Raw genomic sequence first — 144,179 nt, 5'->3', positions numbered from 1 at the left:
TATCTTGGGAGCCGAGAAGGCTCAGAAAGCTATCACAAGAGTAGTTAAACACTGATAATACCATTTTGATAACTTATTTATGGGCTATGTAGAAGGCACTGTAGAAAACACTTTTTGTATGTGATACCTTACTGATGAGGTTGTAGCATGTAATCACACTGTTTGCCCTTGTTTTAGGGTCTGTCATAACCTGTTGGGTAACTATGGAAGACTATATCAAAATAGAGAAAATTGGAGAAGGTGAGTGTTTTTAGTATAAAGTTTTTGAAAATAATTCAACAATGCTACTGTGTAACACAAAAGCATTTTTTGAGTGTAATCATTGATGTATTTGTACTTACCTGCACTAGTGTGCTGTTTTAGTTGGTGTTAGTGGTCACTTTGACAGAATCTGGAATCACCCTGAGCACTGCTGTAGGGTATTATCTCGACTATATTGAAGTAGGCAGAGGCCTTCTCCCACTGTGGGCACAATTCCCTAGCTGAGATCCTGGACTGTAAGTGGAGAGAGGGAGCCCAGCCATAGTAAGCCTTACTCTCAGCTGCCTTGTGCTTCTGCTGGACTGTGACCCAGATTCTGAGGCCAAATAAACCCTTTCATGGGTTGCTTTTGTCTGGGTGTTTATCACGGGAACAATAAGGCATGGTTCCCTTATAACTCTCTGTTCAAGAGAATTCAATTATTCGTGTTCTTTGCTAATGATCACAGGACCTCACACTTACTACTGAAGCTCATTTCACTTCTGGTCCTAAACACACCAGGTACCTGTGTTTCAGAAACACTACTGATAGCTTATATGTGGGTTTGGGGGAAAAGGTTAGGGAGGTAGAATTATGCTAATTTCACAGTATATTTTTAGTCTTACTCAGTTCTAAATACTATATTCTAGTTTTATGTAAATTGAGTATATTAATTGATAAACTAAGGTGAATAATTTTCTGTGGGGTTACCACAGGCAAGAATGACTTAAACGTAGTGGCTTTCATGTGTTGTTCAATTCCTTTCTGTAGTATTTTGAACAATGCTTAGGCCCATGTGGCATAAATGAGGAATGAAAATAACCCTTTCCTATTTCTTGTTTTTTTTTCTCTCCCTGCAACAGAATTTCCATATTTCTACCTAGGAGTCAAGACGTCATTCTTAGCTCTCCAGGAGCAAACGGTGGAGCTTGTTTCTATGTGGGTTCTGTGGAGCACTGTTTTCATTTTCATTTCTGTTCAGAGACCCCACTTAACACAGGGGATTAAAACCAAGACAGGGAATTTAGTAAGCCAGGAGCCGCCCAGGTAGTGTTCAGGTGGGAGTCTGGAGTTTTCTGTTACAATGTGACCATCTTGACAACTGTCTCCTTACATGGTAACCACATCCCTCACCAGCCTCACCTGCCACTACCCATCTCTCCAATTGCAATTGTGTTTCTTTGATCCTTTCAGGTAGGGCTTTCTAAAACCAGCCAATGCTATCTAGTTTGGTGGCTCTTAGCCTTCCTCATTTGGGACCCTTTAATAAAGTTCCTCATGTTGTAGTGACACCCCCTCCCCCAGCATAAAGTTGTTTTTGTTCCTACTTCATAACTGTATTTTTGCTACTGTTATGAACTGTAATGTAAAAATACCTGTTTTCCTATAGTCTTAGGTGACCCTTATAATATGAAAGGGCTATTCAACCCCCCAAAGGAGTCTGGGCCCACACACATATCAAGAACTGCTGTTCTAGTTGAGGGGATTTGGCCATTTCCTTTGCATCAGCTTTCATATTCCTTTAGTTGCTCGAGGTTTAGGCTCCATGAAGGCTAGGGCCCCAATGTCTCCCAGGAGCTGCTCAGGTCCTGGAGCACCTTCACCTTCTTTCCTGAACTCTATGGCCTAGAGGCTTATCTGCTCCACCGTGCTTGACTGTCTTGGGTTCTGTGTATGTTGTATGTAATCTGTGCTAAGAAACTGACTTGTTGAAATGATTTGACATCTCTTCAACCTTGTCTGATAGACCCCTAAATTATTTAATGATTTAAAATACTTCTTTATCTAAAACACGAATTTCTGAGTCTCTGCTGTTTAATTCATGAATAGTGTTCAGTGATTAACTAGTAAAATGGTTGTACTTTCTTTGTTTAGCCCTATTGCAGACATGCATTGAGAAGAGCCAGGAGCTGAGACTCAAATGTTGTCTTGGTGTCTAAGTCAGTGTTTACTGAATGTTAGCTGCTAATCATCATGACTTAGTTCTGCACTTTATTCAGGGAATGAAGCAACTCACTGGGAGGGAACAAAAAATGCTGTAGGAATTCAGAATTAATAATTTTTTATTGGATTGTTATATACTTGCTAATCAGGACAGTTCAGTGTCCTCTTGCTAATGGCTTAACTACTTCATACAAGTCAGATATCCACTCTCAGAAAGCTGTGAAGGCATAGATTTCCTATGGCTTTGCAGACAAAATACAGTTCTTTTTATCTGGGATGTTTTGGTTATTCAAAGTCACCTAGCATTTGGTCAAAATAGTAAGGATTTTACTTGAAGTAATATTAAAATGACTGAATTGTTTAGGAATACAAACTACTATATATAGTTAAAACAAAAATGCTAGAACAAAGCTTATATGAACGTCAACTTGCTGCTGAGCAAACTGCTTAATATTATTCTAAACAGTTGATCATTGGGACAGATTCTTAGAGCCAGTAAAAACTATGGCTGCTCTAATCCTTTAGGTTTTTTAGACAGTTTCTAACCTTGCCTCAGCTTCCCAAGTAATAGGATTACAGACATGTACACCATGCTGGGATCTCTGTCTTTTGGGACAGGTCTCACTAAGTCTCACTGACTTGGAATTTTCCTGCCTTAGCATTTCAAATAGCTATGATCACAGCTGTGTGTCACCAGACCTGTTGTTCTAGTCACTTCTGAAGTCAATACTGATGGTATGAAAAACTGTTTGACAAAGTTTATATATAGCTAGGGAGTTTAGTACCTCTTTAAACTGGACCCCAAGGTTTTTTTTTTTTTTTTTTTTTTTTTTTTAAACACCTGTAATATCTGGAGAAGTGTGTGCAGCACAGGTGTGAGGTAGGTAATTAGTTCATCTTGCTATGCCTGCCACACCCCACTGTGTCTTTTCTTAATGCCATTGCTGTTCATGTGACACTTATGTTAGTGTTTTTAACATTCCCAATGGGAGGGAGGCTTCCTACTGTAGCAATAGCAGCTTTATTGGTCTTAATAAAAATGTGTGGTGTGGTATTTGTCCCTACTCTGCTGACCAAGGACTGTTGACTACATTGTGAGATGTGTAAGAGTATGGAAAGCATAAGTCACCCTGAGAGTGTCCCAGTGCCTCTTCTTGGACCTGTTTTCCCAGCTTCAGTTTACAGTGTGTTTTTAATTACATGCAAGATATTTGACAGGTGAATTTCAACTTGTTTGCTGGCTCATGAAGGAAGCTTAACTGTGGGAGACTTGGGTGACAACCATGGGTCTTATTCCTAAACCATGTGTAGGTTAGGCTGTAGTTACCTTCAGTTTCTATTTTGGAAGTAGTGAGAGTTCAAGTATATGTGAGGTTACCTCCTGTCTGGCCTCAGCAGGCACATCATGTGACACCTTAAGGGTTCACTTTAAAAAAAAATCTTTGTTCATTTCAGGTACTTATGGTGTGGTGTATAAGGGTAGACACAGGACTACTGGCCAGATAGTGGCCATGAAGAAAATCAGACTTGAAAGTGAGGAAGAAGGAGTGCCCAGTACTGCAATCCGGGAAATCTCTCTATTAAAAGAACTTCGCCATCCAAATATAGTCAGGTGGGCTGTCTGAATTGAAACAGTTCTGTGCTATTTCAGATCAATTGTAATGTGGACATTTTTATGTTTGCTCAGCTTCTGGGTGGAGTGGGATAGAGTTCTGTTTTTTTTTTTTTTTTTTTTTTTTTTGTTGTTGTTGTTGATTGTGATACTAGGAGTAGATAAAGAGTAGCTTGTTCAAAGAGTTTCAGACATGCTACTGAGAATTAGTGTTGACTGGAGGAATAGGCATGGTAGCTGTGGGAGGAAGGAAGCCCTTCCACGAGGAGCTTTGTCAGCCCTTACTTTCAGAGCCCAAGGCCCTTTAGGAAAGTAGCTAGGTTGAGTGCTGGGCGTTGGTGGCACATGCCTTTAGTCCCAGCACTCAGGAGGCAGAGGCAGGAGGATCTATTGAGTTCAAGGCCAGCCTGGTCTACAGAGATTGGAATGGGGAAAATGTTTTAATTTTTTTATTGATTCTTTTGGGCTAGGTCTTTGAGGATGTTGTCTAGTCTAGTGACTCATTAGAATTTCTAGTGGTGCTTGGTACTGAACCCAGGGCTCTCGGTGTGCTAAGAAAATGCTTTACCACTGAACTGTCTTAATTTTTGGGTTTTGAATTTTGAGATGGAATTTGACTCTAGCTCATTCAGACTGGCCTGGAATTTATTGCTGTTCTGTAATAATAGCTTCCCAAGTGCCTAGACTATGGGCTTAAACCACCACACGCAGCCCTTTTTAAATTTTTTTTGAGCCAGGATCTTTCAAAATCATCCAGGTTGGCCTTGCACTTATTCTAGCCAGGTAGCCTTTGAATTTAAAGAGTCTCTGTCCTAACCTCCTGGCTTCTGCATCTGTGTCAGTCGTGACAGGCCTCTACTCCTGGCCTGGGTTCTAACTATTGCTCTCTCTGGGGATGGAAATAGGAAGCAGCTATTAAAGTTGTTCAATTTACTTCAATGAAAGAGGAGCTGAGGAACAAAGACCAGCTGTATAGGAAGACATAAATTACTGTCCTGAAAGGCAGGTCTTCCTCAAGTCTGTAATGTGAAGGTAGTTGATGAGAGACTTCTTGAAGCTCTCAGGAACTGTTCTGTCTTGGGTGAAATCTTGAGGCAGAAGTATTTATTGATGCACTCTCATATACTGTTTTCTCCTCAGTCTTCAGGATGTGCTCATGCAGGATTCCAGATTGTATCTAATTTTTGAATTCCTGTCCATGGATCTCAAGAAGTATTTGGATTCTATCCCTCCTGGTCAATTCATGGATTCTTCACTCGTTAAGGTAAAGGTTTGGAGACTTATTAATACTTATGCACTCTGAGTGTAGGGCTTATCCTTGTTTTGAATGTTGGAAAACCTGTAAGAAAATAGAAGTAGAGAGGGTTTTATTTTCTTTCCACCCAGATAAGGTCATCATTTGCCCATCTTGATACCAGACAGTTCTAGGAAGTGAAAAGTAGTATCTGAGGACATAAGTGGCACACTATGGACTATGTGTTAAATTGCTGGAGACAGAATATGCTATGGCTGATGCATGGTGCAAGGACTTATTCTGTGAAAAATACATTTTGGTTAATGTAAACACTGTATTTCAGTTAAATGACAGTTATTTGATATTTAACATAAATTATACACAGCATATTCACTGATACTGTTCAATGATTTCAAAGGTCTTTTTAGTAACACACAGTTGATAATTCCTTTTATTGCCTCCCTCCTCTCTTTGGTTTGTTAGTGGTACCCACCATTGCCAATATTATGTCTTAGGATTACTATTGTGATGAAACACCATGACCAAAGCAACTTGGAGAGGAAAGGGTTTATTTTGCCCACAGTTCCATATAGCAGTTCATCACTGAAGGAAGTCAGGATAGGAACTTAAAACAAGGTGGGAACCTGGGGTCAGGAGCTGATGGCAGATACCATGGAGGAGTGCCGCTAACTGGCTTGTTCCTCGTAGCTTGCTCAGCCTGCTTTCTTATAGAACAAAGGACCATATATGTTAACCCAGGGATAGCACTACAATGGTCTGCTTTCTGTCTCCAACATCAATCACTAATCAGGAGAATACTCTACAGGCTTGCCTATAGCCTGATCTTATGGAGGAATTTTCTCAATTGAAGCTTTCTCTTCAGTAACTAGCTTGTGTAAAGCTCACATGAAACGACCCAGCACAGTATTCTTAATGGCTTTTGGACTTTGTTTTATGTCTTGTTGAAGACATATATTAAATAGATCATATATACTTAGAATAATGTCAATGTTTTTCTGTTCCCCTTCTCCAACTTGTTCTTGTTTTTTTTTTTTTTTTTTGTTTTTTTTTTTTTTTTTTTGTAGCACAAAGATTACTTTTGTTTTCAGAGCTAGATTGTAAGGCTTGGTGGGGGGATATCTCAGTGGGGAAAATACTTATTCAAAGTCAGTCAGATGTCTCCAAAGAGGAAGTGTGTGTGTGTAAAGTGAGAGAAATGAAAAAGCAACTTTATTCAAGAAAAGGCACTTGATTGATATGAATGTGTTGAGGAAACCTCCTCATAGGAAGTTAACTTGTGATTTAAAGATGGGGAACAAAAATTTTAAGTTCTTATGTGGGTATAGATAACATCCTTCCATACGTATACTCTGTAAACAGATTTCCTGCCCACAAGTTTATGTTAGTCTTAAAGGGCCTGAAGGTCTTTTGACAGTATAATTATTTCCTGCACCATGATTTCTTCAGAAACAGTGGTCATTTCAGAGTTTTGTGGCATGATTAAGTTTCTGGCTTGTTTTTTCTAGAGTTACCTATATCAAATCCTCCAGGGGATTGTGTTTTGTCACTCCCGAAGAGTTCTTCATAGAGACTTGAAACCTCAAAATTTATTGATCGATGACAAAGGAACAATCAAACTGGCTGATTTTGGCCTTGCCAGAGCTTTTGGGATACCGATTAGAGTGTATACGCACGAGGTAAGCTGGATTGCTGCCTGCAGCCTTTATACCAAGAAAGAAATACTCGGTTGAAAAAAGATTCTGCTCTGATAGTATCAGTTCATTGCTTCTTGCCTCTACAGTCACTCTTGATTATATGTAAAATACACACACACTCACTTTGGGAAACTGGAGCTGGAACTTTTGGCATCTTTTGTCAGGGGACATTCCTGAAGAGGCCTTGCAAAAGGGTGGAATTCTCTATATCGATCTTTCTCAGAGCTGTGGTTTCTCCTGATTGGACACTGCTGTGATCATTCAGATAACTAAAAGGCAGGTTTTGCTGTCTGATCTTGCTCTGATACATTTAGGAGCCAATAATTGTAGTTGAGGGAGGGAGTGCTAGGGATTGAGCCCCAGGCTTTGTGTCTATACCCATGGCCCTGTCATCAAGCTTTGTTGGTGTTCTGTTGATGCTTGGCATGTCATTTGGTTGTTTATTTTCCTCTGTAGTGGGCCTTGAACCTAGGCCCTCACACATCAGGCACAGGCACGTGTTCTACCCCTAAATTGTGTTCTTAACTCTTATTTTTTAGAAAAAGTTTTACTAAGTTCCCCTGATTGGTCATGAAGTCACTGGAGCAGAAAAAGGCTTTGGACTTGTGAATCCTGCCTTCCCTGGAGCCAGGATCGTAGTCTGCATCTGACTAGGTTCCTCTGGTGTTTGTGAAAGGGCATTGACTTGTAAAGTGCAAGAACATTGATATTTGGGGAGTTATGAACCTGGAGTCCATAGTATCAGGTGGACTCTTGTCCCTTTCCCTCCTTGTTTCTTTTGATTTCTTAAAGGCAGGGTTTCCTGTAGCCTTGGCTGGCCTCATTCTCTGCATAGTTGTTGATGTCTGCCTCTGCCTATTGGATGCTGAGGTCATGAGTGTGCACTGCAAGGTCTCCACTGCCTGCCTTCTCAGCCCTACCTTGTTTATTCCTTTCCATTTTACACAGTTCCATGAATTTTCTTTGATGGCTGTAACTGCTGTTGACCCCATTACTGTTCTTAGAGGTCATAGTATCACTGTTTTGATGAATATACTACTATGGTTGATTAGTTCTAAATCATTAATTGGTGTTTTTTTTTTTTTTTTTTTTTTTGTCATGTGTGTCTTATGCATGTTAATTTTAGCTGCCATGTTAACATGTAAATAAAACCTGCACTTTGTACAGTGCTACTTTTAAACCATCTTATTTATTAGTACTTTTTCTGCTTTTTTGGGGGGAGCATATCAGGCTGTAACTACTTTGTTGTTGTTTGCTTTCGAGACTATAGGGTCTCATTATACAGCTCTGGCTAGCTTGGAACTCACTTTGTAGACCAGACTGCCTTGAACTCACAAAAAATCTGCCTGCCTCTGCCTTGTGAGTGCTGAAGTGCTGGGATTAGAGGGGTGTGCCACTAAGCACACCTTATACTTTAATGATTTGAAAAGCAAGAAGTTTCTTGTGTATAGTTAATTGACTTAAGCTCCTGGTGAGGCCCGCACAGCTTTCTAAAAGACAAGCCAGTGAAGTGGCTGTATGTGGCACGTTTATGCCGTCCTCTGTCTTGTACTAGGTAGTGACCCTGTGGTACCGATCTCCAGAAGTGTTGCTGGGATCAGCTCGTTACTCCACCCCTGTTGACATCTGGAGTATAGGCACCATATTTGCAGAACTGGCAACCAAGAAGCCGCTTTTCCATGGTGATTCAGAGATTGACCAGCTCTTCAGGATTTTCAGGTAATTGTGTTTTATGCCTAAGCTGTTAAAAACTTGTAAGGTTAAATAATAAAGGCACCATGTATATGATAGCATATTGTTTCTTTCAGAGCTCTGGGGACACCTAACAACGAAGTGTGGCCAGAAGTAGAGTCTCTGCAGGACTACAAGAACACGTTTCCCAAGTGGAAGCCGGGGAGTCTTGCATCCCATGTCAAGAACCTGGATGAAAACGGCCTGGATTTGCTCTCAGTAAGCCAATTGTGCTTTATGGTTTGAGCGTAGTGTTCATAGTGACACAGGAATGACTGAATATATCAGTCCTGGACTCAGAAGGAGGAAGAGAGTCGTGGAGTTAGATATGGCATTAGGTGCTTATAGCGACAGCTGCCTTTGAGATAGAAGGGCTGGTGATCCTGAGTAATCTTCAGTGCTAGACTTTGTCCCTTCTTGTTCTGGTAGGCTGTGGTGGATGCACTGCAGGGGGTCAGGGCTCATACTCATACACCCTATTAGTTGAGAGTGTGTTGCTGGATTGGAATGGCTCCTTTCTTGCTGTTTTGTGTGTTTGTCATACTGCATTTTGTTGACAACTGCTTGATAATTTGAGTTATTCAGGCTTTTTTACAGCGTAAACGCCATCTCTCAGGTCTGGACTAAGAAAGGCTTGGAAAGACTAATGTAATTTCAGTTTTTTGGTTTTTTTTTTTTTTTTTTTTTTTAGTTACATTCCTGCGCCCAGTTAGTTGTTTTTTTTAAGAAAATGATGCAAAGATGTTAAAGGCCTACTTTAGGGAGTTTATGGTAGGTAGAGTAGTATTTAAATTTTAATTTATAGAAGGAATCAAATACATGTTCCACTTGGTGTTTTAGCTCTTACAATCTATAGATGTGTGCCACAGATTTATTCAGGCTCCAGCCTTTACACATTTTGCATATTAGTATTGTTGGTTAACTTAGAAATTTCTATTTCCATATCCTGGGCCCAATCTGCTGGTCATGTCTAAAGTTCCTAGCTCCTGTTTGTTGTTTTATGGTTTTGAGGGGTCATAGATGGGAGGTAGGGGATCCATGGGGCTTGGCCATGGACTCTGCTGGGCTTTATCCTTAGCTCTCAAGTCTTTGAACATAAAGGATTACATTTCACTTAACAAAAGTCAGTTCTTTCTGTACACCAATTTCCCCAGATGAGCTGACTCCCTGGCCCTGTTAGTTGCTGGACATTATGGCAGTGTCATTGTCCTTTGCACTCGTATCAGAAGACTGCTCTGCTACAGTGAGCAATGTCTGTATCCTTAGCAGGCCCCTGAGAAGCAAGATTTCCCACAATTGGAAACCACTAGATTATTGGTTGGACTTGGCTTCAGGTTTCACTTTATTTTCCCCCACATTTACCTATGTGGACAAGTTTCTTAATGTCCTGAAGAGATGTGTCTTAATCTGGGGAGTACAGCATATCTCTTCCTTTTGCTGTGGGTATTAACTGACATGTCCTCAAAGCCTTCATATACAATTCTGAATGAATGCATGAGTTTGATAACTAGTTAGCAAGTGTCTGTAGGTCCTGAGGGTGTAGCATCACCAATGTCATGCCCAGCATGTACAAAATTGGGTATGATATCTAGCTCTGTACAAACCTGAAGTGGCACCTGCCTATAATCCCAGCATTTGGGAGGTAGAGGCAGGAGGATCAGGAGTTTCAAGGTTACCCTTCACTACATTGTAATTCAAGGCCCTGTTGGTCGATGTAGGATGGGTTTTTAGTCTTTTATTGACTTAATATTCTCTGAAGATAACATGTGTATGAACAAATTAAGATATACTTGCTCTTCAGTATATAAATTGGCTTACTGTAAATAATCCAATCCATCTATTGTAGCTGTGTTTATAAAAACACATTGTGGGTGTTTTCCTTTGGTTTGAACAAGCATTGTGTGGACACTCTATCATGAAACAGTTGATCACCACCTTTTCAGGAATGTTGTGAATAACAGATGGACATGTAATTCTCAAGGTAGATATAATTAACTAGGTGATCTGTAAATTTATGTTTTGGTTTTAAAGCCGTCTGAGTGCTTATCTTATATTTTATAACAGAGATCTATGGGTTTCGTTAGCATCTTGGAGGGTAAGAGGGCAGGCTTGGTAGTGAGCTGGTGAAGTTAAGTTCCCTTACTCACTGAAATTGCTAACATGGCTCACTGCTGGAAGAGGCTACGGCTTAGGGGATTTTTAAAGGATTCATTTTCTAAGTTTATTTCTTCTTTTTCTCTCCAGAAAATGCTAGTCTATGATCCTGCCAAACGAATCTCTGGCAAAATGGCCCTGAAGCACCCGTACTTTGATGACTTGGACAATCAGATTAAGAAGATGTAGCTTTCTGTGGAGTCCCTGCTTGCTGTGGCAGGGCCAGATAGTAGCATTTCCTGTTGGCTTTCTTCCTGTCTTGTATATTTTTCTGTGAAGTCCCTGCTTGCTGTGGCAGGGCCAGATAGTGACATTTCCTGTTGGCTCTCTTCCTGTCTTGTATATTTTTCTTATGTTCGTTTGTAAACCATCACCTGGACTTTTCTTAATTTCATACATATAACTTAATTACCATGTAAATATTATTCCATATGAATTTAAATATAATAATTCTGTATAATAATTCTGTGTAGATCTCACTGTGGTGGCTGTTTGTTACTGTAACAAAAGTAGAAGTGTTGATGCAAGGAAGTGGAGACTTGAGTCATCCCAGACTCAAAGCAGCGATTCCGCAGCCAAGACCATGCAGTCTGGGGGCTTGAATTTAGCTTTAGTGGTGTTTTGAGTACCTTCGTCCTCTGGGTACTGAAGTTTTCTTGTCAGTTTCTGGCTGCGTGGAAGCTGTACCGTCTGCCTTTCAAACATGTTTCTCTACTTGTGCTTAAATGTGGATGTGAAGGCCCAAGATCTGAACAATCTATAGGGCTTTAGTAACATAGAACCAACATGGAAGTGTACCAAAGTGGGTCCGGTTTTACAGAGACCAAGGGCTGTTCAGAGTGTAAGGACAGTTTTGGAAATTTATGAAGACTTACTATTGTGTTGTGAATGTTTGTTCAGTTGGACTCCTGTGCCGTGGTCAGAGGTTGGTTAGAGGGGTTGCCTTGGCTTCCAAGTCTAACTGGAAAACTGCTTAAACTCCTTTGACAGTGTTGTTTATTAGCAGTGTCTAAAAATGTCCTTGTCCAAATATTCAGCTGAAACTACTCACTTTGGGAATTAAATTATATTGCTCAGTGTAATTCTTAGATGCAGACTGATCTGTCTGCTAGTAGTCAAAAGAAATGTTTGGAACTACTCCTCTTCAGAATAAAAGGCTGGAATGTTTGGAGAATCTTGAAAAGACTGAGCTCTGACTTGTTTTGTTCCTTTAGCCTGTTCAGTTTATTACAATAGCTCAGTCTCAGTGCCGCCCCCACCCCCGTCAGGGAAGTTCCTATAGCATTATGCTCTATTTCTGTCTTACTTACTTGGAGGGGACAAGTTCACTAGAATAGTTCAGTCCTTCCAGTTTTCAGAAACTCCCTCATGTGTTTAGAGAACCCCAGTGCTGGAGGCCAGCCTAGAGGTTTCTAACTATCTTGCCACCAATTTCTTCTCATAGGACCAACATGGGCAGATCAGTAGTACAGTAAGTGGTTGGTGTATGCTGTTTGCTGCAGAAATCTATGGTGATGATGTTTCCCTGGTGCTGATGTAAACTGGGCACGTGGCTAGAGAGCCTCGGGGTGGGGGTTGGTCATAGGCCCTGGTTCCTGCAATTTAACTGAGTCTCTTAGTATCTTCCTTAGGGGCATGAGATGGGGATTTGGTGCCCCTCCGTCTCCCAGGTTTGTTTATGCTTAATTTGAATTGGGTTTCTGACATTTAATCTCAAGTCCTGACTCAAGTGATCAGTGTGACACGATTTAAATGACTTTAAAACTTACAATTTGAAGCACAATTGAAGTTAGATTATATATACTTATAGAGCATTGCTTCTATTGTAGCTTGAAGTAGTATTTATTGTCCTTAATTTACCTTTCAGAGGACCTACAGATATTAGAGTATACATGTGTAATACCTACTGATGAGTGTGGAAAAATAGGGGGGAAAAAAAAAAACAGTCTTGTGAAACGGTCCTCTTGGGATGACCTCAGCCGTGTTTTCTGTTATGGAAGTACCTGGGTAACAAAAGCAGTTGTACTGATTTGTTAACTATCACTACTTTGTATTTGGAAAAAAAATACAAAGGTGGGGGAGTGAGTGGCATGCTATTTCCAGACAGTTGATAGACCACGAAAACGACTGCTGTGTGGAGATCTTTATAATGGAAGTTTCATGCCCAGCCACACAGCCTTTGCTCTCAGCCCCTCATGAGATGGCACGTATCTTTGTGAGCAAGACAGCCAAACTCTTATTCTACCCAAGAGTTGGCTGCTTCAATCTGAGCATTTTTAGAAGAGCTTTGGACTTTAAAAACTTAATCAAGAACAAGTACTAACAGTAATGACTCAGAACATAAAGTGATCACATTTCCCAGAACACGGAATGAAACTCTTTGTGTCTCCTACCCTATCTCTGCTATGTGTGCTTCACCCACTTTTAATAGTAAATCTCATTTCCTTGTTATCAAAGTCATAAACATTACTTTGTTTTCTTCCATGAGAAGACCACAGACTTAACTTACACATCAGTGGGAAATGGATCTTGGGCTTTCTGACTCCTGATTTAAAATGGTGCAAAATGGGTTTGAAATCTGACAAGATTTAGTTGTAGGGAAGTTGTACGTAGTCAGCAATGGAAACAAAGGGCAGGAGACTACACTAGTCAGAGTGAGTTCTCAACCAACCTAGGTGATGGTTTGGAACCCACCCCCACCCACTTTAAAATAAGGACCCCAGCTTCTGAGGAGAGGATAGACATCAGATCTGAGAGGACAGTGTAAATGGGCTTTTGTTCCCAGACTGAAAAGGCCATAGTAAGTTGAAGACCAAGTATGGTTGTTGTCAGTATTTAATGCCCCCTTAAGGGGGTGACAGATGACTTAACTAGATCTCAGACACAATCAGAAAGGCTTTCAACATCAGCCAGGTTGACCTCAAGGTATTCCTGCCTCAGCCTCCTCAGTACTGTGATTATAGGTGTAAGTCACCTAGTAGTGCTCTGGGTAATTTTCCTAACTTCGTAATAACCGAGGACAAACCAGCTTCCTTATAATTATGTGCCAGACACTAGCTGTACTTAGGTAGTATCATGCTTGGTCCCCCAATGCCAGAACAAAGAACTCTGCCTCGAGAAATTTCTCCTATTTGGAACCCAGTGACCCTAAACAAGGAAGACTTAATCCTTTAGTGTGCCTAATGGCACAAAATAAAAGGGTTCTCACAAACGGAAAACTGGATTTTAAGCAGATGTTTATTTGAACACAAACATCAAGTGCTACTTTTCATGTTGTCCCCAATTACACGATGCAACATTTTTACCAGAAGAAGCTCTTTTTAAAACAAGCCTTCTAGGGAGTGAATAAACAGAACTATATTTGGCTAACAGCTGCTTCTGAAAAATGAGATGTCAGCAAAGCAAGCTGTTGTTTAAAGAAAACTAATTACCCAGCTACCTTGGGCTTGGATGGGGGTAAATAAGGCCCTCCTGTTTCATGGCAATGTTTTGTCTAGGGTTTTAATACTGTTAGATCTTTCACTTCCTCCACTTTCCATTTGGATCAAGTGATTCCTTGTTTGTGTGGCCAATAGCTAGCTAGTCCTTTGTGTTTGCCGAAGCTTTGTAGAACAGTTTCTTTGCTCAGCCACCAACAGCTATTTTGTTTAGTGCAAAACAATGTATTTAAGGACACATTAAACTCTAGATGACTCAGTGACACAAAATATATTTGCATGCACTTAATTATGTATATGTCAGTCAATTCATAGTTCTTCAGCAATGTCTTTTCTATGCATAGGCTTTGAAACCGTTTTTGGGGATTCATTTTGAGGGCAATAAGCATGTAAAGTGTATGTATCCCTGCCCTCTTGCCCTGTGTCGCTTTGCTTGGTGAAAAGATGCCTGTAGTCCTCATCCAGAGTGTGGAGCACTTGGAGCACTGGAATCCTTGCTGCATCCCCTTAAAAGTCCCTGTGGCAATGACTCCACTCGTTTGCAAGTTCCTTGTCATGAGAAATGGAGATGTTTTTATGTTCTGAAGCAGTCTCATTTAAGGATGCATGTGGGGATGACAGTGCTAGTGTCAAAAGCACAATTAGGGACAGTTGAATGTACCCAAAGATACCATTAATGTCACAAAGGCCAGGCAGTTCCCATGGTGTACATCAGAGCAAGTGCACCAGGATTCTTTCTGGTGATAATCTTGAGGAAACGAAGAAAAGCAACATTGAGGCAGTGCCAAGAAGGTCTCCCATGTTGTGCCTGTTTCTGTGGAGGAGTCTACATTTGTTCTTTCCTTTTGCAGTACTATGAAGACAACACAGGGCCTTATGCATTCTAGACAAGTGATCCCCTATGCTGAGCTACATCCCCAGCCTTTTTACTTCTTATTGTGCTGGCCTTGCCTAAGCTCGCTATCAGGCACAGGCAGACCTTGAACATGGTCCTCTTGTGCCAGTCTCAAGATGGATGCCACCAGACCTAGTGAGCTATGTGTTTTCAGGAGTGTCTTCTAGAGATTAGATCTGACTTTCATGTACAGTATCCCTAGTGAGTATCTAGGGATAAACACAGGTTTTAAGGGTTTCATTAGATGTTCATGTAGGAGCCAGGTACAGTGCTGGGCCAGGACAGTTTTGAGCTTAAATGGATGGGTCTTGTTTGTGAACTTTTCATTAGCTCACAGGAAAACAAATAGTGAAAGATGTCTAACAGGATTTTAGACTAGGACTCTGGGCAGAATTTAACATCTGAGGCTTATTTTCTCTCCAAAGAATATTTGAAAATATTGCAAGAAAGGCATATCTGACATGTCTGTTTATAAAAAGTCTCTCCAAGAATCTGGTCCTTTACTCACAAATCCCTGGCTAAACTACATGGCTTATGGAGCTCTCTGTAAAATTAGGACATTCAAAATCACAAGCAGCAAACTGAACCAAGCCTAGGACATGTAGATGTAGAACACTTGGCTGAATGGCTCAGACACCCATGAAGCCGTCCTGCTGAGGGCCTTCAGCCAAAGCGAATGGAAAAGGTTAGGGTGCTCAATGTTAAAATGCCTTGCTGCCAAGCTTTATTATCCCAGTTGGATTTGGGGATGCATTTGGTGGGAGAAGAGAACTGACATCCTTGGGCCTGCACACAATGTGCTTTTGCCTGCACCTTCACCCCCACGAAGTAAATGTTTAAAAAAAAAAAAAAAATGGGATAGATTAGATAGAGTTAAGGGACATAGGGATGTTGTGGAGGGATGCTGTCGTGTTCTGATCTTCGCTATTCCCGAGCATCACTGAAAGTTTCTTTCCATTGTGAGATAGGCTGGTGCCTGCTTGAAGCCAGAGAAAACAAAAGCAGACTGAAGTCAGTCAGAATAACATGTGAGGTGCCTCCTTTGTGTCTAGATCTCCTGGGGACAAGGACTGATTGTATGGAGCCTCCCCATCTTCCATTTAGATAAGCCAGGCCCATGTTACCCATTCTTTAATCTTTGTAAAACTAGGAGCACTACAGTGTTGGAGGTCAGAGGACTAATTTGTGAAAGTTGGTTGTCATGTGGGTCCTGGGATCAAACGCTGGTTGTTAGGCTTGGTGGCTGGCACCTTTACCTGCTAAGCTATTTCACCGCACACTCCTGTTGCCACTGATCTGTTCATCAACCTATCATATAAATAGGACTATACTATGCTTTGAAACTGCTTTGTTCCGCTAATTTGTGAGTTCTCCCATTTTGAGGAGGTGGCTGCAAGTCAGTTTGCTTACCCCCCTGGGTGTTCCTCAGTGTGCCCACACAAGTCACTGCCTTCCTCTAGGGATGCACACTCATTTCTCACATTTTGTCTTCATTTATTCTCCGTGCAAGGCCTTTGTTTGTTTGCAGGTCAATTCTTACTCCAGCCCTTCTCTGTTGTACTTTGCATCTCAGGGGCCTCGTCCCATCAGATGCATTAATTAGGTCCTAGTGTGTCACCTAGCTAGCTTCTGTGTTGGCACTGTGGCACTGTGGTGACACTGGGTGGGCGGTGAGAGGTGGCCCAACTCCCTCTTCAGTCTCAGGTGGTGCCACTTCCTCTCGCACTCATGAGCAAGCCCATTCTTGCTTCCCTTCCAAAGGCTCTGACTAGTTGTGCTGTCTTTAACTGTAGCCTACTGTCTCTAGTCTCCTGATAGCAAGCTGCTTACCATCTGCCTTAGATATTTATTTTTACCTTCACCTAGCCAATGCTTGGACCAATCCTTGAAATGATTTAGATTTTCCTGATCTAATCCTAATCTGTAGGTTATGTACATCTTCAAGTTTAAGATGCTTTCTTTTTTATTTACATATTCTTGAAGTTGCTTTTTGAGTTGAATATGATGGCACATGCCATCATATTTTCAGTGTTCTGGATACTGCGGCAACACCTGAAACTGGCCATGATGGCAATACTATAAACTAACATGTGACTTCAGAGAGAAAATTTCACATTTGTTTTTGTTGAGATTTGCTGTGACAGGCATCAGCATGTAGTTCAGGTTGACCTCAAACTCCTGGCAATCCTGCCAAGAGCTGGAATCTCAGGTGTTAGCCACTGCATTGGACTTTTTAGTATGGTTTTGTTTTTACCCGACTTCCCAGAACATTGCTGATGCGATAGGAGCTGTCAATAACGAGCAAGACTAGACTACTTGTAGTGACAGTTTCCTGCAAAATAAATAGTCAGTGTGTTGTATAAGCAGATACGTGGCTCACAGTAGACCAGCTGAGGAACCATAGGTTAGCTTCCTCAACAGTGGAGGTGACTGAACTCACAAGAAATAGGAAACTACTGAAAATATGCCCAGGAACCCCAGGGAGCAAGTCTTCCCTGCGAGTGCCTCCCAGGTCTTCCTTGCTGTACTGTACCTGAAATCAGCTGAAGCGAGTTCTGTGGGAACATACTTCAGTTCACATTGGACAGGGATAACCAGCCCTGACAGTGTGGCCAACTAGCAGCCAGGAGATGTGCTCAGCTGGATCAAAACTCTGCAGGTTCTCATTGCATGGCATCCACAGGAAGGGGGATAGGTCCAAGCACCGCTACCCAGTGCACTGCAGAAAACCAGCTGGGGTCAGCCTGGCACTTCTCCTGGAGGCACAGGCCTGATGGTCTCTCCACCTGCGCTGTCGGCCTCCACAGACCCATGGCTAGCAATAGCTCCCCAGAACCAGCACTGGAGGGACATTTGGCTTCAGAATGGTTATCACATCCACAGGTCGCTTGAAGCGCCGAGCAGTATGGAAGAATCCTCAGTCCTGATTCTGCTTTTTCATCGCCTGACTGCTTCTTATGCTTAGCCTTCCATTCTCTGTAAGATTTTCTTTCTACAGCATCAAACCGATTTGAGGGTGTGCTATAAATCCCTATTTTATTCAGAGATCACATGTTCTACACGTAAGGTTGTATATATGTATGTGAATGTGTGTATGCCACACATGTTGTAGTTAAAGCAGGCCTGGAGGTCTGTGTAGCTTTCAACAGTCAGCTACCTCTTTTGGAAGGGCAGGTGGCTTTGGAGGTCAGCAGACAGTGACAGATCCTCAGGAGTTACATGCAGTTGTGAGCCACTGATGAAGGTGCATTGAGCAGAATTTTGGTCTTGTATAAGAGCAGCAAACGATTTTAACTGCTGAGCCATTTCTCCAACTTCCAAATAGGTTTTTATTTTTTAAACTATAGATTTAAGAGACGTTTGATGAAGTTAAAGATCAGGGATTAGCTTTATTCACTATTTCTTCTGAGTTGAGTATGAAGTACATATTACAAAGTTGCTTTTACTCTTCACCTTGCTCCTTCAGCATTTTTAAAGATTTTTTACAGAAATCTGAGGTCATTTTCCAGTTCAAACTCACTTGGACACAAACAGAACTTTTCCTGTTTTCCTGTTTCAAAACCAGAAAGCTTATAGGTATTTGTTAGAAAATTTGGAGAAAAGTATAAAGAAAAAAATTCTACCACCAAGCCCATTTATTGATATTGTATAGCAGATTCATTAACTTATGTAATAACTGTGAAATTTTTTTTTTGTAATAAATGTGCATTTCCCAGTAAAACACAAATGACACATTTCAAACTGTTAGAAAGACAGTAATTTGCTAAAGGTCACAGGTGATGAGAATTCATAGGTAGCAAATTTTTTTTTTGTAATAAATGTGCATTTCCCAGTAAAACACAAATGACACATTTCAAACTGTTAGAAAGACAGTAATTTGCTAAAGGTCACAGGTGATGAGAATTCATAGGTAGCAGCATAGGATATTGATGTAGTTTAACCTCTCCAATTTTTAATTTCCTATGTAAGTATGTAAATATTTTACTTTTAGTTATATATGCACATTATGTATTTGAAGTTTAAAAAGATTGTGGGTGGGTCCCTATTTGGGTAGTGGATGTGAGTACAATGTCCTGATGGTGTGGGACCCCTGGAGCAGGAGTTACAGGCAGTTGTGAGCCACCTGATGTGAATTCTGGGACTTGAACTCAGAACCTCTGTAAAAGCAGTCTGTACTGCTGAGCCATCTTTCCAGCCCTTGTATCTGGATTTTTTTTTTTTTTTTTTTTAATTCTACATTTCCCTTACCTCCTCCCTTCTCCCCTTCTATACTTCCCCCCAGTCTCCCCACACTCCCAATTTACTCAGGAAATCTTGTCTCTTTGTATCTGGCTGGATTCTGGATTTAATTTGAGACAGGATGGCATGCTGAAGTTTATGCTGGCCCAGAACTCAATATGTAATACAGATGTTGAGGTTACAGTATAAACCTGGTTTTCTATTTTATTTTTTTAAGATTTATTTGTTTATTATGTATTCCTGCATACCAGAAGAAGGCATCAGATTTCATTATAGATGGTATGAACCACCATGTGCTTGCTGGGACTTGAACTCAGGACTTCTGGAAGAGCAGACAGTGCTCTTAACCTCTGAGCCATCTCTCCAGCCTGGCTTTCTATTTTATAAAGAGTAGCAGTAAATGCTGTGTGAGGAATGAATCATTTTTCTTCTGTTCAAGGTACCTGAATAATTGTGTACTACTTAATAGCAATGTCTTGCTTTTGCTCGAAGTACCACAATTTGCACAAGTCCCATTTGGTCTCCTGAGTGTCTTTTTGAGGTAGACTGTAATTTTCTCATCTGTGATGGAGAGTTTGGGGAAGGGAATTGCATTGTGGATTTTTTTTTTTTTTTTTTTTTTTGAGACTGTCATTTTATGACACAGGCTAGGCTTGAATTTGTAGTCCTTCTGCTTTAGCTCTGTGGATGCCGGGATTACTGGTATGAGTTGCCACACCTGGCTAAGAGTTACATCTTAATTGTGGTTTCTTGTGGGTTAAAAATGGTTTTTATACATCCAGTCATTCACTCACCTTTAAATAGTCATCTCAGATGACCCAGCACATCCCTTGGGAGCACTCTGCCAGCTTTAACAGGAAACAAGATAAAACATTTTATTCTATTCCACGGCTTTCTTGTGGTTACTCTGGCAACAGATTTAAAGAGCAGCATTGTTGAATAACACAGTTCACCTAGACAGGACCTGGAGACAGCTCAGCAAAGGTGTCACCTGGGTGTAAGCTTTCCAAGAGGTCATCAGTCACTTCTCCAGAAACAAGGTGTCCACCCTGGAAGTGGGTCTGAATCCATCAAGGCATTGAAAGACAATCCAAATGGCACAGGGAGAAATACCACATTTTCATTTACTATTTTCCTTTACATATAGATTTATCTTTCTCTCACTGGGGCCATATTTAAATCATGTGAAATATATTGGCACCACAGTTTAAATGTATCTGTCTTACAAATGGACACACATTATGCTGAGTCCCCAGTATTTTCTTGGTGTCATGGAGAGTTCTGGGTTTACCATCCCCTCCCTGCATCTTCACAGAGCAGTATGGAGAACGCTGCAACAGGCTCACTGGGCCATCTTTCAAAAGTAATTGAGGTCACTTTGGGCCTTATGGCTGGGAAGAGAGTTGTACATTCTTTACAGTGGTAACATCTGAGGCAGGTCTGCAGACACTGGAAGAAGAGATGGGCCATGCCTCGCATAATAGAAGTAAATTTTGTTTTGTTTTTCTATAGTTGTAGACTAGGCCATAAAAAATGGCTAAGTCACTGCAGATGGTCATTCATGGACCATGACTGATGATGCCTGTGGCTTCCATACTGAAAGCTGGGTGAGGTGGTGTAGGCCAGTAGCACTGGCAAGGCAGGAGGAGGGTCATGAATTCCATGCGAGTCTGAGCTACATACACAGTGAGCCCTGCTTTTCAACAAATAAAGAATCCAAAATCAATAACAATAGAAACTCAGAAAGTAGAAGACAGGTAAAACATTTGATGATGATGATCTCACCTTTGGGTATGATCAAATTCTGTTGCCAGAATACAACAGATGCTAATCAGCAAGAAGGCTGGGAGACAAGGAGGGTACTGTTGATGCTAGCCTGTCACAGCATACTTACCTTTCGGTTCACAGGGAAATGACTTTCCAAGCTACTTTCCTCATCATCAAGGACTGGTGTGCTCCTTTTCTTAGAACAGCTGTCTCTGCTATCACCTCACCCAAGACAGCAACTCAACAGTTACAATGCACCTGGTATGGGGCTTTATTGTTTCCCTAGAGCTTGCCTAGAACCTGCAAGGTTCTCCTTGAGACCACAGAAGGTGACTTATTTGGAACCAGACCCATGAATGCAGCCTAGCTCCTTCCCTGGCCTGTGACTAAGTGTTCCCAACTGTCCTCAGAGCCACTGTGCATAGGCCTTCCCACCTTTTGTTTGTTTAAACAAACAAAAATTCTTTTGAACTGGCTCTCAATAGCTGCAATGACTGCAGAAATCCCTTAGCAGAAAAGATCCTGGCAACCTGCCTCAAGCTCAAGCCAATAGATGGGCAGTACCCATCAGGGAGCCTGGCATCTTTTGGATAAAGTATTACATAGGGCATGACTGAGTTTCCATTTCCAAGCAGCTTAAGCCTGAGTGATGAAGGCATCTGTGTCCTGTGAACCCTCTATTGCATAACCTTCATGTGATTCTGCATGCTGTTTATAGCTTTCCATTGTGTGGAGCTCTGGTCTGTGACAGGGATGCACTGTCCTTCTCAGGAGCATGTCAGATGGCTTTGTATTTTTACTGAGTGCCCCCCTCAAGTCTTTTGAAACCATTTTGTTTTATCTAAACCAATGATTCTCAACCTATGAGTCAGGACCCCTTTGGCGAAGGGGTCAAACAATACTTTCACAAGGGTCACCTAAAAACATCAGGAAATACAAATATTAACATTATGATTCATAATAGTAGCAAAAAACCAGTTATGAATAGCAATGAAATAATAATTTATGGTTGGGGGTCACCACAACATGAGGAACTGTATTAAAGGGTCTCAGCATTAGGAACATGGAAAACCACTGCTCCAAACTGTAATAAATTGGCCATCTACCTCACCCTAAAGTTTATTTGTTCATTTAGTTATTCATCTACTTCCTCACCTATCCATCTAACTATCCACTCATCTATCCACCAGTATACTCCACCATTCACCCACTTACCTATCAATCTACCTATCAGTGTCAAGTAGACATAAATTAGAGTCACCTCCATAGAGTAAATCAACTGAGGAACTGCCTCCAGCATATTGATCCCTAGGACATCTGTGGAAATTGTCTAGGTTGATGATTGATGTGGGAGGGCCCCGCCTACTATGGAGGTCCTGGGTTATATAAGCAGGCAGGCTGGGAAAGCCCTGGGGACAAGCCAGTAAGCATCGTTCTTCCACAGTCTCTGCCTTAGCTCCTGCCTCCAGGTTTCAGCTTGTGTTCCTGCCCTGACTTCCCTCAGTGATGGATTGTAAAGTGGAAGTATAAGCCAAATCAATCTTTCCTCCCCAAGTTGATTTTTGTCAATGTTTTATCACAGCAAGAGAGAGTAGCTAAAACATTACCCCTCTACCTATCTATATCCATCTCTCCCTCTACCTGTCCATCCACTCATCCATCCATCTAGCTACCCATCTACCCATCCATCCATCTGTCTGTCTGTCCATCCATCCATCCATCCATCCATCCATCCATCCATTCATCCATCCATCCATCCATTCATCCATCCATCCAATAATAGTAAGTGGTGCATATCAGACACTAGAGATACATAAAAAGTTAAACAAAACACAACCTTGGAGTAGGGATAGGAATAAAAAATATTTATTCTTAGACCCTATCCTATACCAGTTAGAAGTGTGGTTTAAGTGTTTACCTCCCCATCCCTTAAGAAAGTATCACTTGAAAGTCAGATTGAAGACACTGGAGCCTATCCCCTGAAGCCAGAGGAATACATGAGAGCAGACATTCCAGAGAGTAGGACTAGGACAAAACCCCCAACTTCCTGGCTTTTAGTTTTGGATGCTTCTGGCGGATCCACTCAGACTTCTTCAGGTTTTTCTTGTTTTATAATGAAGGTAAGAATTTTCACACACAGCAACTGATGTGCTACCAATCCTGGTATTTGGGTTGTTCTTGGACACTCAGAAGGGGAGAACAGGAATACATAGGTGGGCCATTTAACACTGAGTGTGGGTCCCAAAGGATTCTCCCCCACTTTCAGTACTGGGGTCAAGACTTCTATCAATATTTTTATCTTTAAACTAACGAAAATGTGTTGTTAACCTCAGGCTGGAGACATGGCTCAGTGGTTAAGAGCACTAGGTGCTCTTTCAGCAGACCTGGCTTCAATTCCTAGCACCCAGTCCAAAGCACTCATTAAACTGGTCAGATTGAAGCAGATTGGGCAGATAGCAGGAAGTAATAGACACTGGGGGGGGGGGCTAACTCGATCATTTTAAACCTCACAGTGCCCCCACACATAGCAAAGACATGTTTTTTTGCTTGTTTGTTTTTCATAGAGGCATATATAGGATGTATTCAACATTTAATTAAATAATAACAACAAGCAATGAATAAACTCACTCCTGTTCAATACTCCTGGAAGGAGCATGAAAACGCATTCCAAGAGCAATTCTGTGTTTTGAAGAAACTGAGGTCACAAGACTCTTTGTCTTTTCTTGAAGTGTTCTCACAAGCTCTCAGAATTCTCCTCACACAACTCCATTGCTAGACCATGTCCCAACAGTGTCCTTCAAATACCTGCCTTTTGCAAACCTGAGGTCTTTTTTTTATTGTTTATTTATTTTTATCTCATGTGCATTGGTGTTTTGCCTGTATATTTGTCAGTGTGAGGATGTGGATCCCCTGGAACTGGAGTTACAGACAGTTGTGAACTACCATGTAGGTGCTAGAAGTTGAACCTAGCTTCTCTGGAAGAGCAGCCAGTGCTCTTATAACCACTGAGCCATCCCCCCCCACACCCGCCCCCATTTATAGCTTATATTAAAGGTTGAGGCTGCACATGAGCAAATGTATATATTCAGTGTAGCCCTATCTTTTCACTATAACTCAACATTGAAACCCTGCCTTTTGGCAATATGTCTTGTAGATTATTCACATAAGCCCACAAATCTTTATATATATATATTTCTGCCTTAGAGTGTTCTTTAACATAGTCTCTATAGTTTGCATGTAAACTTCAGTCTGTCGTTGGCTCCTTGGGGTGCTCTCTGTCTCTTGCTGTTGGAAATGTTGTTGTAATGAATGACAGTATATGTGTACCCTTGTGCATCCATGTGAATCTTGCACTGAAAATCCCCCTTAGTGGAGTAGCCAGGCCAAAGGGCTCCTGCAAGCTAGATGAAGTGTTTGCTGCATAAGCATGAGGCCGAGTTTGGATCTCCAGCACCCACATTAAAAAGCCAGGTGTGGTGCTGTGCACCTTTAATCCCAGGGCTGGGAAGAGATGGAAGGGTCTCGGGGCTCACTGGCCACAAGCATAGCTGATTGGTGATCTCCAGGTTCAGCAAGAGATTCTGTCTTCAAAACAAAGCCCAAACTAACCAAACAAAAACCCCATCATCACCACCAGCAGCCAAGTACAAAGGCAGAATATGAGAGAAAACTATCTTGAAAAAAAAAAAAAGTTGTGATTGTCCTAGAACTCGATCTGCAGACCAGGCTGGTCTCAAACTCACAGAGATTCACCTGTCTCTCAGGGTTAGCCATTATCATGGCAGCGTGCAAGCACATATGGTGCTTGTGAGGTAGCTGAGAGTTTTGGATCAGCAGGTAGCAGGAAGTAATAGACACTGGGCCTCGCTTGATCATTTAAAACCCCACAGTGCCTCCACCTCATCACCCTTTCTCCAACAAGGCCACAACTAATCCCTGTCAAGTAGCACTACTCCCTAATTACCAAACATTCAAACATATGAGCCTATGGGAGGCATTCCCATTTAAACCACCTTGACTGTTATACTTCATCAGACCCTCCATCTCCAGATGCTATCAGGTCTGCTTTTGGTATTTCCCCCTTTCTGTTGCTCTCTGTCTGTCTAAGAGCCAGCACTGTATCATACATTCCTAGTAAGCATTGATTAAAATTTTAGGGAAAAAAGGGGCAATCACTGCTTTTCAAAATTTACTAGTTGTGTTATCTTTTCCATTTAAACTTAGAAATCTTAGACTTGCCTATAGTGCAGGAAATTCCGGGTTCCATCATTAGAACCACGATATCTAGGGGTCATAGTATATGGCATTGCTCAGGAGGTGGAGGCAGAAGGACCAGAAGTTCAAACTCATCTTCATCTATACATGGAGTGTGAGGCCATTCTTAGTGGGTTGAAGGGCCCAGCAGCCTGCATGTAGCAGCTAATGGATTCATAGCTCTAGGTCATTTTTACAGCAGACAAAGCAGAGTGAGGTCACGGCATCTCAGAGACATTGGAAAGCCTGGGTTGCATGGGATATCCCGGAGAGATGATCTTCTGACCACAGCCATGCAGAAAGACTCCTAGACATTTGGGAACCAGTCGTTCACCTCCTCCAAGTTGCCTTTGCTACTGCTTTGGGATTCACGGAGGTTGCCCCTTTCATAAGTCTTCCACACCTAGCGGTCAGGAACCCTTTCCACGAGTCTAACTTCTCCTGAAACAGAGCTTTATTTATTCATTTTAATAAAAATAAGCAGGCCTGTGATCCTTTCAAAGCTGCACAGAATTTTTCTAAGGCCTTAAATGAAAAAGTTATGTATGTTTATACGCCAATGAGTGTGTTGCCTGTGTGTATGTATGTGTACCATGAGAATGCTTGGTTCCTGAGGTCAGAAGAGGGTATCAGATTCCCTCGAACTGGAGTGACTGAGGGCTGTGAGCCACCATGGGAGTGCTCCATATGAAATCCAGGTCCTCTACAGGAGCAGTAAGTGCTCTTACCCATTAATCCAGCTCTCCCACCCCTCCCAGCTAAGGTATGAATTCATGTTCAGTTAAGAAAAAAAGAAAAGAAAAACATGAGAAAATAATTATCAATTATAATGATATGCCGAAGACTACATATTATTATACATATTATTTTCTGGGCTCATTTCTGGGACTATGACCCTCTCCTCCAAATGAGCCCCACCTGTGTAGCCAGCTGCCTCCTGATGCATATTTGCAGTTACACACTTAGGTTCACACTGAACATCTACCGCCCTGCCCTCTTTACATCACGCTCCCTTCTTTGGCCTGTTAAACAGTGCACATTGCTGCCCCCTAGTTTGCAGAATTTTCCTTTTAAAGCCGAGAACAATATAAGCCGGTTTGTTCCCAGAGATCCTGGGTTATTGTTTATGCATCTTCCCCCTAAGTAGTAAACAAATCAAGTTAGGGAGCCAGCGACTAACCCCTTCAAGCCTACTCCAGTGACTGAAAGCCCATTTGGCTTTCCTGTTTCCCATCCTCGTTTTAGGGGAAAGCTTGAAAAATTTCACAGACTTGTTCCTGAGTTACTACACAACACTGTTTTTACGAGGAATTCAATAAAAGCCCAAAGCATGAGTTATGGCCCTCCCTCCTTGCCAGAATGCAGCGGGTTTATCTTTTTCTACTGGGGCAAAGTTGAATACGTTCCATAAAAATCAAACAACCTGGGATCTAGTGTGAATTGAGCCAAATGATAAATAAAAGGCAAATAAGTAAATGAAAAAGTCCCGTGGGAGAAGGAACTGGGTCACTCCGTCCAGCTGAGACGCCGCCTTGATGCATCTGGTTGTTGTCCACAAGATGTCGCTATGTCCCCTTTAGTTCTGACAGTCTGGGGGTTGGGAACAGGCAGGGACTGGAAACCTCACAGGCAGTTGTGTGTGAAATGCAACAGTATTTTTTTTCCCCTCCATTCTGGCAGGCAGCCAGACTAATAAAAAAAAAATTTTTTTTAAACCAACAGTATGAATTGAAAAAGGCTTTTAAGAAACATCTGTACAGAGAAACCTCTAACACTAAAGGAGTCTAACCTCGTATTTATACTGTATAAATTAAAATGGAAAATAAAAGCCCATTTGGGCCAATGTGCATAATCTCCAGGGCAAGAGAAAAGTACTTGTGAAGGCGATTCACTTCGCAAATGATGGCATTAAATATGGAGGATATGAGAGCCCCGAACACTCAGTATAGTCTTCGAAGTGCACCTCCCTAAATAAACACTGTAGACCAAGTTTGAGGGCAGAGAACTGATTTTTTAACTTTCATCCTCTCTTCTTGCTTATGTGAAAATGGCTTCCAGACATGCACGGCATACACAGGCAGTTGTGCCCTGGCCACGGGAGAACTGAAAAGGAGGCTGTTGTCCCTTTTCTGGAGAACTACAAGTCCCTACAACTTTCAAAAATTGATGTTTCTATTTATATAGATGGCAAGAAGATGCTTTGAAGGTCAACCCTCAGTGTGATGGCTAATGTTGGTTGTCAATTTGACACACCTGGGCAGAGGGAACCTCAGCTGAGGTATTGCCTCCATCAGATGGCCTGTGGCCATGTCTGTAGAACATTTTCTCACTTGCTAATTGATGTAGGAGGGCCCAGCTCACTGTAGGTGGTACCATCCCTGGGCAGATGGTTCCAGGAGGTGTAAAACAGCTAACTGCACAGGAGCTAGGGGAGCAAGGCTATGGTGTTCCCCATGGTCTCTTTTTGGGTTTCCAGGTTCCTGCCCTGAACTCCAACCTGCCTTGGTTTCCCTCAGTAATGGCCTCTGACCAGAAGGATGTAATAAATTGTTTTCTCCCAAAGTTGCTTTTGGTTATGGCCTTTGTCACAGCACATAAAAGCAAACTAGGACACTTGGATTTGAGCTCTATCTGCTGGGTGCTGAACACACACTTGTGTGTGTCCACAGCTTCTACAAGTTACTGGCATTCTGAACCCTCTATCCCCTGACCTCAGCAATTCCTTGGGAATATGTCTCCAGATGACTGACTGGTTAACAGGTGCTGGGAGTACTGTTGGCTGCCTTATATTCTAGCTTAGGATAAATATGGGGAGAGGGTTAGTGGGAGAGATGGGGATAAAATGGTAATGACCCTCACCTGGATGGTAGCCAGGTGCTAGGACTTAACTTGTCTTGGTGCCCAGGGTTAGCCACTTGGCTTTAGGAAGAAAGCCTTTGTCTACCTTGCAAATAACCACTGTGATAGCTGTAGCAATATAAGGAAACTTTCCAGTGTAGCCTGGAGCCCAGGGACCACACACCAGTCTCCCTCGTCCTCCACCTCCTGGCATTTTCCCAGATGTGTAGGTTACACACTTGTCCTTGGTCTTTTGAGCCAGTTGTCCTGCTTATTGAGGGATAGTGGAGGTTTTCTAGAAGATCCTTGAGGAATGTCCTGAAAGATGGCTTCCAGTATCTGTACTCTTTGGCTAAACCAGGCTACAAGATCTGTTTTCAAAAGTCTTTCCTGAGACGTTGGCCTTCTGGGTGTTAGGGGAAAATTGCAACCTTCACACTGGAATTCAAGCTGCCTGAAAGTAGCAGCTTGGGGTCAGGGGTTCAGCCATGAGACCTTTATGGGGAGCTATCTTCTCCATGCACCAGAAGCAGGATGACAATGAAACAATGAATTGCCCCAGACCTAGATGTTTGTTCATGTGTTTGCAGACACATGTGTGTGGGGCCAGAGGACATCTGCAGGTGTTGTTCTTCAGGGGTCATCTACCTTAAAAAAATGTTTTTGTGAGTGTTTTAAAAATTACATGTACATGTGTGTGTATGAGTGTGTGTTTGTATACCCAAGTGCAGCGTGAGCAGAGGCCAGATAAGAATGTCGAATCCCTTAATGCTTGACTTATAGGTAGTTATAGTACTTATGTTTTATAAATAGTAATTATTTTCAAGGTGAAATTTTTTTTGTATTCAAACTTTTTAATGTAGCTTGTTAAGAAAATAAATATTAAAACATTTTAATTATGTATATGTGTATGTGTGGGAGTGGAGACATGAATTCAGGTGCCAGCAGAGGTGTCAGAGCCCCCAGAACCGGAGATACAGAGGTTGTGAACCATGCTGGGGTGTTACGAGCACTTTCCCATCACCCTGGTCCCAGTGTCCCAAATAACATGCAGAGATGCTGTAATAATTATGAAACTGTTGGCCGGTTATTAATGTTTCTTATTGGCTAGCTCTGCCTTAAATATTAACCCATTTCTATCCATCTAAGTGTTTTCATATGGTCTTATTTTCCCGGAGAGAGGGTCTGGACATCTTACTCCTCTTCATCCTACATTTTGACTCCTCTCTACTACATCTCCCATAATCCTCCTTGTCTTCTAGTCCCACCTATCTTGCCTTTCTATTTGCTAACAATGCTTTATTCATTAACCAATAGGAGAAACATTTACAGAATGACATCTCCCATCACTGGGGACTGAACTCAGGGCCTCTGAATGTGCAGTTCTTAGCCACGGAGCCTCTCTCAGCCCCTCAAACTCCTTTAAGATTTGGCTTGAAGGAAAGCTGCTTTTCCTGCCACACCTGATTCTGGATCCATCATGTCCTCTTCTGTAGTGATGATCCTTGTCATTCATGTAAGAAAATAAAGCCAGGTGTGCTGGCCCCAGTGCTGTGCAGGTTCAGGCAGGCGGATCCCTGGGGCTTGTTCACCAGCAAGCAAGCCTAGCCTATTTGGTGAGTGCTAGGCCAATGAGAGGCCCTGAATCTTAAAAAACTATGTGAGCTGTACCTGAGGAAAGACAACTGAGATTGGCCTCTGACCTCTACATATATACAATCATGAGCTGCCATACACATGTGCATTCCTCTGCTCCAGTGCTCACGTGTGTGCATGCACGCACGCTCACACACACACACACACACACACACACTGCACAGGGAGGGGAATAGTAAGGAAATTATTCAGGCCAGTGAGGTACAAGTGGAGAGAAACAGGTTCTTAGCAGGCTCACTCAGCTCTGGCAAGCCAGCTCCTCAGGCTTGGTCAGACGTGGCTCCAATGACTTGGGAGTTAGGGTTCTGGTTACAGCTGCTACATCACCATGTGAGGGAACTCACCTGAGTCTGTTCTCATTGAGTCTCTCAGACATAAAGGAGAAGATTTATTTTGTTTTCCTGTCAGGAGTTGAGAGCTGTATGGTTTAAAGCCTAGAGACTTCTCAGCATCGTAATTGCATCCTGGGTAATTGCTGTTTGGTTTATGGACAGACATGGGGGTTTCTCCTCTGAGTGTGGCCCAGGTCCTACCTTTCACTCACAGGACAGTGGACAGTTGGCCTGTGGCTCACAGTGCTGCATTTAGTTCTGCTAAACACTTGATTCCTACAGAGAATTTTGCTTGTCAGTGTTATCGATGCAAACAAAATATTTAGATGGATTCTTGTGGCTCAAAAAACCTGGATTTGTGACAATGTAGCTAAGAGGGTTTGAAGAGAAGCCATTTTGTTTTGTCAAACAAACAAAAAACCCTAAACAAAACAGAAACACTGCAGAAATGGACAAGGCTTTTTATATTGGTTATAATACATTTTGAAAGTAAGAATGCTAGTCTGCCTACACTCTCTTTACTCTGTCACTCCTTCAGAAAATGTATTTATTTATTATTGCAAACCAAGGCCTCATGCAAGTCCTACCACTGAGGTGGTACCTCAGCCCTGAAATACTCATTTGAAGCAATAAATAGCAAACTAAATTTGGCTGAGATGGAGACACACCATGGCTTGAACTTGTGCTATTAGAAGCCCACCTGTCTTGTCTGGACCAGAACTCACCTAGGGTGTGCCTTGTTTATTCTGGTTAGAGAACAAAAGTGGATCCATTGTCTTCCTCACCAAGTGGCTTCTGTGTAGCAGATCCTCTGTCATCCCGACTAAGCGGCTTCTGTGCTGCAGATCCACCGTCATCCCAACTGAGCGGCTTCTGTGCAGCAGATCCTCCATCATCCCGACTGAGTGGCTTCTGTGCAGCAGATCCTCTATCATCTCTATTGAACGGCTTCTGTGCAGCAGATCCTCCGTCATCCCTACTAAGCGGCTTCTGTGCAGCAGATCCTCCGTCATCCCGACTGAGCGGCTTCTGTGCAGCAGATCCTCCGTCATCCCGACTGAGCGGCTTCTGTGTAGCAGATAGACTGTCATCCTTTCCGAGCCGGCTTCTGTGTAGTGGATGCACAGTTATATGGGACCCACTGTCATCCTGACTGAGCTGCTTCTGTGTAGCAGATACACTGTCATCCCGACTGAGCAGTTTCTGTGTCTCCATCCCGACTGAGCAGTTTCTGTGTCTCCATGCACTGGAAGTTACTAGGATGGCATCAAGACAACATTGTGTATTTCCCTTCTCTAAACTACAGATGTAAAGGTCTGATTTTCTTCTGAGTGTTCTTTTCTTTATTTAATTAAAGATATATATATATATATATATATATATATATATATATATATATTTCACTTTTAGTTTATGTGCATTGGTGTTTTGATTACATGGCATCTACACGAAGGTGCCAGATCCCCTGGAACTGGATTTATAGTCAGGTGTGAGCTGCTGTGTAGGAGCTGGGAACTGAATCCAGATCCTCTGAGTAGCCAGTGCTCTTAATGGCTGAGCCATCTCTCCAGCCCCTTCTTCTGCGTGTTCTTAACTATCATTCAGTCCTTTTCAGCCATGGATGTCCAGAAATATTCCTCTGTGATGACTGCCTGCAGATTGAAGTCATCTGAATACTAAGTCAGTTGTAGCCGCCCTTGGGTTTTCTTGGTGAACTTACAAGGAGTACACTGGCCAGATATGAAATGTGGACAAGTTCAATAAAGACCACTATGTCTTCTTTCCTATGACTTAATTTATTAGATTTGAGTTCTTCCTTCTGAAGGAGAATACTAGTTGGGAAGCTTAAAGTCATATCAATAGGTATTTGGTTCAGAGTTACATTTTAAACATACTGTTTCAGATCCTGTGGGAGACTTGAAGGACAAGTGTCAGAGATAAAGTTCCCTTCTGTGGAGTTTGCAGCCTCCCAGAGGAGCTGAGATATATAGAGATCAGGGCTTGGAGACAAAGAGTGTGACAGGCATGGGAGGGCACAGCTGCCATGCACAGGGGTAGGACTGTGACTGGCCCTTTGGGACTTGGGTAATTTCTTTGGGGGTGTGCAGAAAATAGGTCTGTGATTGAATAGGGAACCCAGATTTAAACAAAATGAAGTGAGTAGTGTAGCACAAACTGAGAGTGTCTGAGTTCAAATTTTGTACATTCTACTTACACATGGGGAAATTCATCAGAAATCTGGGTCTATTCTGTTTGCTAGATCAGAGGATGCTTAGACATGCAAAGCAAAACATTGTCTATGTGGAGAGAGCAGGGCTTCTCAAGTGTGTTCATTTTCATTAAATTCAGTGGTTTCCCCTTAAGCTAATTGCTGTCCTAATCTGACCGAAATTGCAACTCTGAAGCTACCAGTATCGGTTAGGTAGCACTGGTCATAGCCAGGTGGGAATTCTGTTCCTTCAGGCACTAACTCTATCATCACAGTTGCTAAAAGGGACTTTGCCTAGATTTCTATCCCACTATAGAACTCAGGATTCTAAAGTTGAGGCAAAATTCTGCTTGCTCAGAGAGGCTGAATAGCAAGTAGCTAACCTTCACTCCTTGCTCACAGCCTCCCCCACAACAGTGATCCTTCTGCTTTGCCCCCGCTTAAGAGCCCTAGCTACACATGGCTTCTCCCTACCACTTCCTGTCAGCTAGTTGCTGACTCAGCCTCCTGAACCCAGGTAGATTTTATTTAATCAAACAAATGTAGCATGTCTTTGCATCATTAAACCAATGTTCCACAACATAAATGAATGTAACACATCTTTGTTTGTTTGTTTGTTTGAGACAGGGTTTCTCTGTAGACCAGGCTGGCCTTGAATTCACCGAGACCTGCCTGCCTCTGCCTCCCCAGCGCTGGGATTAAAGGTGTTTGCCACTAACGCCTGGTTTGATGTAACACATCTTAAAATAATATTCCACAACACAAGTGTTTTCCCTTCATGGCTCTCTTTTGCTCAAGAAATCTTTACATGACAATGGGTATATAGGTACATAAGATACACACAAATCAAACATTTGGAGAGAATAAATTACAAGTAGCAGTTCTTTGCTATAGATTGCAATTTATGAGGGACCAGAGGAAGCTTGCATGCCAATGGATGAATGTACTTGATTGTCAACACTAAGTAGTCCCAAGTTATGCTAATCTGATACCTATATGCCAGGAGTGATGATGGTAGGAACACATACACCTACAATATTTCCTGGGGTTCGATGAGAGGTTTCACCTCAAAACAGACAGACAAAAGGAAGACATCTGAGGAATAACATCTAAGGTTGTCCTCTGATCTACACACACACACACACACACAGAGAGAGGGGGGGGGGAGAAGACTGCAGATCCCGTCAGAAAGTGAGACAATGTCTTTATAGTCCACAGGGTGCCTAGCTTTGGGGGAAGCATGGAAGGAAACAATTGCCTCTATGCACAGGCATCATTACATAGGACAGATATTTAACCAGCCAGGTTTGCTATGGTGGCAACGGCATGAAAAGAGAAATGGCTTGTGTAGGACTGCTCAGGTGTAATTAATTACAACATGGGTCAGAAGAAGAAAGGAATTCAAAAGTAAATTGTAATTTTACGACATGAACTAATTGGAAGCTTAAAATGGCAACTGAAATTTCTTATGAGCCTTGGGGAGAGGCGGCGGCCTTCTCTGGGGTGGCTGAACTCAATTACTAGGTGCAGCAAGAGCAGAATGGATTTTGTAAAATGACTTAAAATCATCACGTTGGGCACCAGGAGTTGTTACGTTTATCTAAATGCCTTAGCACACCCCTCAAGTTGAAAGATAATTTATATTATTGAAAATTCAGTGGAGTCTCAATACATCAGAAGGCACGTGGGTGTAATGTTTAAAAAATGTGTTCTCAGGAATTTGGGTTTGACAGAACGTGCAGCTGTTCTGTTAGGGGTCTATTGGTAGCCTAGCAGCAAACTGCTACCACACTCTTAAAGATACTGATAAAAGCTAAAAGCACTATAACATTACCAAGCTTTAGGAGGCAGAGGAAAAGTCATCTGTAGTTTTACCAGCCAACCATAAGATTCTCTTTGAATCTTTCATGGGCACATGGTTTTTACACTATTATGCAATTTGTGTTCTGCCCTTTTTAACTTATTTTTTTAATTTTTTGATGTGTATGGATGTTTCTGCCTGCGTATACAGCTATCCACCGCATGTATGATGCCTAAAGAGGCCAGAGAAGGGCATTGGATCCCTAGAGTCACAGAAGGTTATGAGTCACTGAGAACTGAACCTAGTCCTCTGAGAAAGCAACCAGCACTCTTGACTGCTTACCATCTCCCCAGCTCTCTGCTCTTTCCTTTATTGTGAATAATATTTTCCTATGCCTAGATCCTCATATTTTAAAATAGCAATAACTGTATGGGATCCATTATAAAAAGATTAATTTTTATGTGTCTGTGTATATGCCATATGTGCAGGAATCTGTAGAGGCCAAAAGAGGGTGTTGAGGTCCCTGCAGCTGGAGTTATAGTAGGGTGTGAGCCACCTGATGTGGGCGCTGGGAACTGGACGTTGGCTCTCTTAACTACCAAGCAAGCCATCTCCCTAGCCCCCTGGGTGCTATACCTCTTTAGGAAGTGTGCCAAAATTTATTGATTGGGAATTTCCAATCTGAAAACATTTAGATTGCTTCCGTTTTTTGTCATTAAAAATAAACATGCAGTGGACAAATTCATGTGGAAAGAACTCCTTCATCTCCTGGTTTCAGGTTTGACTTATTTCTGAGAAATATGATTAGTAAGTAGAGCACAGACATTTTCTTCTCTCAAGATATATAATTAATTTTCTTTACAAAATGTGTCTTAATGATATAAAATGCTGCATTGTATCAGGCCAGCACACTTTTTTGTTGTGTTCTCCTCTCCTCTTCCTCCTTCCCTCCCTCCATCCTACTTCTTCTTTCTCTCTCCTCTGTCCCCCTTCCCATGGCTTCACCCCTCCCAAGTCTTGGTAGCTGAAGAGTGGGTGTTGATCCAAGTTGTGATTGTGCCATAGTCTAGGGTCATACCTGTTTGGTGGCACCTGGTCTCTAAGTAGCTGATTGGTGTCTGAGCCTGTTATTCCTATATGACAGCCTTCCTGGAGAGTGACTGGGAACTGTAGGGACACTGTCTGTCCATACTGAAAACTAATCAGGAACAGTCATGGCACTTCCAGCATTTGAAAGGTGGAGACAGGAAGATTGCCCTGAGCTTGAGGTTAGCTTTTATGTGCATCCTCCAGTTCTGACACTCGAATGGTGTGTTAGTGTCTGCGGTTGTGATAAAACATCATTACCAAAGTAACTTCTAGAAGAGAATATTTGGGCTTATGGTTCTAAGGGGTTAGACTCCATAAAGGCAGGGACGTCGTGACAGCAGGCATGGTAGCAGGGACAGGAAGCTGAGCACTCCAATCTTGAACAGCAATCGCAAAGCAGAGAGAGTGAATAGACACGGGGAAGGTCTTTAAACTCTCCAAGCCCACTTCCAGTAATACAATTCCTCCAGTAAGACTGTGCCACTTAAACCTCCCCAAAGAGTGCTACCAACTGGGGGCTAGTGTGTGTGTGTGTGAGGGGCATTTCTCTTTAAAGTACCATGAATATCTAGCACTATCGATGAGTCAACTCCCAACTCTCTGCTGATACTTGTGAGGCAAGGATAAGGTCACAGAATTGTCACTGGCAGGAGGCAAGGACTAGACTGGAACCTCTGACAGGAGAAGTCACCAGAGAGAATGGGAGCAGAGCCTAAACTTATTTATATTCATCCCTCAGGTCATGCTGACTTGAAATGGGAACTGGGTGGAAACCATGAGACAAACACATAAACAAAATGGCTTGGTCCCATGCTTCTCTGACCCCCCCTCCCATCCCCCAAGCACATAAATCATGGAACTTGCCTGAGGCATGTCCTGACTCAGTGGGTCTGTTTGAGGGAACCCATCTGAGGCAAACTTTGCTCTTCAGAGCATACTTTGGGGAGTGAGGAGATGGAGAGAACACAGTGGGAACTTCCTGGTGATGGACAATCCTTTGACTCAATGCTGGCTGGCTGTTTCCAGCCAGCAGCATTTGAAAAGCTTGTGGGATGCTGGACAAGCAATGGGGTTGTTGAGTGGCATCTGTCTGCATGGGGCAAATCTCAAAGAGTCCAGGGTTGATCTTGTACAAGATGGGAGGCTTGGAAGGTTTAGCCTTCCTGTCCAGCTCTTTTTTCAGCCTGGGGGTGATGTACCTCATTTGTGCTAAAGAAATGGTCAGAGTATCAATTCGAAAATGGGTCCTTGCCAGCCTTCTAGCCAGGCTGAGGGACGCCTTGCTCAGAAGTAGAAAGGCTTGCAGGGCCAGACCTCTAGCTGGAGTCAGGCTCAACCCTGACCCCTCAGGGTGTTTATTTCCTGACTGTTGCTCATAAAGAGGTCCCACAGCCTTGACTGAGCTAAAGTATCTTCACCATTTGAGCAGAGAGATAGTCTTCTACTCCATTTCAGGCCTTCCAAATTCCAGCTGGATTTCAGTAGATTTCAATGTGAAATGTGTGCACATGAGAAGCACTTACCCTTCACGGGCCCCATTCAGACCTGGGAAATGAGTTGATCAATGAAAGAAATGCTGTGTGCAGTGTGCAGTGTCCTAACTGTGCTGTACATGTTAACTCGCTCTGTCCACCAGCAGACACGATTCCACATGCTTTTCTTGCTTTACTTTTGTCTAAAACACCCTACAGGGTTCTACAGGGTGACAAGTGCCCTATCATGTAAGAACCTTTGCCCCATCAGTCACAGGAAGTGACTAGATGCTCTTTCTGGGGCTCAAGGCATACACAGGCAACCTTTAGCTACTACAACAGGACACAGTTGGCTACAAAGTTCACACTTAAGAACCATGCAATTAAGTTGCCAAGAAAAGTAACAAAAATTTTCAACATTATAAGTAATTTTATAATGTTGCATTGAACTGGTGGGTTGAACTTGTGTATTTTATTGCAAAACCCATCTCCTTCCCAGGACACCCCACATTTTATTGAGTAAATAAAGTCCTGGGGGACATACTAATTTCCATGGAATCCATTTTTACCACAGCCGGGAGCTACTCAGAGCAGACTTGGGCAGTTCCTCACCCAGCATTGGAGAGTTAATGGTGTTCTGGGTCTGTGTGGAAGAAAGTCTCCATTTGCTACAGGTTTCTCCTGGGCCTCAACTCCTAATGTTTGGCTTTCCCAGGAACCATGGCCTTGCACTCCTCCACCCAGTGTGATGCCCAGCTCTGGGCAGACACTTTGATTGATAGAGGAGCTCAAGGTCTGCTAACCAGCCTACAGATCAGCTGCTCACCAGAGACAGCCAAGCTGCAGAGGCACTGGGAACACTGGAAGAGGGCATGAGTGAAGGAGCCTGTAGAAAGTAGCAGTGGGGAGAGGAATGTGTGATGGGGAAGTTGCCATTTTGTTGCCTTATGCCTCAGAGGTAGAACCTTCAAGAATGCAAACAACCCTGAGAAAAGCTTTCCCCTGGGATTCCAAAGAAGGCAGGAAGCTGCCCCGTCGTCTGCTCTTGTACCAGCAGAGGGCAATGCTGACTCCGTAGACACTATCAAGTGTTTGAGTCTGGCTTCTTAGTGGACAGTTGCCTCAGTCAGCAAAAGGGCTTGCAAGGAGAAGAATCTTCAGGATTACTTAAAGAGGGACTTTTCCTATAGGGTGATCACTTGTGTCAACAGCTTTAAAAAACCCAAACAACCAAACCAAAAAGAGAAAGAAACAAGAGATAAACCACCAACTTCTGGGTTGCCGCTGTCACCAGTGATTCTGACTGGGGGGAAACTGTGAGTTTCAGCATTCCTTGGGTGACTCTAATTTTGAAAGGTTTAGAAGGAGTGACACCTTGCTCCCCACAAAAAAAAAAAAAAAAAAAAAAAAAAAAAAGCTTTAATGAACTTTCCAGAAGAGTCAAAGTTATCATGTCCTGACATTCATAATGTACTTCCTAGTGGTCCCCAGGGACAGGTGTAGAGACTCCTAGGTCTGTGACTGGACCTTCCTTCTGCCTATAGTAGGGCATGGTTTCAAAACCTCTGGTCAATATAGCAGAGACCTAGGCTAGCTGCTAATCCCAAGATCGACAGCTGCTTGGATCCTCTAACTCCATGCCAGTATGTTAATGATCTCATAGCACCAGCTGTGTGTGGCTGACTCCCCCAGGCTCTGCTAACAATGCCTCTTCCCATGTCATCTTCCCCAAGCTTTCCTCTACATCTTAGATCCCATTGCTAGGATCTTGCTGCTCCAGGGTTAGCCTCAGACACAGGATTTCCAAGAGGACTTTAGAATTTTTCTGAACGTGTCCTTGAGTGGGTGTGGGAGGATTAGAGAAGGAGGCAGGCATTGTTGATAGGGCAATCAACTTGTCATGAAAATGGACACACCTGTTTTGTTTTGTCTTGTTGGCCAGCCTCTACTCATAAGTCATGTAGAATGCTTTTGTGTGGAAATAAAACCAGCTGTTCTCTTGGCGATTGTGGCTGGAGCCAGGGACCGTTCATTATACAAAACAAAACCCAAATGTCCTTGGATGAAGGAGACTGACTTGGCCCAGGACAGGTGTTCCATATGAGGTGGTATCAAGCTAACTCCACTACATTTTTAGCTGGGAAAGATACAGGCAGGGTGGACACCAGAGGGCAGGTCTCTGAGCTGGACTCCACAGTGAATGCTTGGAGGCTCCTTTCTGAGCACAGTGTACCACACTGTATCTACAACGAGCCAGACCCCGTGCATCTCATTCATGCCCTCCTTGTTACTGATGCATGTGGGCTCCGTGCTTCTGCCTCGAGGCTGAAGTATTTAACAGAACGAATGGACCTTCAGCTCACCACTCATCTAGATACTGTGAGGACAGTTCTATTCGTTTCCCAACCCTACCCCCATGTCTTGGCACCCTAGGTAAAAACATGAGGGCCTGCTGTGAGCAGTTAGGTTTACAGGATCAATATCTAACCCTGGAGGAAGGGGCAGTGTTAGGGGTGAATGATATAAATAGAAGGTGGAGTCTGAGTGACAGTCTCTCATCCTCTGTCACAGTGATGGACAGCCTTAGTCTCTGGCTTGGATCCTGATCTCTAAACCCCCAGCCTGTTCTGTGCCCCACATGCTCAAATTGATAACCTACTTGAGTGGTGGGTTCCATGATGATGGTCCCTTCCATCATTCTAATTCTAGCATTTATAGCCCAGACATTAGAGGGAAAGCAGGTGTCTGTCTATAGTTAACGTTTTTTTCAGCCAGCTTTACAACAGGGGTTAGGAAAGAAATACCTGCACCCAGTTGGCCTGGGCGTCCCCAGAGAGCAAACATGCAGGAATCAAGCCCACGTGGGCCTGACTTGAGGCTCATCTTCTGGTGACCACAGATACCAACACCAGTGAACTTTGGATGACTCCAGAATCCCATCCCAGGTTAAACTTTAGCCAGCCAGCCAGGTGGTAATTCGATGCACATTTTGTTAAAAGGACTCTGAAACCTAACACAGAGCCTCTGGGTACCGTGATAAGAGGCTTTGAATAGGAGAAGGATGGTGTACAGGCACAGACTCTAGTTGATAACAGGAACACTTATCAGTAGGACGGGGAGCAGGGTAGATTGCACTCAGAAATACCTGAAATTAAGTGACACAAACCAAAGATACCAGCCTTGAGCTCAGAAGACCTGAACGAGGTCTGTGTGGTCTGGAGGAAGTCCCCATTTTATATGATTTCTTTGGAATCCTTGCAAGTCAATGCAGAAGGCATGTGGTGTGGTGAATGAGTCCCTAAGTGGTTCAGTATCCATTTGGATACTGATCTTGTGAGTTAGTTGGCCTCTCCAGATCTGTTTTCTCAAACCAGAAGCTGTAGAGTTGAGGGCTTGAGAGTGAATTAAATTCCAGACAGACTGGATTTCTAGTCTTAACTCAGTCACTTACTAATGCTTTGACCTTCATGTTGTTTGGTCATTGTGACCCAGGACATGACTCAAGTTTGCTTTCTTCAGGGTTTCAGGGGTGTCAGCCCATAGCAGCTTGGCCTCATGGGCTTGTGTAGAACATCCTGTGGGTGGAAGCCTGTGTTGGTGGCTCATGTTCACTTGGTGGACAGCAAATAGAGAGTTTGTGTACAGGGACAGGCCAGGGTGACCCTCAAGGACACACTCCCCTAGTGACTTACTTCCTCCAACTAAGCCTCAACTACCTTCCACATATCCCTATATTACTGTCAATCATGTTTCAATTCAGGGATGAATCCATTCTTCAGGCCAGAGCCCTCAGGACCTGCTTGCCTCCAGACAGGGCCTTTGAGTCACATCAAGAAGAAGTGTGCTTTACTAACCCCCTAGGTGGTTGCTTAAGCCCATCAAATTGACAATCAAAACTACCCATCACTCTTGGGTAAGTAGTCACAGTGCTAGTGTGAAGGCATTCCATGTAGGAGGGCTGTGAGGACCGAGCTGGGCTCTGGATGAGTGAGAGACAGTGGATACCTCCTGCTTGAGGATGACTAAAAGTCAGCTAGCCAACCTCCTCCCACCCCACCCTACATCCCCTGGCATTCAGGTTCTAACCAGTGGAGAAAGAAACAAAAGTGGACAAAATTCAGGCATGGTTTTGATTCTGTGTGATGTCAAATGCTCAAGAATCTCAGTATTTGCTGGTAAAGGTGGATGGGAGGCCTGGGTTAGAGCCATGGGCCAAGTGACATTGTCCTGTTGCCCTTAGACCTGGGTCCGAATATTCATTGCAGGAATCCCGGGTATCACAGTGGAATTGACAGACTCCGAATGAGGGAAAGCAGGGGATGGCTTATACCTGGCTAGTGGCTCAGAGAGGAGGGCCCACCCTAGGGTTGGTAGCTAGAAACTTGTAGTTCTGACCTAGATAGGGCATCTGGCTCTCCCTGAACTTCTGCTAGGCAGGGAGGAGCTGAGAACCCCCAAGTCAGCTGACACTCTAGGAGAAGGGAATGGGCAGGGTTAGAGAGTGCTCTGCAATGGTCTACTCCAGGACAGCATCATGGAGAGAGGGGTGGCATGAATTGAATGTCTGCACCTTCAGATTAATCTGCTGTGTTTGGTATTGGGGCTTTTGGGAAGTCATCAGGGTCATGGGGGGTGGATGCATGTCTTTCTAAGGAGAGGAAGGGGGTTTTTATTTCCTTTCTCCTGGAAGCTAATGGTGGAACACCTGAAACTTTATAGTGTCAAGATGCCTAGGAATCCATACGAGTTAATGATCTCGGCAAAATGAAACAGGTCTATGACCCGAAAGGTCATCCAGGGCAAATAAAGACCTTCCTCCTCTTCACAGTCTTTTTTTAATGGCCCTCATCAGGACTTTAGGACTTTATAGTCAAACTCTCCACTTTTCTCTCTCCACACACTCTGCATTTCCCAACAGCCCTTTGTGGGGGCAAGGAGAAAGGGCAGAGCCTGTGGCAGGGGTCTCAGCCAGGCCTGAGGGCTGGGTGAAGAGAGAACACTGAGTTTATGCAGAAGAGGTGATTTCTAAGAAAGAGGCACAGGAAGATGCGTTTTGTTCTGATGATAAAATAGACAAGCAGGCAGGAGAGTAGGTAATTAGAGATCTCCAAGGCTGCCTCTCCCTGTAATATGAGACAGCTGCTTCTAGTCACCGCTTGAGTGCTTTGGACCCTTTGGAGAAAAGGAAAAGTGGGCAGACACCCACAGGTCTGTGTGGAGATTGTTGGAACCAGGCATTGGTCTGAACCACGAATCCCCTCCTATTATTGATATAAAGGGGAGCGGTGTTGGTTGAGGAGGGGAGGCTGGGCTTTATTTAACCAGTTCATTTCTGTATTTGTGCCCTGATTCTGACTTCAATGTCACTTCACAGATGACAAACCAGAGGTTCAAGAGATTATCATCTGCCTTTGTACATGTCTGAGCTAGAATTCAGACCCAGCTCTGGAAAACCTGAGTCTTCTTCTCCAAGGTATCTTGGCAGATGATGGCCACACTTTCCTATGACACAGGTCCACCTGACATTCCTTTTATTGACTTGGTACCTGGAAGTCTGTTTTTTGTTTTGAGATAGGCTCTCTCTCCCTGTGTAGATCAGGCTGGCTTAAACTCACAAAGATTCACTTGCCTCTGTCTCCCAATTGCTGAGTTAAAAGGCACACATGTCACCAGGTCCTGCCAAGTCTGTATTTCAAGTCTGTGGAATTGTCTAATATAACTGCTCCTCGGTGTGACTTGTTGACTACTGAGATACTCTGCAATGCCTTCCTTTACCCACTTCCCACCAATGCCTCGGGTCCTCTTGACAACTTCTGCTCTCTCAAGGGTATTCTTGCTTGTGGCTTTTGTTCATGCCTTTCACACAGCCTTGGAAGCTCTGTCTCCATATATGTATTCAACTTGGCTTACTTAGCTTACTTGGAGAAACCTATGTAGCTAACAGTTTTGTTCACATCTTACCTGAGACACACAAAATAACATGCATGTGGAGACTTCCACATGATTTCAGCCCATATATGGAGTCATGTGCACCCTTCAGAACTTAGCTTTGAGATAAACTGTCTCTTATACAATACTCCCAAATTCCAATTCATACAGTTCAGATCTCTACTCAAACCTCCCCTCCCCCACTGCTGCCCACTGGAGAGTATTTCCTTCCTCATTCTCTTACGTTTTATTTCTTTATAGCTCTTGTACCATAAAGATGCATATGCACTTTTTTCCACTGTGTGTCTCCCCCCCATGGGTTGCAAATTTTGCGATCTGGTGCTCAGAGAAGGGCCCAGCGTGTATTAGGTTGGCACCAGTGCAGATTATAAACATTTGCCAATCATGGTATTAGTCCTATTCTCAGAGCCATGTCACACACACTGTGAAGCAATCTCAGCCTCTCTGCCCTTGACCCTGGATTGTACCTCAGAATTGCACAAGACAACCATTCATTACTGACTGGAATTAGCAGATGAAACAGGACCTGTTTACCACATCTGACCTATACCATGAATTATGTCGTGTTCTTATTGTTACAAGCAGATTTGTGCATATCTCTGATGCCAGAGACCGAGCCTGTTTTTTCCTTGGACACACAGAAGTTTAGAGGGTTCTGGAGGAATTAAAATAATTCATTTTGGGGTGAAGATTTTGTCAAAGAGAGCTGGTCAACCAAGCCCTCCATGATGAGAGATGAGAGGCATATTGTCAGCACTATGCTGGCAGAAGGGATTTCTAGAAGTTATCTCCTGACAAAATACAGTGGCTGGGAAAGTCAGCTCCAGCCTCAGAACTCTGTGAGTATGGGTATTCAGTCTGTGCGGCTGTGGCATTTGAACATTAGATATGTTTTGTTCCTCTCAACCCAAACATCTAGACTCACAATCTGTATGTGTTGCAGGCAGAGCCAATGGGCTTACACAAACAGGGTCAGGCATTTTCTCCAGGCTTAGGTTAAGAAGGCCTTTGTTAGCAGGTGTACTGGTTAGTTTTTATTGTCAACATGACACAAATTCAAAACATTTGGGGAGAGGGAAGCTCAATAGAGAAATTTCCTCCATCAGATTGGCATGTGGGAAATTGTCTTGATTGATGACTGATGTGGGAGAGCCATGTCAATTGTGGGTGGTGTCAACCCTAGGCTGGTGGGCCTGGTCTGGGGATAAGAAAGTAGGCTGAGTGGGGCATTGGTGGTGCATGCCTTTGATCAGAGCACTCGGGAGGCAAAGGCAGGCAGATCTCTGTGAGTTCAAGGCCAGCCTGGTCTATAGAGCTAGTTCTAGGACAGGCTCCAAAGCAATACAGAGAAAGAAACCCTGTCTTGAAAAACAAAACAAAACAAAACAAACAAACAAACAAAAAGAACGAAAGAAAGAAAGTAGGCTGAACAAGCTCAAAAGCAGCAGCTTTCTTTTTTGGCCTCCAATTCAGTTCACACCTCCAGGTTTCTGCCTCAAGTTCCTGTCTTGGCTTCCCCTAATATGGACTGTAATCTTTAAGTCAATTAATCCAGTTCCTTTTCAAGTTGCTTCCAGTCAGAATGTTTTAGCACAGTAACAGAAAGCAAACTAGAAAACCAGGAATCTAATTTAAGAGAAATGAGATCTGGAGTTGTTTGAGATCTAGGAGGCTCCAATCTCCCTTGTGGATTCTGGGACTTTATATTCCCAATGGAAGAATGTTTTCATATGTGTCTTCTTGGAGGCTTGCTCATTCCTAATGTTCCTAAGACAGGATCTCCCTTTCATTTGGTGATGAGGGCAGTCATTTCTGCCCAAGAACATATGTAGCTGAAAGACGATGCCCAGAGGACTGAGAGCCTGTTTTTAGACAGAGCCTGCTTTCACACAGATGGCCATTCCTCACAGAGAGCATCCATGTACCTGTCACTCAAAAACAATTAAGACTTAGAAAAACCAAATAGCTCCTCACAAGAAGGAGCTTAGCTGCCTCTCCTCTCTCCACCAGTCAACTCAAGGAAGACCCCATCAATACAACTCTCCTATCCTGATGCAAATATTTTCGTGAAACCAGAAAAACCCATCCCGAGAGATGTATCATGCTACATGCCACTGCCTGCTCAGGATTTGACTTTTCTATTATTTATAAAAATCTGGATTCTAGGCATAGGCTCTGAACAATGGGTATTTAATTTCTTTAAAGGTAACAAAGAAAAATAAATGAACCATGGCAATCAGTTGACATTGAAACACAAGTTTTTAATCTGGGAGGAGATAGAGAGAGGGGTAGGAAATGAAAAATTATGATAAAGATACACTGTGTGGAATTTCCAAAGAATTAATGAGAGACATTTGAAGAAATACAATTTCAATTCTTTTTACTTCCTTTGTTGAAGTGGGATTTCAGCTTAGATTGGCTTCAAACTCTTGACAGTCTACAGCCTCAATCCCCTGAGTACATGTACTGCCTAGACAGACTAAAAACATCAATTTTGAAGCTTATCTCAAAGTTTTAGTTTCTTATACTCTTCTGGAATGGTTCCGTACATGTGTGGGAGAGGGTAGCAGGGGTAAGGAAGACTTTGAGTTACTATTGTGGATGTTTTCAGAAATTGTCATTGGCTTACAAGCTGTGTGTGGCAGAAATTTGCTTAGGTCATTGCGATTTATCATGATATGATTTTACACAGGTTCAGGCAATGCCTTTTGAGATACAGTCTTGTTTGTTCAGGGCTGGGGGAATGACTGTTTGAGGCTCTGGGACGTGGAAAAATTAGATGAACTTTTTATATTTTGACATTCCTTGAATTGATCGGAGAGGTAATTTTGAATAACAAACCATCGTTATTCCCAGCACAGGCACTTCCTTTCATCCATGTGCCTCTTCTGCCTCCATCTATGCTCTGTTGCTTTGACAATGTACCTGCGGTCCATTCAAAACAGAAGTTTATTGGTTCATGATTCTGGGGTCTGGCAAGTCCAAGGTTGGAAGCTGTAGCTGTGAAGGGTCTCATGAGTTCCAGTGACGAGATGGAAAAGTGGAGGGTCAAGGGGCATGTGTGAAAGGAGACAATATTTGAGGAACAGCTTTGATTTTTGTATCTAAACATGTTCTGCTTTTGTTTTTGTTTTTTTGGTTTTTCAAGACAGGGTTTCTCTGTGTAGCTTTGGAGCCTGTCCTGGAACTAGCTCTGTAGATCATGCTGGCCTTGAACTCACAGAGATCCACCTGCCTCTCCCTCCGGAGTGCTGGGACCAAAGGCATGCACCACCAATGTGGCTCTAAACACGTTCTGAAGGAGACTCTGTGTGTGACCCATAGAAGGCCCAAATGCTGCCACTATGGCTATCGAATTTCAACACAAGTTTCAAAGGGGATAAAGTGTATCAAATAGTCTGAAGGCCTTAGGAGACCTCAGAATAAAAATGATGAAGTAGAGGTGATTGAGCCCTCTTGGGTGTCCTTGGCTTAAGCTCCTATTTCTCTTAACCTCATCCCCAGGGCTACTATGCTCCTTTCTTTGCCTTTAAAACTCACATCCAAGGTCCATTGCAGGATGTGCTCTTGGGGCCACTGTCCTAATTCTCCTACCCAAAAGGGCCTGGGATGCCTAGAGGACACTCACCTGTTGCCCCCTGTGCCATCTGAGTACTTAGTGCAAGGTGACCTCTTCCCTAGAATGTTTGAGGCCGTCCTTTGAGTGGCCTTCCCAAAATCCTCTCCCACCCCAGCATGGCTTCTTATCCTTCCCTGCCTCCTCCCTTTCTGTTCACCTTCCAAGGGCATTTTCTAAGTAAATCATTTGCATGTGAGCCTTCTTCATCTCAGGGTCTGTGTAAGAAAATGCTTTGAGAACAGAATGGGACAAATGCAAGGCACTTACCTTAGTGTGTGGCTACCATGCATGGCTCAAATATCATGTCTAGTTAGGATGTTGCTGTCATTGCCTTTTAGACTCCGAAGAGTGATGCCAAGGTTTGTAGCACTAGACCACCCAGTTGGGCATAGGAAAGAAGCATTTGAGTGAAATGGAAAGAGCATCAAGGAAGCATATTGGAAGTAGTATACTGGAAACCTAACTACCCCTGCTATGTATGTAAATTTATGCAAATGTATGCAAATAGGGTAATAGATGTAAACAGCTTGGCATTGCTGGGAGATAGAATTTCTCCTCATATTCCTTTCCCTTTCCTCTTCTCCCCTCCTACCTCCCCTGCCTCTCCTCTCCTTTCTTTCTTTCATTCTGATTGACAAATCCTTTATTCTAGAAATGAAATATTTCAGCTGTTTTTCCACCTAAAGATATTGCTCAGGTATCTGAAGTGAAGGGGAATCTTGGTAGTGTTGTGGATGGGGTCCAAGATTCAGTGGGAGCAAGGTTGACAGATTAATCAGTGGTCCATACCCCTTGTCTGTAAAAGTGGTGACATTTGCCACCTGGGACAGAACACTAGGAGAAAGAAAAGCTCTTTCTCAAGACAGAATAAGGAGGGTTTTCCAGGCTGTGTGGCAGGTTGTATTTTCTTGAGGTATGTATAGTGACAAAATCAGAAGGCAGTTTTCAGTGTTTGTAGATAAGCTTGTTCAGGAATTATTTTCCCCAGAGCCCCATGGTATAATTGGCAAATAAAAATTGCAATTGCACAGATGTATGGTGTGCAAGATGATATTTCAATACCTGTATGTATTGTAAATGGATTAAAAACTGAGGAATCCTTCAAAGCCAGGAAACCAGTATCCAAGGGACTATGGGAAAGTAGTTGTCTTGATTTCTTGCCTTATCATGAAGGTTAGATGACCTTAAAAAAAAAAAAAAAAAAAAAAAGGCAAGGCCAGACAAGACCAAATAACTCATCCTTATAGCTCATAATATGCACTGTCAGGAAAACCAGTTTAAACTTCTCAGGTGACAGGAAGCTAAACCTAGTTTCTCCTCTTGCTGGTTGGAGGACAGGCTGTCGCCTGGCTGTCCTGGCTGGGTTGGAGTCTGTCAGCTCTGCTGAATCATGTTGTCTTGGAGCAGTGGTAGGCCAGGACTTTCATCATCAAAGACAGAATTTCCATGCAGGCCCATCTGCTCTGGAGGCTGGGATTAGTTATGTCTGAAGAGGGTCCTGGAATCCTTATTCTTAGTTGGATTTTTAACCTAAGGCATGGGGGAAAAGGTTTATTATAAGGACAGATCAGGTAGGGGAAGTGTGAGTGAGTGTGTGTGTGTGTGTGTGTGTGTGTGTGTGTGTTTGAACTGATCAGTATTCCCATCACCAATAAAATAAGAAAGAAAATGGGGGTGAGTTCAGTACTGGTCCACCCAATTGGGTATGACAAAGAAACATTTCAATGAAATCGAAAGAGCATTGGGGAAGTATATTGTTACTATCATGCTCAAGATTCAATCACCTTGGCTTCGCATGAAAATGTATGCAAAATGAGAGCAACAGGAACTAGCAGAATAGAAGTACTTAGAATTTTAGGGGGCAGCAGGAAGCAAAGGATGGACTGCATGTATTGCCATGTGGCTGGGTTTCCAAACCAGAAAAATCATCAAGACAGATGACAGATGGGCTTTGTCGTGGAACACATTGGCAAGATGATTGTGGTGTGAAACACGCGGCAGCGGAGGACACTAGGCGTGTTTTAAGGGCAGAGATTGAGCATTCAGTTATGTGAGAGGGATAAACCTTGTATTAATCAAGACAGACACTGTACCAAGTGCTGAGGAGAGTGGCTGATGCGAGTTTCATGTCCCTGCCAAGAGCCTGGAGGCTTGACAAGAAGAAGAGAGTCCCAAACTGACATGTGTTGGCTCTGTCTGGCCTCACAGTGTTCTCTATCATGTTGTGACACAGCCAGGTGGCCCTCCATGCTAGCAGATGCTGACAACATGTTCCTGGACTTCTCAGGTTCCAGAGGTCCGAGTCAGATAAATTCGTGTTCTTTGTAAGTTGCCCACTTTGTCATCCATAGCCAGTTAGAGCAACAAACACTAAAGTCTTCATTAAAAATTTTGAGATATGTGGTCAGCTTATACATTAGCACTTAGGAAAAGAATACATTCATGGCCTAAGGTGCTTAACTTCCAAACTTTTTGCCATTGGCTCCTGCTCCTCTAGCCTTCTGTTTTTGCTTTTGTGGTGTTGCTTTTTGATAGCTAACTGTAAGTTACAAATACACTCTGCATACACATGTTCTTTATGGCTAACTTTTACCTCAACAACAACTTTTAGGCAACAGTGAAATTCTTTTTTTTTTTTCCTTTATTTTTTTTTCTTTTTTTACATACCAATCCCAGTTCCCTTTCCCTCCCTTCTTCCCTCCCTTCCATGCCCCCTCCCTTCCATTCTGCCCCTACCCCTACTCCACAGGGAGGGTGATGCCTTCCAGGAGGGGCCAAATCTGTCAAGTCATTTGGAGTAGGGACTAGGCCTCTAGCTTAGGGGAATATCCCTCCATGGGGAATGTCTTCCCAAAGTCCTTTTGTGCATCAGTGATACATCCTGGTTCCACTGTCAGAGGTCCCTTAGACTGCCCGGGCCTTCTAGCTGAGACCCATGTTCAGGGGGTCTGAGTCAGTCCCATGCTGGATTCCCAGCTATCAGTCTGGGGGCCCTTTAGCTCCTCCTTGTTCAGGTCAGCTATCTCTGTGGGTTTCTGTAGCCTGGCCTTGTCCTCCCTCTCTGCATCTGTGAAATTCTTTTAGAAAGAAGGGATTATTGCTTCTTGCCTACCAGTGTATGAATGTATGTCTAGTCTGGAAGTATTTCAAGGGAAAGGCTTGTGAGTCTTGAGTTACAGAGAAGCATGCATTTCAGAAACATTACACTTACCAAAATTCCCAAACTTGGGATTCAGCTGGTTTTCCGTCTGGTACAATTCCTTCTGTTTAGCCCACGTCAGAGACAGGAAAGCTGAGTTTGAAATTTTAGGATCATTGAGTTTTTTTTTTTTTTTGCATTTTAGTGTTCACAGAAGGTTTAAATTCCTCCTAGGCCAGTAGCATCTGTGATCTCCAAGATGCTTCTCTAGGGGTGTTGAGATCTAGTATGTGTGACACCCTGCAGGATGTCTGGCAGAACTCTGGCAGGTTTTAACTGCACTGTGTGCCTATGTGCAATGTGCCATGGTTGGGACCTTGTAACAGTGAGGACATATCTCATTGCTGGCCTCCTATGACTCTTTCCCTGGAGTTACAAAGAACTCAGCCACTCTGGGAGAGCTCATTAAAGATCTTACTTTCCTGCAACTTCAGTAACCCTATATCTAGACTCCATAGATGGATCCTTCCAGGGGCTTTCTTCAACTTGCTGCTGAAGGATCATTTCCTCATGGGTCTACCAATCCAGACCTTTTATTTAGTTACTGTCAGAATTTTCCAAACTCTTATTTCAAGCATTCCAATAGAATGGAGATGTCATGATCTCCATTCCTCAAAACCACACAGTTCCAAGTGACATGTGGTATTGTCCAAGAAAGAGCAAAGTGGCACATACCTCATCTATATGTTGGCATGGGGATCTCTACTGAAAATAACTAAACACAAATGACAATTATTAAAGCTTCGTTAATTCAACACAAGCGCCAACAATGAAGCACCTTTGGGTATTGATACCTTTAAAAAGCGATGAAAAGGCACATAAGGATTTTACACAATACACAAAATACATAAAACTGGAGGCATTATTATTTTTTAATAGCTAAACAATTTTTATTGGCGTTTTGTGAAATAAAAAAACAAGAAACAAACCACCATGGTTAAAGGCTATTCCGTGTCAACCAAATGAACCAGCCACTTGGTTTCAGCAGCTGTGAAGATCATAAGTGAATATTATTGCTTATGCCCCATTTCATGTATGTGTCCGTTATGTTTTGGCAAGAATACAATCAGATGGAGCTTTGGTTGTTAAATTCAACTAGGACTACTCACTGAAAACACAACCTCTAGGATTTTAAGGTGGCTATATGCCATTTCTCTCTGAGTCTTGACATATATCCTCTTGTTCTACCTACCCTCTCCTTCCACTAGTCATTTCCCCTATTAACAAAGTGAAGGGGAAAGGCTTTATCAGCCCCCCTCTTCTGCTGTCCCCTCTCTGCCATGAGAGGGCGGTGCTTTCCTGGGTCTTTCTAAGCTTGCATATCTGGTATGTAGCCATGCCAGAAACAAATGCCTATGATCTACACAGATTTTCAAATGCAGATGGCATTTGGAGCTTGGACTCAATTGTCTCCTTTCCATCTTCAGGAAAAAAAAAAAAACCCAAAAAACTAGAAAACAAAAACAAAGTCAATATAGCCCTTAGCATCAGTAAGGTGACCTCCCAACAGGATGAGCCCCAGTGTCCAGCACACAACATCCCGTGGCAGGTGTGGCGCTTTGATGCTCTAATGTTGTGTGGGTGTGTGTGTACATGTGTGTGAGTGAATGTGTGTACTGTGACATTTTAATCTGCTGAGGGGCAATGATGTTGATGCCTCTTGAGAGCTCCCCTGCTCTCCACATTCTGTTCTAACACTGGACTTCCCAAAGGGCACAGGGTTAGAAGTCCCACACAATAGCACCATTTCCTAGGCTCTTGGGATTCGGCTCCTTTCACTGCCGGAGAAAGCAGGACCTGGCCTCCAGCTCTATGCTCTCATGGGCTCTGTGGCACTGCTGTAGGAGCAGGTGGTCTGCCTTGGCCTTCTTTAGTGGTGACCTGAATTTTCCCTGGGAAGAGTTTAAAAAATATGTGTCTTACAAAGTGAAGTTGGCCACAGGTGTGAGGGCCAAGGTGACAGACCTGTAGACAGTGGATGAGCCTTTTCCTCTTCGCTCATCCCTATTTAGGCTACCTAAGGGTTTGCCAGGAATTAGCACAGCAAAATCATCAAACACTGAGAGCCACCAACCCTGACACAGTCATCCAATAGTAGCACTCAAACTCTGTCATCGGTAACAAGGTCCGACAGCCAGTCTTGCCCCTGATAGTACTGGGATTTAATAAGCCCTTCTAGTGATTATGAGGGTTATCCTCTTGAATCTAGACAACTTAAACCGTAGGATATTTGCCCTCACCATAGTTTATCTGGCACAGATAACCATATAATTACTAGCACTTAAATAGAAAAAAATCTTGTAAATAGTTAATTATAACAATGTTGTTCATCAGCATAAAGATTAAACACTTCCACCTTGTACTTTGGGGGGGGGGGTTCAGCCCAATCCTTTACCTCACAACAGAAGGAGAACTCTATAATTATGAGTAATGCTCGGTAGTGGTCATGTGAGGCCAAGAGAATCATGGGGCAAGTTCGCGGTCAATGTGTGGCCTATGAAATAAAGTAATAAACAGTGTTGTCATTTCAAAGAAATACAAGAGACCATATAAAAATATTTTCCAATCCGGAATCTGAAACATGAAAGCTGGATTTGTTTGTCTTTGTATAAAAAGGAACAAAATGATGGACTAAAGTGTATTAAGCTTCCCAACCAAAAAAAAAAAAAAAAAAAAGAGTGGTGGTGGTAATGGGTTGAATGAAGGAATGCGGTGAGTCAGCCAGCTTCCTTTTATGTCCAGGCTTGTGGATGGCCAGCTTGTGCTTTGACCCTGATGGAGATAAATGCACACAAGTAGGAAAGCCAGCGCCCCAGACCGTCACTGTGCCAATGGCTAAGGAGACTGGTTTTTACAGTAGAGCTGTCAACGGTGAGGTGACCGAGCAGATGACTGTCCCCCTCTCTGCCCTTCAGGCGACAGCTGGGGATGAGTGCCAGAAACACCACTTTCTCCTGGAATAGTGTTTCTTCAGCGCCAGGTCCTCTTTCTCTCGCTCCCTCTTCACACGCTGGTAGTGGTCTTCCTCCTTCAGGTACCACACGGGGGGCCATCGGTGCCTCTCAAAGTACTCCTGGTTGTCTGTGGGGGTGGGAAAGGAAAGACACTGTCTTGTTGATTCCTGCTGCCTGCCCGAAGGCTGTCCTGGATGCTTGGTCCTGTCACATTCCTCATAAGCCTATTGTCCTGTTCCTCAAAAGCCTACTAATACCCTGATGGGGCAAGGAGCTGTGAGCAGGTCTGTCTGCGGATGGTGACATCCCAGACTGAGATGTAGAATCTGTCCTAGGCACAGAGACCCTAAACCACTTGGTTTTCTCCAGAACTGCAGATCGACCTTGGGTGCCCATCCATAAATGAGGGGAGACCAATTGCCAGTTGCCTTAGCATGCTTTGCAACAGGGCACCCTTAATCCCAGTCTCTCCCCTATTCTCCATGTAAGACATCCTGCAAAGAGAGCCCCCAAAATAGAATTCTCTGGGTCGTGTCACTTGAATGTGACACAGAGAGACTGACCACACATTGCCCACTGAGTCTGGTCCCTCCCTAGGGCTTGGGAAGGGTAAGGGATTGGATGGCAGGGAGCTTGCATGCATACTCTTGACGCTTACCTGCTGACTTAGATTTTATTTCCTTTCGGAACTTGGAACAGACACTGTTGTAGTTGGTACAGATGTGATGTAAACACCAGGCAGCTAGCTGGTTGGCATTGTGAAACTGCAGGAAGGGGATCAGAGTGGGGTCAGGCTCTGTTTGCTAAAGCAAGGCAATGGGCCAGTGGCATGGCTCAGCAGGTAAAAGAAATGCTTGCTTCCAAAGCCTGATACCTGAGTTTGAACTCTAGGACTCCATGGAGGACAGAAAGGCCTGACCATGGCAATACTTCTCTCTCTCTCTCTCTTTCTCTCTCTCTCTCTCTCTCTCTCTCTCTCTCACACACACACACACACACACACACGCATGCACGCAATAAATGTTACAGAAATTTAAAGCAAAGCCGGGCGTTGGTGGTGCACGCATTTAGTTCCAGTACTCGGGAGGCAGAGGCAGGCGGATCTCTGTGAGTTTGAGGCCAGCCTGGTCTACAGAGCTAGTCCCAGGACAGGCTCCAAAGCAATACTGAGAAACCCTGTCTCCAAAAACAAAACAAAACAAAACAATTAAAGCAAGTCTACAAAGAAATGAGAACCACTGTGAGGGTGAGAGAGGGAGTGAAGAGGAATACAAGGCTTGTAGAACTAATACAAGTTCTTGCCTTGACCTCAGGGTTCTGACTTTGACTGTGGCTCTGATGTCAGCCAAGCAGTGTTCATGTACCCTCCCTCACTGCCTATTGAGATAGATGGTCCCTAAAATAAACACCATATCACATTTTTTTTTTTTTTAAAGTATGCCTGGCTGTCCTGCCCTGCCTGTCCTCTGGCCGTCTGGTAATAGGTGGCCATGCACGCCCTCTGACAGAATGATGCCATCTCTCTTTTAGGAGCCCTAGCAACAGATACTCCCATGTCACATGTCTGAGCTCGGCTTGCTGGGGCCAAAGATCGAAAGGCAAGAAGGCAGCGTGCCACAGCTGTCCTGTACCTACCCTCTGGTTATGTAAGAGCAAGCATGTGGATGAGGCGGGAGGGGCTGAATGCTCCCTCAAGCTTTTCTGAGCAGATGCCTGGGGAGGTGGCAGCTGAGGTTGAAACGATGGCCTGATGTCCCCAAACCAGATGGTCTATACTCCCCCATGTCTTCTGACCTGGCAGGACACACAACCTTGCTCTTTTCCACTCATCCTGTGTATTTTCTTTAGCTAAATGGGGAACCTGGGAGTGACAGTGTGGTTCTTCCGAGGCTTGGCTCTTTGTCCTTTAAAAGCCACTTCATGGAGACAAGAACCCATAACCTCAATCATGGAAGTGGTTGGAGGCTGGTCCTTCCAGCTTTTTCTTCATTTTAAGTTTAACTCTGAACATAAATTTGGGGCAGTGGGGTACTGGGTAGGGGTGGGGGCTTTTACCAGCTCAGGGAACTAACTGGCTGCATGACTTGCTTCCATGATTTCGGTTCAGTGACTCAGTCTTGATGTTCAGACTGGCCACAGTGGGAGATTTACACCATGGAAATTAACAAAGGCAACAAACAGATCAGGGGTCCAATATATGTACAGCCCTTCTTGGGTTGAAGGCTAACAGGTGGGCTAAGACACAGATACAATGCTAACTCCCTACCAGGGTCTGTCTCAGCTTAGCAGTGATCATACCACAGCCTGTCATGCAAGTGCAGGAAGACAGGGAGGAACCAGGAGGAAAAGTTTGCATCTTTACTTCCAGTGAATTGTCCAGTAGAGCATTCTGAGTCATTTCAATTTCTTCTATGCAGGATATGCATGGATAGAGTCCAGTCAAAAATTATCCCTCTTGGGGCCTGGAGAGATGGCTCAGCAGTTAAGAGCACTGGCTGCTCTTCGAGAGGACCTGAGTTCAATTCCTAGCACCCACATGGTGGCTTACAACCACCTATAATGGAATCTGATGCCCTCTTCTGGCATAAAGGTGCACATGCAGACAGACCACTTATATATATAAATACATCTTTAAAAAAAAAAAAATATCCCTCAAATTAGGGAAAGGGTGTCTCCAAAACCTCCAGTTTCAAATTTTGGACAACTAGTTCTGATGAGGCCTTGAAGCTTCTACTGTAATGCACACCCACCCTCAGCTTCCAGTCTCCATGGTTGGCCTTTTAGGTTGGGTTTTAGGGATTTACGTTCTCATGTCCCTGTGACTGTGGAGAGTCTGCTGCTTGGTTATATTCAAGGGTAGTGCCTGAGACTTGGGAATCACACAACAAATGTTTGTCAAGTCAGAGGGAATTGACTGTTCCAAGTCCTGGTCCACCTTCTCCCTGTGAACCGAGCCATTGCCTATGGCCACACTTGGCTGTGCTGAGCAACAGCTGCTATAGCTTCACTGTCCTCCTCCTGAGGCTACCTCCTCTCCTGTGATTGGGCAATCAATGTCTACTTAAATTGCCTGACCTAATGCTTAGCTATCTATCACTGTCCTAACTGAGAGAGAACAAAGACAAACTCAACAGACAGAAGAAAAAAGAAAAAAATGAGTTCAGAACTTATTTCTCATCCCCTGCCTCTGGAGTATAAACTACTGTTCATAACTCCATGCTGGGACTAGATCATTCTGCCTATATACTCTACAATGTTAGGGAACTTCCATCTTCAGGGCTTTTTCTTGAACATTCTTTCTCCCTTGTATCTCAATCTGTAAGGTTCGGAGGTCAAGTTTTGCCATCCTTGTGTCTCATGGATGAGGAAAATGAGGCAGAGTTTATCTTTGTTCCTAAACCTTTGGTTGGATTTTACTCTCCTATGGAATAAGTGTGTATGTGTGTGTGATGGGGGGGAGTGTATCTGTGTGTGTGGGTATGTGTGTGTGTCTACATACATGTACAAATGTTTGTGTAGGTATGCTGGATATTGACACTAACAAAACTGATCTTTAGAAAACTCCAGGGGACTTTCAGTAAACTATTCATTTACAGCGGGGACCTACAAAGCTTTATGGAATAGTCTAGAAATTGTTCTTGGCCAAACACTTATCCAAAAACTCAAAGAAGAAAGAGAGGCAACATTTCTTTCTAATCCAGTGGTTCTCTGGCATATGAAACCACTGCCCCAGGAGGGTGAGGCTGGTAGGTATTGGGGGCAGGGGTTCTTATTCTTTCAAAGGCTGCCCGGCAGGTAGAGTGCTGACTGAAATGTAAAACTCTCTGATCTTTTCAGTACAAAGGTATACCTCTGTGACATCTTAATTTGGACAGATCAGATGTGACAGTGGGGTGTTTATATCAGTGTTAAAATGGGCGCGTGGGATGGAAGGCCCACAAACCTACCTGTGCCAATTCCAGGTAAGACAACACCTCACCGTCGATGCTCGCTCCACTCACAGCGGCTTTGGTGAGCTCCTGGACCGCGTGCTGCTCTGGGAAAGAGAGGGGGTGGGACAGGGTTAAACTGCCCACCCCAAGCCAGACACCTGGCTTGGAGGGGCTGGTCTAGGACCACTTGAGAAAAGAGGAGATAGTGGACACAGTTCTGGGCAGACACTGGAAATGAATCCTGGGCTGATTCTGATGGGTGTGCCTCTCAGTATCCAACCCAGGCACCCATGTTCCTAGGGCTCTGATCTGTGCTTTTAGAACACCAGAATTCTCTAGACCTTCATGACCCCACCTAGGATGATAACCATGGGCTGTATGTGACTACTTAAACTCCGATAATTAATACTTAGCTCAGTGGCCACAACAGCCCTGGTAAGTAAGTGTTCAATAACCATATATGCCTACCCCAACTTGGCACGTGCATACACAGAACACATCCAGTGCTGGCAGATGGTTCTGCTAGATAGTGTGGTTATGCCAAGTCTAGCATGTGTATGGGGTCCTTAAGTCCAGCACAGTCCTGTTTGAGTATGTCTTCAAGGCTCATTGTCTTTTGGGAGCAAAGACTGAATGACAGATGACCAAGTCTACTTGGGGAATTAAAATTGAGGATGTAGCTGTGTTGGTAGAGTGCTTGCTTAACGTGCCTGACTTGGCTGCCCCCCCCCCCCAGCACTGCATATACTAGGTATGGTGATCCACATCAGTAATCCCATCCCTTGGGAAGTGGAGATAGCAGAATCAGAAGTTCAAGGGTTTCCTCAGCTACACAGTGAGTTTGCATCCCCCCCCCAAAAAAAAATTAAATGTGGACACACATATGTCACTCAGCAGTTACAAACGGATCACCCAAGGGCCAATCTCTTGGAATATGAAGACAGGGAAGAGTAGTGGGCCTAGGTAACAAGGCCCCGGTTTGAGAGAGCTCTGTCTACTGAAGAGCACATGCCCAGTTCCTGCTGTTGGAGTGAACATTGTGGTTCTGAGGCTGGGGGGAGCTGTTTCTTGCCTCTGTTTGGGCAGTCTCCAGCCTCAGGTGAATAAGAATGTATGAAGTCAATGGTGGCAGCATCTGGGGTGTTATTGTGGCTCCCCACATTTTAGGACGACCACTTTTGGTTTGTGATTGGGATTCTCTTTACTTCGATTGTGAGGTGTTTTTGTTTTTAAATGAATTGGAAATTCATGATCATCTGGCCATAGGCCAGTTCATTAGGTTTTTGTTTGTTTGTGCTTTTTTAAAGCTGTCTTTTCTCTTATTTTATATATACAGTGTTCTACCTGAATATATGCCTGCAGGCCAGGAGAAGGCACCAGATCTCATTATAGATGGTTTGTGAGCCACTATGTGGTTGCTGAGAATTGAACTCAGGACCTCTAGAAGAACAGCCAGTGCTCCTAACCACTGAGCCATCTCTCCAGCCACAAGCCCAGTTCATTGTTTTCCCTATCGTATACACCTTTGTGCCCCTGTGCCCCATTCTGGTTATTCTTATGCTGTTTCAAACTTTTTAATTGTTATTAAATGATGGAATATGATTGGGCCTGGGCATATAAAGATAATGAGATTAATAGGTAAATATTTTGTGTATCCTGACTGCCCCACTGGCAGGCTTATACTCCCTGCTGAGTGTCTCTCTCCAAGCCTTTCAACCCCTTGAGACATAACAACATCAAAACCAAGCTTACCAAGGCTTCTAAAGGCTCAAGTGAGAAAAAGGAAGAACCACAAATCTCTCATTTTAATCCCAAAGATAGACATGATTAAGCTTAGTAAAGAAGATATATAGGAAGCCAGGATATCCCCAAAGCTAGCCGGCCAGGTTGTGAATACAGAGGTAAGCTCTTGAAGGGACTGAAGAGGGACTCACACATAAGACAGTGGAATAGCTTTGCTGATATCTGGAGAAAGTCTCAGGTCTGAATAGAAGAGCTGCATGCCCCTCAAGCCCCACCCACTCCGGAGCAAGGCCAACTCCCTTCAGTTCTACAAAGGCGGAGACAAACCAGCATAGGCGGGATTGTGGGGTTTGAGGAAAGATACTGTCCACCACAATAGATGAATGGAGGCAACACAGTAAGTGCTAATGAGGAGATATAAGGAGTCACCTGGAAGTTCCAGCAGAGGTCACTGATGAAGGCTCCCTAAGTGAGACACACTCAGCAGGGAAAGAACAGCCCTGTACTGAAGGAGGCACCACTAGAGGCCTGCCCACACAGCTAGAGAAGTCCTCCTGGCCAGCTTCAAAGTATCAAAGGACAGCCCAACCATCTTGCTGGGGACTGAGGCAGCTGGTGGCTTTAGGCTGAAGTGGATCTCATTTCCGACTGAGTTTTGAGGCCCAGTTCTTCTAAGTTCCCTAAACAGAGCAGTGAAGCTGGAGGGTAGAGCGTTTGGTCACAGACTAGTGTCTTGACTATTGGAAGCTCATGGTCCAAGCTTCATAGTAAAAACAATGTGACAAGAAGCAGTAAGGAAGAGGGGGTGAGTTTATCTGGCTTACAATCCCAAGTCACACTCCATTATTTCTGGAAAGTCAAGGCAAAACTCAAGCAACCGGTCATAATACATACTAAAGACAATGGACTTTGAACATTACCTATAAAGTCTCTGGTAAATGGGTCATAGGGGACTGGGAGGGGGGAAGGGAGCTCATTGAAAACCCTTGCCACACAAGCATGAGAATTAGAGTTTGGGTCCCCAGAATCCTTGAAGGAGCCAGGTTGTATGGCAGCTACCTCTCATCTGAGCATTGGGAGACAGAGATAAGACATCCCTGGGGCCAGATGGCTAGCTGGCCTCCTAGAACAGGTGAGACCCAGGTTCAGTGAGCCTCTAAAATGGAGAATTATCAATTAAGGTGCCTGACATCAACATTGGACCTCCACATACATGAGCATACACGTGGATGAGCATCCACATACAGGCGCGGCCACGTACATGCATACCTGTAGGTGTACTGCACATGCATATAGAAAGCACAAGAACTGGTGGGGCTGAGGGGAACTGACTTCAATCTTGAGAGAAATTCTGCTGTGGGAAAATTACCATCTGACAGAATCTCCATGCTACCAAGTGACCTTCTGTGAAAAGAGGGGTCAGCCAACGAGCCAAATGTCACTGTCACTTGACCAGAAAAAGCTGCATCAGCTGCTGTGACCTTTAGTCCCACCATCTTGATCAACCACATCCAGCAGGAGCAAGGCTTGAAGACTACATTATAGCTAGAGGCTGAGAGGGTGGGTTGGCTTTGCTTTTATTTTTTAAAACCATCTTTATTTTTTGGTTAAAGTTTCTCCATTGTCTAGAGCTAATGCTATTTTTGTACTTAACAGACTGTAGCTTGGAGTCAATGTAATTTTAATAATTCACTGAGATACCAGGAATTTCATGCCACAGCGGCCTGGGGCTGATCCTGCACTGTCTGAGGTGTGCCTACCCTGTCCAGGCATGCCCATCTTCTACCTGGATCTGTGTTCTTGAACCCACACACTTGTTTGCGCAAGCCAACACTTTCTTTGATGCAGCATTCCTCAGCTGGACAGATTCACAGAACTACTTAGAGCTGAATTTCCCAGAGAAGTCATCTGGGTTCTCTAAGTAGCAGCAAATGTGAAGGTGAATGGGACTGTCAAGACAGGATCTGTCTAGAATCACTGTGGAAACACACCCCTACATTGTATCTGGAAGGATGGTTTTGGAAAGGTTTGATCATGGTGGGAAGACCCAGCCAGAGTGTGGTGGTGCCAGCCAAGGGGCTGAGTTCCCAGACTGAATAAAAATGAGAAAAATACATCCCTACCATTCATTTGTTTCTGGGATGCTGGTGCAATGTGACCAGCTGCCTCCTACCCCTGCTGCCACACCTGCTCTGCAGTGGTGAACTGTGCCCTTGGTCCTGGCCACAACAGACTCTTCCTTCCCTTCCTTCCTTCTCCCTTCTTCCTTCCCTTCCTTCCTTCCTTCCCTTCATTCCTTCCTTCCTCCCTCCCTCCCTCCCTCCCTTCCTTCCTTCCTTTCTTTTTGGCTTTTTGTTTGTTTTTCAAGACAGGATTTCTCTGGGTAGCCCCGTCTGTCTGGGAACTTGCTTTGTAGACCAAGCTGACTTTGAACTCAAGTCGACCCACTGGCCTCTGCCTCCTGAATGCTGGGACTAAAGCTGTGCTCCATCATGCTTGGGTGCAAATTCTTTCTTTTAAATTGGAGAAGAAGCAAGAAAAAAAAGAGAACTCTATTTCCAGGTAATTTGTGTGTAGGAGGGCAGAGAAATATTGAAAGTCATTGCTGAGGTATAGTACACACTGAATGGGCTGGCTTGTTCTCTGCTCATTTTACTGACTCAGTTACTCAGTCAGTTTTGAAGGAAAGCCTGATGTGCACAGATAGTTAGTTCTCCCAGTATATGAGGAAGGTCAGTAAATGACAGTCTCTCTATTTTCACTGGAATCAGGAATCAAGCAAATATAGGGATAAGCACCCAGCCTGCTGACTGACACCTCTAGGGAAGAATGCACATTTTAAAGTAAGGGATTTAAATGCATATATTCGACCCAGACTCGCTCCAGTTTACCAACTGAACAAATGTAGAAGTTACAGAAAAGACTTCTGAAGTTAACCCCTTCCAAAATGAATTTGACAATGTCAGAACATTTTCAAAAACGGCTTTAAGAAAAAGAAAAAGCCAGGTGGTAATGGCACACACCTTTAATACTAGTGCCTGGGGACAGAGGCAGGAGGATCTCTGTGAGTCTGAGGCCAGCCTAGTCTACAGAGTGAGTTCTAGAATAACCAGGGCTACACACAGAAAAACCTGTCTCAGAGAGAGAGAGAGAGAGAGAGAGAGAGAGAGAGAGAGAGAGAGAGAGAGAGAGAGAGAGAGAGAGAGAGAGAGGAAGAAAGAAAGAAAGAAAGAAAGAAAGAGAGAGGGGGAAAAGAAAAACTGCTCTAAACCAAACACACTGTGCTTTCTGTATGGCATCCAGTGTTCTACAGACTTGATATATTTGCCACAGTCAATCTCACAGCTTGATGACAGCTAATGTACCCATTTTAAAGAGGGAGAAGACTGAGATACAGAGCTCAAGTCACGCAAAGGACAAGTCATCTAGCAGGGAGGCAAAGGGGCCAGGATGGGGCCCTGAGGGAGCTGAATCCTTTACTCTCTGCCACTCTGTAAATGTCCTTCCTCAGAAGCTACACCTGTGCACAGCACTTGTCCTGGATTAATGCTGACCCACTAGCGTGATTTTAAATGTTGTGGGCCACATAAGGTTCAGCGTGTACCTCCAAAGCCAGGTGTCCATCATGGTACATGTACATTTTCATTGCCTCACGGGGCCTATCACAGAGGAGTGTAAGAGATACTCCTTGCATCAAATTAGGCTGACTGAGACTGGGCTGGCTTCTCCCACCTACCTGGGACTGTTCTGTTTGGAGAGATAGAAATCAGAGTCTGATTCGATTCTTGGCAATTTTGTATTTTCTTTAAGTGTGATTTTTGATCAGCGTGGCTATCAGACACAAAGTCACCAACCCAACCTTACCTACGAGTGCAACCAAGTGCGGCAGGCAAAATCTGTTTGCCAAGGCAATTAACTCCAGGGGGTCCAGGTCCAAGTTGGGTGACAACTGCTTGGTGTAGAGGTATTCCAACACCGCCTGCATCGACATCTTGTTTATATTGGGGAGATGCACCTGCAACAGTGTAGAGAAGGCTCAGTGCTGCAGCAGGGACTGGGGATCACGCCCCTTCAGGCTATGGGGCTTATAAGTAAGCATCCTGACCATGTGACCTGACGCCGGACAACGGCAGGCATAGCTCTGAGGCTGTGCTGAGAGGGTGTCCCGTATTTATGGCTGGAAACCTAACAGTTTGATTTGTAGGTGACAAGAGTGTTGCTACCTGACAGATCCTGGTGTGGAATTTTTTTTAAAAATGGCTATTTGGGCCCATAAATCAGACAAATGGGTCATAAATGTGTTATGACATTATGGGCCCTGCCTGCCAAGAACCTGAAGATACTCCACTGCGGAGTGAGAAATCATCTGGCAATGTGACATGTATGGGGAGCTGTTAGCTATACTGCTACAGACATGACAGAGCCCCCCTCTCAAGTGGCCAGACACAGGAGGAATGACCACACCGGCTGCCACAGTGACACTCTGCATGCTGATGACCATCCAGCGTTTGCCAGCACTGTGTCTATACTTCGGTCTGTTCTCCCAAAATCACATGGACCCAGAACTACAGATATATCACTGGGTTTCTGCAGATCTAGAGCAGCCAAAGGACCCCTGGCCTGGTACACCCGGAGACACAGTTTCGGTTGGGTGGGGGTCACGATCAACTGTAGGATGCCCACAGCCTCTGTCCCCCATGTCTGGAGCTTTCATTTACAACACATTACACTCTCTAAGAGGCCAGAGGATGACTTGATACCTCAGCCCTATATGGAAGAGGGAGACAAGGATTGGGGTATAGGGAATACACACTGTATTTCAGATCTTTACTAACTCCTTGTGGTGGCTTAAACAAAAGTGGATCCCGCAGGCTCACAAGGACTAGCACTGTTAGAAGATATGACCTTGTTGGAGTAGGTGTGGCCTTATTGGAAGAGTGTGTCACTGGGGACTGGTTTTGAGGTTTCAGAAGCTCAAGCCCTGCCTAGTGGCTCACTCTCTCTTCTTGATGCCTGCGGATCAAGATGCAGAAGTCTCAGCTACCTCCCCAGCACTGTGTCTGCCTGCATGCTGCCATACTTTCCTCTGTGACGATAATGGACTAAACCTCTGAACTGTAAGCCACCCCCGATTAAATGTTTTCCTTCATAAGAAGTACGGTGGCCATGGTGTCTCATCACAGCAGTAGAGACCTGAACAAAGACACTCCACAGGGTGGGTACACAAGGGGTACAGAATGGCATCCCTTGATTTTTAGACTGGAATGTCACTTTGATAGAAGCTTCCATGCCCTGCTTTTCCACACATACCGTCTAATGGGACTCTTACACCTGTCCTAAGAAGGAGAGACTATTAATTTTGCTATTTTACTGACAAGGATATAGCAGTCAAAGAGGCTAAGCTTTGCGTCCAAGGTGGTAGGGTTAGTCAGCAATGACTGGGATTTAAACCCAGGGAGTGCAATTCTGAAGTCATGCGCTGTGATGTTGTGTGTGTAGCCTGGAGTCTCCTTATGCTGATGTTCTGGGTTGCAGAGCAATAAAGCCTCAGATTTCATAAGTAGTTCTGGGAACCAAAGTTCTAATTTGAAAGGATGAACTGTTATAGACTTTTAGTTTGGTTTTTTCAAGACAGGGTTTCTCTGTATTGCTTTGGATCCTGTCCTGGAACTTGCTTTGGAGATCTGCCTGCCTCTGCTTCCCAAGTGCTGGGACTAAAGGCATGTACCACCAACACCCAGCTGAGTTATAGACTTCTTAACAAAACAGAATATAGCATATAAAAATACACGGTACCAAATATACATATACATGTGTGATACACACACACACAAAAGTGTGTGTGTGTGTGTATATATATATATATATATATATATATATATATATAATTTGTGTATATCTTTATGTGTATATGTATTACGTAGGGTTCCATCTCTATATATACATGATTACATCTCTGTAGGATTAGTCACTTCATATATAAACACATATAAGTAGAGGCTGCTACAAATGCACCTATACATGCACATCTGTATTTCCTTCATGTGGGCTCATCAATGAACTTTCCAAAATAAAGCTACTGCCATTTTTGATGTTATTGTCCTGGTAGTCACCGGCCACAACAGAGAAGGAACATACTTCTAAGGAGAATTATTCTTCAACATGTCATGAGGAAGGCCCCCAAGAAGCTCCTAGAATTATTGAGCAGTTTATCCTCCAGCCCTCAGACACAGGCATGGAAAACAACGATGACTTTGGTAAATAAGCATCCGGGTTGTTATTATTGACCATCATTTCAAGTTGCCAGGACAGCCTCTGTGGTGACGGAATGTGAGGACTCAAAACTGATACTATGATCTCAAAATAGCACCAGGCTAAGACTGTCATTTGCTGCTGACACTTCCATCTCTCCTGTCCCTTTGGCTTCCAGGGACACACTGTAACAACACAAGCTGGTTCATCTGTGATGTGTCAACCTTATGACATTGCTCACTCCCTTCGCCCAGCTATGTCAGTCACATAGTAATAATTTCTCTCACGGTGTGTCTAACCTCGGGCACACTTGCATCCACATACATGTTTAAAGGCATATGCATTTATACTGAGTAACCTGACAGAAGCCACAGGCCCCTTTATGTGTGAGACTTCCTCTCTAGGATGGTGCTTGGATTCATTGGGATTTTTTTTTTTTTTTTTTGGATATGTGGGATATTTTTTAGGTATTTGAATGCTAAGGTGCAAAACTTTCATATTTAACCTATTTTGTAGTAGTAAGAGCATCCATGCTTTATAAAATATTAAGAGCTATAATTGCAGATGTCAGGGCAGAGAGCGTGTGCTGTCTCAGCTATGGGGATCTGCTCTTTCAGAAATGGAGGTTTGCAGTGTGTCTTGAGGGGACAGGATAAGAATGTGTGGGCTGGCCCAGGGCCACACCAGTAAGTACTGTGTGACCCTCAGCAAGTCACCCACTCTCTCTGACCCTCAGGTTCCTGATCTTCGACTCAGGAAGAATGTGGGAAGCTTGCCAAAGTTACTTCTTCACTGAGACTGGGTTTTGAAGCCTCTCAGGTTACCCTGGCCGTGTATGATAAGAGCGCTTTCCAGGCTGTTCAGCAAAGATGAAATGGTCATTGGAAATACAGATGTGACAAGGGATATCCTAAGTAGAAAGGAATTGTTTCTGGGAATAGGAGATGAGAGTTCAGTGAACATGGTCCTGGTTCCCAGCATTCCTGGTGTCCTCAGAGGGCTCTGATATATGTAATCACCAGAGGCCAGCTGCTTCCCTTTTGCTAATATGACGTCAAAACCTTTGAAGTGATGACTCATTTTGGCAGGTCATCTTAGGGGCCCCTTAGGGGCAATCAACAAATGAGAAGAAACACAAAACACTTTCATAACATGCATTTCCCCCTCACTGCTGATTGCTTTTTATAAAGCAAAACAAAATCCAAATCCGGTTTCTGTGATCTCCTATAATTAACCATCTGACAATGGGGAGATCTACGTACAGCCCTTGAAAATCACCCAGGAGCTGAGCAACAAGACATGGAACACGATGTCTATAACCTACTTACTCAAAGCAACTCCAGAAATGCTACCCCCATCAATGCCTGCATTCCTCTTTAGCTGGTTTAACATTGTCATTACAGAGATTAGCTCAGACCATTATATTAGGCTTGTAATTAGAGCCTGTCTCACACAGAGTGAGCAAGTATCCTAGAGCTAGCCCACCTCTTACCCTAACCTGGCAAGCATTTGAAGTGAACCGCTTGCCGAGTGCCTCAGTGGGAACGAATGAGGATTACTGCTGCATTAAAAATAATGAAGAAAAAAGTAAAACTGAAATGTCTTCTATATTAAATGATAAAATTTAACCCAACATTCATGGCTCACTGTCCTCTTTTCTAGATAGATGTGTATAAGGGTCCTCTCTGTACCATGAAAAAAGAATGGGTTGAATTTCCAGGGGTAACTCAGAGTTCCCCAATACAAAACAGATGTAAAAGATGACTGAGAAGGGCTGGAAAGACAGCTCAATGGTCAAGAGCACTGGCTGCTCTTGCAGAGGACTGGAGTTCAATTCCCAGCACCCATGCAATGGCTGACACCAGTTCCAGGGGACCGACATTCTCTTCTGACCTCTTCTGGCATTGCACACAGGTAGACATCACATGCAAGCAAAACACCCACATACAAAAAATAAAAATAAATCTTAAAAAACAATCAACAACTTTAAAAAGATGACCTAGAAAGGCTAATCCCCAAGAACAAGAATGTGGCAAAGGACAAAGTTCTTCCTGGAGGAATTCATGACCATTTCACAAGGCTGACTTCTGTTTGTGACCGATGCCACCTCCCTGGCTTAGATTAGAAGATGGGCTGGCAGCTTCTTCATTTTGTTTTGTTTTGTTTTTAAATATAGGTGGTCCCTGGCCACCGTGGGACTTGCTCTGTGGAGCAGACCAGCCTTGAACTCAACGGAGATCTGCCTGCTTCTGCCTCCCCAGTGCTGGGGTTAATGGTGTGCACTACCACTGCCCAGCGGCTGGCAGATTCTTAATCTAGAGCTATTATGGTACAAGCAACCTTATTCCCAGTGAGAAAATTTAATGAGGGTGATATTTGCTGGGCATTATTATCTATGCCCCAGGCAGGGTACGTGCGCGTCCATGCTTTGGCTGCCCTCGGGAGAACATTTGCCTGTCGTTTTCACTTAATAGATGAGGAAGTAGGTTTAGAGAAGGCTGGGCCACTGGCCCCAGGTCACAGTCTCACTGAGATAAAAGTTCACCGACACCTCTTATGGTCTGTCTTAGAAATAGAGAAAAAGGACAGGAAATGAAAATGTCAGCAGTGGATGGCATTGCTAGGGCTCGTGGAATTTTGGTGACTTGGTTAGTGTTTTTTTTTTTTTTTTTTTTTTTTTTTTTTAATTCCCAGCGGCTGCAATCTCTGCCTGCATTAGTCTTACTTCAGTTCTCAGAGGGGAGGGCTAGGATTTAGGTTCCTTCCAGAACCTTGTTGAACAAGTGGCCACTTCCAGTGGGTCAGTCAGCATATAAGGCATGTGTATGCTCACACATGCGGCTGCTGGGTCTTTGTTTTGGTTACCTCTGCTGCACATGTTAATCTGGAGAGATTAGAGGTCCCTTCTGTGAAGGGATAAAGGAGATTAGAGTCAGCGCTGACACTGTGGCTCTGTTGCCTGGGGTCCTGACCTTGATTGTTAGGCTCAACTCAACCAGCAGGTGTAGTGGGGCTAGAAAGCTGAGGGGCACACACCAGAAAATGCCAACCACAGGCTGTCAGGTGGAGGGGAGCTCCCCTAATCTTCCCTGTAAGAAGGCAAGACTATCATTAGCCATCAGTGCCAACCAGTCTACGGTGGCTGACATGGACTAAATGCTCGGGGTTATTATTGAGTGCTAGACTGTGCAAGACTCGGGAAGCAGAAGTCACTTGTTCCAGGCCATCCAGTCGGTGTGTGTGTGTGTGTGTGTGTGTGTGTGTGTGTGTGTGTGTGTGTGAAGAGTTATGCTTTGGGTCACAGGGACCCTTTTCTGTGTAGCCTCCCTGTATTGGGAAATCTTCCTTTAAGCTTCCCAAACGTTGAGCACACAGGAGGGAGACTTAGCAAATCAAAGAACTTCCTGATCTCCTAAGGTTCCAGAAGAGGCTGCTGGGTTAATTCTGAAGTCTTCTGCCCAAAGGGCAGGGCTCTGTTTTCTGGAGTCTGATTAAGCAGCAGCTGTGTTTTTTTCTGGAAGCAGGAGGATGGCCCAATGACCTTTTCAGGGCCCCAGCCATTCCTGGCTTGTGATTCTAGGATTCTGTTTCCCTACTTGTAGATGTAAATGAAGGCTCCTGGGGCACCGTGGGAGTGCTCCCCTGGGAGTACCCCTTTTGAAAAGTTAGCCTTTGTTTTTAGTGTTTCTTTTGAAAGTTGGGAAGAGATGCTGAGATAAGCAAGGCTAGCCCCTAAGGACAATAAACTTGATGGGGTGTCCCCTTGTTATTTTTTAAGGAAAAAAAAAAAAAAAGATGTTAAGGAATATTGCAAAACTCAACAGAAGTGCCTGCTCCACCTATACTTAGAAAAGCTTGAATGGATTTCCTTCCCAACACCCCCTAGCAGTGTTTGTACAAAGATAAAGACTGGTGTCTTTGAGACACTCCCTGAGATATTCTAAGGCCTTTCTTTTGGAGGGTAGGACCCTTCTTTGCTTTTGTTGGACCCACATGCATTGAAAAGTGTGTCCAGCGAACCAAGGACTCAACCAACTTTCAATTCCTTACACACACACACACACACACAAAGGAACACTCATAGCCTCTCCCCCATTGAGGTGGTAAAATTGGGGTGAACCTCCAATGCTGGGTTCACAACTGAACATCGGGGGTGACATGCTCGAGGCACAATGACTGGGTTGGGCAAGGTCTCCTGTCTGGTTAGGGACAGTGCCGGTCCTCCATTGAAGAAGGACCTTCTTTACTTCCCCAGAGAAGACAGGTTCTTGTACTTGATTTTGATAGTACCCCACCTGTCTTGTTGATTTTTAGTAGAAAGCATGGCCAGTCATGACTCTTGAGTGGAAGAAAGGTGCGAGACTATGGTACCCTGTGCTCTCCCGCTAGTGAGCAGCAGCCTACTGCTCCTCAGGACTCTAGACACAGCAAGTATGGCTTCACACTAACACATGGCCTGTGGAACTATTCACGGAAGTTGTCATCTGGCTACTTGAACATTCTGGGCTTCCAGGGCACCTACCTCACTGTTGGCACTTTCCACAAAGGAGCCCCCAAACATGGCGGCCATCCAGTCACAGCTACAGATCAGCAGTGGCTTGTGGGCACTGATGGCTCCATCATCCAATGTGAATGTCACGTCTGCCAAGGATGGAGGAAACACAACAGTAAGCCAGTTTTGCCAGGGTTTTCACCTCAGCCTTCTACTCCAAGTACATCCATCAAGGTGTATCTCTCACTCCCTCTCCAGGGCTACTGACCCGACTTCAACCCATACTTGTGACATGTCAGCTCCCACATCAAGGAATGCACCTTGAGAAATTGCACACGGGATCACAGCACAAATTCTCAGGGCCAGGAAGTAGTAGAAAGGTAAGGATTATCTTTTTGTGTTTAGATTTGAGGGTTTGTACAGCATTTGACACATTGACACATACATATGACAATCCTGGTTCCAGAAGATGAGTTTAAACACGAAATCCACATTTGTTTTGTAGATACCTTGTGTACACAGCCTGTAAGTAATTTCAACATTAGACATGGTTCATTGTTTAATTTACTGTACATTTGTTTGATCACCTTTTAAATTAACATTCATTATTGCTTTTGTACCACTGTGCCCAGTGATTGGGATAAATGCTTTTACTTTAATTTTGTCCTATCAAGACAGGCATGAAGTTTTCCGTATGCTAGCATTCAAAAAGTTGGAACTTGGAGCATTTTGGGTCTTGAATTTTCAGACTGGGGGGTGGATGTTCAGTATATACAAGGCTTGTTCATCCATCTCTTGTTACTGCATGCATGTGCCCTAGGAACCACACCCCCCCACACACACTGTGTATGTGTGTGTGTGTGTGTGTGTGTGTGTGTGTGTGTACTGATGGTAAACTTCATTTCCAATTTCTTTATCATGAAATTCCTAAGAATACATTTTAAAGAAGTGTACCATGATTGATCGTAGAAAAAAAATTAGAACAATGTTCTGATGCCATCCATTACCTAGCTCAGATGTCTCAGTCATCCCTGAGTGACATGCTAGGGCCTCTCTTTCATATAGGGGTCCTATATGGACCACCTTTCTTGCTTGGCTCTACCTGGCCAGTTACAGAGGGATTTAGTCAGCTTTGATGTTTACCAGTTCATCCAGTACAAATTTGCAACACATTCCTTTCAGTAATATCTGAGCTGCTTCCACACCATGGCAACCAATGTTTGTAGTAAATATTACCCACTCCTTGCTTTAAAATGAATAGAATGACTCAGTATCAGGTCACTGAATGTGTAGCGCCTAGGCAGGGATTATGGGAGAAAAAAAAAAAAAAAAAAAAAAAAAAAAAAAAAGGATAATAGAGGTAGCCCAGTAAACAGAACTCAGGAAGTCAACATTTTGCAGTGAAGTCTGCTTCCACCCACACACTACGTTGTGAGAGGAAGATTCTAGAATAAAAATAGTATACATGTATCAGACGGAACAAAGCAAAGGTTAGTAAATCAGACCGGATGCAGTCTCTAGAGGGTTTGCTCTTGGAAGGACACCCATGGCTTCATGTGGCATGGTTACCTGAGATGAAAGCAGAAAGATCAGGGCTCAGGAGTAAGTACAAGGGCACATACCAGGCAGGCAGCTGAGGGGGTGGGGTGGAATGGTGATGGAAGTGGTAGCCTCTGGGACTTCAGTGAGCCCAGGACCAGAGATCAGTGAGGCAGGGACAATGGAGAAGAATGGAAAAATGGATACTGGTCACAGAACAGGTCCTGTAGCAGGGCAGTTCAAGTGGCAAGCCTCTGGAGAGAGGATTGGGGTCACCCCATCTACCCTGAGCACTGGAGGTTGAGAGACTAGGTTTATGGTGGCAAAGCTTGGGTTCTTGTCCTCACTATTGCCACTTAACTGACTTCATGACCTGGCTTTTGTTTCTCAACATCTGGGTCTACCTCTTGGGTCTGATAAGGATTGGCAAAGTTAATCCTATTGTCTTCCATGGCTCCCATGCTCTGTTTAGCTAGGTGTGATGATCCCCCACCCCTAAGACCTAGCTTTACAGGTGGCTCGGATGGATGGCTCGCTTGCTCCCCTGCTCACCTGAGAAGGTGCCCTTGCTGAGACACTCTTTGATCCGGTTGGCTTTCCTGACGTGGAAGGCTTTCGTGATCTCCTGGTTCATGAAGGCTTCCTTGTTCATGATATTCTCTACCATCATCCTCAAGTCAAACATCTCCAGGACCTCGGCCATCTGAGCCAGACCCAGCAAATCTTTCTCCTTCTCGTCCAGCTGTCCAGTGTAGAGAAATCGCAGCAAGGTCCGGAAAGGGCCTGACTGCATCGACGGGTCCAGCCTGACTACAGTCACTGGGCCTTCCCGCTTAGAAATGGGGTTGACCCGCACCTCCCTGTGCATGCTGACAAACCCCTTGCTCCAGCCGGACAGGGCCTGTGCCTCAGAACCCGAGGCTTCCGTCTGCACAGCCAGGCTCTCCAGCAGGTCCTGGCCTGAAGAAGCTCCTGGGCCAGCCTGAAGGGTCCTCTGGGGGCTTTTCTTCCCTTCCTCGGATGGGTCAACACTCTGCGTCCGCCCCTGAAAATCCTTGCATGGCACCTCCTCACCAGCTCCTTCACCCCAACCGGGGAATTCTTCACACTCCATAAAAAAAAGGTCGTAGAATTTGGAAGAAGAGGTAGCGAGGTAAATGCGGTGCGCAAAGATGTGCTCCTGGCCCTGGAGAACGAAGAGGACATCGGCACAGAGAGGGTTGTCCAGTAAACAGGCGGCATCGCTTGTCCCCGTGGACGGACATTCAGGGACCTTGATGACCGGGGGAGGGGCTTTCGGAGGTAGGAAGGGCGCCTGAAGCAGAGGCTTCTGGACTTTTTTCAAGTGGGATTTCCAGAACTGCAAGTGCCGGCGGGAGATGAGGGCTGCGCGGATGGCATTGTCGAACACATCCTTGATGCCAAACTGGTCAAATACGCTGGTCTCATAGTAAGGGATGCCAAGTTCCTTTGCCACCTCTCTGCCTTTTTCTGGAGGCAAAATGTCACTTCTCTTTATGGGCCTGAAATGAGAAAAACAAAAACAACAACACAAACCAGGTATAATCAACTTTCCTTTAAGAGCAAAAAAAAAAAAAAAAAAAAAAAAAAAAAAGAAGAAGAAAAGAAAAGAAAAAAGAAAAAAAGAAAAGAAAAGAAAAGAAAAAAAAAAGAGGGGGCGGTGTCATATAAATTTCTAAATCCTTAATTGAGTCATACAATTAAAAACTATTTGCTTCTTAAACTTTTACGTTTAAAATCCTGTAGGGGTCTTGAAAACTCATCATCAATAGACATTTCAAGATAAAGGATTTATGGCTGCAGAAAGACATGTTAGTAGTAACTGTGGCAACAAAAGGATTGGCCTTTGTTCCCTATATGATCTTGAGCAAGCTGTCTAACCTCTTTAAGCCTTAGCTTTCCATCTTTGGAGAACACACAGTCCCTTAAAGAAGAGATTTAAATGAGATGATGAATATGCCTAGTTAGCATATTGGTGCTTCAGAAAAGTTATCACTGCTGTGGCTGTCTTCATCACTGCACGTTTCGTTTGTATAACTTCAGAACACTAAGAGTTCCACTAACACTAAGAATCCCATGAAGTACTATTTTCATTCTGTAGTACTATTCATTCGATCTGCCTATAGCAGGTCTTTACGCTACTAGAAACTTCTAAGTGGTGAGCGTCTGGACTTCTCTACTCTTGGTTCAGTGATCCACATCCAGAGGCTTCTAAAGTCCCTCTACTGGGTCCCTGAATCTTCAGTCACATGCGGCCCCCCTTTCCATCAGGCCCTCACCGATCTTCTCTTTGGCCTGGTATGTGAGTCTCTGTGGCACTTTGAATATAATTGGCCCCCATAATCTCATAGGGAGTGGCACTAGAAGGAGGTGTGGCTTTGTTGGAGTGGGTATGGCCTTGTTAGAAGAAGTGTGTCACTGTGGGGCTGGGCTTTGAGGTTTTCTATACTCAGAATATTGGTCAGGGTCTCATTCGACTTCCTGTTCCCTGCAGGCCAGGATGTAGCCAGCACCATATCTGCCTGCATGCTGCCATGCTCCCTGCCATGATGATAATGGACTGAACCTCTGAAACTATAAGCCACCCCAATTAAATGTTTTCTTTACAAAAGTTGCCATGATCATGATGTCTCTTCGCAGCAATAAAAACCATAACTAAGATAGCCTGTCTTCAAAATCTGCACTTATAGCTCAGAGCTCCATCACTGCAAGCGAAGTACTAAAATAGCATGGGTACGGCTGGGCCTGCAATTCTGTGTTAATTTCTCCTGCTTCCACAAAGCCAGTGGAACGAAGCCCACACCCTTTTGGTCTGGCACAGAAAACTCGTTTACAATTTAATCAAACCAGGGAAGGCCAATGTAAGCAGAGCAGTGCTGGGCTTGTGACACAACCAGGGAAAGAGTCCAGGACCGGCAAGATGTGATTTGCTACAATTCTTCAAGAAACATACCGCTTGATTCTGACAAATGCTCCTAGAAACTGATCTTAAATACTTTGCCTTTGACATCAAAAGTCTTATGCTTCCCAGGCCCTGGTCCAGGAGAATGACAAAACTGGGTGGAATTTGGATTTGAAGACCTAGAGGGAGGGAGACAGGGATGGAGGGAGGCTGGAGGGGGAGGGAGATCACACCTCAGGGTGTGGACAAAGGTAGAAAGAAATAGTGAAGGAGGTTCAACTTTAATCCTCTTCCCCTGGGCCTTGTGTGATCTTTGTCCTTGGGGCTGACTTGAAATTTGCTAATCGATTAACCCAAAGCTTAGCCCTAATGCCCTACTTCATGAAATCTCTAAGTGGCTCTGTATGAGGTTCTGTCCTGCCTGCTGCTTGGCCTGTTCCACCACCCTCTGCAGTCCACCCCCACGCCCAGGTGACTCTGAACATTCCATTTCTAGTCTATGCATGTGGGAGCAGAGGGATTGTGGAGACTGAACATGAATGCTTTCAAAGCTTTTATCCAGGATGTACTGGAAGTGCCAGAAATTGTCCCCTCATATGTTGCCACTCAACCAGCATAAAAAGTAGGACTCAAGAGAAAGCTTGTCACAAGCCAACTAGGTAAACACTGAGGCAAGGCATTGCTATCAGAGCTTTGTGGGAACTTTGCATTTCGGCAGAGAATATTGCTTTATACAAGAGTAACTTCTGAGAGCACAGGTGTGTAAAAATTCCTATCTCATTCCAAAATTGGTATCCATATTGTGCACACAGTAAAAAGACCCTTTATGTTTTCTAAATTCTGACTCTTTGTTAACCTAAGGATTAGACACATTTTAAAGAATCATGTTTGCTTTCCTTTTTAAAGATTTACTTATTTATTTTATTATACAAGAGCTCTAGCTGCATGTACAACTTTATGCCAGAAGGGGAACAACAAATCCCATTAGAGATGGTTGTGAGCCACCATGTGGTAGCTGGGAATTGAACTCCGGCCCTCTAGAAGAGCAACCAGTACTCTTGACTACTGAGCCATCTCTCCAGTCCTTGTGTTTGCTTTTTTGCAAGTACAACTCAACATGATTTTTAGGTGTTTGCTTTTGTTTTGTTTTTGAGGCAGGGTCTCTCACTGTGCAGCCCTGGCTGACCTTGAACTTTCAATGAGGATCAAGTTGCCCTCAAACTCATAGAGACATACCTGCCTCAAGTGCTGGGTTCCCAAGTGAGTGTCATCAGGCTTAGCTCTACATGGTTTTTAAAGACTGGACACTGGCCAAGGCCTAGTGGTATGGGCCTGTAATCCCAGCTGCTCAGGAGGCTTAGGAAGGAGGATCATAAGCTCAAACCCCAGCCATGCTACAGAGTAAGTCTGCCTGGCTCTAAATAAAAAGATGGTAGAATGTCTGTTCTGCCTAGAATATGGAAGGCCTTGAGCTTACTCTCCAATACTGCACAAAGCACCAGAAGACACACAATGACACCAAAACTAACCTAGTCACGTGGTTGTGGGAATAAAAACCCATGTCTGTTAGGATGTGATACTGGCCAACAACTGTGGCAGATTGTTCCGAGCCTTAGTTTATTTTATTCTAAGTAGGCATAATTTCAAGAATGATGCTACCCTGGGTGGCTAACATCTGGCATAGGACTTCATTCAAATACAGTTCTTTATCCAAAGCACTTCCATACACCTCATTTCATATTGTGGAATTCCCTTCAAGCACTGGCCAAACATTGTACAAGGCTGGATCTTGACTCTGGTGAGCCTGGGGTGGCAATCAGGACACTAGCTTCATGATGAACAGCTGACTGACTTTGCAAAAGTCTATGGGTGATAGGTGTAGTCTCAGGGGCCACTGAAAATCTGAGGCACCTATAAGCTGTTTCCTTGCTGAGGTGACAGCTGCACTTGGGGTCCTTGACTTACCTTGCTAAGGGACGTCTGGCCCGGTTAACAGCTTCCAGATCAGCATATCGGAGGTCTAGCTGGCAGCCAACCAGGACAACAGGTGTTCTAGGGCAAAAGTGCTTGATTTCTTGATACCACATGGTTTTCACATGATTTAGGGAGTTGGGATTCGCGATTGAAAAACAGAGGACCACAACATCAGACCTGGAAGGAAACCACAAATAAAGCTCACGCCACCTTTCCAAGTGTCTCCCTAGCTATCCATTATGATTCCTCTCCCCACTTATCTAACACCATCATGTCACAGTTAAAAATAATATTTTAGAACGGGCTTGATAGTAAACACATCTATGAGTCATGCAGACAGCCTGCTAAGCCCCCACATTCCATCCCCAATGCAGCCTCATGGCTCATTTTCACTTCTCACCATGGAATGTGGATGTGCCCAGGGTTCCCGTGAAGTGACTTTCCCAAGAGATGGCTACCCAGAGGAGTTCAGTCCTGGAATTCCCACATGCTGAACTATTTCTGCTCATGAGAAATAGTTGCAAGATAAAAGGAAACGACCAAGAGCACCTTTTACCCCCTCAATAGAACACAAAGGCGAAGATGTCCAACCCAATGAGAGAAAGCAAACAGCCAGTGGAGATGTCATCAGTATTTGCTGCACAGCGTCAGCAAATACAAAGAAGGATGTCTGCCCTTCTTGCTCACGCACACAGATACGAAGCACAACCCCTTATCTGCTTCCAAAGACAGAAACTCTGACTTGGCAGGAATTTGGAATTTTTTTTTTTTTTTTTTTTTTTAAAACTAGGTGTAAAGTAAGAAGATGAAGTCAATGGAGGGTTGATACAGTCAGAAAATATGGGAATCAGACCCCTCATTGTTACAGGTGATACACAACAGGTACATGGGGAAAAAAAGAGGAAAACAAGGTTTCTACTTAAATCTGATGTCGGGAGCTTCTATTTTTATAGTATAACTCACCGTTCTAGAAGTCAAAAAATTGTTGTATGAGACAGTTGCTCAAATATGGTGCTTGATGGCAGCTGGAAGGCAGGAATAATAACCTCTCTTCTAGGTTAAAATATGCCGAGTGATCATTTTTAGAACAGTCAGGCAGGGGAAGTGAGCGCCAGAATGTTTATGCTCAGGGAGTCGAGACTTTCTTGCAAATAAACTCAGCAATAAATTTGTGACTTTATGAGATGTTAATTTATTGCCTTTATTGTTTATGTAATGGGAATAATCAAGTTTATGAATCAAAAAAAACCCCTCTTCTTCTTAAATCATTAATGAGTTTTCCTTCCTACATATCAATGAAGACAAACAAATATATGCAGGCGGCCACACTGTTTCTAAAAATAGTCATCTCTGATGCAGAGTGCTGCAGGGTGCTTGCATTAAATGTAATTTTCAAGTAGAGTCTTTCCATGTATTTACAGGGGGAAAAATTGCACCAGACCACAGCAACAGAGGGGAAAGTTCTGAGTGGTTAGAGTAATCGCAATGTAAAGATATTATCAATGCTTCCTGGGTGCTGGAATAATATGTAAATAATACTTGTAAAATATGCATAGTGAAAAGGAGGCATATATTGTATTTGAGAGTCTGATTTAGTTACTAGAATGTTCTGTATTCAATCTTAACTTCTAATCAGCATAAAGAACAGTATCCAGTAACGTCAAGAATGCTTTGGATATTATTTTTTTTCAGGCTTTGTTTTCTGTTATTCATCACCCTGTTTATATTGGGTGTCTAATGAAGTATTACTATAGGCTTTGTTCTGATCATAAGATAAAGCCACCACAGAATTTTGGCATTGTGAGAATAATATGTGTGGTTCAGCATCTCAGACAATGAATTAAGCAAATCCATCCACTGTCCAACTTGAGGATTGCTTTGTGCTTGTGTGCACATGTGTGTGAAATACATATCATTTATTTGTTCTAATTGGTTCTAATCAGTTTCTATGTTAAGACATATAGCTGTGAGGAGAATCATTTTAAGAAGTTCATTTCTATAATAGACATGTAACTAAATGTCAATTCTGCCACCTAATTTTATGATGTAGCAGAGTGAGGTTTTAAAATCAGAGCTGTCTTGGTTGCCTAGGTAACTGAGATACCACTCATGACATAGAACACATGGGAGTTATTATCCAGAGGACCTGCAAGCAAGCCCAGACAGGACCTGGGAGGGGGTGATGGTAGTAGACAAGTGGAATCTTCTGATAGCAGCAGGATGCCATGACACAAGGCAGGTCCAGAAGTATCAGTGTCCTACCATGCCACTTTGGGATCTAAATGCTTCAAATCTGTGGGGAACTGGAAAAAGATCCAACATGCTGCAAATACGTTGGCTCAAAATTTAAGAGTGAGTTGAATTGAGAACAACATTATCATAGATGTTAAGATAACCCATTGAATCAGTATTTTATGTTTATCTTAGAATAACATTTTTTTTTAAAATTTTGTGTTCTTGCCAAGCTGCTAAGAGAACACTATCCCCATTACTTTAGACTGAAATCAGTTAAAAGAAAGATTATATATTAACTATTAACTTTCTTTTGTTTGAACCATGTTGATCTAGACAAGAATGTGGGAGAAGCCTGGTGTGTGCTCTTAGCAGAATTTTATCCTCGGGTTTTGCCATCTGATGTACAAATTCTAACAAAGGCTGAGAGTCAATGGACAAAGAGATGGGGCTGTAGACAGAGATGCCTGTGATGCCTCCTTCTACATACCTTTTCCTAAAAAATGCTGGTATCCTCTGTGGTCTAAACACCCATTAAAATCAAGTAACTAGAAGAGAAACAGAGGAGGAGTGGATGGAAGGATGAGAGGAGAGAAGGAAGGGTAACTGTGGTTGGGATATAAAATAAATGAATAAATTTAATTAATAAAAATAAAACCACAAATAATATTAACTGCCTCACTGAACTGTAGAAAAGAAAGAAAACTAGAAAATAGCATATAAATATTTGAACATTGAAAAAAATCAAGTAACTATTTAGAGAATTCCATTTATTCCTTCTAGACTCCAGACTTTCTTTCTACCTAGTTCAAGAAGGCAAGAGAGTCGAAGCTAAGAATATCTCCAGTTTGGGGCAGGGTTTCAAGATGTTTAGAGACATGCATTCTTGTGTGGGGACTGTTTAGTGTCTGACATAAACCTGTATTTAAAAATGTCGCTCCCAGGGAAGATAAAAGGGAGAGAGAGCAGCTTCTAGAAGTTCTGTCTCCATGGCTCTGTTACTGTTTTGTTTTGTTTCATTTTGCAGGGTGGATTTAAAATAATGGTGGACAGTGTGGGAGGGATGTTTCCATGGACTTGACAGTAAGGGTTGTCTAGCAGTCATCTCAGGCTCTATTTCAGGTATAAAAGGAATGATAAGTTTTAAATGGATTTCTATGGCTACCTGGGATAGAAAACCCGAGAATTCAAAGAACAAGCCCTGGGTAGACTGGGCTCCAAACCCCCAGAACTTGAATAGTGTGAAGGGTGCAGGAGGAGATTTGAAATGCATATTGTATTGATTATTTTAAAAAATTGATTATTTAAATAGACTTGCTTACTAGACAAAGCCAGAAACATACAGGGGCTAAGAATTCATCCTTTTGTTCATTAGCACATTGAATACTTTTTTTTTCTTAAGGGAAAAATTATTTCTTGTTCACTTGGGTGCCAAAGTATCAAATAATGTCCACAAAGTATTATATTTTGATTGGTTAACAGCAAATCGGTCTGAAATCAATGGTAGAGCAATGAGGTGTGTCTAGCATCATTGAGAGAGGCAGAGGTGGGAGAGAAGCCAAGTCACCCAAGAGAAGCCGGAGGTCAACTTTAGCTGAGTCTGTTTTTCTTTGTGTATTAAATAAACGCCAGAGGCATATTTTTTTCGGTTATCTTTTGGGGGAAACACTAGCCAAAGATAGCATGTGAAGAACTGTTAGAGCCATTCCAGTAATGCGAAATGTTCATGCCAGGCCAGGGCAAATCTTTGTTGGATCATTAAAGAAATCTGAGAAAGGCCATCCTTTCCCACATACCTTGTCTGTAGCCAGACTCAACAGCAAATAGCAGGGGCCTCATGGGCTATTTTGACAAATCCAGGCCATTGGTGGGAAGAGCCTGGAGAAGCTACCAGAAGTTTCAAGGCACCGGTTGCTAGGAATACGGTTTCTACACTCTTTCCTATCACAGAGGGCTCCCCATCTCTGCAGGGCCCATCATCCTTGCCACGGGTGTCATGCTGAGGGGCCTGTGGGCCTAGGTTTCTTTACCTTATCTGCTGAAGTGAAGAAGAAACCCTGAAATCATCTTTTATCTAAAAACCTCACATCAGACCATTTTGACAGGCAGTGCAAAAAGAAAGCATAGGCTATCTGGTTCCCAGAATGTAGGGGCAGCATGCCCTTCTCCAGAGTGCTCAGCTCAGGGGACTAACATTTGAAGCTTACAAGAAAGAAGCCCACGTGATAGTTCCCCAAGTTCCGTATGGGACTGCCTCCTTTAATTACCCATTTGTTCTCTTAAGACCTCCAATCTGTCTCCAGACCCTACAACTTTTTTAAACCATCACTGCCTACATCCACTTTAACTTTTCTAGAGGGGTGGAGGGTGGTCTTTATACAGGTAGGGATCATAGTCACATCCGAACAGGCTTCCTTTGCCAGTGTGTAGGCATCCACCTCTTGCCAAGATTCAAGCAAGGCGTTCGTTCCTGACCTCTACCCTTGGGCCTTTGAGATCCCTTTCCCTGTTGATAACTGAGGTAGGTTCTTTCCAGAAAACATTTCAAAATCATTCACATTGACCACGCACCTCTCATGCATTGTACTCTGACAGTGTTATGCACACAGACACATTGAGACAGCACAGGACAGCTGGGAGCATGGCAGAGGGTTGGAGCGAATTCATGGCTCCGAGTTTTAGTACGGGGAGCAGCCTGGGTGTATGAGATGGAGAGCGAGTTGTCAGAGATGGTGCACACGACTGGGCTGGAGATGGATGACTGGGGAAGCTCGAACTCATGGAGGATGGACAGGCCTGTTGGGGTTAGGGGGTAGGGGTGCGCCTGGTTGGGCGTTCTGGGGAGAGCAGGGCAGAACCATGCAGGGCCCCTGATGTGAGCGGAGAAATCAAGCCAATACTTTACCAAGAGCAGTGAGACTTCTTTAAGTACAGATGTTATGTGGGGGAAACTGTCAAAACATCCTGAAATATATCCAGATTTGGGAGTGATTAGCATGCGTGGCTATAGCTTCCAGGATTATAAATGCAGTTTCACCAGGAGGCGACATATTAGACCCGGCTCCCTCCACCCGACAGAAATCTGGCCAAAGCAAGCCAGGTTCTTCAGAGTGGGGAAGCAGCAGTAACAGCCCACCAGTGTCACCAAAGGCTGCAGACAACAGTAGAGTATTAAACGTGGCTGATTCCTCCACCCTAGAACAAATACCATGGCAGTTAGTGGCCCTACCCACCAAAGCGGTGGGCTATTACCATGGTTAGTCTTGATTCACTAATGAGGATTTAGAATTTTGTAGGACACACACATGTGCATGCGTCTGTGAGGGCAGGTTTCTGAGGGAAGACCTGCCCTAAATATGGACCTCAAACTGGATGAACCCAAGAAACGGAGCTGAGCGTTGACATCCCTTCCTCTGCTTCCTGACCTGGATACCCTTGTTATCACAGTTTGAGCTACAGAGCTGCGTGTTGCCCAAGTGGACCCTTTCTCTGTTAAGTTGCTCCTGTCAGGTATCTTGTGGCAGCAGTGGGAAAGCAACTAACACAGCTGTCATCTAGCGGTCCTGCGCTATTGGCTTCACACTATATGCAGTGTGGTCTTCCACTTCATGCAGCAGTTACCAGGGCAAGAATAACAAGAGTGACCTATTAAAGTAAATGGTTTCACAAGCCTCCTTTAATGCTCGGCTGATAGACACAAACACTCTCCTAACTCCCGACTTTGGTGCTTTGGTCCTCGGTCCTCCTTGGATTAATTCAAAGTTAAATGCTGGAGAAACATGCTCTCTGTGCCGAGCAGTGAGGCCAGCAGCAGATCCAGGAAACTCAGAGTGTCTCTTGTAGTGCTGGGTGGGAAGTCTCTGGGATTAATGCCCAGGACTCTTAGGAGGCCAAACTGTCAACCAGTCACCTCAGTCACCTTTCCTGAGCATGATGGGAAAGGGAGTGTTTTTTTTGTTTTTGTTTTTTTTTTTTTTTCACAGACTTCTCAACAATCTTCTGAAGGTACCAGGGCTTGTTTTGCCCCTCAACCTGTCTCAGTATACAGTCATTTAGCCATTCCTTCCATCATACACAATAGTTGCAGCCCACTGCATACCAGGGTTGTCTTGGAGACACTAGGGACAACTGTCCTCACCTTGTTTATCCTTTTCCATGCCTGTATAGGGTAGGATAGAGACAACAGACAGGAGAAACACATAGAATTGGTAGTATGCTACCGTAAAGAGCCAATTAGAACATGGAACAGAGAGAGGGGACAGCAATATCAGCGGATAGGGCTGAGGGTGACAAAAGGAGAGCTCTGGGGAGGGCCTCTCTGAAGTTGACATTTCAGTAAATAACTGAAGGAAGGGAGGGGATAGACATGCCAGCTGTGGGGAAAGACTTCAAAGCCACATCTGGTGGAAAGGCAAGGCCCCAATGCAGGCATGACTAGGACGCTTCTTTGAGGGAAGAGGCACATTGCTGGAACAGTATGGGGAGGAGGAAGTCAGGAAAAGCAGAGCCACTGAGAGACTGAGGTGAGAGGACTCTCAGAGCTGTGTGGCTTTGGCTTTTGGTGAGCTGGTAGGTTCCTGAGTGGTGTTTCTGAGTGGAATAATAAGATAGAACTTCTAGCTCAATAAGCTGATATCATTGTCATGACACGATCTGATTAAATTGGTCACAGAGTGGCCAAAAGTCAGGGGTCAGGGAGGGGGGAAGCCAGCAGAAGCAGGGACCAGAGCAGAGGCAGTATCCAAGATAGGTAATGGTACCCTTGTGTGACCTTCTGGGAAGAGACAGGTGCAGGTAGCAGGTGGCTACATAAGGTAGTGACAACAGGGTTTGAATGATGGGATCAAGTGACTCAAGAAGTGTCGAAGATGTCTCCCTTTTACTCGGCATGGTCACCAAGGAACTGCCAGAATGGATTTAGCTAATTGCCCACTGAACCAGGAACTAGCTCACTTTCGGGGTTCCTTATGTTCCTCGATGGCTTTTACCCATTAAAAGGCCTGCGAGGTATCCAAACGTACAAAGCTAAGGGTACACAGATGTCTGCAGACTTTGAATCTAAAAGGAATGAAGCTAGGCTACATGAAGTTGGGCAGAGGGATCAGCTGGAGTTTAAGTGAGGAATGAAAACAGAATGTGGGCCATTACAATTCTTCAGACTATTATTCCTGGAAGCCCGCCCTGTGATGTCTTGGGGACATGAGCAGAGGTTAACCAGTTAATATGCTTTCTTAAAAATTATTTGAATTTGTTTTAAAAATCTGTTGGCCATTTTCCTAACTTCAGGAGAACAATGTTTTCTTCCAGGAATGAGATTTTCTCTCAAAGCCAAAGAAATATAAAGAAAAGGAACAGGTTGCTTTTTGGATTAATTCTAGATTACAGCCAGATTAAGGCTCAGGGATGCCCTCAATTACAAAGACCATCTTTCTTTTAAACACACACACACACACACACACACACACACACACACACACACGGACACAGACATACACAGACACATACAAGGACATACACACACAGACACACACATAGACACACATACAGACACACATGGACACAGACATAGACATACACATACACACACACACATACAAGAACACATACAGACATGGACATACACACAGAGACACAGACACACACATACATGAGGACACATGCACAAACACGGAGAAGCACACATGCACATGGATACCCAAACACACACGGACACAGACAGACAGACAGACAGACAGACACACACACACACACACACACACACCAACTTAATGAGTCTCTGAAGCCAGAGGGATAGACTTGAGAAACAATTCAGTATTTTCTCTCTCTCTCTCTCTTTTTAATTCATCTTCCTACAGTCTAGAAATGTGAACTTTGTGCAGTTTCCTGGGCTGGGGAAGAAGTCTGAGAAGAGTGCAGTTCTGGGCTCACTTTAGAAGTGCTTGTCATGGGTGACTGGCATTAAGAGTTATTAAACTTCCTAAAAAGACTATCCGAGAACACACACTCTGAAGCAGAGAGGACCAACTGGACACATATGGAAACTGGTTCAGAATCCACCCAGAAAAAGATTTTTTAGGCTACAGTCAGTAAGAGTGAGATAGATGGAGTTTCCTTTTGGCTCACAGCTATGCCTTCTGGTCTGGAGTTTCTGAGAGAAGGTTGTAGAATGACTAACCATAGAGTTACTCAAAAGTCTCCTGCCTCTGACCCACCTAATCTGAAAGGAAAAACATTATGGCCTGAAATCTATGTCCTCATCAGAAAATCCCAGTACAAGAAAAACAACACAAACTGGTGATTCTTTTTTTAAATTCCTCTTACTCTCTACTTAAAAGTCAGTGTTGCAAATTTGACCCAGTTTGTAAAGCTTGCAGTTAGTAAAGGGGAAAAAAAGTCTGAAGAAGGCAATCATTGTTTCGCCCATGTCAGCAGCCACACTGTGACACTCTTGGGGGCTTCTCTTGGGTCTATTTATCTTTCTGGCCAAGCTACCAGGTGACAGCATCTCTGGCCACATGATCAGCACCTTGACCACGTGAGCCCCAGCAGCAAAGGAAGCAGTCTCTCTATCTCACTCAGTGCTCCTGGTTTGTGTGGGGATAGGCATAGGGATCCCTGTTCTGTTGATGATGCTTTCTTCTGTTGATAACACAAGCTGTCTATTTCTGGACCATCAGCTGAGGGAAGTCCAGAGGACAGGGGGGGAAGACTGAGAGGGCCAGGCTCCACAGCAACCTCACAGCTATGTGCTCGAGCTCTGAATGCATACATGGTCATACATGTGGTTTTTGAAATTGCCTGTATGTATTTAGCTTAGTGTATTTTATTATTCTGGGTACATATATTATGGCAATTAACCACTTTCAGTTTTGCTTAACACTCCTACTATTAACATGTACACACACACACACACACACACACACATACACACACACGAGAACTGTTATAAAAATTATTCTAACAAAATTCAGGGAAGTGACACCTGGAGAGGAAGTGATCTTTTAATTGGAAAAAAATCATCAATATCTATACAAATCTTCTAGTTAAAGAGTATTTATGAAAACAGCGAGGAAAGGCGAATTCTGGTGATATGACTGGTTTGTCTAGAGCAAAATAAAGCTAGAAAGAGAGGATGAGACCCAAGACAGAAAGACAAACAATGGTACACCCCAATTCCTCAGCTCTACACCTCAGTTCCCAGACAAGGCAGCTAGGAAGACCACACAGGTCACTCACATACTCCAGAGGTTTCTTCTACATACTCTACAACCCGATCAGACAGCTGTGGATGTCAGGAATAGAAGGAAGGAACCTCTCTTGGAACAGAGTGTTCTCTAACTCACTGTTTCATGGTTTTTCGAGAAATGAACCTTCTAGATGACATGAACACAAACACAGACTAAGCATGGTCCCTGTGATCAGACAACAAGCTACTGGGCTGGGAACTCTCCTTCCGGGAGAAGAGAACCAGTGTGGCTTTGCTTGTCAGGAGGGATGGCACTCTATCATTGGCTCTGAGAGTCTGTAAATCCCATTTTCTGTATTGGTTCCTGAGGCTCTGGTTTTATATTTCACCCATCTTAACCCTTCACGGAGATAAAATGGAAATGTGTTAAACTTCTTCTACCCAGTGCCCATTCATCAGAAGTTCTCTCTCTCATTTTCCCTTCTACTGAGTTTTGGTAAAGAAAACACTATAGTTCCTGAGGAGTGGCTGAGGGCCACTTGATTCATGACCAAGGACTGGCCAGCAATGGCTGATTTATCTTACCCCAGAACTCTAACTCTAGAATAAGTACCACACTGAGGTGCACCCACGTGGGAGTGCTAACACTCTTATATAGCTTCCTAGGGAGTGGCCGGATCTCAGGTCACAGAATTGAGGACTTAGTCTAAGGCCACAGCAACATTCAGTTCCTTGTGTTACAGAAGCTGTAGGACCTGGTGTCTTCAGGGAACAAGCTGTAATGACTTGCCTAGACCCCCTTGGTACTAACACATGAAGGCTATGCTTTGGGTAGCATTCCTGTGTCATTTGTAATACCTTCTGTCAGGGCTGGGGGCTGCAGAAGAGTACAGGTAAAAAATGCAGGGAAGGACCAAAATATTCAACAATCCACGGCAGGCAAGGCATCACCATTTTAGACAAAGGCAAGACCATTAGCAGGACTGCAGTGAGCTTGAGATGGGAGAGAGAAAAAAGCAAGCCAATGATGACTGTCTTTAAAATAATTTACATTTGCAGTCCAAGGTATTCATTCATTTTTATCTTGTCTTGACCTCAGTCAACCTTCTCTGGACATATCTGTAGTACAACAGGCTGTTCACTACCCCAGAATCATCCAGAATGTTCCCGGATGGGTCAGGCAAACTCAAAAGACTCTAACAGATGCACTCATTGTTTCTTATTTTTCTCTCATTATTGGCCATAAGCTCAGGCAAAGACACAAACACTGGGCAACCAGAGTCTTGAATATTTTAAAGGGCCTTGTGAAGCACTGGAAACTAAGTGTATCCATGCCATATCTGATTTCATGGACTTTTAACACGAAACCCAAACCATCTTATCTAAACAGACACACAGAAACCGCAGCTCTGATTAATGTTATCATTTAAAACACACACTGTACTCCTTGTAGGGGCAAACAGTGCCTGAGAGAAATCTTTATAAGAATATAGCATGCCTTAAACGAGTCCAATTAGACTGTAAATATGCACAGAACTGCCGGCAACGAGGGCAATTATGCTGGTTCTAAATTGTTCAGTTAACTCTTTCAGAGGGAAAAATGTTCTCCCCTCCCCAACTACCCAGAATTCCCATTCATTCTCAAGATGCTTCCTTCCTTGAGGGCCGGGAAGATGGCTCAGTGGCTAAAGTACTTGCCACAAAAACAAAGGAGCCATGTAAGTGCCACATAGGTGTGGTGGCTTTGACTGTTATCCCAGCACTTAGAAAGCAGAGACCTGGGATCTCTAGAGTAAGTTGGCTGGCTGGATGAGCTGTGTTGGTGAGCTCTGGATTGGACTGAGAGACCCTGCCTCAAAAAATAAGATAAATAAGACATTTCCATCACCACCTTCAGGCCTCTGAGTGTATGCACACACACGGGCACATGCATCTGCGTATAAATGTGCACACACATGTAAGCAAGTCATATGTGTATATATGTGTATATGTACACACACACACACACACACACATAAATAAAAGTTTTGACTGTGTCATCTCTACTCACAGTGAAAAGATTCATGCCTGGACACTTAAAGAAGAATACCAAGAGTTGGATTATTTGATGAGGGTTTAGGAAATTACCAGAAGTCCTGGAACGCTACAGCTGGGGAGATGGGGAATGCTGGTTTTTCTCTCTCCACACAGACACTGTGGGACGGATGAGTCTAGAAGGAAGTGTCAAGTGAGTCTGCCACCTAGCAACACTGCTAGCCATGAGGGAGGCTAGGCGGTATGGCAGGATGTGGGCTTTGCCATTCACCAGACTGGAGCTTTGTCTCAGCTGCCTGACCTTAGCCCTTCCTGTAGCTGCTTCCTCAACTGTGAAATGAGTTTACTTCACAGGGTCACCACGAGAACGACAAGGTGGATAGGATATGAAGGGTGTGGGGCAGGAGCTCAGACCTGGCTCCAGGACTGCTTAGCTTTAGTTGTCGTTGTTGCTGACACCTTTCGCACTCACCAGATTTTTTTGGGTGTCTGACCCCAGGGGCAGAGTAGCCAAGGAAACAGTGACATCAAAATTATGTACATGAACTTGGCTCAGAGGAGAGGGCTTGAACGTCCTATGTGTCCTCCTAAAGTCAGGGCTCACCCCATTTGCCAACATTTTAGGGTACCCTGTATCAAAGTGTGACCTCTCATTCTCAAAGATGAGTGATATTCCTTTAAGGAGAGGCTCTCTGCACTGTGTATAGTTTCATTCTTGACATTTGAAAAGAACCAGAGAAGAGCTTTGAAAGTTCATCCAAAAGAGGATGATGCATTGGCAGTTGTAAGGTCTCATCAGCTGTTGTTTTGAGATGGGTAACTTGCCTTCCTGAGGGCAAAGGATCCAGAAGGTAAACTGTGGACAGTGATTCTAGTCTTAAGCCTTCATACAACTATGGAAAAACAAACAGAAAACTGCTCTCCAGTGTGGGGTGATTTTTGGCTGCATCCTATTGGCTGCCTTGATGTAGGGAGGCAGTGGGAGTCCCAAGTCCTGGAGAGCTGCAGGCAAGACTGCCTCTTGAGGCTCAGGACTGGGAGGCAGGTGAGGGAGTCCTCACCTGTAGCTTAGGGACCATCTGCCTCCTCGGGTTTCCCAGGTGATGAGCAACACTATATTGGCACAGCTCCCACCAGGTTGGCTGATATCTGGGAAGACCTTTGATACACTGGAGATATTTTTCTGCTAGACCAAGTTGGGGGTGGGTGGGTGTAGGGTTAAATAGTTGCCAGTATGCCCAAAGAGAGCAATGACTTTCTGTGTACAGTTAAACCATGTTAGAAAGTTTTCAGATCCAAGTTGGCCAACTGCCTGCCCCTGATTCCCACTGGACCTGCAGGAAAGCTCTAGAAAACAAACCCTTCCATGCACGGAATACTGGATATCATGTGAAATTCCTTTGCGCTGAGAAGCAGAGAAAGCCAGCATTGAGGCCCAAGGCATCTTGACTTGAGTCTGGTTTCTTTCACTGTCACTCCAGGGATCCAATTAATTATTTTAACAAGGTTCCAAATGCCTTGGAATGTATCCTAAGTGCCTCAAAGTTTATGCCGGTTGCTTGTCCCATTGAGTGGCTCACACCAAGTACTGAAAAAATATAAGTAAAATAAAAGCAAAACAAAACAGAAAAACCAGGTTTGGGGGACTGGGATGTGACTCAATACTCAGGAACACTTCTTGTGGACCTGGGTTTGGTTCTTGGCTCACAATAGTCTATAACTCCAGTTCCAGGGGATCTGACACCCTCTTCTAACCTTCGAGTGCTCCTGCACACCTGTGGTACACCCACACACCTTTGGGCATGTGTGCATGCACACACACACATACACACACGCACACACACACACACATCTAAAACAGGTTTTCCACACCTAAGTGATTAGCTGAAACTGCAATTATGCTTTTTCTTTCCTCCACAAATGATCTAAAACTAAAAAAGGAAGTCATTATGAAGTTAGATATCTTTCTCATAGCAATAAAAAGGGGTGGCTAAAGCTCTCTACGGAATAAAATGGACTCCCACTGCTACCAAATTTTCCCCCCAAAAATATAGATATCTGGGCACTGGATTAATACAGCATCACATAGTCATCATTTCCAGAATGATGCTGGTGGCTGAGATGAGGCAGTTCTAGGTTCTAGTCTCTCCTGGGTGGGGTCAGTGGCAGCAGACATGGAGGCGGTGGACATGAGAAGGGACAAGTGAAAACCGACAGGCAGCGGGAAGCCTCCTCACAGACCCAAGGCCCTGAAGCCAGCATCCTGCCTAGAGGGGCACTGCTGTTTCCCTGTCAGTGGGAACAGGGCATGGGTGACAGAACCTTAGGGCAAGGGCACAGAGCAATGAACCCTGAGCCCATGCAGTCCCAGGAAAGAGCAGCTTGCTTTGTTGAGAGTGAGGGGACAGGCAACTCTAGTGTTGTCATGGGGCAGGACAAGGCCAACTGCACACTTTGTGAGCTTTTCATGGGGGCTTTTAAGTCTCACGGGAGCGAAAGAGCTCCCGTCCAGACCGTGCAACTTCTGTGAAGTGGTCCACATCACACTGTGTGTCTCAAACACAAATGCTTCCAGGGGAAACAGAACACGGTATGGCTGAAGTGGTCGGCTAGTCTACCTGGAGTACCTCAGCGAGGGCATCCTGTACAAGGCCCTTTCTCAGCAGTGCAATTCTAAATGTTCTTCACACCAATTGCACCTGTCTTTCCTTTTCTCAAAGACTTCATACCAACCAATGCATCTTGAAAGTCAGAGGTGTAAACCTGAGTGCTTGGTAAGTGCAAGCAGGTTTATTTATTAGTTTTAATGTATAGAACAATGTGAGGTCAAACAAACAACCTTTCCCTGCTCAGCCCCCCCCCCAATCAAAAAGACAAAAAGCCACAACAAAAACTCCAGATGATGAGGATAATAATAATAATAACAAAAACTGGAAACCAAACCAACCAAACGAACAACAACAACAAAAAAAAAAACCAGACCCAAATGAAACCCAAACAACATCAAACTCCTGTAGGACATTCAAGGAAAGGAGTCTACCTTGACAGCTGCTAAAGCCGAAAAGTTCTGCTGCAGAGGGGACATTAAAATCATGGTCTGTGATGGCAGATGCAGAGATGCTAGGCTGTTTGAAGTGCTGAGACAAAGTGCCGTGACTGCTCAGCCCCAAGCAAGTCATTTATAGCATCCATTCTAAGGTCCATGGATTATTTAGGAAGAGGGGGCAGAAAGAATGGGATAGAGGGCTGGGCTAGGGTTTAGCCAGTAAAATCTCTTCTTGCCTGTAAGCCAGATGACCTGCATTCAACCCCCAGGACTCACATGGTGTAAGAAGAGAGAACCAACTCCCAAACCTCCCCATGTGCATGGTGACATGTATGTGTGGGCACAAGTACATTGGTGCTAGGCCTACACTAGAGTCAGTCATGGAGGGGGAGGTTCTCAGGGGGGTTCACTCCTCAAATGACGACCCATGGTGAGGTTAGATAAATGCCCTGGCTAAATTCAGTGGCTCACAAAACAAACAAGACATGAATCTGGGAGAGAATTAAAAGGAGGGAAGTTGCCCGGAAGAGAGCCTGTGTGGTTGAGAATAATCGGAATGCTTTATATGTACATATATTGTCAAAGAACAAACTAAATGAAAAATTATGTCTGCTTCCACACCCTTCTTTTTGAGTCTCCTTGAACAAACTGGTCTAAATTGCAGATTCCCTGCCCCTCCCTGCAATTATGTGAACTTCCCAGGAGCAAGGCAAATGCTTACAGCAGTTTGCTCATTATTTTAGATACACTTATACAGTTAGCAGGCCTGTAATCCCAGTATTCAGGATGCTGAGGCAGGGGAATGAAGCATTCAAGGCCAACATGGGCTATAGAGTGCAATTCTGTCTCAAGGAAGAAACGACCCAGGGGCAAGATGGCTCAGTTGATAAAGGCACTTGCTGCCAAGTCCCCTGACTGGAGTTTGATGCCTTTGACCTACATAGTGGGAAGAGATAACCAAGACTAGCAAACTGTCCTCTGATCTCCACACATTTGCCTTGCTATGTGCACAGGCACAGCAAAATTAATTAATACAATGTAATTTAGAAAGGAGATTAAAAACATATCAAAGAATCTTTAGGCCATCACTGCTGTTTGCTGGTGGGATTAGAGATGAAGAAGGGCGACTACATTCCGCATTCCAGACAAAACTGACCTGTCTTGTGCCACCAGGGGAAAAGGGAAGTGCACACTTGTGGGTATGGCTTGTTAGAGATCCCCCAGGGCCGGAGAAAGGGGAATCTTTCAGAATGTCTATCCCTAGGAGGGGGGATGTCACCTGGCCCTCTGAGGTCACATGGTGTTGGATGTTAGGGAAGGACAACTAAACCATGCTACTCCAGTCTAACATAGAATGATAAAGGTCAATTTGCAACTGAGGAGGAATAGGGATCCCCTCCCCATCCCCCATGGGTCCAGATAGCAGACACTTTCCTTTCTTTTACCAGTGACCTTTAAATTGAAGTAGGAAAGGCTTTCCGGGCAACACCTTCTAGAAGGAAGCCAGCACCATGGAAGAGGGCAGAAGGTAAAGTGACTATAAACAAGAGGGTCAGGTGGAGGCTTGTGTCACAAACTGCCTGGCTTGGCCAGCTGGGAGTTTCAAAACCAGACTTTCTGAGTGACGAAGAGGACTTGGTTATCCTCGGCACCAGCAAACAATACTGTCTTTTTAATTTCTTCCCTAGGCACGGCCAGGAGCCCAGCACATTGCAAGGTCTAATGGGATGGTCTGCCTGTTGGAGCTTTGCTAACCCGCTGTGGATGGGGATAGGAAACTGTGTGCAACCACACGTTCCCTTGGCTGTTTTACCTGCCGTAGGCGAAACGTCTGTCTTTGTGGTGATCTCCGAAAGTGTCCCAAAGCCTGAGAGAAATGCTCACTTCATCCACGACATCCCTGGACCGCTCCAGGACCTGCAGGGGGCAGAAGAGTGTGAGAGAGGGGCATGGAAGGGAGGGAGTGTGGTGGTGGTGGTGGTGGTGGTGGTGGTGGTGGTGGTGGTGGTGGTGGTGGTGGTGGTGTGTGTGTGTGTGTGTGTGTGTGTGTGTGTGTGTGTGTGTGTGTAAGGAGGTGAATAGAGGGGTAGGGGGTGGTATGCTCAAGTGTTCCTCAGGAGCATTCATTCCTCAGGCCCTTCCACCATCTAGTAGAACACAAGACAATTCCTAATTCACCTTCCCCATCACATGACTCAGACTTCCTTTGGTATACCATAGCCACACCCTCAAGTTTGTACTTTGTTTTTTGTTTTGTTGTTGTTTTTTTTATGGTGCCGGACAGGTCACTTCTGTTTTAGATGTGCATTGTAGCAACTTGTCTCCTTTATTTTTAATCAGACTCCCTGCCTCCCCCTCCCTCCCTTCCTTCCTGTTTTTCTTCCTCTAGCCGAAGCTAACCTTGAATTTCTTCATCCTCCTGCCTCATCTTCTTGAACACTGGGATTAGAGGCCTGGGCCACTGTGCCAGGCAAACTACCATTAGATTCAGCTTTCTGTTTGTTCTTGAGGCAGGATCTCAAAGAGATCAGGCTAGCCTGCAACTGGCTATGTAGCTGAGGATAAACCTTACCTCTTGGCAGACACGGTACTGGTCAATGGCCCACACAGTGGGCACATGAGTGGCCAGCAGCTGGTACTGGGTCAGTGTGGTGTTGCATGCCCGAGCACAGATCAGGCGAGTCTTCCCCACGGCATTGTCACCCACAACCACACACTTGATGGTTTCAACGTTGGGTCGTTCGTAGTCCATGTCCGTGTCCATTTATAAAGCCCTGTCATAAGATGGTGGATGCCACATTAGAGAGACCAGGGCTTTCCAGAGCAGCTCACAAAAGTTTGCCTTTGTTCAGCCATGTCCTTGGAGGTGTCTGAGCACAGGCAAGGAGTTTGGAAGTGAAACTCAAGCTTTCTTTTTATATCTCACACTAGAACAAAAACTCCACACTGTTATTTTGACCCTGAACAGTTTATTCCGGTGAACGTGTTATTTTCTCCTTGGTTTTCTCTAAACATAACCTGCCTACTGCAGACCCGTCCAGGCACTGCTGGCATGCAATCATACTCCCCAGCCACACATGCTGACCAGCTAGTGAATCTTGTTATCTATAGGGTTGAGCTCTCTGACACCTGGCCCTTGGCTGCCCAAGAAATATTATCATTCACCCTGCCACATTCTTTAAACTATGCAATGTCTGGTATTGAGATGTCACAGGCCAGTTCATAATGGCTAAGGTGGCCTAGATGAGAGCCAAAGCCTAGGTGAAAAACCGCCTGACATGAGTGAACAGGAAAACTCCAGGTTGAATTATGATCTACTAATGCAATTAACTCATATCCATTCGTTCACTGTTTATAGTGACCGGACTGACACGACAGAGTATTTATTCTCAAGGGGGCTCACCAAGCCTACCTATGCAAAAGCATTCTCTCCCCGCTCAGTGTTTTCATCAACAAATCTGGAACATAGGCTAGAAGCAGACACTACCAGGAAGGCAAAGCATGTAAAACTTCCCTGAAATACTAGAGAGGTTAAAAGATGATTACAGAGCCATTGTGGTGGTGGCTCACACTCTCAATCCTGGCTTTTGGCATGCCAAGGCAGTAGGGGTATAACTTCCAGGCTAGCCTGGGCTATGTATCCATGTCATGTCTCAATGAAACAAAATACTCGAACAAACCAAAAGAGCAGGGTTTCAAGAGAAAGAGGAAGAGAAACTTCTGTAACAGCCATTTTTTTTTTTTTTTTGGAGCGAGGTCCTCCACCACACAACACAAAGCAGTTGCCTTACTGCAGGCAGCTTACAGGACGCTGTCAATGTCAACGAATCATAACTTGTCTCTTGAGGAGGTCTAACCTGAGCAAATGGGTTGGATGGTCATTTTGAGAGTTGGCAGTGGTCTGACGAATGTTCAGAGAAAAGTCTTTTATTTAACTGGTACCCAGGAGAGCTGAAACTGACTCGAGGGAAGCCATACTTAGGGTAATAAAGACAGACAGGGGTGGAGGGTTTGTCCAAGGCACAGACTGCCTTGTCACTGTCAGGCCTGGACTGAAGGTGAAGTAGTACTGAAGTACCATCAGTCACCCACAGTGATGAAGGCATCGTCACAGGCAGCTGTGAAACCCGAGGCTGGACGGACAATGGTGGCAGGAAGGATTTGAGGGGTAGATGTGTGGTTTGGGTAGGATTTGACCTGTGGTTTGTATAGCACGAAGAGGCTGAAAATAGCTTCTTTTTGAAGAAAAAAAAAAGCCATCTTGAGCATGAAAATAAACATCTAACCCAGATGATCAGCCAGGTGTGATGGCTCCTGCAACTGATCTCTTTAGCGTTCTGTCTTATAATTCTATGGTTTTATTTCCTTGAGTACCATAGAACAATGTGCTAGAAGCATGGATTTGGCATTGGATGGATTATTTTTCAATGCATGCCCCCTAGAGAATATCACCTACGTCTAGATACAAAAGATAAAACTGCTAAATGTACCCAATGGTTGGGACAGACACATGATTAAGAAATTGTGTCAGCCCGGAGACTGAACTGATAAGCCTAAATGCGTCTGCCCTAGGCCCTCTGCATATGTTATGGCTGTACAGCTTGGTCTTCTTGTGGGACTCCTAACAGTGGGAGCAGTGGCTGCCTCTGATTCTTTTGCCTGCTTGAGGGACCTTTTCCTTCTACTGGGTTGCCTCATCCAGCCTTGATAGGAGGTTTTGTGCCTGGTCTTACCTCTTTCTTGTTACGCCATGTTTGGTTATTATCTCTGGGAGGCCTGCTCTTTTCTGAAACAAAGGAGGAGAGGATTTGCAGATGGGAGGTGTGGGGGTCAGGGAGGTGGGACTAGGAGAGGAGGGAGAAGAAACTGTAATATAGGAGAGAAGTATAAATTGAAAAAGAATTATACGACCTAATTTTCAAAGTGGTGAGGGTCAATCTAGGTGCCTCAGATGGAGTGAGTTTGAGTCCAAGTTGCCCCTTCCTGTCCCTTGACCCTGGGTGGGGTTTACTTCCTGGGCCTCATTATTTTCACCTGGTTAGACGGGAACCACTGAAAAACCCACCTCCTACAGTCAGTGAGAGAGTTGGGTACTCTGATGGTTAAGTTCTGGGGGGTCGTCTGTGACTCCGTGACCAGGAAGATGGAAACTTTCAGAGGACAACACAACAGAGTGAGTCAGGAAGCCAGTAAGAGCTAAATTCACAAAGTTAACACAGACAGAGACCTCCCCAACGGATGAATTTTATAAGGGCTAGCTCAAGGAGAACTCACTAGAGACAGAAGAAAATCAATGCAACACGAGGAATAGCTGACCTGACCCAAGGAATCCAGAAGGAATTGAAAGCATAGCGCTTGTTTGACAACATCCTGGTGATGTTGCCAAAGGGGTGGGAACGAGCCAGTGAACTGGCTTCATTTGGGACCCCACAACTTTGAAACTGAGCTACATTTGCCTCGAATATTCTAAGCAGTAAGACAATCTCAGTCTTTGCTGGGGGGGGGGGGGTTGGTTGTTTTGAAAGACAGACGGTTTGGAAGAATGCTTGAATTTAGGAACAAGTAAGATAAGAAGTTAGGTTTTTTTTTTTTTTTGGTCCATCAGCAAACTAGCTCTGGCAGCAGATTCTGAAGAGTAGCTCCCAAGTCACTCTGGTGAAATAAATAACCATGTCATTTTACCTATACCTTTGAGGTGATCAGAAACCTTTCATGTTTCATATGTAGGCTCTGTGGTGATTTGATTAGAAATGGTGCCCATAGACTCATGTGTGCAAATGCTTGGCCCATAGAGAGTGGCACTGTTAGGAGGTGTGGTCTTGTTAGAATAGCTGTGGCCTTGTTAGAGGAAGTGTGTTGCTGTGGCTATGGGCTTTGAGGTCTCATATATGCTCAAGCTAAGCCCAGTGTGAAAATTTCCTTCTACTGCCTGTGGATTAAGGTGTAGAACTCTCAGCCACCTCTCCAGCACCATGTCTGCCTACAGGCTACCATGTTTCCTGCCATGATGATAAAGAACTAAACCTCTGAAACTGTAAGCCACACCCAATAAAATGTTTCTTTTGTAAGAGTTGCTGTGTAATGGTGTTTCTTCACAGCAATAGAAATCCTAACTAAGACAGGCTCTAACACAAAAATTGCCCTCATTTTTAGGACATATTTATGACATATTATGGAAGAAAACCATAACAACTGGGTGTCAAAGGCGAAAATAACAGCCACAGGGGTTCTAAACCCAGCAATCTACTTAGGATCAGAGTATACTGACTAATATCAACAGAAGGAGATCGTGGATGAAGGACAGTAATTGGCAGCGTGGGACTCTCTGCTCACAGTGAACTTGGCTGCCGAGGTGGAGTACTGCCTAACTCCCTCACACTCTCAATATTTCATCCAGCATAAACATTTCTTTTCCTGTGTATACAACGACCCAAAAAGTATTGCAAGAATTTAAAGCTATAGACAGAGAGGCGAAGTCAGGCCTTCCCAGTGTCCCAGCAAATCAGTGTTCACAAGTTGTCATGTCACACATAAGAAAGCAAACACTTAGTCCTGGAAGCGATTGCAAAAACAAGCAATTCCATCCTTTTCTGCTTGTAAGGGGCTTCACTTTATTCACATCTGCATGCCCATGGCTAAGTGAGTTCTTAAGACCATCTGGGTGAGCATCGTCTGCTTTCTCATTTTTATTTACAACGGGAATGATAAATGCTATCCGTTGAACAGGGCTACTACATGTCTCCATCATAAATCCCACTCATCTGTGGGAACACTCTTTTGCCTTCAGATAGATACCCGAGGAGACAGGGAGTCAGTGGTGGGAGCTATAAACTGACTTGTTACTGCATTTCTTACTTGAACAGATTTGGGGGACATGGAAGCTAAGGGTTAAAATATGCCTTGGAACATCAATCACCCTGTCTGGATGTCAGAAATGATGACTCTGGGATTTTACAATGGGCACGTAAGCAGGCAGATTTGGCAGCTGGGGGTTGAAGAACTAGAGGAAGTGGTTCTGGGTGCTGAGTGTCCATTGCTGCATGTTGCAGTCATGGTTCTCATAGTCTCCAGAACCATGTCCTTGGTGTGACCATCCCAGACTTTCCCTGGTGTTACTATCATGGCCTGGCCCACAGGACATTGCTCTTCATTTGCCACCGTCTCTGCTCTGAGCCACAGGATCAGGCATTCTATGTCCCAGCCTTGTAGCTTCCTCTCCATGGCACTTTTCACACTTAAACCACTCATCCCTTTGGCTGAGTTTTGGGTATTGCTGTCACCAGGAATACCTTACCTCTCTAATATCAAATGTCAGGTTGCAACACTCTATGCAGTCTTTAATGCCAACACCTCATGGAGTGAGACAAGTACAGCAGTCCCCAACATTAGGGGCAATCTACATTTCCCTTTCCTCTCCAACTCTGGCTAGCCTTACTGTCAGATGAGTTCAAGCTCCTTGGTCCTGCAGTTCCACAACTGTGCTGCTGGGACACTGTCCTGAACATACTAGCTAAGGCTGCTGGCCCAGCTGAGCAGAGAGCCCAAGGACCATCAAAAAACCATCCTGTGGTGGCTGTTCCCAAGGTTATGCAGATCTTCCAGCTTCACTGGCTGGAAGTAGTCTTATGAACAAGCTACAGAAGGCCAACAGGGAAAGCATCTTCTTGTTGGGAAAACAGCAAGCTTCTGGGGAGGTTTGCATGTTATGAAAATCTTCAAAACTGATGGGAGATGTTATTCTGTAAATATGTTTCTCTTACTGGTTAATGAATAAAGCCCTGTTGGCCAATAGGAAAGAAAGATAGGTGGGACTAGGAGACAAGGAGGATTCTAGGAGATGTAGTAGAGGAGAGCCAAGATGTAGGGAATTGAGAGAAGTTCAGACCCTTTCTCTGGTAAGATAAGGCCACATGGAAATACTTAGATTAATAGAAATGTGTTAATATTTAAGACAGAGCTATCCAATAAGAAATGCTAGTAACAGGCCAACAGCTTTATATCTAATACAGTACCTCAGTGTGTTATTTGAGGATGATGCAGCTCTGGGACCAGGCTGACAGGAAAACTGCTCGTAACACAAAACTATGACAAAACACTTGACAATATAAACTCTTGAGGAAGAAAGCGTTTACTTTCAACCCCAGTGTGAGCGTACGACCAGCCATGGCAGGGAAGGTGTGGCAGCAGGCGCTAGAGACATTGCATTAGCAGTCAAGGAGACAGAGAGAGAAAGGAAAGAGGGTCCTTAGCTCACTTTCTCCTTTCCATCCTGTTTGAGACTCTGGTTCAGAACAGTGCTGCCCCCATTTTCAGGTGAGTCTTTTGACAGTAGTCTAATCTATACACAGCCTGACCAGAGGGTAAGGTTGCACACAATATTGGCACACAAGCCTTTCTTGGAGGCTGGATTTTCCCACAGAGTGTCAGTGGGTCATGAAAACTTTTCTCTGTGCCACCATCCTCTGCCTCCTACAAGGCATCTATCATATGCAGAGTAAAAGCCACCAAAATCCATTTTTTTAGCCCCTCTGAATGAAGTCTGTTCCACGACATGGGACACTTAGAGCTACATACAGAAGGAAGTGAGGTGGCTAGTTCTTTGGACCCAATGTACTCTTGAGCGTGCTTTAAATGTAGGAGAAGCAAGCTGGAGAGGATGATGGAGATGCTTTTCTATTGGCTTTGAAAAAGAAGGAAACGGGCCAGAGAGCCAAGGATGCAGGTGAGTTCTGGAAAGGAGAAAGGGTAAGGAGCTATTCTCTTCATCAGTCTCCAGAAGGAACAAAGTCCACCAATGCTTTTAGCTGAAAGACCTTTCATCTCCAGGGTTAAGGGTTAGCAAATGTGTGCTGTTTCATGTCACTTAGTGTTTGGTAATTTGTTCCAACGGCAGTAGATGTAAGCATTGCATGCTCTAGCCTCCCGGTGGCTTCCTTGAATTCTAGGTGCTGTTTGGGACCTGACTAGGCACCTCTGCAGGTCTTCCCCCACGTCTTGCTCATCTGGAAAATTCTATTTATTCCGTAAAACTGCTCTCTGATACTATTACCTCTAGATGGTTTCCCAGTTACCCTTCTACTACATAGACCTGTTTGCTCCATTCCCTGGATGACAGATGCTTGAAGCAGAAGTGTCAGTTTTAATTTTACCTTTGGTAAAGCTGATACCTTCCAAACAGCCATCTCATTTACCCAGTAACATTACATATCTGTAGAGTTCAGCTATGTGTTAATGTGCAATACACCTCTTCCATGAACCATGCCTAACTGTGCCATCAGGTCCAAAGTTCCCATCTTGGACTCTCTCCTTCTCAATCATGGGCAAAACAACAACCATGTTGGAACATGACCTCAGCTTCTTCAAGCCGTTCCTCTTCCTGTGGTAGTACTGTGCTCACCCCTCAGCCCTTGAAATGACTGCAGAGTCTAGGCCCCATAATTCCATATTGAGGGGAAACCCAGGATGGGCCAGTTCGCTCCCAACAGGTGCACCTCAGTGTCTGGTCATAGTTCATTCAGATGAAGCTGTACGACTCCTCACTCTGTTAAGAAAGTCAGATCTTAGGAAGTGTCAAAGATATTTCACTGTGGGTTCCTTAATTAAGTTGGAGCAACCACTGTTGGGGTGTGCTGCCTCTCAGTAATCACTTCCTCTGTCTCTCTTGGATTTGTTATTCTGATCAAGGCCCCCAGGAGAAGTTGGCTTAAGAACAGAAGTTGAAGCAACCATTCCCCACTCCATGCACAGTTCCCACAAGAAACCAATAAACCATAACATAAGACATCATTTAGACTGGTGATCAGAAAAAATATTGGCAGAACAAAGATTCTGGTATTTTGAAGAATCCATCCTGGGGAAAAATTGAGAACTTTCTACTATTGACATGAACAAAGAGGAAATGGCAGCAATTGCATAGTAGTGAATGTTCAGTTTCCATTCCTGCAGAGGGTGTCAGGCTACACTCTTAGTTGCCGATCTGGGCAGGCAAGGGCTAATTTATATATAAGATATATAAGATAAACATCTCTGCAATGGAGAATGCATTCAGCGCGGGGAAGGGGCAGTCAGGGACAGGCCACACCTTCCAGTCAAGGCTGCTCTCAGCCTGGATCTCTAGGGTAAAAGTTATCCAACTCAGCGGAACTGTCATCTCCATCCACAATGTTTTAAGTTCGATTAAGCATTTTGATGAGAAACTTAAATAACAGGATGCTGTATAGAGGCCCCGGGGCGCCAGGAAACTCAGGGCCATCTCTTGAAAACAAAGTGGTGCTTTTAAATATATCCACTCATGGCCCTTCCTTGAGTCCTGTGATAACAGCAAGGCAATGTTTTCTGTTTTTTTCAAAACTCGAGGTCAGTGGGTTTTGAGCCAGCAGTATCCATTGGGACATAAACTTTCTCTTCTATCTCAGCCACACTTAAGTCGCCTTCACTGAAGAAAACAATAAAGCATTAAAACACTTAAAAGACAGGGCCCGAGAGATGGCTCACTGGGTGAGGGTGCCTGGCTACCAAGCCTGATGACCCGAGCTCAATTCTAGGGGAACATGAGGTGGAAAGAGAGTACAGATTCTCAAAAATTGTCCACTGACCTTCACACTTGAGCCATGGCATGTATGTGTGTAAGTCTCTCTCTCTAAATAAAAATAATAAAAATGGAAAAACCTTAAAATATATATAAAGATGCTGGAATTGGTAGTGCCCACTTGTAAATTCTACCACTCGGGAAGCTGAGGCAGGGGGATCTCAGCTTTGAGACCAGCCTAGGATACACCAGGAGACCCTGCCCCATCTGCCAAGCACGAAACTCCAGACTAAATCTAACCACCCCAACTAGGCTGTGTACTCCCTTCTAGAATCACTGGACTATTTTCTCCTACAAGTAGGCCATGTAACGCTCCCTTGGATGGTTCTGCTTACAGTCAGGTTTATCCTCACCCGCTGACTGAAACTGTTTTATTCTTCTGGGCAGTAGGAAGACCAACTACAGAAATGTATGCATGCCTGTGCCTGGCTATATAAGGAGCGATTGACTTGGCCAAGGGTAAGGCTTGCTCTCCTGGACTTCAGAGTCCAATGTGTACAGATGTGCCGAGTTCCTTCAAGATTGTGAAAGGCTACATGAGAGACAGACTCTTGAGTTTAGGCCTGCAGACCACCCCTCTATGAAGATGCTCCATTTTCCCACTGTCTGGAGTTGAAAGGTCCCCAGGCACAAGGCAGAGAGAGGTCAGGAGCTCTTTGTAGACAGAACCAGGAGAAGATAGTGCATGGTGATGGGTAGGCATGGGTCAGGTCATCCCTTTCCTCCACAGCTCTTAAGAGTTTGGAATTACAGTCAGGACTTTGGAGTTAATCCAAATGCCATGAGAAGTGGATGCTTCCATAGAAGAGCAGCAGGTTCTGATGGGCTTTCAAATGGTGCCACCAGAATCACAAGGCTGCCACAAGAACACAGTAAAGAAAGGGCAAGGCGACCATGAGAAAAAAAAAAAAAAAAGGATTGCCTTTCTGGCCAGGGTGAGATCCACAGAGGTAGTCAAATAGACAGATTCCATTGCATCTTGGAAGATGATGAATTAAAAGCCCTTTCTTTGCATATTGCCTTCTGGGGTGTTTAGCATGTCCCAGTTTGTAAGACAGATCATTACATTTCTATACATTGTGCCCATACCTCACCAGGAGTATACATTTCTTCTTCTTATTTTGAGACAGGGTTTCATGTAGCCCAAGCTGGCTTCCACCTTGCTATGTGGCCAAGGGTGACCTTGAACTTCTGAATCTCCTGCCTCCACCTCCCCAATGCCAGATTTATGTGGTGCTGGGGATTGAACCCTAGGGCTTTATGCGTATTGTGTGAGCATTCTCCTAACTGAGCCACATTTCCAGTTCTAGATTACACATATTTGGTGTCAGAAGTTTTTTTCTTTTACTCTTTAATTTTATTTTCCCAGTACTGTGCTCATATGCACCTTTCAGAAAATGTTGAGTCAGGCACAGAAGTTCAATCACCTGACCCTCCCTAGGGAAACTTGCACCTGGAGTTGGCAGAGAACTCACGCGCAGCTGCCTCTGCTGACTGATTTTTAAGCCCGATGGCCTTGAGAGTAGCAAGTGGCTAAGACTGTGCTGTGAGAGGAACACTGTAAAGGGACATCTATGGTGGCCCATCATGAGAGCCATGTTTGACAGGTGGCATTACACCCACTACTGTCTCCTATCGAGAAGGGTATCCATTACCATGGGAACTGTTGGAAGGCCTTGCTGGCTGGTTAGGGCCTGATAAGTCCTTTCCAAACGCCTGAAGATGTGGAGATCCTTCTCTCCCCCAGAGAAACTTCCTGCTCTCTACCTGCCCTTATCTGGAGAATGTCCCTGGGCCCAAGGAGGACTGACCTTATCTGAAAGCTGTCTCCAAGCCAGATGCCTGACTTATCTTTAGCTTGACCCCTGGCACAGATTCCTGCTAGAAGGCTCCCCTGCCTTGTGCTAGACTTGTGCTAGGAGCCTTATGATAGGACCATACCACTTAATGCATATTAGGGTTTGTCCTCAGGCTTCCCAAACCTATATATTCTTTATACTCTGGAATAAAGCTGAGCTGATCCACCAAAGGCTGTCTCCTGGAGGTCTGTCTTCATCATACCCACAGCTGTCTGAACCCTGTTTCCCACTTCTCCTCTCTCTACCCTCTTCGACCAACACAGCCAAGATCTAGAAGAGGAAGCAGAGCCACAGGGAACCATGAGGATCAAGATCAGGTCCCTCCACCAAATGGGAGGTCAAGGGACAAGGAAGAGCATCAACAAACAGAGGCAAGAGGCACTAAGGGCTTTACTAGATTGGCAGCAATAAAAGAACTTGGTGATCACTGTGCTCCAACACCTACTGCCAACTTATAAATCTTAGTAATATTTACATATAAAGGTATAGGGAAGGTCTCATTTCCTTTCAGACATTAGCAACCCAGTTCAAAAGGTTTCCAAACCCTTCTTGTGAGTCTGTGAGTCTTGTCAACCTGGCTGGAAAGGAGAAAGAAGAGGCATTTGAACCAATGAGATACGGAGAATGGGTTGCAACAGATGTGGAAGCCATGCCATAAAGTGCAATTAGCTGCTTTCTACAACAGTACCAGAAAGAAGGGTGAGGAGTAGCCATATGTCAGAATCTCTTCCATGGAGCCAAGCAAGGAATTTACTTGTGGCCTGTGGCCTGCCCATTTTCAAAGAGAAAGAATTGGTCCCAGCAGTAAGCAATCAGCATGGTCTTCATCACACATTACCATAATGGAATCACAGGGGCTGGGATGGCACAGAACACAGCTGGAAAAAAATAGATCGTGGGGCTGGTAGAAACCCTTCCGTACACAGAGCTGAAAGCTACGATGGGGTGGCAGATAATGAAAGGGCTGGATGTCAAAACACATCTCCCAGGTAGTATTTGTTCTGAAGACTTGAGGAGCAAAGAGCAACTGGACAAACTAGAGGAGAGGAGGGTAAACCAGGTGCGGTCTCCTGAGTGACAAGTCCCAGAACTGAGAGGCGGTTGAAGGGGTTTCAGGCCAGCCTGGAATATATACAGAGACAGGAAAAACAACCAGACAGCCTAATCAATTTGAATCAGGCAACCACACTGTGTATATAGAAAACTTATCTGTGATAGGTAACTTGGAAAGTACAAAAAGGACAATTCCTAACAAAAACATCAAAGCGATAACAGATCTTAATAAATCAAAGGGCATACAGTACACACAAAGAAAAAAAACACAAGTTCGAGGAAAAGCTCGCAGAAGTTACTGAAGCACGTGGGCTGAAAAATAAAAGCCAATCAAAGTCAGAATAAGAGAGTGAAAGCGAAAGAGCAGCAGGCGTGGGGTTTGAGAGATAAACAACAGAGCTGATAGGTGTTTTCAAGACTATAGCGGACCAGCGAACCTTCCTCAAGTGTGTTTAGCACACACAAGCTCACAGAGATTAACCTCCCCGCACCCAAGGTACAAATTCTATGAAACACATATTTTGGTCACAAAAGCAATTAATGAAAGACTCAAAAGGGAATGTTTTACAACCACCACAACCTGAACTCTTAGACGGGAAAGGACTGCTTCCTGAAATATCTCTATAGATGTCCAACACTTTTAGAAGACGTATTTATCATGTCTTTAGTAAGAATAGCAGAAGTTAGGGTCTGAGGAATTGCTTTACAAGGTGAGAGTTTGCTTCATAGACGGGAAGATCCATGTTTGATTCCTGGTGCCCACCAACACTCTGGGGTCAGCAGTGGGTGCCTATATAGTCCCAGCCTGAGGGAAGGGGAGACAAGAGGATCCCTGGGGCTTCCCTGGCCAGACACACACTAGCAGAAACCGCAAGCTCTGGGTCCAGCGAGACCCTGAGTAATGTAATTTAAAAGTACAAGGTAATGTGATTTGAAGGGGACAACTGTTGTCAACTTCTGGGTTCCACGCCTGTATATACATATGTATGACACACTACTTATACCACACACACACACACACACACACACACACACACACACACACACACACACACAGAGAGAGAGAGAGAGAGAGAGAGAGAGGACAATACAACTAAAATGGAAAGCAAGGGAGAGAATTAAACAAGAGCTTTCTCTGTGATCTTGGGGATTTCCCTCCTCCCCCTTCCTTTCTTCCCCCCTTCCTGTCCTTCCCGCTCCCAATTCTTTCTTTGGAGGTGTGTCTCACTGTGTTACTCTGGCTGGCCTAGAACTCACAGAAATCCACCTCACCTGCCTCTGCATCTGCCTCCCCACTGGAATTAAAGGCCTGCACCACCACACAAGATGTGGGGCTATTTTTTAGGGCAAACCTTCACTTCCTCTATAAATTTGGGACATCCCCACTCAAGAGGCTGTTTGAAATTAAATTGGATCATGCTTATAAAATATGTGAACCACTTACATGTGCCTCATACTTGGGAAGCCCGATCCCAAGCTATTGATGAAGGTGTGTTTCTGCCAAGTATAGAGGAAAAGCACATATTCAAGGGAACGTAGTAGGGTCATGGTTGGTCAAATGCACAAGGAGGCATAGTTTGAAAGCAGGAATCTCATCCCTCTTCCCTTGTATGGAGGAGCCTCATCTCAGTGAGGTGGCATGTCCTCTACAATGGGCAGGAGATTCTAGAGAGAAGTGTTCTACCTCGGTGTGATGTCTCACAGCAAAACTCCGAAAACTGTCTCCCTCCTCAGAGTGCTTGTCCCTAAGGTTCCCTCTTTCCTGGTGCTCATTGGAATGTCTCTCTGCCCACCAGGCCCTGGGGCATACTACCTTTCTTCCTGCAGGAGTAGTCATCACAGTCGTCTGCCTTTCCCATCCGTTCTGTAAGATCTATGGCCAACCTAATTAATGGACTTTCCTGGTGCTCTAGCCTTGTTAGTGAGTGGTGATATTCATACCTGACTACTTAAAATGTAGAAATTATGTCCCTGTCATCTTAGAAAACAACGTCAACCTCTTCAACTGCAATAATAACGCAGAGAATGTACTGGAAGGAAACAATGAGCAGGCAGCAGCAGCTGTTGCCGGATGAAGCAGCAATGGCTCATTCCTATGATTTCTGTCCCGGCACATGTGGTGTGTGCGTGTGCATGAGTGTGTGTAGGTCAGAGGTTGATGTCTGTTGTCTTTTGTGATCACTCTCTGCTTTATTTATCCAGGGGAGGTTTCTTGATGAATTTGGAGTTCACCAATTTGTCTAGGCCAGCTTGTCCCAAGGGATCCCTGCCTCTGTCTGCCAAGTGCTGGGATCACAGGCGGGCCACCAGGCCTGCCTGGCTTTGAATACTGGCTCTGGAGATTCCAACTCCGGTCCTCACATTTGTGTGGCAAGCACTTTACTCACCAAACCATCTCCCAGACCCTGTTTTTTTCTTTTTTGTTTGTTTCCACATTTTCAACAACACATTTATGTGATCATAGAAAAAGAAGAAGAAAAAAAAAAAAAAAAAAAGCAGTGGGACCAAGTTAAAATGCTATAAATCTTACTCATTTAAAAATGTATAATTTACTTATTTACTTTTTTAATATTCCCAGAGTTAGACAATGACACTCACATGCAACAGCAGTGCATTACCCCCTAAAGAAATCTTAGCATCACGTAGCTTCATCCCAACTGGCACTTCCCCCAACTCTTGCCAGCACTAACTAGTCTTTCTTTCTGCTGGTTAATTTGCCTGCTTGTGACAGCAAATGTTTTCAGGTTAATCCACTACTTCAGTACACCATCCCTCCATGGCGGGACAGTAGTTTTTTTTTTTTTTTTTTTTTTTTTTTTTTTCCTACAAGCATTGCTTTGACTTATTTTGGATGTTTTCGAAACACAATCTTATTATGTAGCTCCAGCTATTCTGGAACTCACTTCATGGGCTAAGATGGCCTTGAACTCCCAGAGATCCACCTGCATCTGCCACCACCAGTGTTGGCATTAAAGGTGTGGGTCTCTGTTTTCAACATGCACTGCTTTTTATAAAGGAACGTCATTTCAGGTTTAAGAACTGTATATTGTAACTACATATTGCTAATTATACTTAGTGTGCCTACAAACCAGTTTTAAACTATTGCTATTATTAGTGGTGTGTGTGTAGGCTGGAGGAGGATTTGTGTGTCCTGCTCTATCATTCTCTCCCTTATTTCCTTTAGACAGGGTCTCACTGAACTGGGGGTAGGCTGCTGGAATTAAAGGTATGTACCACCACACAAGGCCCCCCTGTTTTTTAAAGCCACAGAACTGGACTTACAGGCATAAAGGCCATGCTCAGTTTCACTTGGGGGACCTAGGATGTGAACTTAGGTCTTCATGTGTGTATAGAAAATGCTTTATCTCACCGAGCCATTGCTCCAGCTCCTAAGATGATAATGATGATTATATGTATAGGTGTCTTGCCTATGTGTGCCTCCTCTTTCAGAGGCCAGAAGAAGGTGTCAGTCTCCTGCAGCTGGAGTTACAGACAGTTGTGAGCTTTCCTGTGGGTGCTGGGAATCGAACCCAGGTCCTCTGCAAGAACAAGGGTAGCGCAAGTGCTCCTAAACTCTGAGCCACCTCTCCAGACCCTAAAAATTAGTTCTGAAGATGCTCAAGTTGCTTAAGAAAACATATTTGTGAACTGCAGTTAGCATGTTTTGCTCTGACACAGGCTTTCAAATGAAAAAACGAAAAAGAAAAACCCCAAACCAACCAGAAGTCAAAATGATATTTTGCTGAATACCAGATCCAGAACTAGAAACTGAACTAAATAAAAAGACAGCCGAGGCCACACAGAACAAACACATACAACTCTATTTCTAGTAGGAGAGGAAAAATTCTTAGCTTTGAAAACTCGAGCATCCAAAGAAAATATTTATGCTAACAGAAATGAACAAATTGAAGAAGTTAGAAAGCAAATGTATTCTGCAGAAATTAATCACTGTTACACTATTTCAAGCATGGGTCAGCAAGGCAGTCTGAAATTGGCATTCGTTAAGAAGAAAGCAACTCTGAATTTCCCATTTGGCATGCTGTGTGCATGTCTGTGTTTCTGAAGTCAGGGATACAAAAATACGGACGCACATTCATGCACAGATTTCACATTGTTATTGTCCTGGAAAGGGTAACTTCTGTGAGTTCACATATCCGTGGGTGACAGAGTTGTACCTGAAACCAACATTAGTTGGTTCAGAGGAGTTAATAATCCAATGGGGAGTCAGGGTCTGTTGGTAAAGGGCTCACCTTGGGTGTGGGATTTAAGTACCTCAGACACTTGGAAGGTGGCCTTGTCTATGCTCTATGAAAAGGATAGGAAGGTGGCTGGACAGAAGTCAGGAAAGAAATCTGATGCCCAGAAGAGTCAGTGGGACATTTGTTTGGATTAGAATAATGCTACCATCTATACCAGAATGTCCTTGGCATTTCAGTTCATAAGGACCAGCTGTTGGAAATAACTCATCACATGTAGAATGAATAAATCAACAGTAACTTGAGATCCATTCATACAGTGGAATACTCTACACCACTAAAAGAGGAGAAGTCTTGCTACATTCATTATGGATGGATCTCACATACACAACACTGGGGGAAAGAAGTAGACACGACAAAGCATATAGGGTAGGCTGGCAAGATGCCTCAGTTAGTAAAGTGAGGACCTGAGTTTAGATCTCCAGCACCCACATGGTACACATCTGTAACTAAGACTAAAACTGTAGGGAGAAGGTCCTCAGAGTATCCTAATTAAGATAAGGCTAAAGTTGAGAACCACCGAACTCTCAATGTTCTGGGGCCAGCCCCCACTAGTTCACAAGAGCAAACTGCAGAATTTGACAAGTCCATTAAAGTGTCTAAAAAAAAAAAAAAAAAAAGTTTAGAAATTTACAATTAAATAAGCTCTCCTAAGTTCTCAAAAGCTATCATTTTCTAAATATTTTCTGTTTTTTATTAGAATCTCTGCTGGGCTAGAGGGATGGCTCAGCAGTTAAGAACACAGGCTGCTCTTGCCAAGGACTCAAATTTGATCCCTAGCACCCACATGGCAGCTTACAACGACCTGTAACTACAGTTCCAAAGAATCTGTTGCCTTCCTCTGGCCTCTGTGAGCACTGGGTACCCATGTGGTGTAGAGACATACATGCAAGCAAAACTCTCACACAATACAAAATAAAATACAATAATTAATAATACGATACAGAATTTATGCATTAGAGGTAGTCACTGCATTCTTATGTGTAGGGTTGAAATACAGCATAAGAGTATGTTTCTATGCCATCTCCAAGCTTTGGTACCTCACAAGTGTTCACACCACAGGAACTGGCCACCATAACAAATCAGGGCTTAATTTAATGTTCTGTAGAATCATATAGAAAGTGTGCTGGGGTGTGTCACTGTTACAGTGTGAATAGTTCATCTGAGGAAATGTCTCTGCAGAGTCTACCCACTTGGGCATATACTCCCTCACATTACAGCTTTGTGCAGTTCCGACTTGTGCTTCTGTGGTTTTGCCTCTATCTGACTCATCACTGTGAAAGACAACAAAACACTCATGTGGAATCGGAGCTCTGCTTCCAGATTCACTATGTGTTAGAAGAGTTTGTGTGTGTGTGTGTGTGTGTGTGTGTGTGTGTGTGCGCGCGCGCGTGCACGTGTGAGTGCTCTCTCTCTCTCTCTCTCTCTCTCTCTCTCTCTCTCTCTCTCTCTCGAGCACATATATGCATCTGTCTGACAAGACCATTCAGTGAGAAACAATCATCAATGTAAGAGTTATAGTAAGGTGTTGTGAATGTTATTATTGTCTGCTAATTGCTTGTTCTACAGTCTTGATGTCATTAGCATTTGTGTGGGTATGTATGTATGCATCTGGTGGGAACTGGGCCCAGAGCCTTGAATGTGTTAAGCACACACTCTACAACTGAGCTGTCTTTCCAACCCCCTAGAAACACTTATATGTATGTACACACATGCAGTCGTTATGGTGGTTAATCTTCCTTGCTAACTTGAGTGGATTTAGGATCGTCACGGGAACAGGCATTGGTGTATCTGAAAGAACATTTATGGAGAGGTTTAACACAAGAGGGAAAACTCATCGTGGATGTGGCTGGCACCAGCCCATGCTCTGGGGTCTCAGACTGAATAAAAAGGAGATGGCAAGCTGAACTTCAGCTTTCGTCTTGCCCTCCTTCCTGACTGCAGACGCTGCAATGTGATCACCTGCATCACACTCTAGCTGTAACATCTTCCCTTCAAACCCTGAGCCTGTATAAACCCCTTCCCCTTCCAGTTAGTCCCACACCAGTTTATCACCACAGTGAGATTAGCTGACACAACTATTCTCCCCATGGGATGTAGCTGAACACTACTGATTCCATTTCTTTTATGTTTAAGACTCAAGCAGACAAACTTTGGCTAGGATGCAGCCATGGCTTGTCCAGTACAAAACTCATGAGATACTGGGAGATATCTACCTGCAAATCTCGATGGCTTGTTGGAAAATCCTGATACCAGGTCCTACCTCAGAGCTCCCGAATCAGATGGTCTTTTCCCCAAAATTTCCATTCCCTTTCATGCACAACAATAAAGCATAATAACTCCCTGTTAAGAACTGAAATCAAGCCAGGCATTGCTGGCACATGCTTTTAATTCCAGCACTCAGGAGGCAAAGGCAGGCAGATCTCTCTGAGTTCAAGGCCAGCCTGGTCTACACAGCAAGTTCCAGGACAGGCTCCAAAGCAATACTGAGAAACCCTGTCTCAGAAAACAAAAAACAAACAAAACAAAACAAAACAAAAACAAAAACAAAACCCTGAATCCAAAGCTCAACTCCTCTGAGATTAGTAACAGCATTAGGGACAATGCAGTAACTGGTGATCAGAAAGCACAAGGCCCCAGCTTAGCTGCTTCACAGCACTGGGGAAACACACAGTGGCCATTCCCATCTTGCACTACACACGTGTCAGCTACTAAGCAGTAACTGTGCCATCAGAGAAAAGCAGTCCATTTGAGGCCATTGAATTATTAATACAGAAGGAAACAAACAGGTATGAGTGAAGGTAAAAAGCAGTCCTGGCAGCTCCCCTCTGCTGTGTGATAGACAGGATGTGTTGCCAAGAGTTGGTTCCAAAAGTCCAGAACAGAGCAGCAAGAGCCCCATGGCAAGGTGGCAGCTGGGGAGAGGCGTGTGCTGAACGACTTCCCAGAGGTATCATTTAGGCCAGGCTTATCAAGTGCAGAGGGGGAAGGGCAAAATTGCAATGTTATGCTTTCCTATCTAGTCATCTAACAGCAACACACGGCACACAGAAAAAACAATAAACCCTAATACTCAACACGATGCTATATTACAAAGGAGGCAGGGAACTCTGACGTGCTTCTAAATTGAAAGCAAAAGTTTTCTGCGGGCAATGACCATCTCTGGATATATACCTTGTTACTTGGTTGGAAACATTGCAGTCATTTGGAGATGCAAAGTCTATGGGAAAAATATGTTAGAACCAAGCAGTGTTTGGAAGGGAATGAGAGACCCAGATCTTCAAGATGAGCTGGGTATTAGTCTAAAACGATGTAAGAGTTTATGCAAGCTCTCATGATTCAAGACTACAGGAGAAAGAAATGCAATTGTGGGTATGCTGTGGAAACCAGGAGACAGGTGGGAGAGAGAGGTGTGGGACACACACACACACACACACACACACACAGAGAGAGAGAGAAAGAGAGAGAGGGAGAAAGGAGAAAGAGAGAGGGAGAGAAGGATAGAGAGGGAGAGACAGACACAGAGAAAGAGAGAGAGAACACTCGCCTGGACTTTACGAAAATGTTACCATAGGTAACTAACTATTCTTACAACACCAGTATACAATGGCACCAGTAAACTTATTTACAAAATGATATGACTAACCAAATATATTATAGTGCTTCCTGTTGAGCTATTCCAGAAAGGCCAAGAAGACAACTGACCTTGGTGAACACCCACCATGCTGTCTGTACCTGTGATTTCAGGACATCCCCATTATCCGCAGGACAAGGCTATACCATTGCCATTTTCGGGCAAGGAGAGTGAAGTCTGAAACCTATTTCACCCACAGTCCCCAGCTAGTAGCAGCCAGAGTCGCGCGACAAAGTTACAAAGCTCTGGATGGGTGGCTCGGCTGAGACGGCCTGGACAGGATCAGAGCTTTGAGAGTTATGTTCTGATGAGGATAAAAAGGAACGCTCTGTGTTGACATCTCTGCTGATAAGGAGGGCTGCTCCTAGTGCCCGCCCTATCAGTATCCCTCGGGCACTCTCTTATCACCATTTACTGAACATGACTTAGGTTGTGTGTGTATTTTGGACTCACTATTTGGAACTGTGGCAGAGGTGGAGAGTTCAGAAGCCTTGGCACTTTTCTAGGTGGTGTTATGTAACGGGATGGAAGCCTGGGTTGGATTGGGAGACCTGGGCTGAGTTCAAGAGAAGTCACTTATTAACTATGAGAGTGGTCAAGTTACATCTCTTCACTGGTGCCAGCCAGGGCTTTGTCACCAGAGGGAGGCTGAAGCAAGTGACCTTATAGGGCTTTCCTGACTCCATGATTCAACTCTCATTTACTTGAGTGTTTATGTCTGCTACTTCCATCAACATCCATTAGAAATGACCCATGGTCAGCAGATTAGTATAGGCAAGATGGCCAGGTAGCTCAAATTCTGTATTTTTTAGTTGTATTACACATAGATGGTGTCATTAGCCCCTGAGTTTCTCCCCTTGCAAGAGTAACCTGGAATGAAATAGGTTAAGGTACCCATTTCCAAGAGTTCATTAAGAAAGCCTTCAAATCCTTGGTCAGACTAAAGTCCAGTCAATCCAAGCTCTATTTCCTATTAGCTCCTTGACTGAATGTCTCTTAATATCTGTCTTTCTCTCCCCTCCTGCTTTGCTTCCAATTGTAAAATTGGAATTGATAATGAATATCAATCATAGAGCAGTCAATGCCTGACATTTTGGAAGAAGGGAAGGAGTCCTAGTGGTTGTTATAGCTGGGGCCCAAGCTATAACCAGCTATAAACCAGAAATGGCTGGTTTGCCTTATGGCTGGCTAAGAATTCAAAGGAAATTTCTCCACAGACAGATAGAGCCTAAGACCAAAACGCATCAGCTCTGGGAACTTGCCATTGCTCAAGAAATAAACTCAAGTCTGGGGTAGAGAAGTGTAATTGCTCTGTCTAGACCTCCTGGCAGTTCACTGTGTCATGCCGATGTGTCTGAATCACTGATAAAAGGAATACCTGAAGACACGGATGTCTGGGAAGACCAAGGCTATGCTCACCCTTTATTTCCCATGTCTTGACTGGCCCATTTCCCAAGTTCTTCCCCAAGGTGCCTAGGGACGAAGGGGCTGAGAGAAGTGACTGATTTTATGTTAGTCACTGACTATGAGCTTTACAAACTAGAACAATCCCCAGATAAGCAATCTGTAGCTCTTCTGTCCATTTGAGCACCATCACCTGCTACCCTCCAAGCTTTTTTCCCCTCCCCTATATTTCCTACCATTTCCATACTTTATCCCCTATGATTTTTTTTCCTCCTTAGCGATTTATAACTTATTTCAAATTCCTTCTCCAAGTTTTTAGTGTTGTAAGGTTGATGGAGAGTCTTGGTGGAGAAAAGAAGGTGAGAAAAAAGACCAGATTCAAATCACCAGTTATGGGAAGCTAAAGGAAGGCTTTCTGTTGTTACAATACCAAAAGAGAGATGAGGAGTGTGTGTGTGTGTGTGTGTGTGTGTGTGTGTGTGTGTGCAAGCTTGAAGGCTGGAGATCACAGAACCTCTGGCTCTTGTTCCCCAGGCACTGTCCATCTTTTTTTTTTTTTTTTTTTTTTTTTTTTTTTTTTCCCAGACAGTGTCTCTCACTAGGCTGAGATTTGCTGGTCTAGGCTGACTGATCACCAAGCCCCAGGGATCCATCTGTTCCTGCCTCCCCAGCGATGGAATTACAAGCATTTTTTTTTATTTTTAATTTCTTTTAAAAGTAGCTTCTGGGAATCCAATAATTTAGGGCTTCATTTTTGTAGAGCAAGCCCTTTACACATCTCCCAGGCCCACGTTTGTCTGTTTTCTATAAATCAGTTTACCAAGTAAAGCCAGCAACATTCTAAATGTTTCTAGCTTTTTAAAAGAGACAAACTGCACACCATAACCAAAGCCTGCTGATGTCCAAAAAACAGGAACAATAAACAGCTGACTGTCAAATAATTATCATTAGAGATAGCATGCTAATTCTAAGGTTCTTGTTGGCCCCAACATTCTGTAATTTGACTACTTTAAATAAATCATAAGTTTATGATTGTCATATTGATTATTTTTTATGGCATATCATTCATCACAGCTAGCCATAGATCAGTTAATGGTGAGGTCCTGGCCCGTAATGGAATCTCCCCAATGCAAACCATGGAGTATGATCTGTCTTGTCATGGGCTAGGATACAATAAAATTTATAGACCAAGTTCTTATAGGATAGCATAGCATGTAACTACCTTTTAATTGGTCAGAAATACTCCTTTACTAAATGTGCTTTTACAATGGTATTAGGTGAGCTGGGGCTGTCAGTACATCTAGAGGTCTTCTTAATAATCTGTTCCCTACTCCATTGTTAATGACTGTTTAAAATTCCCTCAAGAAAGATTAACAACTGTTACAAATCATCATCATCATCATTATTATTACTATTATTATTATTATTTTATTATTATTATTTGAGACAGGATTTCTCTGTATTGCTTTGGAGCCTGTCCTGGATCTACCTCTGTAGACCAGGCTGGCCTCAAACTCACAGAGATTCTTCTGCCTCTGCCTCCCGAGTCCTGGGGTTAAAGCCACTGAGGCCTGGCTTTTACTTTGCTTGTTTGTTTGTTGAGACAAATTATTCTTTTAAAAAAGAGCAAGGATGGAAATAGAGGCAAGGGAGATTGTTAATTCAGATGCAAACGGGAAGTATCCTTGACTTTAGATACTGGCCTCTTTCAGAACTTTGGTTGGGATTTATCTACTATGTATCCAAACCCACTGCTGGGAGTAGAACATTTCAGGCACTCGGAGATTTTGAATGGGTACTCTACTTTGAGGCTCCAACAGTGTCACTTTGTTGTGCTTTTATCAAAGACTTTCTACAGAGTTCTGTCTTTGCATCTGTGATCCCTCCCAAGATGGTGTCTCTGCCTCTGTTCTGTAACTTCGCAGCTCAAAACAACTGTACATTCTCTGATGGTTTGAAATTCTAAGTCCTGCCTATTCCCAAATGCCCATTTATCATCTATGTAGATAAAACTTGTACTTTGTACATGGGATTCAAAGAATATTGAATTTCTTATGAAAGTTCTGTGGGACCCCTCCCCCCACATCAGTTTTTGGACCTGCATGACTATGATTTATTCTCCACTTTTTCATATGGGAATGCCTAATGTCTTGCCTCTTATATCAGCTTGGAAACTTTTGTTTGTTTGTTTTTTTTCAAGTCAGGGTTTCTCTGTAGCTTTGGAATCTGTCCTTCTGGAACTAATTCTTGTAGACCAGGCTGGTCTTGAACTCACAGAGATCTGCCTGCCTCTGCCTCAAGAGTGTTGGGATTAAAGGCTCTTGCCACCAACACCCTGCCAGTGATAAAAATTCTTATCTTTAATAGATCCACACTAGGAAGTTCCCTACTCTTACTCAAGGGAGTGGAATATGTTCTATAGGAACAGTTGTTTGCATGAGTGTCACTGGCTGACCTGTAGTTACTGGGTTAAACAAATCACTTAACCTCTCTTGATCTCAGTCTCCCTGTTGAAGAAGTTGTTTATGTTTTAGAGTAAGGTAAAATTTTAAAAATTAATCAAGTGGCTGCACACCACGGGATTATGTGTATATCTGTATATTTATATACATATGGAAATATACATATAATGTTTGCCCATTTATATGAATATACACATATGCATAAAATAAAAACATAAATGTACAGAAGCAAACACTACCCAAATCTTGACTCAAACTCAACAAATGTTCACTACTATTCTGTCAAGCTTACTTCTATGTCCTGAAGGCTAAGATGGATTTGAATTGTCTCCATTACTGATATCCAGATTCCCAAGATCCTCAGCTGTCTAGTACCATTTTAATTTTCAAGTTGGTAAGAAAACTGCAGAAAGGAGTGAGGGGTACAAGTTCATGTTAGCGCCATCTTCCTCACACAGAAAATAGAATGATTTCCACCAACAAAGAACTTAAGTCATTTCCAATAAACAAGGCAAGCAGCAAAACCCTATTCTTTCAAGACCCAGACTAAGAAACTTGTTCCAAAACCCACGTTCAGCCTCAGCAGCTGCACCATTCATCTATATTTGTGGGTTTGCACTAAGATACTGACCTGTCTCACTGGAAATGAAGAGCAGAAGTCCCTGCTCGCAGCTGGACTTACCTAAAGCAGACAGAGACACTGCTGAAATCTCTCTGCCTGCCAGGAGCCCATGGGTGCATGTGGATTTTTAGCATGCTTTGTTATCTCTCTCTACAATTTTAGCTGATGCCATGCATACACTGGCATTTCTTTGGGTCAAGTGTATCCTGAAATAGCTATGTTAACATTTTATGGTGTCCACAAAAGTATATTTCTGAGTATTTGGGGATGGTACAGAAAAAGCACTTAGCCGCAAGCCGTTGGGAGGCACAGTGAAAACAAACTCTCAGACTACTTTGGGTGCAGAAGCCAAGGAAGGGGGTAAGAAATTTTCCTTTCAAAATGTCATTTTTAAAACAACATCACCTTAACCCCAAAGCAAGCAATTCTTGTTTCTCCTTTTTTTTTTTTTTTGTGACAGTGTTAATTCAATGATACCAGTTTCTGTGCCTCTTTGATTACACAGGGCCCAGTGCCTTGAAATGCCCACGACCTTCACAATCTTGGAAGAGAAGAGTAGGCAAGCTTAAAAGATTGTTGATAACAGTCCCTATCCCCAATGGCGGTCCAAAGCCTTCCACCCTGGGATGGAATGGGTCAAAGCCATACCCCCATTAACAATCAAATATGGACCAGGAATCTCCAGGAGAACCTTGTTTAATTTACCAATTGACTGCTCACCCTACTTGTGGAGCAATAAGCAGATAGATGTTCTTTACAGTCTAAAAGCTTTAGTTTATTGTATGGGAAGCACTAGCTCTCATAGGCGCCCAAACGATCATCGGACGAGTCTCAAGGTAGTGTTTGTAAGCGAACTTAGGAGCCTGTTGATGGTTTACTATCCTACCCTGCCAAAGCAGAAAGCCCCTGGAAACTTGGGATGGTTTTGAGTCTCCTGGATGTTTGTTACAGCAGCCAGTCCAGCAGGAGGGGTGGAGAAACTCCAGAGCCAATGAAACTAAGTATCCAAGAAGTGTTCAGCAACCCCCCAACCCCTCCCCAACACAGGCCTGAGAGGTTCAAAGTCAGGATGGCTCCTCTGCTCACTACTTTCCGGACTTCCTAGTTTTCTGTGCAGGTGTGTATGCATCAATCTAAACGCACCCCCCCCCCCCGACCTCCCCAGCACAGTCAGCTCCAAAGGCACAGTTTGTGCGCTGATGTGCAAAGCCAAGTCAGAACCCTGTGCTTGGCTCTCCCTCCTAACTTTCTGGCTTGTCCAAGTCTAAATATTGACTTTGCTCCTCCGTTGAGTAGTTTGATACGGGATGGAAACCGCACCGCCAACAGAGGGATCGAATGATATATTTTTACACAGCTTTGCCTTCCTTCCGCTTGTTTTTTTGAGGGTGGGTGGGGTGAGTGGGTGGGATCTCTTTTGCACATCTCCCTCATACCTGACTGTTAACCCCATAAGCTGAAACCCACACACAAGTTTGGGTGTGTGCAAGCCCCTCACAGGCAGCATGTACCAGTTGTCACAGCAACTCACAAACAACTCCCTACACACAGGGCATGGGGTGGGGGGAGGGCGAGGGGCATCGCCTTGCACCCAAAAGCACTGCTCCCGGCAGTGCAAGCACCCAGGGGAACAGAGCACCTCGCTTCTCGGGTCCCGGGTTCCCCGCCACGGTCCTTCGAGGAAAAGGCGCCTTCCCGGGGGCACGACAGCACCCTCCCTTGTGCAGCCGGCCTCCTAAAGTGCCTGTTGTACGTGTTCTCAACAGCTACAAGTTAGGGGTGCGGCTCGGGCGGGTATCTCTTCTGCTCACGCGCCTGGGAGGAGACTGTCCTCCGCCTCCCATCAGCTCGCTCTAGCAAATATCGCTGGGACACTTGGGCCGGGGGTCCCCACCTGCCACCCGCAGGGCGATCGGGAACTAGGGCTCTGCACGCCCTGGGGCTCTGCACGACACGGCCACCTACCCTGCAGCCGAGCGAGACCCGGTTCCCTCCGCCGCTCAGCAGCGGCCCCCGCCGCGCGTGCTCGCGGGGACGCGGGGACCCTGCGCGCCGCGCGCCACCCGCCCGGCGTGGCACAAAGGCAGCATGGCACAGCCGCGTCCGGCCGCGTCCGCCTCCTGGCCCAGGCCACGGGGCTCGTCCCCAGGTCGCTGTCGCCTCCAGCCCTGCCCTCCTCCCGCCCCCGTCCCCGACCAGGCGGGGCACCGGGCGGAACCCTGAGTCCCAGCACGGAGCGAGCTACGCGGTGGCGGCCTCCGATCGCTCCCTCTCTCTACCGTGACGTGAGCAGCCTTGGCGGCTATTTATAACCACGCGATTGGATTTCATTCATGAAACCAGGGCCTGGTGTGTCTGAGCTGTGGGACGCGAGGTAGCGAAGGTGCCTCGGCTGCATGCACACCGGTGGGGCCTGGGCTCCGGGGTACTTGGTCCGGACCAGCATGTGCCTGGTATCTGCGGGAACCCGGCCTCAGGCCAAGCGAACGCAAGAGCAGGGCAGGGTGTGTGCGAGCTGTCCCCGCGCCCCCTCCCCGCAGCATCCCACCCATTCCCGAACATCCGCTGGCCCTCAGTCCGGGCTCAGGAAAAGTAAGTTGGGCCACTAACCGGCTGGGCAGCATAGCTTTCTTCCCCCTAGGAACTGACCGGCTGCAGACTCCGAGGGAGGACATTGGCTTTTGTTTCAAAACCGAGCCCAGCTGCTGACTAAGCGCTGCGCTGGCCCAGCCTCCTCCCCTGGGCGCTGCACGTGCGGGCTGGCTCTCCCCCTCCTGGTCACCTTCCCCTCCACCGGGCTTGAGGGGTCCCTGCAGGAAGCGGGGTGGGGTGAGGGGGGCAGCTACCCCAGACCCCAGAAACCAGGCACTTCACGGCTCCTTTTAGAGAGGTTGGGGGTAGATCCGAAACTGACATTGGTCTCTCCTGGGTTGGCAGGAATTCTTGCAAACGAAAGACAGCCAGCCCTTCTCCGGGACATTTTGGACTTTGAAGCTGATTGTGAGCTCTGAGAACAGAATCATGGCCATTTTTCATGCAGATACATAATAATTGCTAGCTGCTAGGGATGTCCGGCATCATGCCTAGCTCTAAGGAGGTGGCCATGGAGACTATTCATTTGGCTCCTGCCCGCAGGGAACTTTCAGTCCGCCTTCTAAACTGCCTGTTGGGCTCAACTGTGTAATCCGCTCACTCCAGTCCAGAAAAAAGAAAAAAAAAAAAATTCAGCTGGGGGAGTAGGGTGTGAATGCCTTCAGCTAGGGATGTGTTACTTTTATAAAACCTTGTAAAGGCTGATCACCAAGGTGGACACAAAGATGGCCACGTTTCATCCTTGGCCTCAGTTAGTTCTTAGGTCAGGAAGGTAAGGTGGGAAGAGTTATATTTTAATGTAAGGGCTGTTTCTTCGTGCTATCTCCAAAGAAAGAACAGTAAACAAACCTCTCTCTCAGTACCACCACGGCCCCTCCCCCTTTCAGAACACTACCTTTGGTTTTCTTAGGTGGATTTCTCTTCCTCCCTGCAATTCCGGAATGAATTTCAGTCCCTTTGGTAATTCCCTGTCCCTCCATTAGGTCCAGGGTCTCCTATAACCTGATTTCAAACTTGCTGTGTTGCCAAGGCTGCCCTTGAACTCCTGACCCCTCAGGCACTGTGACCAGCATGCTGGGTAAACAAAATGTTTTTACAAGAAAATGTAGTGCGGGCAACCTGTGTAATCTGGGCAATCCTTAATGCATTGTTGCTGGAAAGGGGGTCATCAAGGCCATAACCTTTTGATACAAGGAAGAGGAAGAATAAGGTCTGGTATTAGACAAGTTGAAGGTGGACCCATGCAGGTGTGTGGCCATTTGCTTGGCAAGGACCAGACTTCTCTCCATCTGTTTTCAATAGACATTTTCTTCATGAATGTATTTCTGAGGGAAAGTTAATTGACTCTATGCTGTTAGCAAGAAATTCCACTTCATGGCAAATCACTTCTTTTCAAGCCACCCTGGGCATTGAGTATAGGACAGTGACTAAGAAATGGTAAGCAGTATGTTTTGTGACCCCAAAATGCAGCGAGTGTGGAGGGGATGGGGAGTGGTGGAGTGGTGGTGGAGGGTTTTTTTTTTTCCTCATTAGATCACCACAGCAGAGGAGGCCATGTGCTGTTACCATCAGACCCATTTTACAGCTGGGGTAACAGAGGTAAAGAAAATTAATGTGTGTGTGTGTGTTGTTAGTTGCCGACATTGGTGCCTGGGTCATCCAGGGCTGGTCTTATCACTAACTTTCTTTGTAATATCCGGTCCTCTTCCATGGCTTTCACTTCCTCAGTCATTCATTAAAAAGATGAGTATGGTGAGATGACACAGTAAAGTGCTTGCCACACAAGGATAAGAACCTGAATTTGGTCTTCAGCAATATCGTAAAAAGCCTGGCATAATGGCATGGCCTTGTGATTTCTCATACTGGTGAGGATGCCCGGAGCTCACTGGCTCAAAAGCCTAGTTGATTCAGCAGCCCTAGTCCCAATGAGAGACCTTGCCTCAAAGGTAGGGGGTGCTCCCATGGAACAACCCCAAGGTTGACCTCTGGAATCCATAAGTAAGAGCACAGATCTGTACCACCCACTACCCCACACACAGGAGCATGTGCAAGTACTCACAAACACATGTGCACATGTACACAAACAATGAAATGGATAAATGACAATGCTTTTCAGAAGTATCAAGCAGGTGCCATGAGTAGGAAGACACTGTGCACTGTGCATGCCCTTGGGATTCTTCTGCCTGCCCATTACCCTACCTCCCAAATGGTCACTCCTGTAAAGTGGGTAAGGAACAGATACTAGCCCTTTTGAAAAGGGTCTCACGGAATACCTCAACCTGAGAGGAAATTATTGGAAGAAATTCCAGGAAAATAAATTGTTATTAAGGGTGACTATAGATACAGCAGAGGAAAAATTGTTGGATTTTTTTTTTTCAAGCAAGGTTGGGGACCTCAAGAAGACACAACCTCTACATCCTGGGCTGCACAGCCCCAAACTACACACACATGACTTCTGATTCTTGAAGGTGGAGAACTGGGCATGCTGTGAACTGTAACTACCAACAGGAAAGAGAGAAGAGGAACAAAGCAGATGATATGCAGCATCGTGCAAGAACTCATCTGTGCTCCAGCCCACAGATGAACCGACCTTTCTGGTCAAAACCGCTTTTTGCTAACACCATCAACACCATTCACCCCACCTAACAAGAATTGGAGCCTCAGTGGAAATTAGCCAACAGTTTTTCCTCTCCAAATATGTGTTTTAATGCCTAAAAATGATGTTAGAATTTTTATGGTATTTTATCAGTGACCCTGAAAAAAAAAACCAACAAAAACCAACAACAAAAAACTGAAAATCAAAAATGAAACCAAACCCCAAGACCACAAAAAACAAAATAAAACATTACCCCAATTGAAACACACAAACAAGCAAAAACATCCTAAGTCAGCCATGTCACATGTGTGTGCTTATGCACATAAACACATGCACAATAATGATAAAATTTCAAATACCACAATTTACATATATAAGTAATTACCAATAAAAGCATTTGCTACTGACCCTTGAGCATTCACAATTCCTCTGCAACCATTAACCTTCCCTCCATTTCTAGATTAGCACCACTATGAGACATTATTTGGAATATTAAAGTATAATATTTTCAGATTGATTTTTTTACTGCACATACTGCCCTTGGGTTCCCTTCAGGGTGTCTTCTGCATTAATAATTCATTTCTTTTCATTACTGACTAAGGATCTGATATGTGGACATACCAGGGTGTGTTCATTCACCCATAGAATGGCATTCAAGTTCTTTCAACATTTTGCTACAATGCAAAACACTTCCATAAACATTTGAACATAAGTTTTTGTGTGAATTTTCTTTTCTTTGAGATGAATGCCTGAGAATGCCAAATCCTGAATCAAATGCTAAATGAGCTGTCGGGTTTTATTTTCAGAAGGACTGTATGTTTTACATTCCCTTCAGTAGTATTTAGTGTCATCACTTTTTTGCTTGTTTTTTTTTGTTTTGTTTTGTTTTACAAAGTTACTGCTCAATAGTAGTAAAGAGAACTCACTGTGGTTTCCATCAGCATTTCCCTAATGACTAACACTGTCAAACATCTCTTCCTGGGATAACTGACTACACTTTATCTTCTTATTGCTGAAAGAGATGTCTTTGGTTATTTTATGGGTGGGTTGTTTTTCTTTTGCTGAATATTATTAATTAAAAAAATCTTTATTTTTATGTGTAGGTATGTGTACTTAATGTATTTCTGCCTGGGAGTATATGCACATGAGTGTAGGTGCCTGCAGTAGCCAGAAGAGGGAGTCAGATCCCTGAAGCTGGAGTCAGAAGGTGGTTGAGAGCTGCTTGCAGTGGGTTCTGGGATCTGAACTCCAGTCCTCTCCAAGAGCTGCAAGGCTCACAGCTGCTCAGCCAACCCTCCACTTCTTCATTGTTAAATTAAAATATATATATATATTCTGGGGTCATAATTTTCAAATTGCAAATTAAATATGCACCGTCCTCTGCCCCTCCAGGAAACTCTGTCATCAACTCAATTACGAGTGCTCAGGGCTTCTATTGCCCAAGTCTTTTTCTCAGTATATTCGTGAGTATGGGAAATTACTTACATAAAATTCCCATGGAGAGGGTTTTCTTAGTCATGTGGTGTTAAGTCCTCATTTTAGCGGTCTGTAACCGACAGCCAGAGGAGCCAACGCCCCTCCCTTCTGCGCAGGCGCAAATGTCTCCTCCAGGGATCAATGCAACAGCTGTGGGTGACTTGGACCACAGGGGCGTGCAAGCTTCCACTGCCCACTCATTGATCTGGAATGCCAGATCTGGTTGGCGGTATGAAAGACTACTTTGACAGTGAGTGACAGCTGCTAAGGAGTCAGCTCAGATAAGCATTCACGGGAGAAAAATAAGCTGGCCAATGCGCCTACTTTAAAGAACAGCTGCATTTGGTCAAAAGGTTTATTGAAAAACAGCTGTTGAGGGAGATTGCTGGGTTGACACAGCTGCTGTTGCAATAGCCAAGAACTTTGTGGCACCTAAGAGATCAAGTGGCTGGCGGCACATGGATAGGCTGCCTCCCCTGACTGGCTGGCTCTAAAGAACTGCTCTGGGCTCTACAGCCAGGGTAAGAGAGGGTGCTGGATATAATAAGCCTTTACAGGCAGCTTTGTCTAAATCACCCTGGATGCCAGACTTCCAGAAGCCATATTGTTGATCTGAACTGCTCCATTCACAGGCCTATTCTCTGGTTAGTGTCAAGGGTCAGAGATGCGTTTCTGTGCACTTCCATAATGCTGTGTGTTGATGACCAAAAGAGAAAACACGCACCCATAACCCCATTTCTACAGATACCCTTTCATCCAGTATCCATATGTTGGAGCAACATGTCTACAAGTTGCTCTAGCCGGATCAGCTAGAACAGGTATTTCCCAGCTGCCTGTTTTGGGGCCATTTCCCCCAACTTTGGTACAGTTGATGTAGCTGCCATATGAAACAATCCTTTCTGTTGCCAGCACCACGGGAAAGTGTTATATGAAGCTACATTCGCTTGAATAAGAAGAAAAGCCCTTGGTTCCGAGCTACTCAGCTCTTTTCAAATTAAATTGCTGCAAGTGTTTTTCAAGTCAACCCTGCAATGTGCCCTGGAGGACACCAGGGCTCTGCCGGTTTGTGAGAGACACCATCTACAACCTTGTTTTCTTGAAAGATCCAGGTGGACAGCATCAGCAAGTACTATAGGGCTGTGTGCATTCCATCTATCCTAAAGTGATTGTGTAGACAAACTAATATTTTAAAGGATAATTGTAGAAAAAGATATAGATGAATTACTCTGGCTAAGCTAGTGGATCTGACCTTGGGATCTAGGTGATTACCCACTTAAGGGTGAATGTATTAAAGATTCTGTACTTTTTATTGTGTGTGTGTGTGTGTGTGTGTGTGTGTGTGTGTGTGTGTGTGTGTTTCCAGGCCCAAATTCACAGCACAATTTCTATTTTTTTCTAGGTATCAGTGAATTAGGTATCAATTCAATTAGACAAGATTGAGTCTGTCAACATACTACAGTATGCTTGGAGGTTGGCATAATATTCTTTCTCTATGAATTGTTTTTTAGGTTTCCTGTTGGTGTTGGATGAGTTTGTTAAAAATGTAATTTTGCAAGTCCGGAAGTCTGAACTACATTCTTCTTCTAGTCAAAAGTCTCTTGTGGCAAGATAGCTCTTACTGACTTAGCTCCACACGCTCGAGAGAGAGGCAGGAGCCAGCTGCCCTTTGCTCCATTATGGGAGTAGAGACTGGAAAAGATCTGAGTCCAGTGTGTGCTGTCAGCTTTTAAAGTTAACGATATGGTTCGGTCTTGGAATAAAAAATGTTCTGTGTCTGAAAAGGACATTTATTTCGGGGGCAAACTGACATGCATAGTCACTATCAGTATTATAAAATATTTTAGAGCTATTCTTCAGTTATACTTCATTAAAAATAAGTAACATTAATGTGCCATGGCATGTTTAAAGCTATCTTGACTGTTACACATAATATCTGTTTATCTTTACCAAACAAACACCACTCTCCAACCCAGCACCACCACTGCTGCCTCTGCAGCCACTGCAGCCACAACCACCACCACCACCAAAAACAACCAAAAAAAAAAAAAAAAAAAAAAAAACCCAAAAATAAAACCCTAAGCATATGTTAAAGGGAACAAAAAATAGAAGAGAGAAAAGAAAGAAAACAATTGCATTTTGGTCATTCATTAAATAGCCATGTGATTTTATTCTCCCTCCCTCTCTCTCTCTCTCTCTCTCTCTCTCTCTCTCTCTCTCTCTCTCTCTCTCTCTCTCTCTCTGTGTGTGTGTGTATGTGTGTGTGTGGTGTTCCAAAAGCCACAGGAATGACATCTCACTGAACAGTTGCTAATGGTAAATGGAAGAACATTGATGTAAAAGGTAGAGGTGTGCACAGGTCTATAAATATGAAAATGGGCTCACAAGGCCATTTAAAAGAACTGTGTGTGGGACTCAAAGCATACACTTGAGCAGAGAACTCAAGTTCAGTTCCCAGCACCCACATCAGCCAGCTCACAACTGTCTGTAACTCCAACTCTATGAATCTTGCTCTGTTACTGCCTTCCAGCTGCTATGTGTCTCTCCACCTACAGAAGTGAGCTGTTCTCCATGCAGAAACCAAAAAATAAGTACACCATACATACATGTGCACAAAACCCTCACTTCAGGAAAAACGATTCCACCCACAGCCTATGTTATCATACACTTGCTTGCTCACTCAGCATCTTTAATGTACATGTCATTTGATCTTCTGGGCAACCTTGAAATACGTTATCTCCCACACAAGAGACTGAGAAGTGAGGTTTCCCAGAGCCTGAGAGACTTGTTTCTGTGAGAGGGGAGTCACACCGACTAATCCCAAATTCCAAGCCTGCTCTGAGGCCATGTGCCAGGAAATATTTTTAAGTACTTTGATATACATCCCAACGAGTTCTAAATAGATTCCTCTTATAATGAATACACAAAGAAACACCAGTTCCCTTGAAGGACAACTAACATGGCTAGGGAGCCATGAGGCTTGTCTTCAATTGGTGTCATGCCTTTCAAACATGCTCCTAATGCAAGTGTGCAGATGCCCAACTTCCTCCCTGGGACTTGTAAACATCAGTTTGGACAGAGAATGCCAGGGTCTTTCCTTAGCTCTGAGAAGATTTATGCTGAATGTTTCACAGGCTGTTTGTCACTTGGTAAGTTCCTCTTCGTGGGCAAGCTGTTAACTGCATTTCTGTGAGTGACATAATCAGTTAAGCAAGTCTGGATCAACTTGGTGTTCCTTCTCTTGTACATATAAGCCAAGGAGGCCAGAGGCCAGGTTTTGAGAAGAGGCATGGATGATTCCTTCCAGTTTTTATCTCTGCCCAGTGTAATTCAAACAGCACCATGGGCAGGAAAGCCAATAGCTAGCTTCCTTCCTTCCTTCCTTCCTTCCTTCCTTCCTTCCTTCCTTCCTTCTTTTCTCCTTCCTTCTTCCTTTCTCCTTCCTTCCTTCCTTTCTCCTTCCTTCTATCATCCATCTATCTATCTATCTATCTATCTATCTATCTATCTATCTCATCTATCCAGCTCTCTCTTTCTCTCTCTCTCTCTCTCGCTCTCTCTCTGTATCTTAGTGTTTCTGTGCCCTTGTGTACACATGCATGCAAAAGTGTATATGTGGGTGCACGTGCCTGTGGAGGTCAGAGGTCACCCTCAGGGGTTTTCATCAGAAGTCATCTACTTTGCTTTCTATTTTCAGTAAGATCTAGAATTAGGTTAGACTGGTTGGTCAGTGAGTTCTAGAGATCTGCCTATTTCTGCTTCCCAGTGCCAGGATTGCAAACACCAGACACCATGCTTTGTCTTTTATATCAGTCATGTGTGTTGAATTTTGGGTCTCATGCTTGCAAGCACATAACTGAGATATCTCCCAAGATGCCATAGTTTTAAACATAGGTTGAGCTTCCCTAATCTGAAAGATAAAATGCTCCAAGTTCCAACCACTTTTGAGGGCTGCCATGGTATCACAGTGGAAATTTTCCTATTAGGAGACTGTTTTGTGTACAAAACTAATGAAAATATATAACAACCTCCAGTTATGGGTATAAGGTTTATGAAATACAAATGCATTTCCAGTTGGGATTTGTTTCTATACCCAAGATAGCTCATTATGTCAGTGTGATAAATTCCACATGCCAACAAAATCCAAAAAATCTGAAAGGTTTCTGATCCCAAGCATTTTTAATGTGATGATAAACATGATTTTTTAAAAACAGGATTCCTTAGTTATAATTGTCTCTAATCATATGCATAGGCCATCTATTTAACAAAGCTGAGGATGCAAAGGAAGAGTGTCCATGTGTTCTGCTGTAATCACTGTTAACATATATTACCCATTAAGAGGCACTTTGAGATCTAAAAACACATTTAACACAGATTAATATGCCACTAACACACATGATTTTGTAATCTGTAATACCATCTAACATTTAATAAGCACCTACTAAGTGTTAGGTGTGGGGCCCAAGACTTTAACAGCCATGAACTCCTCATAGTGACTTTATGGGAAGGTAGTATTAAAATTCCTATTTTCTACATAAGCAAGCCTAGATTCAGAAAGGCAAAACCACTTGCTAGGAGTCTACAGTGTATCATCATAGTTTATATTTGAAGCCAGAGAGAGTCAAAGTGTTCTGGAATTTATTAGGTAAGACCCCCAAGTTCCTCATGGTCTTTGGTAAGTGGCTGACACCTATTGGTCAGGTATCCCTGAATGATATTACCTCCCTGCCACCAAAACAAAGAAGGCACTTTGCATTGAGTTTGTTCCTTGCTATTTTCTGAAGATATCAAGTCATCCCTCCACTTCCTAGTGAAACAAGAGGAGGTTGTGGTGTTTTGCCTCATACGAGCAACACCAGATTGATACAAAGGGAAAGCCATAGTGCTGGAACAGCCTGCTTTGCCAGATGGAGTGGCTATGTAGTCCAGTTTATCTACAATGGGGAACATGGGTGAGATAGGGACTTGGGCTTCCAGAGATTATGTCAGTTATTCTTAATTATTCAAATAAAGAATACCTTGTGATGTTTAAATACCTATATCTATCTGGTGAGAGAGCCAGCTATACAAATGTGTGCTGACTATTGGCTTAAAAACAACATTTCTTCCTATTCTATGCCAATACAATGTCCTTGCTGAAGACACCGAGTCTTACATTTTTCCTCTTGAGTTTCTGGGCACTGGAGCAGCTAAAGATATATGAATGAGACACTCACAAGAAACCAAAGTCACTATTCAACTTACTTTGTTTTGGGAGTAGTTTTCAATTATTGAATAATAATAATAATAATAAACTTCACACTTCTATTGTTCATAATTTCACACACACACACACACACACACACACACACACACATACAGAGTGATTCTAAGGACTCTTGCTTTGAGAGAAAGGGACCTATACCACTGTGTTTTCTTTTGTTTGTTTGTTTTAATCCTAAAAGTTGTATTCAGCCATCAAGCAGAAACTTTAAGGGAATTTCTAGATAGTTTTAGTTTATTCCCTCCCAAAAGACCAACCACAAACAAATGAGGTGAGTTTCTTTTATTGTCTTCATAACAAGATCAGCTTAGAACAGGATCACTTGGCCCTTTCTCTTCTTATCGCCTCCCAGTTCAAAATGCTTGCATCTCTTAATAGCCAGCATCCACTTAGATCTGCAGTTAGGCTCAACACACTCAAGCCTCAGCACAATCTTTGTAGTTTTAGCCTTTTTTGCGGAAAATAGGCTTAGTCTGCCCACCATATCCACTCTATTTCCTATACAAAGAGTCCATGCCCTTCTTGTACTGCGTCACTTTATGGGGCTGGTGCTTGCCACACACATTTCTTGCAGAATGTCCCGCGAGTCTTAGGAACGTTTGCCATGTTGGCGGGAGCGTCATCGGCACAGAAAGAAAGAGGGAAGGCCAGCGACGGAAGTTTATAGGAGGTCCACTGTTGTTCTTTTTTCTTTTTCTTTTTTTTCTCTCTCTGTTTTTTTTTTTGTTTGTTTGTTTGTTTTGTTTTTCAAGACAAGATTTCTGTGTAGCCTTGGCAGTCCTGGAACTCACTCTGTAGACGAAGATGGCATTGAACTAACAGAGATCCACTTGTTTTTGCCTCCCTGAGTGCTGGGATTAAAAGTGTGTGCCATTACCTCCAGGCCACTGTTGTTCTTATAAGTGTTGTTTATGCTGTGTGATTACTTCTGGGTTGTATGTATTGACTTAGCTGTGTATTCTCAGGAGACAATTGAGGTGGCCACTATCCTGAATAAGAACTTACAAAGAGACAGACATAGGTAGATGGAATACACTCTGGAATTCTCTTGAAATGCGCACTCTTCATTCTCAACATCAATGAGAGACTGAGGGTCTGATAAATGGAAGGCTTTGCTAAGAGAAACATTGTTTCTCTTGGTATGTTCTGCCTAGTTTCCTTGTATTGTTGTTTTGAAATGCTGGTCTTTAGTCCTGTGGAATCTAGTGAAGAACAGGGACAGGGTGTGGTGGGGCCTGACCATTGGTGTGTGCACGGTGGATGACACTTAGGTAGACTGTTTGGGGTCCTTGTGGGAGAGCTCTCTTGGGTGTGCCGTGTGGCTTGCCAGGACACAGTTAACTCACCAATCAACCGAAAAGCACTCAGACTGCTGAAAAGAGCTTATGGCTGATAAGCATTCCAGAGCATACCACTCTCCTTCTAAAAATAATTCTTGAAAGATGGAAGAGAAAGTGGATGGAAGCACTTCAGGCTCATAAAATATGTGTCCAACAAGTGAAGTCTTCTGGATACTCATTACTAAGCTAAGATGAAAGTTTAATTAATGACTTCTAAGTGGCTCATTTGGTTTGGGTTTAGGGTCTCCAAATAAAACAGAAGACACTAAATTATATTCAACTATCCTATGTAGTATTCAGCACATGTAGTAAAGATCATTTTCTGTTTATGTCAGTGGTGTTTCCCTTTTACTCATGAAACTGGCAATTTTTGAATGGAAAGGGTGAGTAGAGGGAGAAGACCAACCAGATGGAAGGAAAGCAGATAAAATTCCATTTTTGAGTTATCCAAATAATTTAGCAGTGAACAAAAGGCAAAATAGCCTAGTCAAGTAGCAATGTCCCCAGTTTGTCAGACTGACTGAGTGAGTGACAGTCAACTCACGAAGGGCACTAACTTTTCAGCTTCTGAGTGCCCAGCCAGCTCAGGGGATACTTCTTATTAGATATTTTTCTTAAAGTGATATTTCTCATGGCAGGAATTCTTAGGGGGCATTTACATATGAGTACAAATCATGCATTTATCCTAGGACAATAGCATGTGTTGAGCTGCCCATACATATTCACATATACACATCTCTGTGGTTAAAATATCTACCATTGATCTATAATGTTCAGCTGAGCATACTGTGAACACCAGAGTAAATGACATAAGATTGGCTTAGCATGGACCAATCATGTGACACATGTAACAAGGATGGCTCTTTCTGATTGGAAAGACATATGGGTCACTGTGATCAATTATTCAAAGAGTAGCTGTCCTAGGTTACTCCATTCTGCAGATAATTGGCAGCTCTCCTTATACAGCATAAATATTTCTACATGTGGCTACGTGCCTATAGAGGCCAGAGGTTGACATAGGTATCTTCTTCAGTTTTCCTCTGTTTACCTTATTGTTTTGAGACAGGTCTCCCTCTGAGCCTGGAACTCATTGATGAGGTTACACTGGCTGACCAGCAAGCACCAATGGCCCTCCTGTCTTCATTGTCCCTCAGCACTGATCTACTGTAGTTCACAGCTTTTACATGATGTTGAGGATCTCAATTCATGTCTTCAGGCTTACCTGTCAAGAACATTATCTATGGAGACATCTGCCCAGCCCCTTTCTGCAAGGTTTGTTTTGAAAATTGTACTTAAATTCAAGAGTATTACTTATGCATCTTAAACACAATGAACACACACACACACACACACACAGTAATATGATACCTAGTTTCAATGACTCAAGATTAAGACTCAAATCACTCTTAATAAAATCTGACCAGGTTATCACAAACACAAACTCACAAATCCTAAACAAAATGTTAGCAAACAAAACACACAATCTATACAAGAGTATATCCAGAGCAAGGGGTTATAGAACAATGCAAGACTGAGTCAACATTCAGTAATGTGGACTGCCCAGTAGGTAAACGTGGTTGCATACAACTTGATGATAGAAGTTTAATTCTTGGGAGTCAGTGGAAGGAAAATATGACTCTTGAAGATGTCACAGACACACACACCACAACTCTCTCCCTCTTTCTCCTTCTCTCCCTCCCTCCATACACCCTCCCTCTCTTTCCACCCCCTTATGCACACACACACACTTGTTCTCTCATGCACAATTATTAATAATAAATACAACTTAAAAACCCAATAGTGTGCGTGCTTACTTCAGTAGGATATATTTATGGTTGGGAGGCGGCGAGATCAGCATGACTCCTGCTCAAAAAAACCAATAGGGTAAAGTCACTGCCTCAGCAGAAGAGAAAACCATGTGACCTTTCCAGTATATCTCCACCAGCAGCTGGTGAAACTTACCACACATCCATCTTGCTTCACATAATGGTTTCAAGCGGGGGAAGGCATGACAGACCTATGCTTTTCTGAGTGCAAGGCTCCTACAACACAGGCGCAGATCTTGCTTTCAGATTGGGCACTTACAGCATGGCATTCTTGTTTTCTTGAGTCAGTATCACACACACTCAAGATTAACCTTGAGCCCTCTATGTAGGCAAAGATGGCCTTGAACTTCTGATTTTTCTGCATCCAGCCCCTGGGTACTGTATAGTATAGCATTTGCTGGGGATTTGTTTTTTCAAGAGATGCAGGAGAATTCAAAATCCACAGGATCTGTATCTACTACCAGAAGAACAGTGCCTAATGGTGGTCCACTCCAGATCACTTTAAAAGCTCTGCCAGTCAGTGAGGATTCAGTGAGATGATTAAAATGTGACCTCTGAACACATTACAGGTATGTGGACAAAGGGATATTACTGATATGTCTCTCAGCCTGGGTTCTAAATGCTGAAACAAAATGGAAACAAAGACTGAATAGCCCAGGCCTAATGAGTGTCTCACAGCACTTAGCAGGCAGATATGTTGCACTCGGGTGCTGATATTGTCCATACCACTTTGCATTCATGCACTTTGGAGAGATATTCTACCTGTCTGGGCTTACTTTGATACCTGTCAAATAAATGAAGTAAAATAGCTATAGCTGTATATTTAAAAATAGGCATCCACCATCCATTCATCCATCATCCATTACTCACCATCCATCTATTCATCCGTTATCCATCTATTATCTATTATCCATTGATACATCCATCCATCCATGCATCCATCCATGCATCCATCCATCTATCATTGATTCATCCACTGGTTTTATAAAATGGTAACAACTTTACCATGCTAAAATTTCCCTCTTCCTTCAACTTCATATACAATGCTGGCCTCAAGGTCTTTATGAAACTGAGGATGACCTTGAACTCTGATCTCCCTATCTCCCATAGGATTAGAAACAAATCAGTACTAGAATCCATTTTTGGTTCTATCCTCTGCCAGTAACATGCTATGCCTTGGTTTTCACAGTTGTGTCATGGAAAGAAACTTCAGAGTGTTTCTTGGATGATTAAACACATTTCTACACATAAAACATTTAACATATACCCTGAACATATTGAACACTCGTTATAGGTAGATGTGTTAATGTTCTCAAAAACTAGCTATTAGGCTCCAAAATGTTTCCATGGGGTGGGGGTATTGTAGGTGGGAAAGGTGTGGAAAGTTTTTAAATCCCTCATCTCACAGAACCCTCACAGGTGGTACTGCAAGAAGCCTGCTGACTTTCACAGAAAGAAAATCAGAAGGGCAGACATCCTTGTGAGATTTAATCTTGGTAATATACCCATGATTTCATTACCACACGCAAAAGGAATATGACGGCATTGCTTAAGTGTCAGAAGTAGCAAGTATGAAATCGAATTAAATGATGCTTCCATAGGCTTTCTGTAGAATGCAGCTGATGTGGCAACTAGAAACCCCTATTGATCCTGCCAGGAATTCAATCAAATGGGATGTTTACATGAATCATACCAGAGTCTGATGCTTGTAGTCAGATGTGGTTTTTGCCAGTTGTAAATCAGCTTCTCACAGGGACAAAAACTGAATGAACAGCTTTCCTGTCAAAAGTTGTGTTCATGGCCTCCACTTGAGAGTTTGAACTATGTAGTTGGACTGAGTACGACCAGAGAAGCTGGGTGTAGTTACACACGTCTTTAATCCCAGGGAGGCAGAAGCAAGCAGATCTTTGTGAATTTGAGGCCAGCCTGCCCTACATAGTGAGTTCCAGGACTGCCAGGGCTAACTACAGAGAGACACTGTCTTAATAAACAAACAAACAAACAAGCAAGCAAGCAAGCACTGGGCATTGGTGGTGCAAGCCTTTAGCCCCAGCACTCGGGAGGCAGAGGCAGTGGATCTCAGTGAGTTCGAGGCCAGCCTGGTCTACAGAGAGAGTTCCAGGACAGGCTTCAAAGCAATACAGAGAAACCCTGTTTCAAAACAAACAACCCCCCCCAAAAACAAAAACAAAAAACAAAACCAAACAAATAAGCAAACAAAATGCTTAGACCAGGGTTTGAATTATGTTGCTCTTGGATCATAGTCTCACTGTGCACCCTATATTTTCCTATTTCTATGAAACTACAGTTGAAGTCATGGTGTGTTCTGTAACCTTTTGCCCGTCACTCCCTTTGATGCCAGTGGGTGGCATCCCCTGGCTGCTGCTCCGTTGGTTTCTGCCTCTAATATCTGTTGTCCCACCAGAAATTTTCTCCACCACCATTCTGGCCAGTAAGGAAGGTGGCAAACTAATCCTGTATATAGTACTTCTTTAACTCTGTAATGACTTGGGCTTGGGATTTGGGTAGGGCTGACACCACTGCCAGGTATTTTGAACCATCTGTACTTTACCCAACCTTTCTTTGTCTCCCAAACTAAAGAAAGCAGGTATGAGGCTGTCATTTTCCAAGGGTTTTCTGGGATCACGGCAGTTGGCTCAGTAGGATCGTGATATAGAGTATATGCCAATGATTTTCTGAATACAGAGGCTTCAACTTCAGCAGAGACAGGTGAAAAACTTTGTATTCGATGAAATGGCAATCCGAGACAGTAGCCACCACAGAAATGCCCACTGAGGTTTAAAAGGGGGCTAGTCAGAGGAAGAAAGCCCAAGAATAATGGTAGCATTAGAAAGGAAGGATTTTCTGGGGGCTCTGTGTGTGCAGGTCCTATACAGGAAAAATGTAAAAATATAACCCCCTTCCAAATTTTGTAAAATGATCTCACCACATTGTTTTCTAATATTTAACGGTTTTCCTAGACAGACACTAACAGAAATAAACACATCACTGACAACTTGATAGGAGGCAGATTGTAGCCAAAGACTTTGGTCCTGGCCTGTGTTTTGGGCCACTGCTGCCCTCTAGGGGACATGTGAGAAATGAGTCAAGTTTCTAGAAAATCATTTCACATGTTCAGCTTTTAAGAAAGAAGACAATTAAAAACTAATCAAAATAAGCTCATGGATATCTATCTGAATGACACACAGTAAAATCCCTTGGGCCACATTCTTTTCCAGGGCCATCTATCTGGGACTCACTCTTCCAGATAAAATGTTCTTTGTTTTGCCAAGCCTGATTCTCCTTCAGCCCTTTGAGCCTGTTATTTCTTGTCCTGCTAGGGAACAGCTGTGTAGTATGACTAATGTGTTAGTCATTGTTTATACTTTCAGCTCTTAGCTTCCAGGGCTCCAGAAACCAGAAACTCCGGCTCCTTCCCTCTTTATGAAGTCAGCTCGTTCAGAGGAAAATATGCAAACATTTCCCCCGTTGCCAAATTGATACTTATTTCTGGGCAAGAATCTTTACTAATTTCACGCATAGGGAAAACATCAACTCATGCTTTTTTTTTAAACAGCATATGCAATTTTAACTTTCTTTGTGAAACACTTGGAAAACTAGTGATACTATTGACTCCTTCCCTCCTAATCCTTTTTTGTTATATCTGTATCTTCATGCAGTGTATATCTATCTCTTTATATGTGTGTATGAGTGTCCGGTCTATATGTGTGTCTGCACCACTTCCATTCCTGGTGCCCTCAGAGAACAGAAGGGGACACTAGATCTGCTGGCACTGGAGTCACAGATGTTTGTGACCCACTATGTGGTTGCTAGAAACAAAGCCCAGATCTTCTGGAAGAACAACAGGTGCTCTTAATGGCTAAGCTGTTTCTCCAGCCCCTCTCCCCATAAATCTTAGTGGAGAGTTTAAATGACTTACAAAACGAAACTTCCTTGTTTGGGGCATAATTTCAACTTCAGGAAAAGCAAGCTACTCACAGGATATCTAATTGCCCATCCATTTAGCTTTTGTTGAGCTTGTCGTTGCTCAACAAACACTATGTTAAGGGTGCCAGGTGTACAGGGAAATCCGAGCATAGAGGAGAAAGAAGGTGCCATTTAGGAAGTGTGGATCTTTGTTTTTTAAGTTGATGTGAAAGTGATAAATGTAGTAAACTGAAACCATACTCTTTTGAATCTTGGTGGTTTTCTGGGATAACAACATTCAGCATGGCATTCTTTTACAATGGCAGGCATTGGCAGTGGGGAACCCAATCTAATGAGGTCACGGAGGTCAAGCACCATGTTGTTCAGTATTGGGTTGTGAAGCTGGGAGATTCATGTGTGTGCACTTGTGTGTGTGTGTGCACACATTCATATGTGTCAGGGGAAGATAGGTTTCAACATGTAATGTCCTCCATCATCAGCCTCCATCTTATTTTTTGAAACAGGGTCTCTCACTGAATATGGATTTCACTGATTGAGCTAGGCTGTCTGGCCATGAAGCCCTAGGATTTTACTGGCCTGCAGCTCCCCAGCTCTGGGATTACCAGCACTTTGGTCATGCCTGGATTTTATGTAGGTGTCAGGGAGCAAACTCATGTTTCCATACTAGTGCAGCAAGCATTTTACTGACTGAGCTATCTGCCCAGTCTTAAGTACATTTTGACCTATGATATTTTCAACTTAAGCCAAGGGCATCACATTTTACTGATGTACAACATTTAATGGGATCCAGTAAGTATTGTTGAAACAATTTGTTTTATGTATCTTGAGAACAGGAAATAGGATTGCTTCCTTTTGTATTGCTAAGACCCAGAATGATTTATTTTTTCTCTACCTATTAATAGTCCTTCAGGTGGGAATTATTATCTCATGTTTATAGATAAGCAACATGGCTGTCATAATTAGGGTTATTATTGATGTGATAAAAAATTTGGTGAGGAAAGAGCTTTTTATTTACATTTCCCCATCACTGTTCAACATCAGAGGAAGTCAGATCAGAAACTCAAACAGGGCAGGAACCTGGAGGCAGGAGCTAACACAGAGGCCATGGAGGGGTACACCTTACAGGCTTGTTTCCCATGGCTTGCTCAGCCTCCTTTCTTATAGGACTCATGACCACTAGCTCAGGGAATGACACCACACACAATAGGCTGGACCTTCCCCATCAATCACTACTTTAAAAAATGTACTTAAGGCTTGCCTACAGCCTGACCTTATGGAGGCATTTTCTCAATGGGGGCTCCCTCCCCTCAGTGGCTCTAGCTTGTGTCAAGTTGACATAAAACTAGCCAAGACAATGACCCATCATGATTTTTTAAATTTTATTTATATGTGTAGCTATTTTGCCTGCATACATTTCTGTGTATCACATGCATGTTTGGTGATGACAGAGACCAGAAGAGGCATCTGTTCCCCTTGAACTGAGTTATAGATGGTTGTGAGCCACTATATTGGTGCTGGGAACTGAACTTGGGTCCTCTGGAAGAGCAACAAGTGCTCTAGTGCTCTTAACCACTGAGTCATTATTGTTCTACCCCTAGATGATTCAGCATTTTATGAGCCAGAGTATAGCAGACTGGAAACCAAGAATATCTATCTTTTTTTTTTTTTTCTGAGACAGGGTTTCTCTGTAGCTTTGGAGCCTGTCTTGGCACTCAATCTGTAGACCAGTCTGGCCTTGAACTCACAAAGATCCGTCTGCCTCTGCCTTCCCAGTGCTGGGATCAAAGGCGTGCACCACCAACAAACACCCAGCTGAGAGTATCTATCTATATTGCATTCTTTTTATCTATATTATATTCCTTCCAGTTTATGTACCTGCATAATGCCTGATGGACACATTATCGGTGGTCAACAAATATGTGCAAAATTATTAACTCTTCTTGGGTGGTGTATCTTTTGCTTTCATTTTAGTGTCTGGACTGCTTGAAACAAGTATTTGACACAAAATAGGTTTTCTTATTTAAAATAAAAAAAACATGTGTATACATATGTGTGTGACCCTGTGTGAATTTATGCACACCACATGTAGGCAGCAGCTAGATGAGGGTGTTGTATTTCCTGCAACTGGAGTTACAGGCAGTGATAAGCTACTTGACATGGGTGCTGGGAACCAAACCCAGATTCTCTGCAAGGGTAGCAAAATGCCCTTAACTGCTGAGCCCCTCTCAGCCCTGACAGAGTGATTTCCAGTATACTAAGATGTTGGGGATGGAACTGAGGGCAGTAGGTATGGCATGGTGCATCCTCTCCCAGCACCCCCCCACCTAGCACCCCATGCCTCACAGTATATTACAGTGGAGGAATCAAGTCACAGGACAAGCATTTAATGAGAAAGCCCTTAGCCACTGATTCTGCAACTAGTTTCAGCTAAACTCAGGATGTCTGGGTGCCCACCGACTTGACATTAACAATTTCCTCCTCCAAAGACATGAGCAAATAAAAAAAGAGGGATGATATTTTAAAAAGAAAATTAAATTCTCACCCCTAGGGTAGGAAATAGTTGGCCACACAGAAGAAACAGGATTTTTTTTTTCCCCCGATGCAGGGTTTCTCTGTGGCTTTGGACACTGTCTTGGAACTAGTTCTTGTAGACCAGGCTTGCCTTAAACTTACAGAGATCTGTCTGCCTCTGCCTCCTGAGTGCTGAAATTAAAGGTGTGAGCTGCCACTACTGGGTCAGAAGAAACAGGAATTTTAAAGAACATTAAATAGACAGGTTCCCCCACCCCCTTTTGAGACAGTGATGAGATATATCTGGAAAAATACTCAGACAAATATCACCAACTCATGAGAACAGATTTTTAAAAGTTCAGAGAACAGACTAGAGGATTTGACAGTGTAGCATGTGAAAGGGAAAAATGCCTGGAAAAGATAGAGATGTTGGCAAAAATCCCAAACATCCTTAAAAAAAGTCATCAACCTTTTAGTACTAGTTTTTTTCTGGTGTTACCATTATGAGTAATTTTGTTTAAACGTTCTATGTTTAGGTTGTGTGTCAACTGATTTAAAATTTGCATCTATTTATTTATTGTGTGTTGGGGGATGTCTCACATATGTCGTTATGCAAACGTGGAGGTGAGGGGAAAACTTGCAGACATTTGGCTTACTCCTTCCATCCTGTGGGTCCTGAGGATTAAACTAAGACCTTCAGGCCATTCCATATCAAGTGGTTTTTTTTCAGTTGATCAGGGTAATTCTGGTTATAATGCAAACACCCAAATAAAGGGGACTGCCAATCAAGTTCTCCTATAATTCCACACAGGAGTCCCCAGTGATAGACCTGGAGACTGAGGAGAAGTAGATGCTGTCAGGACTGTGGATCTTCTTCCCTGTGGATGTACATTTCTGTTTTCCACTCCATTTTCACATCTGCAACATCTGCTTATGGAGAAACTTCTGGGTGTCAGCATCATCTAGGCACAAGTATGAACAAATCCCCGCTTCCAAGTGATACTGCAGTGGTAATAATGAAGTGGATACTAACGGCACTTTTTAGAAAAAAATAAAATCAAACAGGGTCCTGGGCAAAGGAATGAAGCAGCATGGTTGGTTCAGACATGGGGATCAGGGGCTTCCATAGTGTGGATAGGTTTAGCAAAAATCCAGAAGTGTGATGGTCCAGGTGAGGCAGAAACTAAGTCCCTACATGATTGGAGGCCAATTAGAAATAAAACATCTATCATCTCTCCATCTCTCTGTGCCCCTTTCTATATGTATGCTTGTTTGTGTTCGTTCTTGCTTCGTAAGGTCCAAGAACACAACTTGGTCTGAAAGAGAGGTACCTACACCACAGTGACAGTAATGCCACAGCTCAGTTTTGGTGGTGTATACCTTTAATCTCAGCACCGAGGAGGCAGAGGCAGGTGGTCTCTGTGAGTTTAAGGCCAGCCTAGTCTACAGAGTGAGTTCCAGGACAGCCAGGGCTACAGAGAAACCCTGTCTCAGCAAAGCAAAGCAAAGCAAAGCAAAGCAAAGCAAAACAAAACAAAACAAAGCAACAAAAACAAGATACAAAACAATCAAGCAAAAAAAAAAAAAAAAAAAAATCTAACCAACCAACCAGCCAACCAAACAACCAAGAACAAGAAAGAGCACAGGGTATCATTTTCCTGTGTTTGTGTTAAGGACAAAGATGCTTGGCTTGAGAATGACAGGGAAGACTAAGATAAGTAAGGATAGAGTGGAGGAGGGCTTCATTGCTCCCTGCCTTCATGATCTGGCTTGTGGGAACTTGTTCCCTGTGCTCCATTCCTTAGAAATGATTTTAATCCTAGGACAAACAGTTGTTTTGAAGAATCTCTGTTGATGACCAGGCTTTCATTGAAAGTGAGGACTTTCTCTGGGTCTTCAAAAGCAATCCTGGTGAAATTCCCCTGTTCTCTGCCTTCAGTTTTCAGAGAAGTCTCATAAAAGGAGAAGTATTGGTCATGCCAGGCTCATGGGAAAGATGCCAGGACCCACGAGAATTTGGCTCTGCAGAGGATTTCTGTTCTTTGGAACACAGGAAGACTTCAAGGGCCTGAGTTGATTTTTTTCTTCCCTCCAAGTCTTCAAACCCTCACTCAGGTTTCTTCTAGTTTTACCAGCTCTCTGTCCCCCCTCACAACTAGTTTGTTCACAACTCCACCTATTTACCACAGGGAAACTGACTGCCTGTCTCCATACAGACTCTAATGATGGTTCTAGAAACATGGAGGATGCCAACTATGGCCACAGGAAGGTACTATGGAGGGGTGCCACATGGTTGTGACAGGTGGCCTGATTCAATTCAAAAAATGGCAGTGGCTGGTGTATAAATAGGAATTTTGTCTCTAGATAAACACAATTGTTAGGTCTTGAAATAGGAATATATGCCCAAATCACCGAGTGTTTTCAATCGGATACACCTTATGTTCAAAAAACAGCAGTTGGACAATGAATGAACTCAAGTTTCCACTGAGAATCTTACTGGTCCAAGGGAGGGAGAAGACGGTGCATCGAATGGGGTCTGATCTTTCAAAAGGGGGAAGGAAGCAGTGTCTTTAAAAAAAATTAGTTTAAATCAGAACTAATGATCTTGCATTCACAGAAAGAAATTCCAAAAGATGAATTCTATCCCTGAAGCCACTGGGTGGGGCATGTGTGACACAGTAGGTGTGTTGAGGAACATCTGGCGGGATGGAGCAGTCATAAATACAACTTCAGTGGTAGACAGAGCTAAAAAGAAGTTATTACTACTGATGTTTAACAAGAGTGCTTGTTAGACAATAGCTGGGTCTGCTGACATTAAAGCAATGCAATGACTATTCTAAGGAAAGCGATTAAGATGCAAGGGAAGGGAGTGAGGGGCACAGACAGGAGCTTGTCATGGAGGAAGTCAGTAGTTCCTCAGTACCGGAGTTTAGGTTTCAGAGCAACGAGTGGCATTTACAGATAACATGCCATGGCTGAAATGCTGGGTGTTCTACTAACTAGGATAGGCCAGCATCTCTTGACTAATGTTCATGAGGTTTCTATCTCATGATAGATGTCAGGGGAGTATATAGGACAGTCAATGGCCTCTGGAGTTTCTTCTAATTTCAAGTCACCAGTATGAGAGTTGTTCACCAACTTTTTATTAATTATTAGTTTGAGGGTGACTTTTATGCCATACTTTTAGGAGCTGGGGAAAAGAGAATAAAGTTCATGGAGTAATTCTCCTGACATCAGGATGACTGCTGGAGTATTATAGGACTTCCAGCTGATCAACCCACATCATTGTTTTCTTTTGACATCGTCTTCCAGGCTGACCTCCAACTCTCCATCCTTTTTACTCTGCTTCTCACGTGCTATGAATACTGGCATGGACCGGGCTAAGTCATCTCAGTTTTAGATGTCAGCAAGGGAACAAAACAAAACAAAACAAAATCAAACAAAACAAAAAACCAAATTGGGCCACTGTCTGATTGATAGATATGAAGTCAACTGAAAAAAAAATCATTTCCACCACCACCTCCCAGAAACTTGGTTTCCCATTTCATCTCCTGCTCTGTCTGAGGAACTGTTCTATGGTGATCTTAGCACGGTATCATAAATGTCAGCAATGCTTGTAGTAGTTAATGTTGATTTGAGGGTTTTTTGTGTATGTCCATGTCCACACACAGGGTTTGTGGTGCTGACAGCCATGCTGCATTAGAAACGCCTTGTAGCACTTCTTTTTGATTTATTTCATTTTTACATTGTGTGTGTGTGTGTGCACTTATGCATGCCCACATGGGCACACACATGTGCAGATGCCTGTGGAGGGCAGATGTTGCAGATCCTTTGGAACTTGAGTTACAGGTGGCTGTGAACCACCAAACATGGGTCTGGGAGCTGAGCCGGGGTCTTCTGCAAGAGAAATATATACTCTAAACCACTGAACCCTCTCACCGCCCTCTACTTCTCATTTTGAGCACACACGGTTTAGGTGATGTGAACGGTGGGTAGCTATTTATATTCAGTATAGACAAATCCTACCCTCTGCAGGTATGAAACTCATTAATCTGTCCAACAGTCCTGTGTTTATTTAAGAGACAGGAATATAAATGCTATTGTGGATTTTCTCTATTTAGTATTAGGTATTTGTTGACAATTCCATTAGGGTGTGTACAAAACATTAATTCAATATTTTATCACTTTTAGTAATTATGCTAAGTTCAAGGATACATTTTTACCTAAGGAAAAAATTCTTGGTTAAAAATAGTCTACTAGGCAACATTGGAGTCATTTCTGACCTCAGTAAAATTCTTTTTGCCCTTCCCAGGCATCACCAAATAATATAAGAGCCCATAATTTTCCAACAATACCAAGCTCAGAAAGGAGCTTGCTAAGCATTTTTTTTTTGCTTGCTTTATATTTGTATGTGTGTCACAATACAAATGGGGCTTTTGTAACTTAAGATTAATGCTATGGCTTACTGTGTTTGTTCCCTAGCATCCAAACTACAGTTGGGACAGACGATAACAACAGAATAACAAACAAAACACATAACAACTGCCTAACCCGAACCCTAACCCTAACCCTAACCCTAACCCTAACCCTAACCCAAACCCTAACCCTAACCCTAACCCTAACCCTAACCCTAACCCTAACCCTAACCCTAAATGAGGCCTTCCGTAGAATAGACAGCATCTGTCAAGGTTACCTAGGGAAGATCAGCCGAGGCTGTGTAGCCAGTGCTGGCCATTCTCATTTAATCCACCAGCACTGAGTTTGTGTATTAAGCCCGTGACACAATTTAGAACACAGAAGTTGAGTTATTCATTTTCATTATATTGAGTCAGCTATTCATTTATGGGTATATTTTCATTATGTGGGTATCAGAAAAAAATGGCCCAGAATATATACATAGTCCACTATTTTCACTTGGTAACACTCCAGAGAATTGTTACAATGATTCAATAAGAATAGTACATGTAATGGTGTGTGTGTCTGTGTGTGTGTGTGTGTGTGTGTCTGTGTAGTTGTTCATATGTGTGCATCTCTGGGTGTGTAGGTAGTGCATGTGTACATATGCATGTGGAGGTCAGAGGTCAACCTCTTTACTGTTCTGATTTTTAAAGACAAGAGTTTTCATTGACTCTGGACATTGCATATTTGGCTAAACTGGTTGGGCAGTGAGCCTGACCTATCCTGCTGTGTCCATCTCCTCTTCTAGTGCTGGGTGTACCAACATGCCCAGTTTTGTATGTGGATACTTGGGAATCTGAACTCAGGTCTTTGAGATTGTATGACAAGGGCTTTACCAACTGAGCTATCTCCCCAGCCACAGGGTGGATGGTTTTTATGGTCTTAACATAGCCTCATTAACAGCAATATTCTAATATACAGTAGTATTAGAACTTCTCAGACTGATGGGCTTGAACTATATGTTAGCAAGGATATCTTCAATGTGAGGAGGGTTGCCACACACTGATGTGAGGTGAGGATGTAGGGGTAAAGCTTTAGCTTCTGATGAAGATATGTTCTACAGACAAAATAATTTCCCTGTGGGCTTTAGGATGGTCTTATTGAACCAAATAAAAGTGGCCAAATGCAGGCCATTTGATGATGCCTATTGTTCCTTGAAATGGAGAAGCAATATCCAAAACTCTTTATACATAACATGAAAAATGATATTACTAATGTCTCATCTCATATGCCTGAGCAGAAACCACAATGTTTTACTCCAGGAGCTCTCAGCCTCTAATCATTGTGTCCTTACTCCTCTGCCACAAATTTCAATCAGGCAAGCTTAAGACCTGTGCTGAATTAGTTACAGGTAATGTACATAAACTAGTTAAACTGTCACTCAATTAACAAAAAGCAGTGACAGAACCTCATCTCCTAATTAATTATATACCTGTGCCAAATACAGAGCTGAGAGTAGACAAGAAAGGCATTGACAAACTTATAAAACAACCATTTCCCCCCTTTTTTCTTCTCCAAAATAAGAAATAGTCAGTGGCTTCTGCTTGTTTACTCACTTCTTTATTATATAGGGTCTCAGTCTCATGTAGCCCATGCTGAGACCTTGAATGTTCTGTCTCTACTTCCCAAGTATTGAGATTGCTAACAATTTATATGGTTCTGGTAATCAAATCAAATTTATGAAAACAACTAACTGAACCTTGTCTTGGTAATCAGTTTGTGTGTGTGTATACAAAGTTTCTCTATGCCTAAAGTAAGATAGGATTATTCACAGAATACCCATTTTTATGGCCATGAGATTTGAATAATAATAATAATAATTATTATTATTTTTAGAAGCAGTCACTAGGAGGGTTATTTTCTGTCTATTTGCCAAAGAATTAATTCCCAATTTAGTTCTTCTGGGTATAGTCTGTGTTGCTGAGAGTGGATTCTAAGTAAAGATTGGTTAGTTGATAAGACCCGAGGAGTTAAACTTGCCTTGTCACTATCTGTCTCTTGAAGGACAGTGTTGGACTGGTGGTAATTTCTTACGAACATTCTTTTCTGTTCTGTTGGATGGAAGACGTGGAGATAGCATATACGGGGAGGATTATACTTTACAAGCAAAAAATAATGAGAAAAACCTCTCTGGTCTCATGTTCCAGAAACAGGACTTCCTTCTCTGTATGACAGGGTCTGAGAGCTGTGTCACCTGAATATCATCTTGCTGCTAACAACACTGCATTTGTCTCTGCAGCAGAATGCTGGCACGTTACTTACAGCGAGGCTGCCATAACCTAATGAGTGAGCTGACTCATTGCTCTATTTTCCCACTCAGCAACAGACATAATCACATAAGAGGGTGAACCGTAATCAATGAATAGGTTACCAGTGATTCTGAATTTAGAGCCTGGGGATAAGATAGAAGGTGGAAACATGAGAGGTTAATGCCCCCACCCCTCTCTGATTCCTGTCCCTGCCCTCAGGGAGGGATTCCTATATTAGTCTTGGATCTTATCCTTTCAACTACCAGAAAGAGACAATAGGTTTTGTGCAATATATTTTTAAAATCAGCATATAATTTATTAGGTGACAGACTTGATGACAGACTTGAACCAA

The 144,179-nt window shown here is 43.7% G+C and overlaps 2 protein-coding genes across 12 annotated transcripts in view; one reads left to right on the top strand and one right to left on the bottom strand.

Moving 5' to 3' along the window:
- Cdk1 (cyclin dependent kinase 1) overlaps positions 1-11,066 on the top strand; it is a 13,534-nt gene extending 2,468 nt beyond the window's left edge. Inside the window, exons 2-8 of the mRNA XM_051186870.1 lie at positions 178-240; positions 3,640-3,796; positions 4,937-5,060; positions 6,557-6,727; positions 8,301-8,464; positions 8,554-8,695; positions 10,721-11,066. Of these exons, the coding sequence (XP_051042827.1) occupies positions 204-240; positions 3,640-3,796; positions 4,937-5,060; positions 6,557-6,727; positions 8,301-8,464; positions 8,554-8,695; positions 10,721-10,819 (894 nt within the window). The 5' untranslated portion in view covers positions 178-203 and the 3' untranslated portion in view covers positions 10,820-11,066. The remainder of the gene's footprint in view (positions 1-177; positions 241-3,639; positions 3,797-4,936; positions 5,061-6,556; positions 6,728-8,300; positions 8,465-8,553; positions 8,696-10,720) is intronic.
- Positions 11,067-50,248: 39,182 nt separating this feature from the next.
- Positions 50,249-122,335, bottom strand: Rhobtb1 (Rho related BTB domain containing 1). Of its 11 annotated transcripts, none has more exons than XM_051186862.1 (11): positions 122,245-122,321; positions 115,581-115,631; positions 92,266-92,467; positions 91,507-91,610; positions 75,187-75,372; positions 70,851-71,821; positions 68,790-68,908; positions 61,880-62,030; positions 56,288-56,376; positions 52,999-53,104; positions 50,249-52,467 (listed from the first exon to the last, which is right to left on the bottom strand). In XM_051186862.1, the coding sequence occupies exons 3-11, from the start codon at positions 92,455-92,457 to the stop codon at positions 52,298-52,300; spliced, it is 2,088 nt and encodes a 695-aa protein (XP_051042819.1). In that variant the 5' UTR covers positions 92,458-92,467; positions 115,581-115,631; positions 122,245-122,321; the 3' UTR covers positions 50,249-52,297. The 11 variants fall into 11 exon arrangements, with proteins under 11 accessions (XP_051042819.1, XP_051042815.1, XP_051042817.1 ...); XM_051186858.1 differs by lacking the exon at positions 122,245-122,321 and adding an exon at positions 118,182-118,291; XM_051186860.1 differs by lacking the exon at positions 122,245-122,321 and adding an exon at positions 117,537-117,915.
- Between the last annotated feature and the right edge of the window lie 21,844 nt (positions 122,336-144,179).

The sequence above is a fragment of the Phodopus roborovskii genome, unplaced genomic scaffold (assembly GCF_943737965.1).
Source record: "Phodopus roborovskii unplaced genomic scaffold, PHOROB, whole genome shotgun sequence".
NCBI classification, from domain to species: Eukaryota; Metazoa; Chordata; class Mammalia; order Rodentia; family Cricetidae; genus Phodopus; species Phodopus roborovskii.
The sequence above is the reverse complement of the archived record's forward strand: the minus strand, read 5'-3'. Positions and strand labels throughout refer to the sequence as shown.

What these genes read in the sequence shown, in the direction of transcription:
- Rhobtb1 (XM_051186864.1), bottom strand. Translation starts at nt 92,457, where the DNA reads ATGGACACGGACATGGACTACGAACGACCCAACGTTGAAACCATCAAG. An exon ending in GCCAGACGTCCCTTAGCAAG is followed by an intron (nt 71,822 to 75,186) that starts GTAAGTCAAGGA and finishes TTCTCATTTCAG; the next exon opens with GCCCATAAAGAGAAGTGACA. An exon ending in AATAAAATCTAAGTCAGCAG is followed by an intron (nt 52,468 to 52,998) that starts GTAAGCGTCAAG and finishes CCACCCCCACAG; the next exon opens with ACAACCAGGAGTACTTTGAG.